Source organism: Grampus griseus, assembly GCF_964374135.1.
Source record: "Grampus griseus genome assembly, chromosome: 2".
Lineage (NCBI taxonomy): Eukaryota > Metazoa > Chordata > Mammalia > Artiodactyla > Delphinidae > Grampus > Grampus griseus.
In genome coordinates, this window is record NC_139018.1 from 172,405,995 (window position 1) to 172,539,140 (window position 133,146).

A 133,146-nucleotide genomic window follows, 5' to 3' on the forward strand; every position below is an offset into this window, starting at 1 on the left:
TTTTTGCTGCCCTGTACGATTTGCAGGATCTTGGTTCACAAGCAAGGGGTCGGGCCTGAGCTCCTCTGGTCGAGATCCGAGTCAGGACCACTGGACTAGCAGAGGACCTCAGACCCCAGGGAATATTCATTGGAGTGAGGTCTCCTGGAGGTCCTCATCTTGGCACCAAGACTGAGCTCTACCCAACAGCCTATGAACTCCAATGCTGGAAGCCTCAGGCCAAACAACCAGTAAGACAGGAACACAAACTGACCCATCAAAAAAAAAAAAAGAGACCACAAAAAAAAGGGTCACAGATGAAGGAACAAGGTAAAAACCTATAAGACCAAATAAATGAAGAGGAAATAAGCAACCTACCTGAGAAAGAATTTAGAGTAATGACAGTAAAGATGATCCAGGATCTCGGAAACAGAATGTAGGCACAGCTTGAGAAAGTATAAAAGTTTTAAAAAGTTCTAGAAGAACTAAAGAACAAACAAACAGAGATGAACAACACAATAGCTGAAATGAAAAATACACTAGAAGGAATCAACAACAAAACACCTGAGGCAGAAGAAGGAATAAGTGAACTGGAAGACAGAATGGTGGAAATAACTGCTGAGGAGCAGAAAAAGAAAAAAGAATGAAAAAAATTGACAATCTCAGAGACCGCTGGGACAACAGTAAACATACCAACATTATACAGGTCGCATCCCAGAAGAAGAAGAGGAAAAGAAAGGGTCTGAGAAAATTTTCTAAGAGATTATAGTAGAAAACTTCCATAATAGGGGAAAGCAAATAGTCACCCAAGTCCAGGAAGCACAGAGAGTCCCATACAGGATAAATACTAGGAGGAACATACCAAGACACATAATCAAACTAACAAACATTAAATTCAAAGAAAAAATATTAAAAGTTGCAAGGGAAAAGCAAAAAATAACATACAATGGAATCCCTGTAAGTTTATCAGCTGATTTTTCAGCAGAAACTCTGCAGGCCAGAAGAGAGTGGCAGGATATACTTAAAGTGATGAAAAAGAAACACCTACAACAAAGATTACTCTACTCAGCAAGGATCTCTTTCAGATTCGATGGAGAAATCAAAAGCTTTACAGACAAGCAAAAGCTAAGAGAATGGAGCACCACCAAACCAGCTTTACAACAAATGCTAAAGGAACTTCTCTAGGTGAGAAACACAAGAGAAGAAAAAGACCCACAAAAACAAAGCCAAAACAATTAAGAAAATGGTAATAGGAACATACATATCAATAATAACCTTGAATGTAAATGAATTAAATGCTCCAACCAAAAGACACAGACTGGCTGAATGGATACATAAACAAGACCTGTATATATGCTGTCTACAAGAGACCCACTTCAGACCTAGGGACACATAGAGACTGAAAGTGAGGGGATGGAAAAACATATTCTATGCAAATGGAAATAATAAGAAGGTTGGAGTAGCAATTGTCATATCAGACAAAACAGATATTAAAATAAAGACTATTACAAGAGACAAAGAAGGACACTACATAATGATCAAAGGATCAATCCAAGAAGAAGATATAACAATTGTAAATATTTATGCACCCAACATAGAAGCACCTCAATACATAAGGCAAATGCTAACAACCATGAAAGGGGAAATTGACAGTAACACAATAATAGTAGGGGACTTTAACACCCCACTTACACCAAAGGACAGATCATCCAAACAGAAAATAAATAAGGAAACATAAGCTTTAAATGACACAATAGACCAGATAGATTTAATTGATGTTTATAGAACATTCCACTCAAAAGTGGCAGAATACACTTTCTTCTCAAGTGCACATGAAACATTCTCCATGATAGATCACATCTTGGGCCAAAAATCAAGCATCAGAAAATTTAAGAAAATTAAAAACGTATCAAGCATCTTTTCTGACCACAACACTATGAGATTAGAAATCGATTACAGGAAGAAAACTGTAAAAAACACAAATATATGGAGGCTGAAGAGTGAACTACTAAATACCCAAGAGATCACTGAAGAAGTCAAAGAAGAAATTAAAAAATACATGGAAACAAATGGCAATGAAAACACAATGACCCAAAACCTATGGGACGCAGCAAAAGCAGTTCTAAGAGGGAAGTTTATAGCAATTCAATCCTACCTCAAGAAACAAGAAAAATCTCAAATAAACAATCTATCCTTACACCTAAAGCAACTAGAGAAAGAAGAACAAAGAAAACACAAAGTCAGTAGAAGAAAAGAAATCATAAATATCAGAGCAGAAATAATGAAATAGAAATGAAGAAAACAATAGCAAAGATCAATAAAACTAAAAGTTGGTTCTTTGAGAAGAAAAACAAAATTGATTGATAAACATTTAGCCAGATTCATCAAGAAAAAAAGGGAGAGGACTCAATCAATAAAATTAGAAATGAAAAAGGAGAAATCACAACTGACATGGCAGAAATAGAAAGGATTTTAAGAGACTATTACAGACAACTATATGCCAATAAAATGGATAACTGGGAAGAAAGGGACAAATTCTTGGAAAAGTACAATTTTCCAAGACTAAACCAGGAAGAATTAGAAAATATAAACTGACCTATCATAAGTAATGAAATTGAAACTGTAATTAAAAATCTTCCAAGAAACAAATGTCAACAAACAGATGGCTTCACAGGAGAATTCTATCAAACATTTAGAGAAGAGCTAACACCCATCCTTCTCAAACTCTTCCAAAAAATTCCAGAGGGAGGAACACTCCCAAATTTGTTCTATGAGGCTACCATCACTATGATACCAAAACCAGACAAAGATATCACAAAAAAAGAAAATTATAGGCTAGTATCACTGATGAACATAGATGCAAAAATCCTAAACAAAATACTAGCAAACAGAATCCAACAACACATTAGAAGGATCATACACCATGATCAAGGGGGGTAGGAATGCAAGAATTCTTCAATATACACAAATCAATCAATGTGATAAACCATATTAACAAATTAAGGAAGAAAAAACATATGATCATCTCAGTAGATGCAGAAATATCTTTTGACAATATTCAACACGTATTTATGATAAAAACTTTCCAGAAAAAGGTCATAGAGGTAACCTACCTCAACATAGTAAAGGCCATATATGACAAACCCACAGCAAACATTAATCTCAATGGTGAAAAACTGAAACCATATCAACTCAGATCAGGAACAAGACAAGGACGTCCACTCTCACCACTCTTATTCAACATAGTTTTGGAAGTCCTAGACTGGCAATCAGAGAAGAAAAAGAAATAAAAGGAATACAAATTGGAAAAGAAGAAGTAAAACTGTCACTGTTTGCAGATGACATGATACTATACATAGAAAATCCTAAAGATGCCACCAGAAAACTACTAGAACTAATCAATGAAATTGGTAAGGTTGCAGGATACAAAACTAGTGCACAGAAATCTCTTGCATTCCTATACACTAACAACAAAAAATCAGAAAGAGAAATTAAGGAAACAATACTATTTACCATTGCAACAAAAAGAGTAAAATACCTAGGAATAAACCTACCTAAGGAGACAAAAGACTTGTACTCAGGAAACTATAAAACACTGATGAAAGAAATCAAAGATGACATAAACAGATGGAGAAATATACCATGGTCTTGGATTGCAAGAATAAATATTGTGAAAATCACTGTACTACCCAAAGTAATCTACAGATTCAATGCAATCCCTATCAAACTGCCAATGGCATTCTTCACAGAATTAGAACAAAAAATTTTACAATTCGTATGGAAACACAAAAGACCATGAATAGTCAAAGAAATCAATTTCAATTCATTTCAAAGAATGAAAAACGGAGCTGGAGGAGTTAGGCTCCCCAACTTCAAACTATACTACAAAGCTACAGTAATCAAGACAGTATGGTACTGGCACAAAAACAGAAATATAGATCAGTGGAACAGGATAGAAAGCCCAGAGATAAACCCACGCACATATGGTCACCTTATTTTTGATAAAGGAGGCAAGAATATACAATGGAGAAAAGACAGCCTCTTCAATAAGTGGTGCTGGGAAAACTGGACAGCTACATGTAAAAGAATGAAATTAGAACACTCCCTAACACCATACACAAAAATAAACTCAAAATGGATTAAAGACCTAAATGTAAGACCGGACACTATAAAACTCTTAGAGGAAAACATTGGACAAACACTCTTTGACATAAACCACAGCAAGATCTTTTTTGACCCACCTCCTACAGTAATGGAAATACAAACAAAAATAAACAAATGGGACCTAATGAAACTTAAAAGCTTTTGCACAGCAAAGGAAACCATAAACAAGACAAAAGGACAACCCTCAGAATAGGAGAAAATATTTGCAAATGAAGCAACAGACAAAGGGTTAATCTCCAAAATATACAAAGAGCTCATGGAGCTCATTATCAAAAAAACAACCCAATACAAAAATGGGTGGAAGACCTAAAAAGACATTTCACCAAAGAAGACATACAGACGGCCAAGAGGCACATGAAAAGATACTCAACATCACTAATTATTAGAGAAATGCAAATCAAAGCTACAGTGAGGTATCACCTCAAACCAGTCAGAATCGCCATCATCAAAAAATCTACAAACAGTAAATGTTGGAGAGGGTATGGAGAAAAGGGAACCCTTTTGCACTGTTGGTGGGAATGTAAATTGAAACAGCCAGTATGGAGAACAGTATGGAGGTTCCTTAAAAAACTAAAAATAGAACTACTATATGACCCAGCAATCCCACTACTGGGCACATACCCTGAGAAAACCATAATTCAAAAGGACACATGTACCCCAATGTTCATTGCACCACTATTTACAATAGCCAGGATATGGAAAAAACCTAAATATCCAACTACAGATGAATGGATAAAGAAGATGTGGTACATATATACAATGGAATATTACTCAGCCATAAAAAGAATGAAATTGGGTCATTTGTAGAGATATGGATGGACCTAGCATCTGTCATACAGAGTGAAGTAAGCCAGAAAGAGAAAAACTAATATCGTATATTAATGCATATATGTGGAATCTTGATAAATGGTACAGACGAACCTATTTGCAGGACAGGAATAGAGACGTAGATGTAGAGAATGGACATGTGGACATGGTGGGGAAGGGGAGGGTGAGACCAACTGGGAGATTAAGTTTGACATAAATTCACTACCATGTGTGAAATAGATAGCTAGTGGGAACCTGCTGTATAGCATGGGGAGCTCAGCTCAGTGCTCAGTGATGACCTAGATGGGTGGGATAGGGGTGGGTGAGAGAGAGGTCCAAGAGGGAGGGGATATAGTTATACATATAGCTGATTCACTTCATTGTACAGCAGAAACTAACACAACATTTTAAAGCAGTTATACTCCAATAAAAAAAAGCTATAAAAAGAATTATACACCATAATTTAGTGGGATTTATCCCAGGTGTGCAAGGCTGGTTCACCATTTGAAAATCAAGTAATGCAGTCCATCATATCAGCAGACTAAATAGGAAAAATAACATGATCTTATCAATTGATGCAGAAAAAGTGTTTGAAAAAATCCAATATCTATGATTTTTAAAAAATCTCAATAAACTAGGAACAGAGTGGAACTTTCTCAACTGCATAATGACTATCTACAAAAAGCCTACAGCTAATATCATACTTAATGGTAATAAATTTGAAGCTTTCCCATTATGGTGAGATATAAGGCAAGGATGTCCCCTCTCACCACTACTTTTCAACCTCATATTAGAAGTCCTTACTAATTTAATAAGGCAAGTAAAGGAAATAAAATGTATACAGACTAGGAAGGAAGACATAACACTTCCTTTATTCACAGATGACATGATCATCTACGTAGAAAATTCATAAAAATTGGCCAAAAAAACTCCTGGAACTAAAAAGTGATTATACCAAGATTACAGGATACAAGGTTTATATACAAAAGTCAGCTACTTTTCTGTATATCAGGGGATGAACAAGTGAAATTAAAAATTAGAAACACATTAATATTTACATTAGCGCCTCCCCAAATGCAATACTTAGGTGAAAATTTAACAAAATATGTATAAGATCTATATGAGCAAAACTATAAAATGAAAGATTTCAAAGGAGAACTAAATGGATGTTTTTAGCTGCTTTATTCTTAATTCCCCAAACTTAGAAACAACCAAGATGTCCTTTGGTAGGGGAATAGATAAATCAACCTTGGTACATCCAGACAATGAAATACCATTCAGTTCTAGAAAAGAATCAGCTATAAGGCCTTGAAAAAACATGGAGGAAGTTTAACTGTATACTAGTAAGTGAAAGAAGCCAACTGGAGAAGGCTACCTACTATATGGTTCAAAACTATGTGACATTCTGGAAAAGGTGAAACTGTAGAGACAATAAAAAAATCAGTAGTTGGGGTGGGGTGGGGAGGGAAAAGAGATGAACAGGAAGAGTACAGAGGATGTTGAAAATGAGGGAGGCTATCATGTGCGGGAGCAGGGGAGGAGACGGGAAGTCTTGTAACTTCATCTCAATTTTATTGTAAACCTAAAACTGCTCTAAAAAAATAGTCTTTTTTAAAAAAGTAGTCAAATGTAAAATAGATAGCTAGTGGGAAGCAGCCGCATAGCACAGGGAGATCAGCTCGGTGCTTTGTGACCACCTAGAGGGGCGGGATGGGGAGGGTGGGAGGGAGACGCAAGAGGGAGGAGATATGGGGATATATGTATATGTATAGCTGAGTCACTTTGTTATACAGCAGAAACTAACACAACAATGTAAAGCAATTATACTTCAGTAAAGATGTTTTAAAAAAGTAGTGTAGTCGTAAATATATAAAAAATGATTTTATATGTTTTAGGTATAATTACTCAAGTACTATTTGCTGTGAAAATCTGCACTTACACATTTACAAATCTTAATTTGTCAGAATGATCCTATTAAAAATGTCATAATTTTCCTTGCATTGAAATTGGAACATTAATGGATTTTTCAGAAAAGCCTTCTCTACAATGCATTTCTTTATTTTTCTTTTTAAAGATGTAGATACCTGAGGGAATAGATTTTCCAGACTATTTTAATGAATAAATAAAAAATATTACCTTCTAAATAGCTAAAAATTATAGGTAGTGTTACATATTTGGTGTAATTCTGAAGAAGATGCCTACTATTATTGGTCTTGATTTCCATCTATAAAATTTGGGTCATTTTTAGATCATAAAAGTACATTTTTTGCCTTATTCTTAAATGTTTTTCAAATGTTAAATGGGTCACATAATCTTATACTTAAATTTTTTTGTAATGTTAAATAAGTATTGCGTGTACCAAAATGTTCGTTCTGTTTTTTCTGTAGGATGGCTCTGGTAGCACTTAGCTGTCTTTAACTTCATTGGAAACAATTTTCTTAGCGTGCATTTTAAAAAAGACTTATGGGCTTCCGGGAAGATGGCGGAAGAGTAAGACGCGGAGATCACCTTCCTCCTCACAGATACACCAGAAATACATCTACACGTGGAACAACTCCTACAAAACACCTGCTGAACGCTGGCAGAAGACCTCAGACCTCCCAAAAGGCAAGAAACTCCCCACGTACCTGGGTAGGGCAAAAGAAAAAAGAAAAAACAGAGACAAAAGAATAGGGACGGGCCCAGCACCGGTGGGAGGGAGCCGTGAAGGAGGAAAAGTGTCCACACACTAGGAAGCCCCTTCGCGGGCGGGGACTGCAGGTGACGGAGGGGGGAGGTTCGCAGCCGCGGAGGAGAGCGCAGCCACAGGGGTGCGGAGGGCAAAGCGGAGACATCCCCGCACAGAGGATCGGTGCCGACCGGCACTCACCAGCCCGAGAGGCTTGTCTGCTCACACGCCGGGGCGGGCGGGGCTGGGAGCTGAGCCTCGGGCTTCGGCCGGAGCGCAGGGAGGGGACTGGGGTTGGCGGCGTGAACACAGCCTGAAGGGGTTAGTGCGCCACGGCTGGCCGGGAGGGAGTCCGCGGAAAAGTCTGGACCTGCCGAAGAGGCAAGAGACTTTTCCTCCCTCTTTGTTTCCTGGTGCGCGAGGAGAGGGGATTAAGAGCGCTGCTTAAAGGAGCTCCAGAGACGGGCGTGAGCCGCGGCTAAAAGCGCGGGCCCCAGAGACAGGCATGAGATGCTAAGGCTGCTGCTGCCGCCACCAAGAAGCCTGTGTGCGAGCACAGGTCACTCTCCACACCCCTCTTCCGGGGAGCCTGTGCAGCCCGCCACTGCCAGGCTCCCAGGATCCAGGGACAACTTCCCCGGGAGAACGCACAGCACGCCTCAGGCTGCTGCAACGCCATGACGGCCTCTGCCGCCGCAGGCCCGCCCCGCACTCCGTGCCCCTCCCTCCCCCGCGGCCTGAGTGAGCCAGAGCCCCCGAATCAGCGGCTCCTTTAACCCCGTCCTGTCTGAGCCAAGAACAGACGCCTTCAGGCAACGTACACGCAGAGGCGGGGCCAAACCCAAAGCTGAGCCCCTGGGAGCTGTGAGAACAAAGAAGAGAAAGGGCAATCTCTCCCAGCAGCTTCAGGAGCAGCGGATTCAATCTCCACAATCAACTTGATGTACCTGCATCTGTGGAATACATTAATAGACAACGAACCATCCCAAATTAAGGAGCCGTGTGGATGAAAGGCTCTTGGTGCTGCAGCCAGGAGTCAGTGCTGTGCCTCTGAGGAGGGAGACCCAACTTCAGGACACTGGTCCACAAGGCACCTCCCAGCTCCACATAATATCAAATGGCGAAAATATCCCAGAGATCTCCGTCTCAACACCAGCAACCAGCTTCACTCAACGACCAGCAAGCTACAGTGCTGGACATCCTATGCCAAACAACTAGCAAGACAGGAACACAACCCCACCCATTAGCAGAGAGGCTGCCTAAAATCATAATAAGTCCACAGACACCCCAAAACACACCACCAGACGTGGACCTGCCCACCAGAAAGACAAGATCCAGCCTCATCCACCAGAACACAGGCACTAGTCCCCTCCACCAGGAAGCCTACACAAGCCACTGAACCAACCTTAGCCACTGGGGACAGACACCAAAAACAACGGGAACTACGAACCTGCAGCCTGCAAAAAGGAGACCCCAAACACAGTAAGATAAGCAAAATGAGAAGACACAAAAACACACCGCAGATGAAGGAGCAAGGTAAAAACCCACCAGACCTAACAAATGCAGAGGAAATAGGCAGTCTACCTGAAAAAGAATTCAGAATAATAATAGTAAAGATGATCCAAAATCTTGGAAATAGACTAGAAAAAATGCAAGAAACATTTAACAAGGACCTAGAAGAACTAAAGATGAAACAAGCAATGATGAACAACACAATAAATGAAATTAAAAATACTCTAGATGGGATCAATAGCAGAATAACTGAGGCAGAAGAACGGATAAGTGACCTGGAAGATAAAATGGTGGAAATAACTACTGCAGAGCAGAATAAAGAAAAAAGAATGAAAAGAACTAGGACAGTCTCAGAGACCTCTGGGACAACGTTAAATGCACCAACATTTGAATTATAGAGGTTCCAGAAGAAGAAGAGAAAAAGAAAGGGACTGAGAAAATATTTGAAGAGATTATAGTTGAAAACTTCCCTAATATGGGAAAGGATATAGTTAATCAAGTCCAGGAAGCACAGAGAGTCCCATAAAGGATAAATCCAAGGAGAAATACGCCAAGACACATATTAATCAAACTGTCAAAAATTAAATACAAAGAAATCATATTAAAAGCAGCAAGGGAAAAACAACAAATAACACACGAGGGAATCCCCATAAGGTTGACAGCTGATCTTTCAGCAGAACTCTGCAAGCCAGAAGGGACTGGCAGGACATATTTAAAGTGATGGAGGAGAAAAACCTGCAACCAAGATTACTCTACCCAGGAAGGATCTCATTCAGATTTGATGAAGAAATTAAAACCTTTACAGACAAGCAAAAGCTGAGAGAGTTCAGCACCACCAAACCAGCTTTACAACAAATGCTAAAGGAACTTCTCTAGGCAAGAAACACAAGAGAAGGGAAAGACCTACAATAAAGAACCCAAAACAATTAAGAAAATGGGAGTAGGAACATACATATTGATAATTACCTTAAATGTAAATGCACTAAATGCTCCCACCAAAAGACACAGATTGGCAAAATGGATACAAAAACTAGACCCTTATATATGCTGTCTACAAGAGACCCACTTCAGACCTTGAGACACATACAGACTGACAGTAAGGGGATGGAAAAAGATATTCCATGCAAATGGAAACCAAAAGAAAGCTGGAGTAGCAATTCTCATATCAGACAAAATAGACTTTAAAATAAAGACTACTAGAAGAGACAAAGAAGGACACTACATAATGATCAAGGGATCAATCCAAGAAGAAGATATAACAATTGTAAATATTTATGCACCCAACATAGGAGCACCTCAATACATAAGGCAAATACTAACAGGCATAAAAGGGGAAATCGACAGTAACACATTCATAATAGGGGACTTTAACACCCCACTTTCACCAATGGACACATCATCCAAAATGAAAATAAATAAGGAAACACAAGCTTTAAGTGATACATTAAACAAGATGGACTTAATTGATATTTATAGGATATTCCATCCAAAAACAACAGAACACACATTTTTCTCAAGTGCTCATGGAACATTCTCCAGGATAGATCATATCTTGGGTCACAAATCAAGCCTTGGTAAATTTAAGGAAATTGAAATTGTATCAAGTATCTTTTCTGACCACAACGCTATGAGACTAGATATCAATTACAGGAAAAGATCTGTAAAAAATACAAACACATGGAGGCGAAACAATACACTACTTAATAACGAAGTGATCACTGAAGAAATCAAAGAGGAAATATAAAAACACCTAGAAACAAATGACAATGGAGACATGACAACTCAAAATCTATGGGGTGCAGCAAAAGCAGTTCTAAGAGGGAAGTTTATAGCAATGCAATCCTACCTTAATAAACAAGAAACATCTCGAATAAACAACCTAACCTTGCACCTAAAGCAATTAGAGAAAGAAGAACAAAAAAACCCCAAAGTTAGCAGAAGGAAAGAAATCATAAAGATCAGATCAGAAATAAATGAAAAAGAAATGAAGGAAACAATAGCAAAGATCAATAAAACTAAAAGCTGGTTCTTTGAGAAGATAAACAAAATTGATAAACCATTAGCCAGACTCATCAAGAAAAAAAGGGAGAATACTCAAATCGTAGAATTAGAAATGAAAAAGAAGTAACAACTGACACTGCAGAAATACAAAAGATCATGAGAGATTACTACAAGCAACTATATGCCAATAAAATGGACAACCTGGAAGAAATGGACAAATTCTTAGAAATGCACAACCTGCCAAGACTGAATCAGGAAGAAATAGAAAATATGAACAGACCAATCACAAGCACTGAAATTGAAACTGTGATTAAAAAATCTTCCAACAAACTAAAGCCCAGGACCAGATGGCTTCACAGGCAAATTCTATCAAACATTTAGAGAAGAGCTAACACCTATCCTTCTCAAACTCTTCCAAAATATAGCAGAGGGAGGAACACTCCCAAACTCATTCTACGAGGCCACCATCACCCTGATACCAAAACCAGAAAAGGATGTCACAAAGAAAGAAAACTACAGGCCAATATCATTGTTGAACATAGATGCAAAAATCCTCAACAAATACTAGCAAACAGAATCCAACAGCACATTAAATGGATCATACACCATGATCAAGTGAGGTTTATTCCAGGAATGCAAGGATTCTTCAATATATGTAAATCAATCAACGTGATACACCATATTAACAAATTGAAGGAGAAAAACCATATAACCATCTCAATAGATGAAGAGAAAGCTTTCGACAAAATTCAACACCCATTTATGATAAAAACCCTGCAGAAAGTAGGCATAGAGGGAACTTTCCTCAACATAATAAAGGCCATATATGACAAACCCACAGCCAACATTGTCCTCAATGGTGAAAAACTGAAAGCATTTCCACTAAGATCAGGAAGAAGACAAGGTTGCCCGCTCTCACCACTCTTATTCAACATAGTTTTGGAAGTTTTAGCCACAGCAATCAGAGAAGAAAAGGAAATAAAAGGAATCCAAATCGGAAAAGAAGAAGTAAAGCTGTCACTGTTTGCAGATAACATGATACTATACATAGAGATTCCTAAAGATGCTACCAGAAAACTACGAGAGCTAATCAATGAATTTGGTAAAGTAGCAGGATACAAAATTAATGGACAGAAATCTCTTGCATTCCTAAACACTGATGATGAAAAATCTGAAAGTGAAATCAAGAAAACACTCCCATTTACCACTGCAACAAAAAAAATAAAATATCTAGGAATAAACCTACCTAAGGAGACAAAAAACCTGTATGCAGAAAATTATAAGACACTGATGAAAGAAATTAAAGATGATACAAATAGATGGAGAGATATACCATGTTCTTGGATTGGAAGAATCAACATTGTGAAAATGACTCTACTACCCAAAGCAATCTACAGATTCAATGCAATCCCTATCAAACTACCACTGGAATTTTTCACAGAAGTAGAACAAAAAATTTCACAATTTGTATGGAAACACAAAAGACCCCGAATATCCAAAGCAATCTTGAGAACGAAAAATGGAGCTGGAGGAATCAGGCTTGCTGATTTCAGACTATACTACAAGGCTACAGTAATCAAGACAGTATGGTACTGGCACAAAAACAGAAATATAGATCAGTGGAACAGGATAGAAAGCCCAGAGATAAACCCATGCACATATGGTCACCTTATATTTGGTAAAGGAGGCAGGAGTGTACAGTGGAGAAAGGACAGCCTCTTCAATAAGTGGTGCTGGGAAAACTGGACAGGTACATGTAAAAGTATGAGATTAGATCACTCCCTAACACCATACACAAAAATAAGCTCAAAATGGATTAAAGACCTAAATGTAAGGCCAGAAACTATCAAACTCTTAGAGGAAAACATAGGCAGAACACTCTATGACATAAATCACAGCAAGATCCTTTTTGACCCACCTCCTAGAGAAATGGAAATAAAAATAAAAGTAAACAAATGGGACCTAATGAAACTTCAAAGCTTTTGCACAGCAAAGGAAACCATAAACAAGACCAAAAGGCAACCCTCAGAATGGGAGAAAATATTTGCAAATGAACCAACTTACAAAGGTTTACTCTCCAAAATTTATAAGCAGCTCATGCAGCTTAATAATAAAAAAAAAACCCAATCCAAAAATGGGCAGAAGACCTAAATAGACATTTCTCCAAAGAAGATATACAGACTGCCAATAAACACATGAAAGAATGCTCAACATCATTAATCATTAGAGAAATGCAAATCAAAACAATGAGATATCATCTCACACCAGTCAGAATGGCCATCATCAAAAAGTCTAGAAACAATAAATGCTGGATAGGGTGTGGAGAAAAGGGAACCCTCTTGCACTGTTGGTGGGAATATAAATTGATACAGCCACTGTGGAGAACAGTATGGAGGTTCCTTAAAAAACTAAAAATAGAACTACCATATGACCCAGCAATCCCACTACTGGGCATATACCGTGAGAAAACCATAATTCAAAAAGAGTCATGTACCAAAATGTTCATTGCAGCTCTATTTACAATAGCCCGGAGATGGAAGCAACCTAAGTGTCCATCATCAGATGAATGGATAAAGAAGATGTGGCACATATATACAATGGAATATTACTCAGCCATAAAAAGAAACGAAATTGAGCTATTTGTAATGATGTGGATAGACCTAGAGTCTGTCATACAGAGTGAAGTAAGTCAGAAAGAGAAAGACAAATACCGTATGCTAACACATATATCTGGAATCTAAGAAAAAAATGTCACGAAGAACCTAGGGGTAAGACAGGAATAAAGATACAGACCTACTAGAGAATGGACTTGCGGATATGGGGAGGGGGAAGGGTGAGCTGTGACAAAGCGAGAGAGAGGCATGGACATATATACACTACCAAAGGTAAGGTAGATAGCTAGTGGGAAGCAGCCGCATAGCACAGGGATATCAGCTCGGTGCTTTGTGCTCGCCTGGAGGGGTGGGATAGGGAGGGTGGGAGGGAGGGAGACACAAGAGGGAACATATGTATATGTATAACTGATTCACTTTGTTATAAAGCAGAAACTAACACACCATTGTAAAGCAATTATTCTCGAATTAAAAAAAGAAGACTTATCAAAATTGGTAAATTTTTGTGTAGCCATTTTAATATTGAAGATGGAAGAAAAGAAGCAACGTTTTTGGAATATTATGCTTTATTATTTCAAGAAAGGTAAAAATGCAAATGAAACGCACAAAAATATTTGTGCAGTGGATGGAGAAGGTGCTGTGACTGATAGAACGTGTCAAAAGTGGTTTGTGAAGTTTTGTGCTGGAGACTTCTCGCTGGATGATGCTCCACTATCGGGTTGACCAGTTGAAGTTGATAGCGATCAATTGAAAGAATAATTGAGAACGGTCAACGTTATACCACGTGGGAGATAGCTGACATACTCAAAATATCCACATCAAGCGTTGAAGATCATTTGCACCAGCCTGGTTACGTGAATTGATTTGATGTTTGGATTCCACAGAAGTTAAGTGAAAAATACCTTCTTGACCATATTTCCACATGTGATTCTCTACTTAAATGTAATGAAAATGTTCTGTTTTTAAAACAAATTGTGATGAGCAATGAAAAGTGGATACTGTACAACAATGTGGAACATAGGAGATCGTGGGGCAAGCGAAATGAATCACCACCAACCACACCAAAGGCCAGTCTTCATCCAGTGAAGGTGATGTTGTGTATATGGTGGGATTGGAAGGGAGTTATCTATTATGAGCTCCTTCCAGAAAACCAAACATTAATTCCAACAAGTACGGCTCCCAATTAGACAAACTAAAGATGGCACTTGACGAAAAGCATCCAGAATTAGTCAAGAGAAAACGCATAATCTTCCATCAGGATAACGCAAGGCTGCATGTGTCTTTGATGAACAGGCAAAAACTATTACACTTTGTCTGGGAAGTTATTATTCATCTTCTGTATTCACCACCCATCATGCCTTCAGATTTCCACTTATTTCAGTCTTTACAAAATTCTCTTAGTGGAAAAAATTTCAATTCCCTGGAAGACTGTAAAAGGCACCTGGAAAAGTTCTTTGCTCAAAAAGTTTTGGGAAGATGGAATTACGAAGTTGCCTGAAAAATGACAGAAAGTAGTGGAACAAAAGGGTGAATACGTTGTTCAATAAAGTTCATGGTGATAATGAAAAATGTGTCTTTTATTTTTACTTAAAAAACTGAAGGCTTTTTGGCCCACCCAATATATTATAAAGATGTATGCCATGCCAAACAAAACAAAACAACACATTGATTGCAAAACTATAAAACTCACAGGCTCTTCAAATAGTCTGCATATACTGTAGATTACAGTGAATCTAAATATACCATCTGAAGAGAATTACAAATTAAAGTCAACTTTTAGATAAATAATCCAATACAAAGATTTTTTGATTGCTATAAGGTAATTATTTTCTATTAAATTGCAAATGCATTATTGGTGTTTTGATGTATTTTGATAGGATTGGAAAATCGAGGAATAAGAACATAAAAAACCAGTTTTCTGTCTTTACATTTTTAAAGTTTTTACTTAACTGCGTCATTGTATCTTCTTTTTTCCTTCTGAGTTGAAATTATCTTGTTATCATTTGAGCAAATTTGCCCATTAAAAGATAGAGATGGTTAAATAAAACAAACTTCTGCATCAGTCACCAGTTTTAGCTAGGAGAAATGGTAGAACAGGTTACCAAATAATTTGTGGAGCTAATTTTCTTGAAATTGTTTCAGAAGAGAGGAGTCACTAAGTTCATCTTATATGGAATTGAGTGCGTGTGAAGGGAAAGTCTAAGAGGAAATGAAATAGTTCAGCAATTGTCTTACCAATTAGAAAAAATGAGGATTTCCTTTATTTTATAGAAATCCTTCTTTAGCTTGAAGGAAGTACTAGTTGAAAACAACCACTGTCATCAATAGCAAACCAAAAACCAGAACCAAAACTTAGTAGAAGGGTATAAAGAGGATTTCATTTTAATGTGATAAAATATACATAACATAAAATTTATCATTTTCATGTACAATTCAGTGGTTGCAAGTATATTCACAATGTTATGCAACTATCACCACTATTTTCAGAAATTTTCATCATCCCAAAGAGAACCTCTGAACCCATTAAACAATAGCACTGATTCTCCCCTCCCACACCAGTCCCCAGTAACCTCTATTTTTCCTGTCTCTATGAATTTGCCTGTTCTACGTTCATCATAGAAATGGGATCATGCAATATTTGTCCTCTTGTTTCTGTATTACTTCAAGATTGTACATGCGGTAGCACATATCAGAATTCCTTTTTATGGCTGAATAATATTCCATTGTATATATATACCACATTTGTTTATTCATTCATCTACCGATAGCCACTTGTATTGCTTTTACCTTTTGGCTACTATGAATAATGCTGCAATAAACATTGGTGTACAAATATTTGTTTGAGTCTGTGGTTTTAATTGTTTTGTGTATATACCTAGAAGTGGAATTGCTGGATCATAGGGCAATTCCGCATTTAACTTTTTAAGGACCTGCCAAACTGTTTTCCACGGTGGCTATACCATTTTACATTCCCACCAGCAATACACAAGGGTTCCAATTTCTCCACATCTTCATCAATGCTTGTTATTTTCTGTTTTTGTTTTTTGATAATAGCTATCCTAATGGATGTGAAACGTTATACCATTGTGGTTTTGTTTGCACTTTTCTGATGACTAATGATATCGAGCATCTGTTCACACGCTTATTGGCTACTTGTATATTTTCTTTGGAGGAATGTCTATTGAAGTCCATTGCCCATTTTAAGAATAAGTTGCTTTGCTGTTGCTGTTGAGTTGTATTTCTTTATATATTCTGGATCTTAATCCCTTATTTGGTGTATGATTTGCAAATATTTTCTCTCATTCTGTGAGTCGGCTTTTCACTCTTTTGATAGTATCCTTTGATACACAAGTTTTTAATTCTGATGAAGCCTAATTTATCTACTTTTTTCTTTTGTTGCTCTGCTTTTGGTGTCATGTCCAAAAAGAAAAAATCATTTGCCAAATCTAATGTCATGAAGTTTTTTTCCTAATGTTTTCTTATAAAAATTGTATAGTTTAGCTCTTAACTTTAGGTTTTGATCCATTTTGAATCCTTTCTGCATTGAATGGCCTTGGTACCTTTGTAAAAAAATCAATTGAATGCAAATACGAGGGTTTATTTCTGGCCTCTCTGTTCTATTCTATTAGTCATTATGACTCATTTATGCCAGTACCACACTATTTGATTACTGTAGCTTTGTAGTAAGTTTTGAAATCAGGAAGTGTGAAATCTCCAATTTTGTTCTTTCTCAAAACTGTTTTGGCTAAATGGGATTTCTTATGAATTTTAAGATGGGTTTTTCTATTTCTGCAAAAAAAATCATTGGGATTTTGATAAGGATTGCATTGAACCTGTAGATCTCTTAGGGTAGTATTCTAAGAGATAGTATTCTAAGAGATAGGGTGGTATTGTCATCTTAACAGTGCTTTGTTTATCATTCTATGAACATGGGATAGCTTTCCATTTATTTAGATCTTCTTTAATTTCTTTCAGCAATGTTTTGTAGTTTTCATTGTATAAGTCTTTTGTCTCCTTGGTGAAATTTATTCCTGAGTACTTTATTCTTTTTGATGCTATTGTAAATAGAATTGTTTTCTTAATTTCCTTTTCAGATTTTTCATTAATAGTGTATAGAAACATAACTGATTTTTGTGTTTTGATTTTATATTCTTCAACTTTGTTGTATTTGGTTATTAGCTTTAGCATTCTTTTTGTTTTTGTTTTTTGTAGAAGCTTTAGGGTTTTCCACATATAAAATAATGCCATCTGTGAAGAGCGATACTTTTTCTCCTTTCTTTCCAATTTGGATGCTTTTATTTTTATTGTTTTATTTTTAACATCTTTATTGGAGTATAATTGCTCTACAATGGTGTGTTAGTTTCTGCTGTATAACAACGTGAATCAGTTATATGCATACGCATATCCCCGTATCCCCTCTCTCTTGCTTTCCCTTCCACCCACCCTATCCCACTACTCTAGGTGGTCACAAAGCACCAAGCTGATCTCCCTGTGCTATGTGGCTGCTTCCCATGAGCTATCTATTTTACATTTGGTAGTATATATATGTCCATGCCACTTTCTCACTTCGTCTCAGCTTACCCTTCCCCCTCCCTGCATCCTTAAGTCCATTCCCTACATCTGCGTCTTTATTCCTGTCCTGCGCCTAGGTTCTTTAGAACCATTTTCTCTTTTAGACTCCATATATATGTGTTAGCATACGGTATTTGTTTTTCTCTTTCTGACTTACTTCACTCTGTAGGACAGATTCTAGGTCCATCCACCTCACTACAAATAACTCAATTCCATTCCTTTTTATGGCTGAGTAATATTCCATTGTATATATGTGCCACATCTTCTTGGATGCTTTTATTTTTTAATTTTTTCTTGCTTAATTGCTCTGGCTGGAACTTTCAGTACTACGTTGAACAGAAGTGGTGAAAGCAATGAAGAGCGCAGTCAGCCTTCAGAACACACAACTCTGATATTTGGAGGACAAGTTCCTGACAGTCTGTCGTGGTTCTGGCAAGCTGCACCAAACAGTCTGCCACCCTCACTGTTACCTGCCACAAAGATGGGGGAGTGGAGGGTGGTAGCCACTACCACAGGGGAGAGGTTGAAACTCACTGATGTTTAGCAGCCTCTCCACCAAGCTCTCCACCGGATGCTCCCAGGTTTCCACTAGAGTCTAGAGTTCCAAAATAGCTCCTGCAGACACTTTCTGCCAATTCAGTAGCTGTTGAGGTAGAATGATGGATTTCTAGAGCTTCCAGTTCCACCTTCACTCCCCCAAGAGTTGGATTTCTTTTTCTTTTAGCCTGTTAAATCTTTGTTTCAGTAAGGTCAGTGTTATGGGGTAAATTCTTTGTGGGACAATTGGCCTCCTTTTGTTTCAAAGTCACAGATTCTACCACTGATCCTGGTTGGCCATATGACACACTTGTGTAATTTAAAAAACCCTGAATATGAGTGTAGGGAGAATTCAGTTAAGTTTTATTTGCTTCTGAAATTAATAGAAATCCAAATTAGGCCAAACTTTTTTAATTTATAGAATTGATTTACATTTAAAAACCATGAATGCCTCATTTAAAATATTTTTTTTCTCATGATAAATCAGTGAAGCATTGTTTTAGAAAACAACATTTTGTTTCATCTGCTCTGTTTTGTAACCAACTTCTTTATGTCAGTGAAGAGTTAGCTTAACAAAAAAAGAAACATTTTTCTTGTGCCCTACATTTTTACCATCTTTTTCATCCTGTCAGAATAATCTTAAATTTAGAATGCTAAAAAAAAAATTCAGTAAGAGAACAATGTCGCATTTTTTATTAGGAAGCAAAGTTTATAACATTATCACAGAGGTGTGAATCTTTGTGTGAGCTTTCCACTTGAAGACAAACTATTCATTTAAAATTTCAAAGAATACAATGTTTCCAGTAGCTTCTTTTTGACTGGCTAACATTTCCCACACGCCAGTTGTGGGTTGGCTATCTAATTACTAATATCTTCTTCAAAATGTTCTTAATTCATATTTCACTTCTGAAAAAATAACAAAATAGATGTTTAGGGTTAATCTGGTGCTTAATGAAATACCTGTTTCCATTTTTTTAAAAGAAAGTATTCTGCCTATCTTGTAATGAATATACATCTTTTTGACCAAATGAGCAGGTTTTCTGCCAGCAAGAGGACCCTAGCGAACCTGAAGAAGATCACTATGGTCGAGGATGGGCAGCGAGGCTTTACTGCAAATCCTGTCACTGTTTTTTCTGGCTCTCTAGAGAAATTTCTAGAAAAAGACTTCTAGAAGTGTCTCCCTCCTGTTATGACTGAGATTCTTTCCTAGGCTTAGTCTCTATTTCACTTTTCTTCTAGCCAAGAGGAACAAAGCTCCACGTGAAGTTTCTTTTGAAGATTTCTAAGGAAAAAGGAGGCTCTAAGCACTGAATATGGAGAACGAGGTGGGTCCGTTTCAGCTCTTAAGAGTATGTTTCCCCCAGAAAACTGTCCTTTTTCTTAGTGCCTACCCTCTCTACCATGTTCCGGTGGGATTTGTCTGCCGAGTGGCTTCCCAGAGGAAACCTGACTTTTCCAGGCCAGGTAGTGGCCTCCAGCTTGCCCTCCCCATGGCCCCATCCTCCGAGCAGGACCAGGAGGTCCAGAGCAGTTTCACTTCCCACTGCCCTGCAGGCCGGCCCGGCTGCTCATTTCTCACCGGCCCCCTCTCGCCTCCCCCATCTTCCTCATCGCTCTCCCCCCACGTGTCCCTCTCTCCCCTTCCCCTGTGTCTGCTCTTCTCAGAAGTTAGCTTACAAAGCAAAGTTGTAACTTTGAATTCCTGTTTTTCCAACCGACCTCATGTGACAGGATATCTCCTTATTGGAGGTTTTCCCTAATTTCAGAAGCCCTTTAAAAGTGGGCCCTGCCTCCAAGCTTCTTTTCAGCCGGTTGTGCAGAGAGGGGGGGAGGGGCGGGGCGAGCCGGCGCCCTCACTGTCTTGGTTCTCCCGGCTCTCTGCTCTCCATCCCTGCAAGAAGAGGATCAACCCTGGGCCATGAAGCTGTCCACGCTCCTGTCTTTCCTTTCTCTCCTTCCGGTTGCCGTGCAGCTCCTGGGTAAGTGGGCTCTGACCTGGAAGCTTTCTGACTTGGGGCCTGGGGTACCCCCTCCCCTCTGGGTCAGGGTTGAGGGATTTCTTCCACACCTGCGGGGAAGAGAAAACAGGACTGCCGCACCACCAGCTCTGCGGCAAACCTCCGCCTGGTCCCCAGGCCTGGAAGCGGGGCACCCGGAGGAGGCGGCCGCTTGGCAGGGCAGAGGGGCGGCCTGACCCGAGCGCCACAGAGCCCCATCTTCCTCTTACCTCTTCTCTCATCTGCCGTTGCCTCTTCCCCGCTTTATTCTTAGAGCGATTTCCTCTGTGGTTGGCCGATTCCAATTTTCAGTTTCTATCTAACCCCCCACCAACAACTTCTGAGTGTTTTTGACCAAAAGGAAGGCGGCACTGGTGTCTCTCTTCATGGTAGGTCTAAGGATGGATTGCAGATCGTCCCCCCGCCCGAAGATTCCATGCGAGTTTTAGAACTCATCTCTTTTTCTGTGAATGAGCCATTACATTTTTGCTTAATTGGATTATAGTTGATTTACAATGTTGTGTTAGTTTCAGGTGTACAGCAAAGTGAATCAGTTTTACATCTACATATATCCACTCTTTTTTAGATTCTTTTCCCATATAGGTCATTACAGAGTACTGAGTAGAGTTCCCTGTGCTATCCAGTAGGTCCTTATTAGTTATCTGTCCTATATACAGCAGTGTGCTTATGTCAGTCCCAGTCTCCCAATTTATCCCTCCCCCCCTTTACCACCTGGTAACCATACTTTTGTTTTCTACATCTGTAACTCTATTTCTGTTTTGTAGATAAGTTCATTTGTACCCTGTTTTTAGATTCCATATCTAAGCGATGTCATTTGATATTTGTCTTTCTCTGACTTACTTCACTCAGCAGTGGATGAACCGTTTGATCTAGCTTTTACTGCCGGAGAGTTCATCCTTATCTATGTTCCACGTTGATCCTTATCTGTGTTCTAAGTTGTTCACACTGATTTATTCCTGTCCACCTCACCCTTTTTTTTTTTTTCCTGGAGACTGATGATTGCTCGTGAGGCATAGATTCAGAGCTTTTCAGAAGCCCAAAGACATTATGGAGTCTCTCTCTTCTATTTCTTTTATGGAGAAGTAGAAGAAATACTCTCTTCTATTTCAGTCTCAACCTGCTTTACCCTTGGAATGAGAGTGCCTGCAGGAATTTTTATTTCCAGGTCTCTTTTTACATGGGACAAACGGGTTTCAACTTGGAAATGCTGGCTCCCCGATCCCCCTTCATTCCTCTCAAATCAGCAAACGCCGTCTGCGCCCAGCCTGTGCGAAAGGGCGCTCCATGCCCTGTTGAGCTGGACGCGGGTGTGAGTAGGGGCCACGGAGGAGACGGAAACTCCCCACCACCAGGAAGCCTCCCAGGGACAGTGTTCCATCACAGAAAGCGTTAACTCACCATGAGCCCGAAGTAGTGGGGATTATAAAAACACAAGCAAAGGCAGGATGGTTTGCACCTGGCCCCTGCCGGGACGCTGCTTAATTTCTTTGTGCTTTAATTGTTGTGTGTGTAAAGTAAGGAGCATTGTATTACTTGCCTCATCAGTTGTGGCAATGATTCAATGAGTTGAACTGTGTAAAATATTTAGAACATAATATAACCCATAGTAGTTGCGTCCTAAGTGTCAGCTGTCAATAGTAGTGACTTCTTTTTAGTCCCATGATAGCAATCAATTGTTCAATACAAGCAGTAGCGTTAGCATTTAAAGGAGAAGTTTCCCAAAAAAACAATGCCGAGGAAAGAGTCCTGGAGCCCGAGGACACATTTTACCTGAGTCCTGGCTGCAGAGCGCATCCCTCAGACAGTGAGGAGTGTGACAGCAGGGCAGGTGAGCTCCACATCACCCCTGTCTTCATCTTGAAAAACAGTCTTGTGCAGGAGGATTAATATATTCTTTGTGACCCCAAAGGTTAAAACTAAGAGCAGTGAAAATCTTCTAACGGTTGCGCTGTCTCAAATAGAATGTTCTGCTTAGGGGTAAGTTCTCTGTCACTAAAGGTCTTCAGACAGACACTGGATGAGACCTGGACCCTAACCCAGCACCTTCCAATAGGTACATCGTCAGCCACATTATGCAGCCACCTTTAAAAAAGTAAAAAGAAACATTGATTTTATGAATATGTTTTATTTAACCCAATGTATCTAAAATATTATTAGTCAACATTCATCAATATAAAATTTACTGGGATATTTTTACATTCATTTTTTTAAAATTAAAATTTCAACATCCAATGTGCATCTTATACTTACAGGGCATCTCAGTTCAGACTGGCTTCATTTCAAGTGTACAATAGACCCTTGGGGCTAATAGCTACCATACTGGGCAGCACAGATACCACAGATAGAGCCCCTAAATTTCTTTTTTTTTCTTCTTTTTTTTTTCAGCCACACTGCGTGGCTTGTGGGATCTTAGTTCCCAGACCAGGGATTGAACCAGGGCCTTTGGCAGTGAGAGTGCAGAGTCCTAACCACTGGACTGCCAGGGAATTCCCTAAGTTTCTTTAAATTTGCTCTTAATGTTTTGGGGGCAAAAAGTCTTTCTCACTTTGCTTAGGCAGTTTTCCCTCCTGGAGACAGCAGGATGCCTTTTGCTCTGATGAATGTCTTCCTCTTCATAGACACAACTATGGGAGAAGCAGGAGAGTGCTGAAGGATCTTTACTTAAAGAATAAAAGCAAAACAAAAACAAAAACATGTATAAGGGAGCTCTTTCCAGAAAATTTGTTATTAACTTGAGAGCCTTTAATTCTTATTTGACCTTTTCTTGGCCCAAGTGGCACATGAACGGAGGTTTCTGGATAAAGCAGAGCACCTACTTAGCGGTAGAATAAATATACAAACCCTCCGTACCCCCTCCCCTGGACTCCCTTCCCATTTATACAACCCCCCAAAAAAGATCTCCCTGCTTCCTGTGGTTTCTTTCGAACCCAGAACCCTTTCTCCCACTTCCCTGAGAACATCCTGCATCATCAACACCACGAGACCCCGTGTTGTGCCTGGATGGGACCGGGTGGCCAAGCATAGCAGAGGGAGAGTGAGCTCTTTAGCAGGAAGAACTGCATTCAGTTCTTGTGCCAACGTCTAGACCTCAGTGGGGGATATAATCATGGTAGAGATACAGTGAGAGTTGCTCAGGCACAGAGGTTTAGCTTGAAATTGGGACGGTTTGGCTCACAGGCAGTGCAGCGGTGGTAAACGTAACAGTTGGTTCTCAGAAGAGAAAAAGCACTGATTTGTGGCATGGAGTGATTTCCACGGTGTGAGACTCCCACCATGGTTGATTTCAAACTACCAACGTGAGGCCACTGGAAGCAGAGTTGGGAAGAGGTGTCAGTAAGAGGCTCTCACTGGCCCCTGAGGGTGAAAAAACCCAAAAACTAACAGAGTGAATGTGACCTCTAGCCCACTGCTGTACTGCATCCAACCTCCTCGTTTATTGGTAAGAAGACTGAGGTCCTGACAGGTTAAGTGATCTTTCCAGGGTCTCACTGGTTAGTGGCACAACCTGCTGAATGCTCAGGCCTGCTGACTCCCAGGGCAGCGTTCTTTCTATCAAACAGAAGCAATGCGTTTTTGCTCCACAGATGATTGGTTTCATACCAATCTTGGACATCTTCAGGGAACAGTTGCCCACTGCCTATTCCCTTACTAGTTTTCATTTTTCATAAAATTTTCCTTATAATATTTCTACTTTTCTTCTTGTCTTTCTCCCTTCCTTCCTTCCTTTTCTTTCTTTCTGTCTCTATCTCTCTCTTTCTTCTTTCTTTCTTTCTTTCCTTCTTTCTCTTTCTTTCTGTCTCTTTCTTCTTTCTCTCTTTCTTCTTTCTTTCTTTCCTTCTTTCTTTCTTTCTTCCTTTCTTTCTTTCTTTCTCTTTCTTTCTTTCTTTCTTCCTTCCTTCCTTCCTGTCTTTCTTTCTTTCTGTCTCTTTCTTTCTTCCTTACTTCCTTTCTTTCTTTCCTTCTTTCTTTCTTCTTTCTTTCTTTTTTTCATTCTTTCTTCCTTCCTTCCTTTCTTTCTTTCTTCCTTCCTTTCTTCCTTTCTTTCTTTCTAACTTTTCTTCATTTCTAGTCTCTCATTTCTTCCTTCATACATATGACTTGTTTTGGATACCAGATTTAAGACATACTTTCAGACATTGTTGACCAAAACCAAATTTTTGTCATCTTTCTTTTCTCAATTGCTCTTATAGTTGTCTATTTTTCATGTTGTTGTCCCAAATAACCTCTGATTTTTCTATAATTCAGAGATGAAGATCTGTGGATGTAGGATATTCCAGATATAGGCAAGAAGACAATTGCTTTGTTGAGTGACATTTCAGTGGCTTCTGAGGGTGTTGGACCTAATTTCTAGGTAGGAAGAGTCACCACTGGTTAAATGTGAGCTTTAAAGAATCAAATACGCTTGAAAGAAGCCAGAAAGAGAAAGACAAATACCATATGATATCACTTAAATGTGGAATCTAAAATATACACAAATGAACTTATCTATGAAACAGAAACAGACTCACAGACAGAGAGAACAGACTTGTGGTGGCCAAGGGGGAGGGGGGTGGGGGAGGGATGGATTGGGAGTTTGGGATTAGCAGATGCAAACGATTATGTATAGAATGGATACACAGCAAGGTCCTACTGTCTAGCACAGGGAACTATATTCAATATCCTATGATAAACCATAATGGAAAAGAATATGAAAAGAAATATATATATATGTATAACTGAATCACTGTGTGCAGCAGAAATTAGCACAACATTGTAAATCAACTATACTTCAATAAGTTTAAAAAAAGAAAATACAGAAGGTAACCTGTCAAAAAAAAAAAGAATCAAATACACTCAACCTCAGTTAAGACAAAGACCCTCGTCTTCAAAGGGAGCTGGAGATTACAGTGATGACACTGATCCTGAAACCCGGTCTGAGACTGAACCTTGAGCAGCTAAGGGAGAACCAGGAGATCACAGATCACAAGGGGAGTTGCACAGGAAAGCAGCTTCTGAAGTGGTTTGTTATCTGCGTGGCAGAGAGAGGGAAACGGATGTCGATGTGAGAACGGCAGTGTCCTCTTGCCTCTTGGCAACCATCAAGCTTTATTGAATGGAAATACCATATGGTTACATGGGTCCATAGAGGGAACTAGTGGAAATCAGGTAGAATAAAAGTGAAAGTAAAAGGAGATAGGAAGGCAAGTGCCCTTTCAAAAGGAATGGAAACTGACAGAGAAGTAAGCACTGTTGGACAGGTTCTTCTAATTACAGACCAAGATAAGGTCACAGAGCCCTTTCAGAGCTTTAATCACTTTAAGTAATTGCTTGCAGTTCCTTAATCAGATCCTTAATCAGATCCCAGTGAGATGGGTTGGGTGGGTGTTACAGTCCGCATTTTACTACACGAGGAAACTGAGGCTTGGAAGTCAGCTAGCCATTAAGGACCAGAGCTAATTCTTGACCATGGTCTTTTGGCTCTGAGGCTAAGAAGGAGATGTAATTTACCAGCTGCAGTGTGTCCATCAGGAAAGACATAAGCGTGCCTCAAAACAACAGTCTGTCAAAGAAGGACTTACTTAGTCCCTCTCTTTGTATCAATTGTTTAGACTTTTCACTTGGAGATGGGAAAGAGGACACTAACATTTGAAGGTTTACTCTCTGCAAAATGGTATGCTGGGTGCTTTGCTTAAATTATCTCATTTAGAAAATTCAAAGCAACTCTATCAGAGAGCATTATTGTACTCATTTTACAGATCTGGAGTTGAGACTAGAATGATTAACTAAGGCAACACAGCTAATGAACGGTGGAACGAGCATTTGCCTGCAAGTTTGCTGACCCGGAAGAATATACCTCTCTCCACCACATCACCTGGAAACTCTGGGGGGTCTCCATTGTCTCTGTCCTTCTGTCCTTCTCTTTGGGCTGCTGCAAAGGTTCTCTGTTTCTCCGGTTTCGTCCTGTTCTGTACCATTTCACATTGCCTTTAAGACTGATTTTCCCAAGTTAGTGATAAGAATACACTTACATGTATCAAGCAATTTCTGTGTCAGGAACTGTTCTCAGTGCTTTATTTAGATGATCTCATTTAATTCTTACAACAACTAGCAGGTCCTGTGCTTTCCTCCTCATTCTTTGTCGGGGGAGGGGACGAAAAAGCAGCACAGAGTAGTTTAGAAACTTGACCAAGGTCACACAGCCAGTGAGCAGTACAGCTCTGATTATGTCACAATCAGGTGAACATGATACATAAAGATTAATTAGTGTGGTTGAGTGGAAGAAGAAAAAGCTGTGTAGAGTCAATGTCTTACCTACAGGTTTTGTTTGTTTGTCTTGAAATTGGGGGAGAGGCTGGCATTTTGAGGTTGAGGATATAGGGGAGAAAGGGAAGGATAGTGAGTAGAGCCTCAGGAGGGGATGGAATCCAGGACACAGGTAAAGGGATCAGCAGGCTGAGGGAGAGCTACTGAGATGGGAGTGAACGAACCCAGGGAGGGTGTAGATATCCCTGTCTTTAGGAGGGGAGGCAGGAAGTTGGCAGAGTTCCTTTTCCCAGCCTCTATTCTTTCCTTGAGGTCACAACCCATATTGGATTCATACTTGGACCTCCCCAGATAGCCAAATGCAGGGACTTAAATTAGTAGGTTCTCTGGAGATTTGATGAATGAATGAAGGATTGAAGTGGTAAATAAAATCATTCTCAATTTTTCCTTTATCCTTTTGTTCAACATCGCTAAACCTAATAGTGTGATCCTTAGTTTTTTCCCCTGCCCCCAGCACTTGTTGTAGTTTTTTTTTTTGCATATACTAGGTTCATAATAAATATTTATTTTTAACTTATAAACATTATAAATTTATAAAAATAAATATTTATTTATTAACTTACTTTCAGTTCTTTGGAGACACATCTGTGGGTGTACATTCACTTATAGGGGTTAATAGATAGACTCTTAGTCTGGATGGCTCAGGTGGTGACCTCTGACAATGATTTGAGTGAAGTAGTTTATTTGGGAGCCAGTCCTGGGAAAGACTAGCTGAGGTGTGGACCTGAGACCAGAATAAAGGCCGCTGGTCCATGGTGGGTCCAGGAGCCATGGCCCCCGTGGACAGCTGTAGCTCAGCCTTGCTAGGTGCCCTGCGTGACAGTGTAGGATGTGCGCCTCAGAATCATCCTACCCACGGTGCAAAGATTGGGGCTGTTTATTCGTCTGTAGCCATTGGTCACCGGCAAAGGGCTACTCCTAGGAGGAGTTCGTTCTCTGACCCTACTGGCCTTCGCAGTGTGTGAAGCGTTCTCTGATGGCCAGAAAATGCCCCCCGGCCCAGAGATGTGGTGATGCCACTGGGGCCCGGGGCTGGCGCTCACTGAAATGGCAAAAGGCAGGAAGAAATGGTTCTGGTAGCATCTGCTACAGAATACCCACTTATTTTCCTCTTATCCAGCTTCTCTGTCTTCCAGAAGTTATTAGCTTTTATGCTTTCATGTCAGCATTTTATGTATTGTTGGTGGGGAAAGCCTAAACACATATAAGGAAGTGCAGCATATAATAGTTATATCTCTAACTTGTCACCTTTAGTTACGTAACTTTCTTTGCCAGTAAGTTTGGAAATTTAATGACTTGCTCAATGTTATTTTAAAATGGTTAAAACGTGCTTAAAAGAAAATTTGTACCTGTGATTGGATATCTAGGTTTCAGCCATTTTTAACCTGAGGCATTGTGTGGAAACTTCTTGCTTCTTTCCTAAATGTATTTTGACCTTTGATATTTCTCCCCTTGAAGTGTGGGCTCCTTGTGGCAGGGAATTTGTGTCTGGTTTGTCTTTGCATTGTCGCTAGCATGGTGCCCAGCACCTATTTGTTGAAAAATAAGTGTGAGGTTAGTAAGATTGAGTTAGGATGGATGACGGGTCTCTTCAATTCTGTAAATACATTTCTGATGTGTAAGTATCATCTGTTATCATTTGTTCAGCTTTGCAATATTTCTGTTACAAAAACATAATTAGTATAGAAAACAAAAATTGAATGTTTACCCAAATGAAACATTGGTCTGGTTAATAGTGACAAAAATGCCACAAGCTGTCTTTTGGTCAAGGTCTTGAATCATTTTCAGAGGAAGAAGTATGACATTTTAACTCAGAGACATTGCACAGAGACAGTGATAAAAGCAAAACTTACATGTTGACTAGTTGAGGAGAAGAATAATGTATGAATGCGGGATCATAAAGCAATGATTTTACATTTCCTTGTATTGTCTAGCAAAGGCAATATCAAACTTGCACTGCTTCCTAATGTCAAAGATAAATAAAGGAAGCAAGAAGAGATAAGTTTGTATTGAAATAGAAGCTTTTCATTTCCAAGTACTCCTTTTTTAAAAAAAAAAAAAATTATTTATTTATTTATTTTGTTGCGTTGGACTCCTTAGTTGCGGCTTGCGGGCTCCTTAGTTGTGCCTCTCCAGCTCCTTAGTTGCGGCACCAGGGAAGTCCCCAAGTACTCTTTTTATAAGTATAAACATTTATAAATCACTCTTTGGTAAAAATAAATTTTCAAGGGAAAAAGTCTTATGAAATAGAACCATCATCATTAATCAACTATTAAATAAAAGAATGTATCTGGGTTTGCAGTCGGGAGATGCTTCAGATTTAATGACTCTTCTTTTCTTCATTCAACTAATATTTGTTGAGGGACTATTATGCTCCAAAAAGAGAGAATACAGTACTGGATTGGAACGATAAGTCTTTCTACTCAGCGAATTTACATTCCAGTAGGGGCACAGACAAAACACAAGTAAACAAAATTTTAAAAATATATATTTTAAGATGGTTATGAATAGTATATAGAGAATAAATGAGTAAAAGCTGGATTGTTAGCTCACTAAGGATTTGGCACTTGAGTTGGAACCTTAATGAGTATTTCAAGAAGAGGGAACTTGAAATACAAAGTCTCTGCAGTGAAAATGAGCTTAAAGTTCTTGAGGAGCAGAAAGGCTTTGTGGCCGGCAGGTGGTGAGTGAGAACAAGGGTGGGAGGAGGTGAGAGCAGAGGGTCAGCAGGGCTGGATCGAGCCCCATCTAGTAAGCTGTGACATGGAGACTGGAGGGTTTTTTTCCCATGTGTGCAGTGGTCCTCTTGAAGGGTTTAAATGTGGGAAGAGATATGGTAAAAAGCAAAATCTCTTCCAACCTAGAAAACCTCTCCCTGAAAGTAGAAGAAAAAAAATAATTTTATTATTGAATAACTATTCAAGCCGACTGTGATATGCACCGTCAATCTGCTAAAGGGATTGCAAAACAGAGAGAATCTGCCTCTTTTATGTGGCTAAGTAGAAACATTCCATGACATTAGGTAGGGTTTACAGTTTGGAGTCAGGTGACATGTTAAGCCCATGTCAACCAGGAAACTGGGAGATCAGGCATTATCTCTGATGATTCCAGTTTCAAAGTGAGGAAGATCAGAGGAAGAACATGGTGGCTTAGTCTGGGGTGTAGCAGTGGAGGTGAAGAGAAAAGAATGGATTAGGGTATTTGTATTAGTCAAGTTTCTCCAAAGAAACAGAACCAGTAGGGTGTGTGTGTGAGAGTGTGTGTGTGTGTGTGTGTCTCTGTGTGTCTCTCTCTACCCATCATCTATCTATCTACCTATTATCTATCTATCTGTCATCTATCTGTCTATTATCTATCTGTCTATTGATCTGTCATCTATCTGTCAATATCTTTTTGGAGAGATTTATTTTAAGGAATTGCCTCGTGCAGTGGTGGAGGCTGGCAGGCTGGTAACTCAAGAAAGAGTTGATACTGAAGTTCAGGTCCAAAGACAATCTAGAGATAGAATTTCCTCTTCTGGAGGGGACCTCAGTCTGTTTTCTCTGAAGGCCTTCAACTGATTGGATGAGGCCCACCTACAGTATGGACTGTAATCTGCTTTACTAAAAGTCTACTGCTTTAAATGTTAACCTTATCTAGAACAAGAACACAAAGCAAAAAACCTCCCAAAACAACCTTCACAGCAATATCCAGACTGGTATTTGACCAAATATTTGCATTCCATGTCTTGGCCAATTTGACACATAAAAGGAACCATCATGGTATGTGTTGGGGTAGAGCCAACAGATTCTACTGTTGTCCTAGAAAGCGAAGGAAAGCTGGAAATCCAGATGACTCCTAGGTTTTTGGCTTATGGATCTAGGTGGATGATGGTGCCGTTAATGAAAAAGAGAATATTGGATGTTTGCTCATTAAATACCATCATATTTAGAGTGAGCTTAAGATGGAACTACAGACAAAAATTAAGTACACGAAATAAAAGTCAGGTAAGTATAAAAATTCTGAAAGAGGAACACTATTCATGCAGTATGACTTCCAAGCACCTTACCTTAAATGGTTGGTTATCAACTCGTTGGTTGACTGAATTTAGACGGTTACTAAGTGTTGGCCACTCAACAGTAAAATCAAATGGCTGAAGTAGGAGGTGGAAGAGAGATTTATGGTTGGAATAGTACTGAGAAAAACTGTGAAATGTGGAAGGTAAGTCTAGATAGGAAAATAACAGGTGGAATAGCCAACACAAATGAAGTGTGAAGGGCAATATAGCTGAGTCTACAGGTATCTATGGTAACATTTTCAGAGTTCAGTACCTTTTTAGGTGAGCACATTTACATTTGTGTATGGTAATTTATCCTATCACTGTTTCTAAAGAACATTTTATCTTATTTCCTGGGTTTTACTGTGATCAAAACAAAATATTATTAACATTTTAATTGTATTACCAACGCACAGAGTTCCTCATTTTGCCTCACACAGATCAGGCTTGGGAAGGCCTTCAGTTAGATGGGCGGAGCTTGGGTGACACCGCATGTTCTGTTGACAGGCGTCAATCCCAAAGATGCCAGCAGAAGCAGATCTTCTGAATTCAGGCTCTAGCGAGTCCCGATTCCAAGAAATCAAACCAGCAGACATGAGGAACCCAGCCAAGGAATCTAGGCAGAGGTTCGAAGGAGCACTGAATTAGGAACCCAGGCAAGACAGAGGCAAGAGGTCTCTAACAAGTGTAGACAAGAGCAGATGCAGCCGGAGAACATAGTCTTTTCAGGCAAAGATCCATTATGACCTTGAAGTTGGTAGTCCAAGACTGATCTCCGAGTGTAAGTGGAGCCAACCCCACGGGGTGCTGAGGACGGTAGATAGAATTTGGCTTGTGGAAGCAATGGCCTCTCTTAGTGGCACTGTGATTACTTTGATAATTTCACTGGGATGACCTGATTGAAATCGGGATTGGCAGATGCAAACTATTGTATATAGGATGGATAAACAGCAAGGTCCTACTGGATAGCACAGGGAACTATATTCAATATCCTGGGATAAACCATAATGGAAAAGAATATGAAAAAGAATGTATATATATGTATAACGGAGTCACTCTGCTGTACAGCAGAAGGTAGCACAACATTGTAAATCAATTTATCCTTCCATCAAATCAATTAAAAAAATAAATTGAAGTTGAAATCAAGCGTAAAAAAAATACCAAGCTCATTCAGCCAGACACTCAAACATCTGTGATACTATCCCAGCTCATTTTGAAAGAACCTCTTAAGTAGAAAGAATTTAGTTAAACTTCACAAAAAGTGTTTAATTTATATTTGTGCCACAAAACAGTCAGTTCCTTTCATTTGTCTATTAAAAAAATAGACAAAAAAGAAAAAACTTTACATGATGAAACATGCAACCAATTTTGATTTAAAGGACAAAAATATGCTTACCAGATCTTTTTATTCTTTTTTTCTTTTTGTCAAGAGGAAGTTGAGTTTTGCCAGCTAGCAGCTATGTACTGTAAGCATAAATTATCTATACATACTTATTTAAAGTACCAGCCCCAAATTACAAGTATAAAAAAACTGTTATTTATAAAGTTACTCTCATAAATACTACCTTAAATGATATAAAATCTACATTTATTCAACCTTTACTGCAAACTTCACAAATTATAACACTATCAAATGCATTTTTGTATCTTTTTGTTATGCAGAGGTTAGGTTGAATATGCCAATGAAATGAAAGACACTAGGTGTCCAAGTTACCTATTGTTGGATGGGAAAGAAAACAAAAAAACTTCTCTCGTTGCCCAGACCTCTGGGCTTCCCAGAAGATACTTAGCTCACAAATTTGCTGGATATTATTATTATTTTTTTTTGCGGTAAGCGGGCCCCTCACTGTTGCGGCCCTTCCCGTTGCGGAGCACAGGCTCCGGACACGCAGGCCCAGCGGCCATGGCCCACGGGCCCAGCCGCTCCGCGGCATGTGGGATCTTCCCGGACCGGGGCATGAACCCGTGTCCCCTGCATCGACAGGCAGACTCTCAACCACTGCGCCACCAGGGAAGCCCAAAATTGTTTTTTTAAATACGAAAAACCTTACTAATTAATGTTATAGTTAGAATCACTGGGTATAGGTTTCATCTATCTCAAAAAGGGTAGGGATAGTAGGACTTCAAAATTCTATTCCAGGATACACAAGTGTTTAATTTTATAAATTATTGTATTCATCCCCAAATTTGCTTTTCTCAGATGAGTATTATTTCTTCCTCCGTTACCTACCTTTTGTGTTTACTCCACTACAGTTTGTGTGCATTTAAGTCTTTTCATAAGGTTCCTGTCTGAACTAGGACATCTTGAAGATGTCCAGCCACATGCTCCCAAGAGGCCCCTCAACCCGGTCTCTCTCCAGCTTCAGGGACCCACGGAGGGAGCAGAGCCGGCCCAGGCTGAGTCAATTTCAACCCTTTTCCTGTGATCACAGGTCTTTCAGGAAATGGAAACATTGAGAACTTTTGACCTAAAATATTGTCTTTGTCCTATGTATCCACTTAAGCATCCTTTCTTTCTTTCTTTCTTTTTTTATCAGACACTAGGCAATTTTTAATATACAATGAAGATCACAGGCGCTGCGTGGAAGCATTAACTCCCAGTGCAGTTCAAACTGCAGTTTGCAACCCAGACAGCGAAGCGCAGAAATTCCGATGGGTGTCTGAATCGCAGATCATGAGCGTTGCCTTGAAGTTATGCTTAGGGGTACCATCAAAAAGTGACTGGGTTGCCGTCACTCTGTATGCCTGTGACTCCAAGAGTGAATTTCAGAGATGGGAGTGCAAAAATGACACGCTTTTGGGAATCAAGGGAGAAGATTTATTTTTTAACTATGGCAATAGACAAGAAAAGAACATTATGCTTTACAAGGGATCAGGCTTATGGAGCAGATGGAAAGTTTACGGAACCACAGATGATTTATGCTCTAGAGGTTATGAAGGTAAGAAGCTTGGGATTTTTTTTTTTTTTTTCCTTTCTGTCAAGTCTTTCTCATCTTCTTGGTTGGAAACGAATTCAAGGAAATAAGCATATTCTTGTTTAGTCTGGACTAGAAGAGTATTAGTTGATTACTTTTGTGTCTGGAACTCTTCTGTGTTCTGTGAATGAGTAAATGTGGTTCAAAGTCCTAAATGATACTTTAGCTATTTGTGATTAATGAGAAGACATTTCTTGTAACTTTTGCTAAGATTTTTTTTTTAACAGTGGGTTACCGTTTTTAGAAATTACTTTTCACTGTAATCTTTGACCCGGTGTCTTCCATTTTACACTGTATGATTGTCGTGATAAGAGTTTAACGAAATGTTTCTTTTCCTTTGGTTTACATTACCTCTGAACAGATGATCCGTGGAACAACATTCTTTACCAATTCAGACTGTGTAAAATGAAATCTTGACAATTTTGGTTTCTAAATGTTTCTAATTTATTTGTTACCTTATGGGTATTTAGAGACATTATGTAATAATCAGCAAATTAGAAAAGCTAAGGAATTAGCTTATAAACTAACCTTCAGCGTCTTTAGTCTGCTGTTTGAGAAAGTGGTAGCACCCGTGGGGCAGGAAATAATTGTATATGTAGTTGGTTCCTTCAACTCTTGAAGGTTAAATAAAATCAGAGTATCTAGTCTTCTCTCATCTTGGCCAAATTTCATTCTCTAGTGGCTGCACAGAAAAAAGATAAAACAAAAACCAAAAAAGAACTTGAAGCCCTTTACAAAGGCTTCTTGAGTCAGATGATGTTGTAACCACTTTCCAGGTTTGGACACTTGATTTCTGTGAAGTGTGATCTAGAACGACCTCAAGGTCAGAGAAAGAGCCTGCCTCTTGGGGCAAGAGATTAAGCTGTTTGCAAAATTACTATGTTACTGAGGCTGCAAATGTTGGTTGAACTTAGCTTACGGCAGGTACGCAGATCATCGGAGTTCAGCTCTTTGCAAGGTGATGATCTGACAGCTTTCCATTTTCCTTCTATGTTCTATAAAGAGAAGAAGAGAGTAGGAACTGAAGAAGAGTGCGAAGGAGGGCTCAGAAAGAAGTTATCCCAAGGCTTTTACTGAACATAATGTAGGTTTAGAAATTACCTAAGAGGCAACCTAAGTAGCACAGCATTTCAGGAGAAACTTGTCGGAAAATTATAGGGCAGGACAAGGGTGAACCAAACTTGACTGAGTCAGATTCCACAGGTGGGACAATCGTTCTAATTGAGGAATCCAACACAAGAAAGTTTGGTGTTAAGAGATCAGAATTCTCATTTTATTTTAAAAGATATCGCTGAAGTTCTGTAGTCCTCTCTCCAGCCCCTGCCCCTACTTTCTGGTCTTCTGTTTGCTTTGAGAAAAATATGCATAGGATTTAGGATAGTGGTTCTCAAACTTTAAGATGCTTAATAGTCACCTGGAGAGCTTGTTAAAAATACAGATCCCAAGGTCCCCCCCCCACCTAGATTCTAAATTAGCATATTGGGGGAAGGGCCTAGGATCTATTGAATTATTTTTATCAATACTGTGTGGCTGGATGCAGATGGTTCATTGACCACACTTTGCATACTCCCTAAGTCTCTCCCAATACTTAAGATGTTCCTGCTAGAAGATCTAGCCCTTCAGAGTGATCTTGCAATCGAGTCATTGGAATATGCATTAGAAGTAAAGACAGTGCAGAGAGGATGTATGCAGAGTCTTTGTCTCTCTAAAGAACACTTGGGGAAGAAAACTGTCTGAGGCCAAGGATTTAATTTTGAGTGATCGACTCAGACTTTGTAGACTTGGACAGATCTGAGGATTGGAAGTGTGGCCCTCAAGAGGAAGAGTCAATTGAGTGCAGTGACGTGATTTGTTAGTCAAGTTGGCCTCATCAGTGCTTTGTTTAATAAATCAAGTTAGTCCTTAAAAAGCCATTTCTGATTGACATCTGTAAACTGAGCCCTGAGAATTCCTTGGCTAGCTGAATGAACAGTACCACTAGCCCTAGGTGGTCTTATCACGCTTTCTTCATATGAAGGAACAATGGTGTAATTATTACAAATCCATCATGTTCTTTATACAGTCTATGATTCGGAAAATTAATCCTGTAACTTAGTGCAACAAAAGCTAGAATCACATTTTAAAGTTACTAACAGCTGGGCAATTGGCAAAAGAGTCATTTTGAGGGAACCGAGAATAAACCTAGCTTTTAAGGTGGACAAAATAAGTACGAGCAAAGGAAAAGGAAAGGAGGTAAGTAGCTTTTTTTTGTTGTGCTCTTTACATATGTTAGATGCTGTGCTATGTGTTTTACAAATGTTATATTATCTTAGTGACTTTCAAGATGTCTTTAAAGAACTTTTTAAAGTCATAGAATCTATGAAACTTAATTAGGAAAAGAGTATTCCTACCTAGAAAAAATTCTGAATATAAACTTGTCACAAGAGACTGAATATTTCGATATAGAGGATTATTATCACCCAAAGAGGCATCCCTACAAAGGTAGACTGAACATACTGGAGCATTTAGCTACTTGAGTGGTTTGGTTGTCAATGGAGATATGAGCTTCCTTTTGACTTACGCCAAACTGTGATCCATAACGATTCTCTATTTTTTTTGAAATTAATGTATTTATTTGGGCCGCGTTGGGTCTTCATTGCTGCGTGCGGGCTTTCTCTAGTTGCGTCGAGCAGGGGCTGCTCTTGCCTGTTGCGGTGCACAGGCTTCTCATTGTGGTGGCTTCCCTTGTTGCGGAGCACAGGCTCTAGGTGCGTGGGCTTCAGTAGTTGTGGCTCGCGGGCTCTAGAGCACAGGCTCAGTAGTTGTGGTGCACGGGCTTAGTTGTTCCGTGGCATGTGGGATCTTCCCAGATTAGTGCTCGAACCCATGTCTCCTGCATTGGCAGGCGGATTCTTAGCCACTGCGCCACCAGGGAAGTCCACAATTCTATATTTGTTTCAACTTTCCTTTCTAGGTGAACCTAGAGTTTCACATTTTGATCTGTTTGGACTCATTTTTTTAAAAAAGACAAATACTGATTATAGATAGTATCTAAGGGTTTTACGTGATTTCTTTCCATGATGTGAATTGGAGATTTATGCTAAAGTTCCTACCCTTTCTCGTAGCCGTTGCTGAGGGACTCAAGCGGAGTCTGGCTGGACAGGAGTGGTTGGAGGGGATTGAAGTTTTGACTGTGTGTTTGGGTTACACAGCTATAAGGTTATTTTTCAATCTAGAGATTCAGTAATTCTCTGATTTCAACCGAGGGGAAGGATGGCCTTTTCCCTGTTTGGAGGAAATGCAGAAGTCAAAGTTGTTGTCCGTAGAGCTGACTGTTTTTGGCTCAAGAGAGCAAAGAGGAAAATCTTATTGCAAAAGACAGCAGCATAGAAGTGGTGCTAGAGTTTTTCCCGAGGACACACGTATCCAGCAAAAGACAGGAGTCACAAGAGAAGGGAAATACAAAGGAATTCCCTGTGTTAGTGTAAGAGCTGTGATCAGAAGCGTAAGACCGATCCTTGCAGTAACCTTGTGATTGGAAAGTAATCGTTCAGGAGATTCACATCCATTCTAAGTACAAGTCAATGTGTCTCTTCTAGCCATGTACACACTCCTGGGCAATGCCAATGGGGCAACCTGTGCATTTCCATTCAAGTTTGAAAACAAGTGGTATGCGGATTGCACAACTGCTGGGCGATCAGACGGATGGCTCTGGTGCGGAACCACTACAGATTATGACGTGGATAGGCTATTTGGATATTGTCCATTGAAATGTAAGTAACTTTATCATCAAGACAATTTTGGCACGTTTAGTATGCAACCTAGTGATCAGACTTTGTGTTTATCGAGAACATTTCTTCCTCCAAGTGACTTCTCATTTCCTATTTCATCATACCCCACCACACCCTCTACAGATGTCATTGTCCCATTTTATAATGGAGGGAGTGATCCATATTGGCTAAAGACAAGAACACAGATCTTCTGACTCTCAGCCCTAGGCTGCCTCAAATGACCCCTTTATTTTCACTAACTACGACTTCTCCTCAAATTCCACTGTTACTGTCAGTTATTTTCTAAGACTTCAGGGCAAATTATACTGTATACGATGCAATATATACTTAATGCCACAGGTGGGCATCCCATTTTCCAACCCCCCCAATGATTTACCTTTATTAAACTATAGATCAAAAACAGAATTTAAGCAATGCCACAGCCTTGGTTTTGATGGACAGAGAGAGAGAAAGAGAGAGATGTGAGTGGCTCCTGAGTTTTGTGTCGATGTAATGAAAAGGGTTCCTCACTGTGAAAATGATAGTAATGCTACTCTTCTTAAATTAAGTTTAAGAAGACTATTATTTAATTTAACATAGCTTCAATGGAAGTCAGTTACGTCTATGCTTGGAGGGGTTTTAAAATGAAAATGTAAGTCTTATTGCAATGATGCAGAATAAGTGGCATTGCATTGTATTGAAGTGAGGGGGCCATAAAAATTCTTGGTGTCCTTTCCATGCTCTAGAATTTATAAAGAAGCAGGGCAGCAGGTTTTGGGTGGGGTGGACGAGGGCATTCGTGTTGGAAGGCAGGGATGTGGCTGAAGAAGACAGAGGAGGAAGGGTTCTTGGCTTCCCTCTCTCCATCACCCACACCTTCCTCCTGCTGCCAGCATCGGCCTTCCTTTCCTTCCCCCTGAACTTCTTACCCCCAACCACTTGCTACTTCAGACTCTGTGGATCAGAGCTCCTGTTTCCTGCTGTCCTGCCAAGGGGCGGGTGCTGGGTCAGAGCCTCAGATACAGTCTGGGCTGATTGTGAGACCACCTGCGTTGCAACAGTGCCGCGTACCCCACTAAACTTTCAGGATCACACATCCACATACCATCGCGGTATTCCAAGCGTTATTGTAAAAAACGGTCCAATTTACAAACATATCTTAGTCTGTCAAGTTAAAGACAGAATTCCAAGAATTGTGCTTATTTATCTCTTTTGATTTTTAATCCTTAAACATCTTACTAAAAATTAATTTGATTTCTCAGCCCCATAGATTATTGTAATTCCCCTCTGGGTCCAGTCCCTCAGTTCTGGGTGAATACTCACAAAAACTTAGTCTTCCTGTGTTCATGGTGGAACCGCTCTCCCATTCTTGGGTGAGGTAAATGCATTTCTGTTTTATAACAACTTTTAAAGGTTTGATTCCCATGAAAGGTTGACTGATGTCTGATCTCTATATTAGAAGGCTTTTTGTCTGAAAACAAAACTGAACATTTTCCTCATGAGATAAAGCAAGACTTGTTTTTCAGTGACTGAGAAACATCTTCCTCTGGACTTTGTAGGAATGGTATTTTCTAAATCCGTTATCATGGAGTGTCTTGGGGCTGCAGATCTCACGGGTCCAGCTGTAACATCCTGCACTTACATGGTGCTGACAGGGACGTTGCTGGCTGCATGTATGATTTAATGAGTCATTAAATGGAGGACAAATGGCCAGCCACCAATCATTAAAAAAAAAACAACACCTTGGCTAGACATGTGTTTTAGAGATAAACTGGGTAGGCTCTAGAATAAGCTTTTAGTCTCATTGGTTCCAATTTATGTCTTCCAAAGCAAATTATATATTTGGCCTAGTTCATTGTAAAGGTAAAATAACTGGAAATTTAAAACACTTTTGATTTCAACATGCATTACAATTTTAAAGTACATTTTATACAGTCCATGCCTTTCTTGAAGGGCTTTGCATTTTCCCAAACTCTTTCGTTGTCTTTGCTTTGTGTGTTTTTTCCAAAAGAACATTTTATTTGATGTTAGCCTTAAACTAGCAGATTCAATACAGGAAGACGAGGTCCCGGCTGTTGACCTAGTGACACCCAGTACATGCTCTTCACTGCCCTCTGTAGTGTTTATTGTAATGTTTTCCTTCTATTTAGACATTTATTTTCAAGTATCAGGAGAACAGGAAAAGGAAAAGACTCCTTTCTCTCAATTGCCCATAGCTTGCAATTTTAGCTTTCAGAGTCAGTTGCGCTGGTTTACTGTGGGAATTTGAACCACTTGGGGAGATACAGAGTCAGCAAACCTATGCATGCATTGAGAAATAGGTCTTAATCCCTTGATTGAAAATGCAAAATACCCTTTCTTTAAATGAAGAGAAGCAGCAAATTGCATTTCTTTCTTTGGTCCTTTGTAGCCCTTTCCTTCATTTCTGGATGAGAAAATCATCCCCTCCTTCTTTTATAGCTCACACTTTCTACCACACTACAAGCAAAACCTCCAAATTTCTAAAAATATTTATTTAAAATAGCTCCGACTTCAAGTAAACCTCAAACCAGTCTCATCTGAGTGATCTCACTTACAGGGCGAAGAATCCATTTGCACATTAAACTAGTAAGACCTCAGACTGTGGTAATTTAAATTTAACATTACTAATTCAAATATATTTTTTATGTGAATATATAATAATTTTATAGTTAAAACGTCTTAGAAATGTCTATGCTGTTGCCCAAATGAAATGTTGATATAGTTTTCTTCCTCTTTGGTGTTTCATGAACCACAAATTTCATATCATAGTGTGTGGTAAGTATATGAAAAAGGTCACTTCAGATACAAAGAATCACAATTACATGCATATATAAAGTGTGGGCTATATGTGTATGTATAATGTTGGCTGTATGCATATATATGGTGTAGGCTCTATACACACGGACAACTGTCCAATTTGTTAGCAAGTTGAATACTCCTCAGAAAATTTGAGTTTACGTAATCTTTTCCTTATAAAAAAATGAAAGGATTATGACTTCACATGACTTGTAAGTAGAATTTTACATTATTAAAAAGACAAAAGAGAAGTTTTTATATCATGAAGCACACAAAAATATTTCATCTGTTGAGTCATTTCTCAAACATCTTATGTGTAAAATGCAATCAGTAATATTTATCCATCTATATTATTGGCCTTTCATAGACTGTAGCCACGTTTATAGAGTATATTGGGAATCATAAAATAGCAAAGGTAAAAATTTTAAAAATTAAAAAAAATTTTTGAATTAAAAAGTGTTTTACTCTGAGCGAAGAAGAGCTAACAATCAGCTATTGCCAGGAGCTACCTATGTTTAGTACGTGCTAGAGATAAGAACGTGAGACTCCAGAGGTGGTTAACAATTTAACTAAGGGTGACTCACCAGTGAGTGACAGAGTCTGGAGGCAGGTCCTGGTCAGTCTGTCTGTGGAATCTATGACCTTCCCCTCTAATGCCTGTGTCTCTGGTCTAAAAAGACCAAACTAGAATGTACAGGTGAAATATCCGTTGCTGAGAGAAGACATATTTATTTTCTCTTCTCCCTTTATTATTGTTTTTCTAGATTAAGGAAGTTGGGCTGGCATCTCTATTCTTAGTCTGTGTATTTGCCTCACTTCCCAACTCATCTGATCTCAAATGTCCTAATGGAAAAATAGAGATGGTGAGTCCCTGTCTTTCTGGAGGCACATGAAGGAGATGGAATGCGGTCGATCTTTGAAAACTCCCCCTCTTCATTTCAGGAGTAAAGAAAATCTCATAGTCACTTTAAAACTGATTAAAAGAAAGAAAATAAGGGAAAGATAATGCTTTAGGCAATAATGCTACCAAGATTGTTTAAAAGATATTGTTCACTGAAAATTCTTTCCACGCATAAGGTAGTCAATTCCTTTTGACTTCTTTTACAGTCGAGGGCAGTGAAAGCTTATGGAATAAAGATCCGTTGACCAGCATTTCCTACCAGATAAACTCCAAATCGGCTTTAACTTGGCACCAGGCGAGGAAGAGCTGCCAGCAACAGGATGCCGAACTCTTGAGCATCACAGAGATACATGAGCAGACATACCTGACAGGTAAAGATGTGAAAAGAAAACAAAGTTGTGAAATCATGATTATTTTATTTCCGTATAGTTTAACTTAAAAGCATACAACACGAATAATTCGAGACATCATGAAAGAGTCAGTCCTAAGCAGATGGTGCAGAGGGTTTGACAAACGTGCACCCCGAAAAAGACACCTGGGATGGCGAATAGGTTTCAGCTCATGAGCCAACTTTCTTCTGTCAGTTGTGTCAGTGTCTAGAACTTGTGCTGAGAACGATTCGGAGGATTTCTTTGGGCTCAGAGTAGAAGATGCTACAATCAGTTAGCGATGCTGTTCTTGGACACAAGACACGGGTGCTATACTGGTCAAATATTCTAGGTCTATAGCTTGAAGCCGTTGGTTTTCCATTAGCGTGGGAGAATTTAACACGATAAACTGAAGAGCTGCCACCACAAACAGGGACAAGTGAAGAGCCATCCTTTTGCCTCCTGTCTTTCAAATTCCCAGTCTCTAATGGTTTTCAGGTCTTACTGATACTCTTTCTACAATGTTTGTTTTTTTAGCATTTGTTCTTATGAGGTTGTGAAGATGAAAAGGGCTAATGTTTGCTTGAGATGAGAGAGTCTGTTTTAGCTTCTGCAATCCACGCTTGAGGAGCGGAGAGGTCAGGACCAGAAACGAGTGTGGGAGATAGAGCATCCTCGACTCCCTGCCCTAAGCCCCTCCCTCCCGTTCACCCTGACCCTGCTTACTAGCTGAAAGTATCTCGGATCCAGTGACCACCATGTTCAAAAACTCTTAGTGGCTTCTCATCGCCTATCAAATAATTAACAACACACCTTTGCCTGACATTCAGGGGCTGTCACCTGTCCACCGACTGCTGTTCCCCTTTGTGCATTTCGCAGTCTTGACAAGAGAAAACTTTTGGGTTCCTCGTCTATGTCTCATACTTTCTCACCTCCACATCTGTCCCCATGGCATTTCTTGTACCTGGAATTTCCCACATTTTATACAGTTGAAATGCAGTCTTCTCTATTTCCATCTGCTTTTCTCTTATTTGTTTACCACTTTTACAGTGGTTACTTACATATGTCCCACTTCCCCTACAAGACTATAAATACATTCGATTTTTATTCATACATTCATTCTACAAGATGGGTGATTTCTCTGTGTGAGGCATTGTCCTAGCTCCTGGGGACACAGCAGTGACCAAAGCCTGCCATGTCCTGTCCACATGGAGCTTAAAGTCCAATGGGGAAAACACATAGACAAGAAAACAAGCAAATAAATACAAATTATAAGCAAACTGAAGGCTGTGTAGAGAATGGATTTGAGAGGCAGATGGCTGAAAGTGAGGAGTGTCTTGTGAATATGTATGTCCTCCCAACCCCTAAAGAGATTCACCCAGAACCTTCCGGGAAGACAGTCTCAAGGGATGTTTGCTGACTGACAAGTGAGGATGCAGCACAAGAAAAAACATTGTTTAGAAATTCACCCTCACGGTTGGACCAGTGGTCAGTTTATGGCGAGAAGACAGTGGTTCTTAAGTGTGAAGTTACTTATCAGTCACCAGGGAACTTTGTTAAAGTGAGGCTGCCTGGGTGCAAACCCCAGCGACTGTAGATCAGTAGGCATGATGTGGGGTCCTGGGATCTGCATGTTATCAAATTTCCAGGTGATTCTAGGGCAAGTGGATGGGGACCCCACCTGGCAAAGCACTGGGTACAGTACCTGCTGTATCAGCAAAGCTTACAGATTGCATCTGCCTGGATAGCAGGCAGCAGAGCTCAGGAGTAAGGAGCATAGCCTCAGGAGCCTGACCGCCTGGGCCCCGGCTCTGTGAAGCTGGGGGACCTTGGGGGCGATGACCTGAGGCTGCTGTGCTGCAGTGGGAGAGTGTGTGTGAACTGTTACAGGGGACAGAGCTGTCCCCAGCCTTGTCTCATCACCTAGGATTCCCTTTCTCCAGCTCTTTGCGGGTGATCCTCTCCACCAACTGGAACACACTTCTCCTATAAGTTATTATTTTTTAACTGAATTTGAAGATGTTGATTGCATTCTATTTTGGGCAGAAAAAAATGTAACACGAATTTTTTTTAGCACCACCTTGTGAAATACACAAAGCATTATTGGGTAAGAAAGACTTTTCTAGTCCATTTCTGAGGACTAAATCATGAGTACTAGCTCCACTGTAATGAAATGTTTCTTGTACCAAGTATAACATTTAAAAATCTTCTGCTTTCAGTATAGGCTGCAAGCCACCATTTTCTTTCAGCCATCATTAAAGAGATTGACAGTAGAAAAGCAATGCGACCTCACTATGGGCATTCGTGAGCTCAGAGATGGGATTACGCCTCTGTCTGCTCAGTGATTCTGTTTTGTGTTGGTCCTTGGGGTCTTTGTATGCAGTATTGGGGCAAAATACAGAGGGACCAGTATTTGCAACCATGTGTAAAAATAAGGAGAAAAAGAGGAAAACAGAGACAGAGATAAGACAAAATTTATGTAGGTGATTAAGGAAGAGAGAGAATGAGTTGAGACAATCCTGGTGTGATTTGCGCTGGCTTGCACGGGTTAGAGAAACCTCAGAGTTGAAATGGTTTCACTTGGCTTTTTTTTTAAGGAATCTGTTTGCGGGTTGTGTTATCTTGACTCTTCTGAGGTTTGCTTGTTTTCTGGCTTTCTGGAAGCCAAGGGACAGAGCACAGGTTACTTTTGAACTCTTCCCCAGTTGCTAGGGGAAAGAGGCTCTGTGAGCAGGACAGCATCTCTGGGCCACTGACTTCCTCATTCCTGGCCCCGCTATCAGCCTTCTGGCTGCAGGAAATGCTTCTCTAATCAGCAAGGGCTATTACTGTGTCCCCAGGAGCGCAAACAAGCCCTAAGAGATTGGGAGGCTGAGTTCACCTCAGATACTTATTTGAATCTTATCCAAGCCTCCGGAATTTCAGTCAGCAAATTTTAACTGAAATCCGGGTAGGAATGACTTCTCGAATGAGATTTGTAATATTTCCTGCTTTTCTTTAAGTCAAAAATGCCATGCATTAGGGGACAAAAAAAGTCTGACGGGGAATTTAAAAAATAAACCAGACTTCTGCTTTCTAGAGGGAAGATATTCATGACCTTTGGGATTTATCGGCATATATTGGGGAAGACTAGAAAATCCTGGGGTGAGTGAGGGATTGTCATCTACTCCATTCTGGAAAATAGGGCGCTAACATTTTTTAAAAAACACACATAGTTACGCTTTTAAAATCTGATTTCTTTTATGTGAGAATTTTGAGTAGTGAATTTCATTTTTCTAAAAGGTATAAGCCTCTTATGACTCTGAGATCAAATTAGCTGTTATTTATTAAACAGCTGTTGTGTGTCAGACACTGAGCTTTGTTTCTAAAGCTGACACCAACCTTGTAAATGAGTAATATTGTCCCCACTTTATAGATAACAGATTAGGAGGGAGAAGGTAGGAATTTTGCCTAATGCCACCCATTCTGAAAATAACTGAATTAGAATTCAGCACTGTCTTTCCATTACGCTCTGCCTGGGTCTCACTTAAAAATAAGCAAGGATCTGGTGGCCCCCAAAGCACTAAAGAGAACCTTTAATTTAGGTGTCAGCAGCTCCTTGCTCCAGTAAATTTATTCTAAACTGGCAATCTGATTTCACATTGTCTGCTGGGTTAACAGCTTCTGCCCAGCGGCCAATTCTTATATCACCCAGAGTCATTTCATCATCTCTTCTACCCTCAAAAATGTTGGAACACCCTATTGAATCCTCAGTTCCTGAATCAGATTTATAACTATGTATGCATAGGATTAGGATTTATAGAACTGAAATAAGATATAGGAAGTGAAATTGGCTAGATACTTTGATTGTTTTTGCCAGTTTCCATATGGTGCTGGGTGGAGAACAATTTGGACCACAGTACAGAAAAGAACAATACAGTGTACTATTGGACAGTAATACGTCTTCTATTACAACTAAGTTCAAAAGTAGGTATAAACTGTTTCAGACGATACATGCAGGAAAATTAAACATTAAAAAGTTTAGCATGTGGAATTGATGCTTTGTGTAATAATACTAAAAAAATTGGGGGGCTTCCCTGGTGGTGCAGTGGTTGAGAGTCCACCTGCTGATGCCGGGGACACGGGTTCGTGCCCCGGTCTGGGAGGATCCCACATGCCGTGGAGCGGCTGGGCCCGTGAGCCATGGCCATTGAGCCTGCACGTCCGGAGCCTGTGCTCCGCAATGGGAGAGGCCGCAACAGTGAGAGGCCCGCGTACCGCAAAAAAAAAAAAAAAAAAAAAAAAAAGAAATGAAAATTTGGTCATCTTCTTTATAAAATTAAAAACACATTAGAGAAAAAATTGTGTATGACACTCATCAGCTCTAAGTGATATATTTAACACAAAGCTTGAAATCTGTTTGTAAATCACACTTTTTGCCAACCCGAATTCAACATGGAGTAATAACAATAATAATAATATTAATAATAGCAATAGCTTACATTTATTGGGCATATACTGTGTATTAGGCCCTGTTTTAAGAAGTATTACTGAATTTAATTCTTCAAAACAAGCCTAGGAGTACCTAGAGTAGATAAGGAGAGTCTCAAAGGATAATTTCCTTAAAGAGTGATCATCTTTTCCCATCATGCCAAACGTAGTAATTTAATTAAGCAATCTCAGGCAAAATCTAATTTATTTATTCCTACAGTTCTGTTCAAAAATTCATAGTTTTGAAAACTTAGATATGCGTATTTTATTATAAGTTTTAAAACATACCAGAATATTTGATTTTGGGGAATAGCTATATCCAACATCTACAAGGAACTCATACAACCCAACATCAAAAATAGACCCCCAAAGCCCGAGAAAAACCAAAACAACTTGAAGAGACGTTTTCTCAAAGAAAACATACACATGAACAGATGCTCAACATCATTAATCATCAGGGAAATGCAAATCACAGCCACTGTGAGATACCACTTCACACCGGTTAGAGTGGCTATTATCAAAAAGACGACAGATAGCAAGTGTTGGCAAAGATGTGGAGAAAAGAGAACCCTCATGTGCTGTCAGTGGGGATGTGAACTGGTGCAGCCACTGTGGGGAACCGTATGGAGGGGCCTCAAAAAACTAAAAATAGAACTACCATGGGATCCAGCAATTTTACTTCTGATTATTTACCTGGAAAAAACCCAAAAACACAAATTCAAAAAGACATATGCATTCCAGTGTTCACTGCAGCGTTATTTACAATAGCCAAGATATGGATACAACGTTAAGCGTCCATTGATAGACAAATGGATAAGGAAGATGTGGTATATATACATACATACAATGGAATATTACCCAACCATAAAAAATGAAATTTTGCCATTTGTGACAACATGGGTGAATCTAGAAGGTATTATGCTAAGTGAAGTAAGTCAGAGACAGATGAACACCTCTTGATCTCACTTACGTATGCAATCTAGAAAACAAAACAAAATGAAAACAGATTCATAGATACAGAGAACAAATGGGTGGCTGCCATAAGGGAGGGCAGGTGGGGAGTAGGTGAAATAGTTAGAGGATTAAGAGGTACAACCTTCCAGTTATATAACAAAGTCATGGGGATGTAATACACAGCATAAGGAATATGGTCAATTATATTGTAATAACTTTGTATGGGCACAGATGGTTACTAGACTTATTGTGGTGACCGTTTCATAATGTATGCAATGTCAGATCGCTATGTAGTATACCTGAAACTAATGTAATATTGTATGTCAACTATATTTCAATAAGAAAAATAATTTATGAAAAAATCAATGTTCAGTGGTATTTAATAGAATAATTATTAACATAAAATGTAGTATCAACATGACACTGATCCCAGAATGACATTTCTAAGGTACAGACTAGTAGACAGGCATCTCCTCCTGACACCTTATAAGTTATCTATTTACATGAATGAGGTGAGATGGCCGTTTTTGTTGGTTTCTTTAATTTACCCTAAAGAGACATAAGTAATAGTTTAGTACTCAAAAGAGTTTTAATAACTATGTAAAATAATTAATGAACTAAAGGGAAACCATCAGTGAGATGAATAACTATAAAATTGGTTTACTGTGAATGAATTTCTATCACTTCATTATCAGTACTTTCTTTGTAATGAATGCAGTCATAGTCGATGATGCTCATTGCAGAGATTTAAGACTAGAGAAATATTAAGGTTTTCCCGTTTGATAATGTCATTCCCTTGACATAGCTTGTAATAAGTATTTTATTTTTTGGTAAAATTCCAACTTTGGAGAACCAAATGCTGAGTCTTCACAGGTAGACCAGAGTGAGTTCTGCCATGGACTATTGTTTGGGGAGGGATGACATTTATCAGAAATATCTTTTTAGTTCATGGTTCTTTATTTAAAGGTGCTCTAACATCTAAACTTATCTGGAAAATGTATTATATCAATAATAGTAACTCACAGGCAAATTTAATTTAAGCAAGGGTTGAATTCACTGGAAACACCGAAGTGAACCCTGAGTGCAAGTCCTAATTTACTCATCCTCTGTTTCACTCTCCACAAGTTTCTTAACCTCTCTGTCCTCAGTTTCTTCATCTGTAAAATGAAGGCCCTGGACGAGATACCTCTCAAAGTGTATAAAGTACCTAAGGGCAAGAGCTGTACTAACTCAGACTTTTTTTTTTCTACAACACTTGATAAAGATAAGTGGATCTGAATTAATTTTCACTGACTTTTTACATGCTAGTAGTTAATTTCATCCCATTTTTATTACTTTAAAGAAATTACGCAATAGGATTTACTTTTCAGTAAATAGCTCCAGTATTGGATTCAGTTCAGTTCATTAAGCATCAACCTACCTAATCAATATCAACCTAGTCAGTATCCTCAAGCGGGTTCTCCCTTTGTCAGTGCCTTTCTGCCAGGTGCTGAATAAACTGACAGCATTCCGGTCACATTTCTCCAAGAACGTGATCTCTGCTTTTATGGCATTGGGGAGCAAAAAATGTGAGATAGGATTCTGGGGCATCGAGTCAGTGTAATCCCCTTTCATTTGAATTTGTGACATGAATGTGCGTATATATCAGCTAATGAAAATTGGGGAAAATTTCGGTGAATTTGGATAGCTTAGTTGGTTGCATCAGAGCTAAAGGGTCTGGGATTTGATGTCATAAGAACCCAGATTTAGGGACTTCCCTGGCGGTCCAGTGGTTAAGAGTCTGTGCTTCCAATGCAGGGGCGTGGATTTGGTCCCTGGTCGGGGAATTAAATCCCAGAAAGAACCTAGGTTTAAATTTCAACTCTGCACATGTCATCTAAACTATTTGGGTGTCAAATTCCTAATCTGTACAATGGAGATGGCAGTACCTAATGAGAGTTTGTGAGGATTGAAAACGAGCGAAAACAGTGCCCTGAATATAGTAAGTGGTTATTCTCACCATTGAAAAATTTGACTGGGGAATATATCCTCTAGAGAACAGTAGATATAAAGTGGTCCATTTATGATTACCCTTTATGTTTATAGACACTTCAGGTTGGTATTTTATTTAAGACAGACGATAGTTTTCCTTTCCATTAATTCTTTTAAATCAACTAAAAAGAATGTAGAGAGAACAGCAAATCCATGGTTTTTAAAAAGTTACAGGTAATAACACATTAGAGTTGTTTAACCTGGGCGGACTGAGGTCCATGTTGCTTCTGTTTTGTTTTTTATTGCATCTCAGGCCTAGCACAGACTTTGAAACATTGTAATTATGATTTATTAGCTGCCTAAGTGTTATTCGTAGTAACACAAGCACTTAGTGTTTAGTTTTTAATCATCATCTTAATGAGGAAAAAAAATGGATGTTTTAAAATGTCATCGAGTAAAATTCTGAGCGTAAGTTCTAAAATATGAGGTCGGGCAATAACCTATGAGAGTGAAATAGATTGAAGTGTGTATTAAACTTTTTCATGATAGAAAACGGTGACTTTGGTACAAAAGAAATCTTAGTTTTACTCTAAAATGAAGTCAACATGTTTTTGTTTGACGATAGTCAAAGAGAGTCTTCTCCAAATTAGAAGCACATTCACACGATCCTTAGCAAGGATCCTTAGCCGCTTAGCGAGACCGTTGCTGGCTTATCTGTGTTCTCACCTCTGTTTCTTTACGTGCCCGTGGAGGTAATGGTTGTACTTGCTTCCCGCTGAGGAGAGGATCAAAGGAGACATGCTCGGCACGATCTTCGTTACTTCTCTCTAGTACATTTTGATTCAAGTACCTAATTCTGAGTTTGATTTCACCATCTTTTCCGAATGTCAGTTTTGTTTTTGTTTTGCTTTTGTCCTAAAGGGTTAACCAGTTCCTTGACTTCCGGACTCTGGATTGGACTGAACAGTCTGAGTTTCAACAGTGGATGGCAGTGGAGTGGGGGCAGTCCGTTCCGATACTTGAACTGGTTACCAGGTAGGGTTAAGCTCGTCTGATTAACTTGGTGGCGTTAAGCTGGTTGAATTCATCTGCGTTTAATTTAGCTAGGTACCACGGAGACCTTCATCAGCTCACGTGTAGATATCAAAGAGAAGAACTGGGAGATTTCATCAAGTACAGTTTATTTCTCACCTTGCTTTGAAACCTGCCAACTAGATTTGAATACTCTAACACCATTAGGTTATTCCAGCTTTCTGGGATAAGGACTTGTCTGGAAGGATAATCACACAGGTCAATAGAGGACTTTGTTAAAGTATATATTCGCAGAGCATCCTTGATTTGCTAGGTATTATATTCAAAAATTTGATTTTATATTTATGATATATATAATATATAATGCTACATAGTATATTCAAAGATTTTATACATATTTATTTATATCTGCACACACACTATGAATTTAAGAAATTTAAATTGTTTTAGGCTGGAGAATTTCTCATTATCTTGAGCCATGAGATATTTGCAGTATTTCTGTCATCGTTATAATGATCTGAAGGTCTACGTTGATGCCATTTTCTCCTATTTTTAATTGACTAGAGTTGGATTAAAAATAATACCAGCCACAGATTGTAATATTCCATACTAGCATAATCATTCATGAGTAGTTTTGCTGACAGTTTGTAGTTTAGTTGTAGAAAAACACAGGGGATGATCAAGCCTTCAACGGCTTTCCCATTTTTTGCAGGACAGAAAATACTCTGAGCTAATTATTTCTGTACTGTTGTAACATAGAGGTAACAGAACATAAAAGGAGACTAGATGATAAAGATGTTTTACATATACAGAAATTATTCTGAGAAAACAAAAGGACCAATGATGACAGAACGTCTTCATCTTATTCACCAATACCAACCATTGTTAGTGGCTGCTTAAGGCCCTCTACTGAGTATGATTCTCCACTCCCAACCCAGGCCCCATCCTGTACTAATCTTGATTTATTAGGAAAGTGTGCAGGTAAGGATTAGTGATGTCTGCCGTAGGTGTGAGAAAGGACGGGTCACATTTTCATTTACCAGTTCTGCTATGGAAAATACTAGTGTGGTCTTTCTTCATATGGTCAAACTTCTTTTTTTAAAGCCATCGAATGGTTTTTGCATTTGGCTTAGAAATTTAAACTCTCCACATTTTCCATGTTACCGACTTATGGTATTAAAAAGAAAAACTTTGAAATAAAGAGATAATATTCGGAATATGCTAAAACATGAGAGGGAATTTTTAGAGCCCATACGTCGGTTTAAACTGATTAGATTTTACTATGAAATTTGACTTTAAATGTCCTCCTTCAAGGCATGATGTTTGCAGGGCTGTCACTAAGCCTCAGCTCTGCTTTCCTCTGGAATATGGGAAGTAAACACTGCTGCAAGGGAATATAAGAGGTGCTATTTATGAGTGAGAATTGCATATGTCAGCTTACTGACTCAGTCACACTATTGGAGAATGCCGGTTGGCTCAGTCAGATCATTAGACAATAAGAATCGCTTGTTGGGGGATTAGAGTTTATTCTTTGCTGCTTAATTATTGTAGGCAGATCATTTTATTTATTACTCAGTTTTAAGTGATGATTATTGTAATATTTAACCACTTGCATTCTGAGAGTTCAGTGAGAAAATTGAGGGGTCTAGATTCTGGGAAAGTGAGGAATAAAATTGGAATATTAATGAGAAAGGAAAATGTCCTTCCTTATTAAACCAATTAAACCAATTCCTGAGAAGTAGGCGCAAAATTAAACCACCTTCTGAAATAATAGGAGAGTTTCTTCAAATGAAAATTAGAAACCTTGTGGAACATTAGAAGTTGTTATTGTATAAGTTGTTCAATCAGCCTTCAACTGAGTACTTGACAAGTAAAGCGCCTATTAAAATACATCTACATTTGAAGTGAGGATAGTTCACACAAAAGGTATAGACGTGTGAATTCAAATATATAACTCTAGTAACCATTGAAAGACAAAGAGCTGATTTGTTAAAGCAGGTCTTGTGTTCTATTGATAAATAACTGCATTACTATGATTTACCAGCTCATATATTAAATAATAACCGTTAGCTGTAAAATACATTATTGTTTCCGAAAGTTTCTTTCTAGTACTGGTACCTGATCTGTTAGTTCAGTTATACTAGAATTCTGGTCATACTATCAACACATTTAAAAAACATCTTTATCCTTAGCACTTACAATTTTTTCTTTGTGTGCTGTTCAAGCAACTTCCAAAAATTTTTGACAAAGGCTTTATGGAACAGATGATGTGATTCCCATCTTTCGGGAAGGGAAAGTGTGGTCCAGGTCCAGGTCGTAAAGATGTCAGAGGTCACAAAGAAGAATCATTGACAAAATGTGACTCATCACCCTGTCTTCTCTTGTGAGATGGAGCAAGGTTTTAGAGCACTGGTTTCAAAATCATTTATTAAAGTGGTGGAAAAGCATGAGAAATGTGGGCATCTATGCATGTATCGATTGCATTAAGAAGGTTGACCTGACCTCGTTCTTTAATCCGTTTCCAGTAAGCAGTGAGATGAGAGGTTAGCTGCTAGAAGTATTCTTCAGTAGGCTGAGCTGAAAATCTTGAGAGAGAGTCTGAGCTCTGGGAGTACTTTATCAGCGTTTACTGTGGCGCATTGCTGCTTCTAGCATCTCTTTGCTTCTCTTTCTCCTCGCGTTGCCTTCTTTCCTGCCTCTTCTTTCTAACTGGAGGAGGTTTTCCCATGTCCGGAAATTCTCTGGCTGGTCCACCGTTAGCTTGACTTAGGTTTCTGGGGAGGTATCGACAATGTTGAATATAGCTGATTTGGAACATCGTGTATTCTTTTGTTATTTACCCCCCATCATACGTAAAATCACCCAGTGTGAAGATTGTTCAGGGTTTAAGGTTTAGCTTTATTGTTTGATATTGTGGGGAAAAATGTATTTCAAAGAAGTAAACTTATATAATCAACATTTCAGGTATTGGAATGATCCAACCATGAGAAAACAAATAGACACCCAACATGTCTTTTGCTCTGCAGGCACTAAATATTTCTTTGTGAATGTGTAGCAGAAAGGGTGGGGATCCATTAAATGCCAGGGATAAACGCACGAGGCTCTGGGGGGTCTATTTACTTGCAATTCCTATAATAGTCCCACTTTTATTTTTTCTTTTCCCCAAAGGAAGTCCATCAGCGGAACCAGGAAAAAGCTGTGTGTCACTAAATCCCGGGAAAAGTGCTAAATGGGAAAATCTGCAATGTGTTCAGAAGCTAGGCTATATTTGTAAAAAGGGCAACACAACTTTGAATTCTTTTGTTATCCCCTCAGGTAAGTGATCTATTTGATCTGAAGTGTATAAAATATTATAATTTAAAGATCAAATTACAGTCTAGTCCTAACTGTAGGCAGTGACAGGTTTTGTTGATCATTTATGGTATCAACTTAATGATATTCCTACAGAATGTCTTTTTGGTGGTTGCTAACCTTTCCTGAGTGTGCTGGAGTGTTTGGGCATGAGCAAAGCCTTTGACACAGCATTAATAAAAATTTTATCTTCACAGCCGCCCTGTGAGGTAGGTGTTATTATTCACACATTTTAGATGAGGAAAAAGATATTCAGAGGATATAAAAAACTCGCACATGTGACAAAACTGGAATCCAAGCTAGGAAATCAGTATCTGAAAGGAATGTTTTTATTATGTCCTCACTATTTAATGGCGTATCTGGGCACCAGTGTTATTTAGTTTAACATATACACTGAAGTCTTCACCAAAATGGAATAAAACATCCCAGAAGTAGTCACTGAATTTTATATATAGGCTAGACCAGCGGGAAAAACTGCAATTATGCTCTCTATCATAATTTTATAGAAGAATTAAGCTACTAAGCCCAGAATGCATTTTTTTCTTCAAATTGACAAAAAGCAAACTAACTATTGATACATTTTTTTCACCATCACCTGTTTTTGGAGAGACACTTAATACTTCATGGTCATTTACGTATGTATATATATATTCTTCTTGGGAAATCTGACAGCGTGGCATTCTTCACTTTTTTTGCTCCTTGACTTTTAAAAGCAATTTCATTTATTTTAAAATATGATCGACATGGCTAGAAAGTCTGTGGTACAACATGATAAATAATAAGAATTTCTTCCAGTTCTTACTTCAGATTTGCAGTTCCTCTCTGAATAACTGTGTCTGGGTGTATATCCTTACCTAGTTATTCTATGAATATGTGAATAAATATGTTTGTAATTCTTTTTGTCTGTTTTATACAAATGGCAGCATATGATACACTTTGCTCTACTTTTTTCACTTAATAACAATTTGGGGCATCATTCCCTACAGTACATAGGTAGCTTCTGTGCTCATTTTTATGGCTGTACGTTAGCCATTGCAGGGAGAGACCATATTTTTTTTTAACCAGTCCCCTATTAATGGAACTTTAGTTTACTTCCAATTTTTTATTATTACAAACAATCCCGCAGTGAGTAACTTTATACATGTGTCATTTGATGTGTGTGATTATTCCTAGAAGTGGAATTGCCAGATCAAAGAGTGGGTGTGTTTGCCATTTTGATGGATACAAATATGGCGGAGCTCCCCAATGGATATAGATGAGGGTCCCATTATTGGGTATGATTATACTTTACAGGGTCACCCTTATGGCTGTGGGCACGCCTCAGGGAGACCTCAGTCATTTTTGTATTTCGTCTCCTCTATTCCTCCCATATGAGAAGGGGTACTGATATAATCCTTCCCTCTTGGAAGAGCTCATATAATTCTCCTTCAGAAGGTTTGGAATTACCACTTAGGGGGTGAGGAGAATGGTGGTTTTATCATATCTGAGGTAAGGAGGTAGAATTCTGTAACTTGGCCTTGTTCCTTAACACCCCAGTTTTAGTTTCCTATCTATTAAGTGGAAATACTAACACTTGTTCTTCCTGTGAATGTTTGTTCATATTGTCAAGCACTCAGTCCATTATTCTTATTTCTGTGCTATGCCTGTTCCTGGAACCAAACTTGGGTCTGCTGGTCTGCGTGCAGTAAAGCCAGATCTACTGACACCGGGTTGTGGTGAAGGAAATTGCAGGGTTTATTGCAGGTGCCAAGCCAGGAGTCCAGGGCAGCTAGTACTCAAAACACTGAACTCCCCTATGGGTTTCAGGAAAGCATTTGTAAAGTCCAGGCGAGGGAGGTGGGTTGCAGGGTATGTGATCAGCTTGTGCAAAATTCTGTGATTGGTTGATGGTGAGGGAACATGGCAGTGTCCCAGGGGTTGATGTTATCAATCCTTAGGTGCCAACACGCTCCTGATCATCAAGTAGTTAATTTCTTCCATTTGGTGGTGGTTTTAGCATCTGTAAAACAACTCAGGAAATGTCCATGAGATACTATTATCTGGGTCCTTCAGAGGGGAGCTACAGCAGAGGATATGGGGGAGGGGGTCTGTCCCAGGAAGGCCCCCTAGGGTCCTGCTCGGTTACATGCCTTACTTGCTTCACTTGCTAACTTTCACTTCCCATTGGTTTTTGAATTTCTCTATACTTCCTGGATTAATCATTCTATCTTATCTGTAAACTCAAATAAACCAGAGCTTGGAAAAGCATATCAGAGTTAGGATTATGCAGCATACATTATTGGTGACTTTCTTCGGCAAGGGTTCCACCTCGTCCCCTGTTTGTCTTTGCAATGCCACCCTGTTCGTCCATGACCCCTAGGTTGCTAGAGCTGCACTGTCCAGTTCAGTAGCCACTAACCACATGTGACCACTGAGCACATGAAATGCGGCTAGTTCCAACAGAGATTTGCTGTGAGTGTAAAATACACGCTGGACTCACAAGACACAGCATGAAAAACAGAAGTGAACGATCTCATTATTTTTTAATTGATTACATATTGATATGATAATATTTTGGGTATATTGGGTTAAATATGATGTATTATTATAATGGAAGTTACCTGTCTCTCTTGAGACTTGTACTTAACATGGCAACTGGCAAATGTATAATAATTCCATACGTGGCTTCCGTTTGTGGATTATGTTATATTTCAGTCAGACAGTGTTGCTGTACAGGAATAAGCCATTTTTTGTGGCTGCCCCAGGGGACGCCTCTACATCGGTTGTTTTCATGTTTTGAAATATTTTTAAAGTGCATCTGTTTAGTTTCTGAAGCCCTCAGCATGTGCTGGCATCATTTTCAACTTCTTGAGCAGCAAAATTAAAATATCCCACAAGAGGGCTCCAGAGTGATACTAACTTTTTTTTTTTTTTTTTTTTGGTCACCACTGGAACTGTATAGAAGGAATAGATTTTCTAAAAATATGCATTTTTCTGTTATAATAATACAGTGTTTGGATCTCAGGACTGCCTATTTACTTGAATGACCGTACACAGAATTTTGAGCTTATACAAAGGTGATGCAGACATTCCCAGATTTTGAGAGACTATGGAACTGATACATGAAACGGATAACAAAGGTGCCCTGTACTGAACCTTTACTAAGGCAGCACATTTGAGAACATTTAGTATCAAACTTAAATATAGAAGTTGACATTCATTTGGCAATATAGTCCCTCTTTACGCAAGATATATTGCTCAATTGCTGTTTGAAATAGTATCCACAAAATGGTCATAATAAGCTGTTGTCTAGTAAATATAACTTCAATTCTTTTTCTTGACCAACAATTCATGACACTTACTCTGTGCCAGGCCCTGTGCCATTTCAGGGCCTATATGAGGATGAATGAAGCGAGTCTCTTGCCTTCGAACATTGTTACTGTCACTTTCCCTAGCTCATTACTGTCATGTTTGTAATGTATGATCAAGGTCATGAAATTTGACCCTGACTACTAGTAGCAATAATTAGGACCTTGGTCACTGTTACTGGTTTGATTAAACATTGTTGTCGTATTTGTAATTTATAGTCATATTATCTCAAGTGCAGAGCACAGTGAGGATGGGTAGTTTAATATTAGTACTAGTATTCATATGATTTACAATATTTTACATACCTGGATAGTGTGGTTCATGCGATGTGACTGACCCAACATCACACACCTGGATAGTGTGGTTCATGCGATGTGACTGACCCAACGTCACACACCTGGATAGTGTGGTTCATGCGATGTGACTGACCCAACGTCACACACCTGGATAGTGTGGTTCATGCGATGTGACTGACCCAACGTCACACACCTGGATAGTGTGGTTCATGCGATGTGACTGACCCAACATCACACACCTGGATAGTGTGGTTCATGCGATGTGACTGACCCAACGTCACACACCTGGATAGTGTGGTTCATGCGATGTGACTGACCCAACATCACACACCTGGATAGTGTGGTTCATGCGATGTGACTGACCCAACATCACACACCTGGATAGTGTGGTTCATGCGATGTGACTGACCCAACATCACACACCTGGATAGTGTGGTTCATGCGATGTGACTGACCCAACATCACACACCTGGATAGTGTGGTTCATGCGATGTGACTGACCCAACGTCACACACCTGGATAGTGTGGTTCGTGCGATGTGACTGACCCAACATCACACACCTGGATAGTGTGGTTCGTGCGATGTGACTGACCCAACATCACACACCTGGATAGTGTGGTTCATGCGATGTGACTGACCCAACGTCACACACCTGGATAGTGTGGTTCATGCGATGTGACTGACCCAACGTCACACACCTGGATAGTGTGGTTCATGCGATGTGACTGACCCAACGTCACACACCTGGATAGTGTGGTTCATGCGATGTGACTGACCCAACGTCACACAGCTTGTGGCAGATTCAGATTTTGCCTGAAAGACTTCGGGATCGAAGTCCCTGTGATTTCTGCAGTTATGTGCCATCTTTTGGGAGCAAGTGCACGGCAGTGGGTTAGTTCAAAGGCACAGGTGGCCGGCTCACACTGCCATGGTTTCAGAAGCTCCTTGGTGCCCCCCCCCGCCCCCCACCCATTCTAGGCCCTGTGTCAGCACGTCTTTCTCCTGCCTGCCTTGTGAGTCGTGCCCATCCTCTGAGGAATGGGTGGCTTCCTAATGCCCGTAGAATAGAGGTAACTTGAAATCTTCTGAGGAATGAATACATTATATGACAAAACTCTTGTGCTTCCAGTATTTATAGAACATGCTTAGGACAGGTCTGCCGATGATAAAATGCAGACGAAATGAGACAATCTATTGTATCTTACTGTGGCCTTGTTGTAGGTACAGTTGAAAATAAGAACAGATTTCTCATTTGGCTTTATTTTAAAATGAAAGATGACTTCCATATCATCTTTAGTCTAAAAGCAAACACAATCTCGTCTATCTTTTGTGAATATCTGTGCCAAAAAATAAATATTAGCTATATTTGCCTATGACTATGAACTGTTTCCTGTAGAGAATGATAGAAAATATCGTTAAATTAAAAACTTTTTAAAACAATAAAAAAAAGCTCCTTTTAAATGTTTTCCAAACTCTTTTTTTTTTTTTTTCTAGAAAGTGATGTGCCTACCAACTGTCCAAGTCAGTGGTGGCCGTATGCAGGTCACTGTTACAAGATTTACAGAGAAGAGAAGAAACTCCAAAGAGATGCATTGATTGCATGTAGGAAGGAAGGTGGTGACCTAGCAAGTATACACAGCATCGAGGAATTTGACTTCATTATCTCCCAGCTGGGCTATGGTAGGAACTTCGTCTGTAATACACTTGATTCTCATCTTCCTGACTTACCACCCATCTTCGGAAAATTTAATCATGAATGTTAAATCTAATAAATTCAAGTTAACAATTCAATGAACAATTTAGTAACAAATATCGATCATGCCTCAAATATTAAAATTATATAGTAATTTAAAGAATTTTTACCACTAAGAGAACATTTGAGTTTTTTTTAATATGGAATCAACGTATGCATAGTTTTAAAAATACTGTGTTTCAAAAAAAAATACTGTGTTTCTATATATAATCTGGATTCAGAGCAGTCTACCTTAAATTTGTGAACAATATTTCACTAGTTGGAATTAGTTGTGTGTACGGAAGTATTTTCTCTTTTAAGGCCCATGTTTTGTCTCACAGGAAAGGTCTCTAAATGAACCATCTCATCCTCTGAATTTTATTTTCTTTATTAATCTAGCTAAGGCTGCTAAAATGATGAGCAGGGAAAGAAAGAATTTATTTGATTGGAGTGGTTAGATGGTGGCCTAAACCTTTTCAAGAAATTTGCATCTCCATTTTAGGACTCTAAGAGACGAAGAGAAAATGTAGTAACTCAATATTGTAAAGTTTTAAAAGATTGGCCCTATCAAAAACATTTCAAAAGTGAGTAAAGCGAGTTGGGAATATGCTTATCCTGAAGAGGAGGAGGCTGAGGAAGGAAGTAATGATGACGGGCACTCAGCCATACTTGCTGATTCAACGATGATCGTTTTCTGCTTCCACTTATGCTACTGCAGAATAGCTGGACCTTTTCGTTTCCAGAGAGCAAAACAAGAGGAAATGGATGGTGGCGATGGTGGGGACTGCTTCCTGACACTTACTGCCTGAAAATGGATAGGAGTGGGGGTAGGGGAGAAGAAAAAAAACAATGAACAAATAGATGAGAAGAATAACGTAGTCTCAGAAAAAGATGTAGAACATCCCCAGCACTGCTGCTGTCGGTGCCAGTGCTGAACGGAGTCCTTTCTCCTTTGCGCGCCTCACTGAGTTCGGTAGGGTGACGATGGTATTCTGCTACAGCCCATAAATAATTTCTCGATTATTCTACATTTACCTGTCCTGGAGCATCTGGACTACACGATACTAATGTAATCAAAACCAGTGTATCTGAATAATATCGTGACAGAGATGGCATGATACTTATAGTAGGGAATAAGGTTTGCAAGTGAATCGGTGGGAAACACATTAGTTAAGAGGCTGTAGGGCTAACGTGCAAATTTTGCTCTACTTTATATAATATGGTCTAGTAATAGGAGAACCTTATATATTTATTGCTGTAGTTATTTTAGGAGTTTGGATGACGAAGGTTGCTTTTAAACTCAGCTGGAGAGTTAGTAAACTTTCACTATGGAAACCTTCTCTTTTTTATTATTGATAAAGATTTATTTATTTAAAACAATACAAATCATATTGATAAAGGTAAAGGAAAGTTATAAAATTAAAATGATTGTTTCTAAGTCAGAAGCCTAGAAAACCTTTTTGTAGCTAGTTGAGTTGATATCTTTCATGTTAATCATGGAAATACAGGGGATACATTGGGACCTACGCATATAAGTTATGACTCCATCAACAAAGACAGCTTCCCTAACAGGTTGATAAGTCCGTCTAACAACTTTATGCTCGCATCTTATATATTTTTGTAGGATCAAGCTTGTGCGTACAGAAGCTACAGGGGGAGAACAGTTTAGTGAGAAAAATGTTTATCAGAAACTCTTAATACTTTATTATAATCGTGGGACTTGGGAGTTTAGGTTTTCACTGGTCTTGAACCTAAAAACCTTGAGGGGTACATGAAGTCATTTTGGAGCCTATATTTTCTGCCCAAAGAACATGATCTGCCAGATTAAGTGAAACGAAAAGGGATCATCCTGGCAATGCCATTCATGTTTCATGGTGCTGGAAACATCTGCTGGGACTGGCACCAGGCCAGTCAGGGACTTCTCCAAAAGCAAAGTTGAGTGACACTTTTAGGAGGAAGAGACTAAGCCATTTAGGGAAATTCCTATACAATGTGGCATATTTCTCATTTTCTACTACAACATCATCTTTACAAACTTCTGGCAAGTAATTTTATTTAACTGTTTAAAGAACATATGAAACTTAAATAGATATTGAATTGTGTATTCCTTCAGTTTTTAAAATATGGAAATGTGTGTGATTTTAGTCACGAGACCTCAGGCCTTCTATTTGGTCCCGTTTTTACTTACGATATTTAGAATTCTTAGAATTAAAACTACTGATAAAATCAATAATGCTCTTCATAGAATTTTCAAAACAGAATGATCCTCTTTTATATCTATACCTGGTGTTTTTATTTTAACTTCTGTTTGTTATTTGGGTTTTTCTGGTGTTTCTAGTGAAAATGGTGGCAGGTTCATTCATATACATAGACTAATAAATAAGTGCTAAATGCCAGAAGACAGCCCAACCCTTCATTTATATATCTTCTCACTGTATGGATCATTTTCACTCCTATTACAGTGATTAAACTTTAACAGAAACCCCTAGAATGTTCTTGATAACATCGTCAGTAAAATAGGAGTGGTTTTTAGTTTTTATTATTTTAAAACATTCAATAAGATTTAATAGTAGTCAAATAGATTTATGTATAAAGAAGCTGCTGTATTTCCAGCACCATGAGTGTGGTTGGTAAATGATTTATAACAAAAAAGCAGCTTCACAAGATAGAGGATCATGATAGACCCACTTCAGTTTCTGTTTAACAACTCCCAGGAGATAGAATTTGCAATAGCACAACAAAAGAATACAGTCATATCCACAATGTGAAGAATACATTACACATTTTAAACTAACATTGACAACATAGGGGCTTCCCTGGTGGCGCAGTGGTTGGGAGTCCGCCTGCTGATGCAGCGGACACGGGTTCGTGCCCCGGTCCGGGAGGATCCCGCGTGCTGTGGAGCGGCTGGGCCTGTGAGCCATGGCCGCTGGGCCTGCGCGTCCGGAGCCTGTGCTCCGCAACGGGAGAGGCCACAACAGTGAGAGGCCCGCGTACCACCAAAAAAAAAAAAAAATCGACAACATAAAATGTAGTTGACATCTCAGTCTACAGAGGTAGATCCGTTTGAAGCTCAAGAGGATGGTCTTTCATGCTAGTGATAATATCAAGGGAGTTGTTGATAAGGAACGGGTCTTCTTTTCCTGATAACCTTCTGATGTTTAGAAAGAAAACTTTGGGTAAATGACTTCTGTGTTTTTCTTCCTGTTTAGAGCCAAGTGATGAGTTATGGATTGGCTTAAATGACATCAAGATTCAAATGTACTTTGAATGGAGTGATGGATCCCCTGTAACATTTACCAAATGGCTTCGTGGAGAACCAAGTCATGAAAACAATAGGCAGGAAGACTGTGCGGTGATGAAAGGCAAAGTAAGGCAACTTTAGTTACTGATATCTAGCGAAAGCCACAAGGAAATTTTCCTTCTGCCCCACTTACTACGTACGATTGTTTCCATTGTTGCTATTCTACTGAATTGACATAGATCAAGGTTGAACGAGAATTCGGATTCAGTTTTTTGAGTCTCTCAATTGTCTGGCACACCCAAGTTCTCAAGAGGACTAGAAAAGCAACAGACAGAAACTTTCATTTCAAAGATGAAATTAACCAGTAACGAACGCCCATGTCATTCCTATGCTTGGTTCTAAGTTCGTTTTTTTTTAAATTTTTATTGGAGTATAGTTGATTTTCAGTGTTGTGTTAGTGTCTACTGTACAGCAAAGTGATGCATACACACATATCCGCTCTTTTTTAGATTCTCTTCCCATATAGGTCATTGCAGAGTACTGAGTAGAGTTCTCTATGCTATACAGCAGGTCCTTATTAGTCATCTATTTTATATATAGTAGTGTGTATATGTCAATCCCAATCTCCCAATTTATCTCTTCCCCCTTTTCCCCCTTTTCCCCTGATAACCATACGTTTTCTACATCTGTGACTCTGCTTCTGTTTTGTAAATAAGTTTATTTGTCCACGTTTGTTAGATTCCACGTATAAGTGATACATATTCGTCTTTCTGTGTCTGACTTACTTCACTCAGTATGACAATCTCTAGGTCCATCCATGTTGCTGCAATTGGCATTATTTTGTTCTTTTTCATGGCTAATATTCTGTTGTATATATGTGCCACATCTTCTTTATCCATTCCTCTGTTGATGGACATTTAGGTTGGTTCCATGTCCTGGCCATTGTAAATAGTGCTGCAATGAACATTGGGGTGCATATATCAAATTATAGTTTTCTCTGGGTATATGCCTAGGAGTGGGATTGCTGGGTCATAGGGTAGTTTTATTTTTGTTTTTTGGAGGAACCTCCATACTGTTCTCCATAGTGGCTGCGCCAGTTTACATTCCCAGCGATGGTGTAGGAGGGCTCCCTGTTCTCCACAGGTGGTGGCACATGTTTTTATATGGCTTGATTAATCAATTCAGAGCTTTGGTCCTACTTTTAGCTGGTTGCCCTGAGTGGATGGAGACCTAGCTAGATCTCCTCTGGGTCCAACAGCCTAGAGTCTGTGCTTGGAGAGCTACAGATTTTTTTTTAGGTTACAAAGAGATGCCAAATATGAAAAAATGGCTTCCGTGTCTTAAATATCCCTTTAGCGACTGAAGTATATCATCAAGTGATCTTTTGTTAATAGAGAATGAAGCTGGTGGTTAAGTATATCATCAAGTGATCTTTTGTTAATAGAGAATGAAGATGGTGGTTCAGGGGCTTGGTTTTGATGTATGGCTTATTTCCTCACTTGTAAAATAATAATAATAATCATACCCAGTTCATATGGTGGGTATAAGGATTAAATGGGTTAAGGTGTATAACGTGCACAGTGCCTGGCCCAAACTTCCTGCTCAGTAAGTATTAGCTACTGTTTTTATCATTGTGGTTGTTATTATGGTGATAAGTTGAAAGCTTAAGAAAAGAGTATGTGTTAATTATTGAAAGAATAGGCAGAAGTGTGTCCTGGGAAGGGGAAACCAGAGAGCATCCTACTTGTAGGGAACTCAAAAGACAGTGTGGCTGAAAGCATGGAGTGAGAGGTAGAGGGGTGTGTAGGGAAAATACTGGCCATGAGAAAACATGCATTAGCCCGGGAGTAGCCAAACCTAATCTGCAATTTGCAAATATTACACTGGCTGAAGAGTTGAGTACCAGGTTGTAGTGGGTACGGAAAACATTTTTCAAGGTGTTTAACAGTTAAGGGAAGGAGAAGAGAAGTCTTTTAACATGAAATCTCTAAGGAAGGCAGAAAGGGTGGAATTTGAAATAGAGTGAAATATGGTACCTGAGCTCAGGAGGGACCCTCATCAATAGAAATGGGAAGAATGGAGGGAAGAAAACTGGTTTCAGGTGTGTTTTCAGGTTGGGCCTTCTTTCTGGGTGGCTTTAAACGTACTCAGTTAACTTGAAAACAGCTGCCCATAGGGATGGAAGAGGAGGTAAACCTTCTGTTGGGACCATCTCTTAAGGGCTTATGAGCATTTTTCGTTTCTCTCTAGATCCCCCTCCAGAGTGGCTTGACTGCGAAGATATAAAAAACATACTGGGGCTACAATCTCTTTATATCTTTGTAGCCAAAGTCAAATTTGCAGTTTCCTGGTAAAATGTCCATTTACCTTTCGTTTTCATAGATGCCTTTTTCTCTTAATAACCTCGAACCTTTATTTCCCTTTTCAGAGGTGCAGTTATGAGGAAATAGCACCAAACAACTGATGATCATTGAGTTTTTGTTTTTTTTTTCCTTTGCTTTCTGCAGGATGGGTACTGGGCGGATCGGGCCTGTGAACAGTCTCTTGGCTACATCTGTAAGATGAAATCACAAGCCCAAACTCCAGGAATAGTGGAAGTGGAAACAGGCTGCCGGAGAGTGAGTACAGAAAGCACGCAGTGGTTTCAGATCAGCAGATATGATGTGATAGCTTTATTTTTGTCTGTGAAGGTACTTAATAATAGGGGCCAACTGCTTCACCTTACAGGTAGTGGTAGTCTATGACGCGATGGGTCATCAAGGACATTTCCAGTGGATAACCTTAATTTGCAGATAGCAAACAATCCTTAGTCATTTTTTCCATTTATAATATTTCTGGTGAGCCTGTTTCTGGTGGGGAGTCTTCTCAGTAGATCCCTGAGGGTCTGGGAGGCAGGAGGTCTATACTCTAGCTGGTAGTACCAGGTAGTAACTCAGTTAAACCAAGTCAAACCATGCAGTCCTATCGTGCTTTATTCTCACCTGCAGCACAGTTAGTAATACCTCCCCGCAGGTCTTATCTTTCTTTGAGGTTAAAGTAAGTGATTTCTCTGGCGCTGTTTCTAAAAGCAAAATACGGGGCGTATGGTTGTCATTTTCCTGTTTGATCGCTGAGTTGCCCATCTTCCTCTTTTTTCCTTTCTCACTTCTCTTGGATAAAAATAAAGTAGAAACTGATTTTCTGTCCAAGAGTGTCAAGTTGTGATCAAATCATAACAAACACCAGAATTCATGAAACATACTTGAGTACTGACCAATTAAACCATAAAGAAAAATAGAGCAAACACAGAAAATCATACAGTGAGAGATAGAAAGGATCTTAGTGATGCTTGAAGAACCCCTTTTAATTTTTGCGTTCTGGAAATTTCAGCCCAGAGAAGTGATAACTTTGTATGAGTCACACAGAGGTAAGGCTAGAACCCAAGTTTCCTGCCAAGTACACTTTCACTGCTGGTTTCACTACCAGTATACTTACATATTCTTTGCCTAATCATATGCAGGTACAGGAGATTGTCTATTATTGTAATTTTCTATAAGTAATAAACCAATCCTCAAATGTTATTACTTCTACACAATCAAAATTTTGTGTATATTTTTTCTGTGAACTGTCATGTCTATAATGATAAAATCCAATTTAATCATTAGGTTAAATAATAATAAGAAGAAAATATTGGCCAACTGTTTGTTGAGTGTGGTTATTATGCTTTCAGTGATCTTAAAAGATAAACATTATGTTTCTAACTAAACAGGAGAAGATACAAGAACTCAGAGATATTAATTTAGCCGGTTTAAAAACACATGCTCTAGGCACTGATTTCCTCAAATCACTGGAAAGTCTAGAAAACAAATCCACTTGTCAACAAAGGAAGATAATAGTTTTTTTGTCTGGGCCTGGGTACTTGGTGGTGTAGGCGTATTTCTGAGAATTCAAAACTACAGGCCTTCTGTCATAAAGATCTGGGATTCAGTTTTCAATTCATTGCTACCTGTATGGGAAACGTTGATCTAAGAAATTAGCATGAAGTGGTCTCAAGTTGCTAATATTCCTGGATGTCTGACGGACGCAAATGTAAATCCTCCTTATTCAGAAGTCCTCCTTCCCAGGCTGATTGGGAATCCCACAGACGAGTGTGAAATCCAAAATTATAAAACATACCACCAGGAGCTTAGACGGTGGAATTAATGGAGATGACATTAAAGTGAATGTGTATTAAAATGCTTACAGAAATAAAAGGTGGAATTGAAACGATGGACCAGCCACCAAGTTTTGTTATGTGGTGTTTTCATATGATTAAATTGTAAAGAGTTTTTATTTCCACGAAGGTTTTTTTGACCCATGAATTATTTAGAAATGTGTGTGTGTGTGTTTTCATAGTGGTGGAATTTGCTGGTAGTGATGGGGGTTTGTTTGTGTTTTAGTTCCTAAATAATTGGGAGCTACTGTTGATTGAAATTTCACTGCATTGTGCTCATATAAAGTTTTTGTTGTTATTTGTTGAGATTTTCTTCATTATCTAGTTCATAGTCAGTTTTTATACATAGTCCATCTGTGCTTGAACAGAATGATCTTTGATCTGGGGGTTCAGGGCTCTATATATGGTGACTAGATAGAACTTAGCAATTATATTATCCAGGTATTCTATATTTCTAATATTTCGTCTGCTTGACAAAATATTCTCCTTGTAATTGTATCAAGTTTTGACTTATGTACTTTGATCTGTATTATATCTTCTTGGTGAATCAGTCCTTCAACTATGTAATTATTTTCTTCATTCATAGTAATGCTTTTCTATCATAAAGTCAATTTTAAATAATATTAATATTGCCACAGAAGCTATCTTTTGCATGGTATTTCCCTGGAACCTCTTTCTCCAGCTGCTTCCTTTTTTTTTTTTTTCTTTTTTTTGCGGTACGCGGGCCTCTCACTGCTGTGGCCTCTCCCATTGCGGAGCACAGGCTCCGGATGCGCCGGCCCAGCAGCCATGGCTCACGGGCCCAGCCACTCCGTGGCATGTGGGATCCTCCCGGCCCGGGGCACGAACCCATGTCCCCTGCATCAGCAGGCGGACTCTCAACGACTACACCACCAGGGAAGCCCCCCCCTTATATTTTTAACATGCATTCCTGACTTGAAGTTAACCAATATCTCTCTCTGCCTCATGAACAAAATGGATGTTAATTATTCCACTCAAACATTCAAAATTTTTCAAATTTTGAAGTAATGTTAGACTCACAAGAAGTTGAAAAAAAGAGTACCGAGAATTCCCCTGTATCCTCCACTCCACTTCAGCCAATGACAGCATTTTCTCTAACCAGAGTACATGATCACTACAGGTAGTTGGCATGGATACAATATTATTGACTAAACTACAGATCTTATTACTATTCCATTCTTTAACTTCCCACCCCAATTAGGTATCTTTGCTATTTGTCCAGGCAGTTAGACCTGGATTTACTAACATTTATTGACTTCTTTGTTCAGTGTAGACTTTTAGCCCACTTGCTCCTCTTGTCTTTCCTTTCTTGCCAAAGTAAATCTTTTAGAATTTCTTTCCCTGGGATTTGGGAGTGGAAAACTCTCTTTGTTTGGAAATCTCTTGAATTCATCTTCACCCTGCATAGTAACTTATGTAGGTCATTTTAGAATTCTAGATTGATAGCTGTTTTCTGACAGCACTTTACATATTATTTCATTTTCTCCTGGCCTTTATTTTTGCCATTGGAATTCCTACTAGACTAAATCTTTTTTTAAAAAGTGGATACTCTGTATTTTCTCTCTGATTGATTTTAAGATCTCATTTTCTCTGTCTGTAAGTACAGTGTGTTCCGTTTTGGATTTATTTTATTGGGTCCATTTGGTATTGAGTGTGCCTCTCCATTTTGAGGATTTGTATCTTTCCATTCTTGAAAATTACCAGTCATTAATTTTATTCAGTGCTTCTGAAACTTCTCTCAGGTTGATTTTCAACCTTCTCATTCTATCATTTATATTTTCTATCAATATGATTTTTAAAACATCTTTTCATATTCTCATCTCTCCTACATTCAGTCAATTTACTAATCTTTCTGAAACTGTATTTTCTATATTTAATCTGGCCATTGAGTTTTTAACTTCATATTTTTCTTTTCTAGAAATTCTTTTCTGTGTGTGTTTGAATCCTCTCGTTCTTTGTTCATAGTATTTTGATCTTTCATCATTGATTCTGTTTCTTCTTTTGTCACTTAAATCATCTCAACATGCTTCTTTTTATATTTTTTCCAGATTGTTTTATTATGTTAAACTGTTGACTTTCCCTTAAAATGAGGCATTTTTCTCACATGGTTTATAATTTTTGATTGTGAATTTGTCCCCATCCCATCCCCACCCTGACCCTCAAATGTCATAGTCTTATGTGACCTGGATTGTGGACGTATTTCTGTCATGTGGTTTTACATTTTACTTCTCAAAATGCCTGCAAGATCCTCCTTCTGTAGACTACATTTTATATTTTATTTTTGGGGCTTAGATTCTCATACAATGTGGAGAGTGTAAAGTTGGGACTGGCACCCATCTATGGCACAGAATTGGTATTTATTTTCAAACAGAAGAATCTTTTTTTCTTCCTTCACCCAGAACCCCAGGCAGGTGACAAGAATCTCTGTCATTTCCTCCTTCTGTGGGTGGAGTTTTCTCGCTCTCCTTTCAAAGAGGAGCTACCCTTCGTGGGTATCATCTTTACACAAGGACTTCAGTTCTATCTCCCTGCCTCAGGTGGGCTGATGGCCAAATATCCTAATCTGTATGGACATTAATACCCCAGCCTCTAGACTCCAGGACCTTAATCTTGGTCTGATACATAACCAGGCAACTACAGTCTCAGCTTGTGCATTTTCCATCCCAGCTCTTTAGTTTTCTAGTATTTATTTTTGATACCTGGAGATGTCCCCTTCTTTCTCCCAAACTCTAGTTTGGATTTTCTGTTTATTGTTATGATTTTATTTAGCATGCTTTTATTTCTGTGTGTTTGAAGTGTGGGAGAGGAAGCACATCAAATCATGTTGCCAGAAGTTTGATAAGTGCTATCCTGTGACCAGGTGGTGCAGCTTTATACTCACCATCTACTACTGGCTTCAATAGGTGACTAGGCTTGTTACTCTGCAAATTATTTCCTGTGGTTACCTATTCTAAAACTGAGATCTTAGCCATCTTGTTCAGTTTCTTGGGTAAACATGTCACAAATGATTTTTGTTGGAAGTTGCATCAGAAGTGGAGAGAATGACTCCCCTCACCCCATTTTGTATCATAATTGCCATTTGAGGAACAATGCACTCCTGTTTTCCTTATTCACATAAATTGTTTTCATTGCATGTCAAATTATTCTTATTTGTGTTCTTTACACACTTCTATTGTTTATCAATTTGTGTTTCATCATAGAGGAATTATTAAAATAATATTATATAATAAATATGCATGATAATCTTCTTCATAACATCAACAGGGCTGGAAAAGACATGGCTTCTACTGCTATTTGATTGGACACACACTTTCAACATTTACAGAAGCAAACCAAACCTGTGTGAATGAGAAGGCTTACCTAACAACTATTGAAGACAGGTATGCAACTATTTTCATGTTTTTTAAAAAATGTATCAAATAATGAACCATTTCCAAAAAAGCATATCAACGTGCTCTAAATTTCTGAGTAAATTCCATTGAATCTTGAAGTGTGGTTTGTAAATATAGGAGCATTAAAAATCATGTTTTTATTTGGATTCTTCATTGAAAACACAATAAAATATTTTGCTACTTTTAGTAGCATAAAACAATGTTCAGAACAGTTTGCTAATGCTCTGGTAAATGTTGTTTATAGATCTAACTTTATTTACTTATTGGAGTATAATTGCTTTACAATGTTGTGTTAGTTTCTGCTGTACAAGGAAGTGAATCAGCTATATGTATACCTATATCCCCTCCCTCTTGGACCTCTCTCCCACCCACCCCCATCCCACCCATCTAGGTCGTCACAGAGCACCAAGCTGAGCTCCCCATGCTATACAGCAGGTTCCCACTAGCTAGCTATTTTACACATGGTAGTGTATTTATGTCAAACCTAATCTCCCAATTTGTCCCACCCTCCCCTTCCCCCCCGTGTCCACATGTCCGTTCTCTACCTCTACATCTCTATTCCTTCCCTACAAATAGGTTCATCTGTACCATTTTTCTAGATTCCACATATATGCGTTAATATACGATATTTGTTTTTCTCTTTCTGGCTTACTTCACTCTGTATGACAGACTCTAGGACCATCCACGTCTCTACAAATGACCAAATTTCGTTCCTTTTTATGGCTGAGTAATATTCCATTGTACATATGTACCATATCTTCTTTATCCATTCGTCTGTTGATGGCCATTTAGGTTGTTTCCATGTCCTGGCTATTGTAAATAGTGCTGCAATGAACGTTGGGGTGCATGTGTCCTTTTGAATTACAGTTTTCTCAGGGTATATGCCCAGTAGTGGGATTGCTGGGTCATTTGATAGTTCTATGTTTAGTTTTATAAGGAACCTCCATACTGTTCTCCATAGTAGCTGTATCAATTTACATTCCCACCAACAGTGCAAGAGGGTTCCCTTTTCTCCACACCCTCTCCAGCATTTGTTTGTAGATTTTTTGATGATGGCCATTCTGACCGGTGTGAGGTGATACCTCATTTTAGTTTTGATTTGCATTTCTCTAATGATTAGTGATGTTGAGCATCCTTTCATGTGCTTCTTGACCATCTGTATGTCTTCTTTGGTGAAATGTCTATTTAGGTCTTCTTCCCATTTTTTAATTGGGTTGTTTGTTTTTTTGATATTGAGCTCCATGAGAGATCTAACTTTTTTAAAATGTAGCAGATCTCAAATTTTTTAAAGCAAAAAAAGTAAGTAAAATTTGTCATATCAAAAATCATACTTTCTATCTTTACTACCACCTCCAACAAAAAAGAAGGCAGAGAGATTTACTGAATATTTTATTCATTCTTTCTAGTCTTCCATTCTTTGTTTTGCTTTGCTTTGCTAGTTTTACTAGATTATTAGGTCCAGAAAATGATGTGGACACAGAGAATTTTATGTAACTTTTTTTTTTTTTTTTTTTTTTTTTTGCGGTACGCGGGCCTCTCACTGCTGTGGCCTCTCCCGTTGCGGAGCACAGGCTCCGGACGCGCAGGCTCAGCGGCCATGGCTCACGGGCCCAGCCGCTCCGCGGCATGTGGGATCTTCCCAGACCGGGGCACGAACCCGTGTCCCCTGCATCGGCAGACGGACTCTCAACCACTGCGCCACCAGGGAAGCCCTTTATGTAACTTTTAACATCTAGAGTCCCATCTTTCTTTAGGTTTTAGTATTTATTTTTCTCCTGCTTTTTGCAAAGTACTGGATCAGGCACAGAAGAAACTTAAAAGAAATTTTTTAAAATGTCCATTTGATTGGAAGTAAATAGGTAAAAATCATTGAGTTTTAATACAGTAAGTTATATTTATTGACCTTTCAACACAGACCCAATAAAATGTAGAGGATGCTATTGATATTAAAAATTCTTCGATAAAGTGAAAGATGTCATAGAATTTATATAGTCTTTATAAAAGAACTTGTTTTTCAACATTCTTTTTTCATGTATAATTAAATGTCTGATACATTGTAATACCCTGATACAATGCTAACCTCTGAAAATAAGATCATAGATAATTTTTATCTTATGACCTGGAAGTGAGCTGTACATTTTTAAGTACTGTGGGAGCATGTTCCGATCTGTACTGTTGGTCTTTGGTCTACTGGAATAGAGATTTCCCTAGATTTTCTATTTTAAGTTTGCTTTTCCTTATGTGTTTTCTGTGATACTTGTGTTCAGGAACTCACTAACTCCGTGGTTCAATTTGGTTTTGGGGCCTTAAGAAAAATTGAGTTGTTACTTTTTAATTTTTTTGGTTTGTTCAGTTTAGGGAATGAAATTATTCAGACTAGGGTCAAACAAATGTTCTGTTATTTTGGCTTTCTCTCCATTTCTCTCTCTATTCTCACTGGAGCCATCTACAGCTCCCTTTGTTCCTGGAAACTCTGGACATCACTTTTCTTTTGCTCCAAAGAGATATTTTTTTGCATATGTTGCTGCGCCATTGTCTGTTTATCAATTAAGACAAATTTTGTTTGCCTTACCAACTACATTGTATTATTACCAGATTACGTCAAATATAAGGACGGGATCCAGAGGAGAGCGAACGATGGAATTTGTGATTCTGCTCCCAGTTCTTTCTAGAGATTGAATCTCTAGTTCTCTGTATTTCTTGATAATTTTCTCTTTTGTTTCAGAGCTGAAAAATGAGAATGAAATTGAGTGGAAAATCCACACAGATTTTCTAACTGTATTGTCCTCGATAATGTTACAACCTCTCCACTTACTTCACCAAGAATTGTGTAGAGCATTTGAAATATTTGAAAAGTGGACTGATTTTCAAACAATGTATTTTAAAAGGCGATAGTTTTCTCCTTTGCATTTTGAGTTCTCTTTCACTTTGAGGAGGAGCAGAGGGACTGGTGAGCAACAGAGAAAAATAGTTTGGGTACAGTTGAATGATTTTATTCAATCAGCTGTATGATATTTTTCCTTCATAAGATCACATTTCCTTAGTGAAAATTTGCATTATTTAAATGACATGTAAATAGAACACAATAGGTTTGATTTGCCAACTGAAGCATAGCTCAGGCATACAATTGAGATATTTTTCATGTGGATAATTAGAAAAATTCACATTTTTCTAAAATTTAGTTCTTTTTTTTTTTTTTTTTTTTTTAAGATATGAACAAGCCTTTCTGACTAGTTGGGTTGGATTGAGGCCTGAAAGATATTTTTGGATAGGACTTTCAGATGTCCAAAACAAAGGAACTTTTCAGTGGACCATCGCGGAAGGGGTTCAGTTCACCCACTGGAATTCAGATATGCCAGGTATGTTCAGAGCTTCAGTCTTGTTTCAGGTGGTCTGGAGAGCGGACCAAGAATCTGTGTTCTTTTTTCTGCTTTTTTGGCCGCACCATGTGGCCTGAGGGATCTTAGTTCCCCGAGCAGGGATGGAACCCCTGCCCTCTGCAGTGGAAGCGTGGATTCTTAACCACTGGACCACCAGGGAAGTCCCAGCACTTTGATCTTGAGTTTCCATTTACCCTACACGTCCATCGGGCCAAGCCTGTAATTCCTTCACAGCACCTTTCCAAACAGACTTATGTAAATTAATTGTGCTTTTTAGATTTTATTATCTCATATTTCATTCTCTTTTTGCTTTTCCTTTTAAAAATGTTCCCATTAGTTTGCAGTGGTCTAAAAAAAAAAAAAAAAAAGGGAAGAGAAAACTGCTAGGTTATCCGGTACCGCTCTATTTGAAGTATTTATGAAACAGTGATGAAATCCTAAATGGTCATAAAGATTCCAAATGGTTAACTTACTTCTGAGAACTTAAAACTGTCCTCAAGGGGTATAAAGCTTTTCAGTGTAACTATGAATGGAATTATGGCTGCGCTAAATCTGGAACAAGATGTAGTGCTTGTGTGGAACTCATTATTTCCATATCTTGAATGGGCTACCCCGTTTAGCCCTTGATATGCCTTGGAGTTAATTTTCTCCTTATAGGACCTGCAAGGTAAGTTTAAGTATCCTCATTGTAAAGAGGTGGAAACTGGAACTTGAAAAATTTATAAGCACGGATTTAGACTAATCTTTGTAATTTCCAAATCCAGGCTGTTTGCACTAAGATCACCCTCCCTCCCTATAAATTTTGATTTGCCTTCTTTTTTTTTTTTTTTTTTTTGCGGTACGCGGGCCTCTCACTGTTGTGGCCTCTCCCGTTGCGGAGCACAGGCTCCGGACACGCAGGCTCAGCGGCCATGGCTCACGGGCCCAGCCGCTCCGCGGCATGTGGGATCTTCCCGGACCGGGTCACGAACCCGCGTCCCCTGCACCGGCAGGCGGACTCTCAACCACTGCGCCACCAGGGAAGCCCGATTTGCCTTCTTTAATAAGAAGTTTCTGAAGTAGACTTTGAAAGGTTCTTTGCTTTCTTTATGCACTGGTGTCTAGCCTGTGACATAATTCAGTATGACTGCACTTAGGAAATTCAATGTCCTTATAGCAAGTGTTTCATTGTGCCTGGATAAAAAGCTAAAGAAGGAATAATATAGCTTAAGGGCACAAATTAACTACTTGGCCTAATAAGTCCTAATCTTCAGAAGTTTTAAAAATTTGTATCCTCAGCTGTCAATAAGGAAAAGAGATCAGTAATTTGGATGGTGTGATTTTTGTTTAATTATTGAACATTCTGAAAAATAGTAAGACTTCAGTTTATTTTGAAAGAACAGGGCAGTATATTAAGAACTGTGTGCACGTTTTTGCTTTTTTGAAGGGTGGTAATTCTTACTCTCCAGGCAAAACTCCTTCATTTCACTGGTGTTGATCATTTAGCAGTAGGATTCTGAGAGATTAATCCTGTAACATCCTTAGGGAATAAAAATGGATCAAACCCGAGTCATAGGGAATTAGCAATCTTACAGAAAATACTTTGGGAAAAATATACGTCCCCAGAACTTGGAGAGTTACTTCTAAACATTTCCTGCCTTTAAAAGGACAGCAGCCAAAGACTATCTCATCTTAGCAGCAAGGAATCCTAATGTTTCCAAAACTCTATCTTAATTACTATTTCGAAATAATGATGATGGTAAAACAGAAAGCTTCAAACCATGAAGCTTAGTGTAGTCCACACTGTCTTTTATGTACTTTTTTATCCATTAAAGCTGGTGTGCATCACAGCTCTGTAAGGTAGGTAGCAGTATTTGCATTTTAAGACGAGGAAATGGGTTCATAGTAGTTGAGTAATTGATCTAAAATCTCTAGCTCAGGCGTGTCTCATTTTGAAGTCCAAAGAACTTCTGTTCTCAGATATCTACATGGACCCCAGGGGGAAAAATAACAGATCTTAAATAATTTTTTTTTAAAAAGAAAGAAACATCAAACCCCATTATTTTTGGGTATATGTACGTGTATAACTGAATCAGTTTGCTGTACACCTGAAACTAACACAACATTGTAAATCAACTAGACAGCGATATAAAATAAAAAATAAATTCAAAAAAATCAACTTCCTTGGGAAAAGAAACCCAAAACGTTATTTTTGTCATTACGGTAAATTTTATCATACTAAAACTATTGTACTGTTAAATGTCTGTGTTGAGGGGGACACCCTGCCAGATATTAGAAATGCAAAATGTTACCAAAACCCTGACATTTGAGATTATAATTCAGTTGGGGATACGGGCCACACAAATAAAAGGTAAATAATGGTTCAAAAATAGCACAAATCAGTAGCCAAATGCTGCAGGATCCTCTACATTTTCTCGTCACAGGTAGATTCGATCCCACAGCTTGAGGCTCAGGGTTGAACGGTCTTCCGTGAACATAGCTGGCTTTCACAATCACTTGTTGAGTGAATTCTGCTTTGTTACCTACAGGACGGAAAGCCGGGTGTGTTGCCATGAGAACTGGGGTTGCAGGGGGCTTGTGGGATGTCTTGAGATGTGAAGAAAAGGCAAAATTTGTGTGCAAACACTGGGCAGAAGGAGTAACTCGCCCACCAGAGCCTACAACCACCCCGGAACCCAAATGTCCAGAGGATTGGGGCACCTCCAGTAAAACCAGCTTGTGTTTCAAGGTAAGTCTCAGTTGCTGAGCTCTTAAAGAATTGGGATATGCTTCAGCCTAAAATCACCTAAGGAATTGAAACAAAACCAGTGCCCAGGCTCCACCTGTAGAAATCCTGATTTTACTGATATGGCAGGGGGCTGGGGCATCCACTGTTTTTAAAGAGCTCTCCTTGGGTGGATTGCTAAGGACCAGTTGCTTTTAGACCAGCAAACACAACGCATACCACAAACACAACTCGCGGCAGCCTTTCTTCGCCTCCTTTCCTTCCTCACCTCCCACTCTTGGTGTCTTTCCTCTCTCCCATGCTTGCTTGCCCTAGTATGAGCTCGCACTTCTTTCTATCTTAGTGAAAATTTCTGCTCCCCCTCATGCTAGCCTGTTGCATCCCATTTTGGCTCTGTTCTTGGAGCCCAAGCTTTAGGCTAAATGAACTGATAAACGAATCTGCGATCATGTCACACTGGGATTCTAGAGAGTATACTCCCTTGTTCTGATTTAACCCCTGATTATTATGCCTGATGAGAGATGAAAGACTTGCCATAGGGGCACATGGCCGTTCAGTGACCTATAAATGACAATTTGATATCCTACTATCAACCAATACATTCCTAGACTGGACCATCCGTTTTCTCCTTATGCAATCAAGTTCACCCAAACAAAAAACATACCCCATACCCCAGTGAATTAAGCATTTGGGGTTTTTTTCTCTCTTGTAAATCATATTCTTTCTAGAGAAGGTTGGGTTTAGCCAAATACAGCAATGTACTTATCTACCACTTAATGACATTATTCTCTAAAGGCCAGATCTCTGGACTTCTTTTGTTCAGTCCTTTGAGGCATATGGCCCTGGTTTTTTTTTAAGACAGTTAGGCAAAGCTGATGAAGAACCTGAGTTACTAACGTGTGTCAGAATGAGGTTGTTTAGTCTCCTCTAACTCAAGGGCTAGTTGAGCTGGTAACTTCTACTTAGCAGCAACAGAGACTCATTAGCCGTTCAATCCAGATTAGCCAGTCAAAGCTAAAAGCATAATTTACATAGAAGGGAACATATTGAGCCAAGACAGGAGAGGATTTTACAAATGGATTGAGGACTAATGCAAAGCCGATCAGGTATTTGATTGCTGCCTCTGGAAACTTTTGAGTTATTGCACAAAGGCCAGGTTCGGCCTATGCACAGCCATTCGCCTGAGGGTGGCAGGCTGTGGAGATGAGCTGCAGAATTTTTGAGAGAAGGAGTAGAATTCTCCAGAGCTGGGAAGTGAATCAGGGCTTCCAGCAGATGTTATCCAGGTGGATGTTCAACGAATCCAAATATGTGCTTCACTAGAAATTATGGTTTGAGAGGTGCTTGGGGTAGGGTTTGTTTGAAAACATATAGACCATCTTTGTACATATTAAGATGTGAGAATTAGTCATAAAATTCAGCTGTTAGTAAATTGATTTAAGAAAATAAAATTTTATATTACCGTCTAACAACTTGAGATATTCACAGGAGTCTTGAGAATTACTGCAGTGGAAAGTTGCTCAAGTTACCTGTATCCAGATAACTCAAGTAAGGTCAAGGTGAAGATCGCCTTGGGTTGCTCTATGACAGCTGGGCAACCATAGTCCACTGGAAGCAAATCCCTTTTTCTACAAGCGTGCAATGGTGGGCGCCACGTCTCATGAGAAATAATGAATGAAAATTATAAAAGTTGGTGGATACAATGAACTCCTTTACTGTTTGCATCCTGATGGATATTTCCCATACTGTCACTGTGGATAATATGACATATTCTCTACATTCTATAAATCTTAGCTTTAGTTTAGCTTATATCCCATCTTTTTAGATGCTCTCCCGATAAGTGTCAGTCATGACACGTTCTCCAATCGTTGTTAAAATATACATCCATAAGGAAAAAGGAAAAGGCAGTTTTAAGAACATAACAACAAAGTGTTGGAAGGCTGCCGCGTTATTCATTGTTTAAGCTAAACAGGATAACAAACTGTGACACAATCTTAGGGAGGTTATTGCCCTTAAATTTTTTAAATTCATGTTTACTTTCTCTATATCAAGTTTCTTTCCATTCTCTTCCATCTCAACGCTACTTTTTACACTTAACCAAATTAATCCTGTCTTCTACAAGAAGCTGTATGCCAAACCCATACGCCTAAAGCTTTTAATCTGACTTCTCCAGGTGCCATAAAATAAGTTCGTTTTCTAAGGTTTTCTCAACAAAATCATCCCCCAAATTGGGGCCATTGTAATGTCTTGCTTTTCAATAAATGAAATCTCATCACAAGTAGATTATTTCTCTTGGTTTGATAAGCTATGAAGTGTAAAATAAATTCTGAATCTGTATCACCTTTAGCTGTTTACAAAAGGAAAACATGAGAAGAAAACATGGTTTGAATCTCGAGATTTTTGTAGAGCTCTGGGTGGAGATCTAGCTAGTGTCAATAATAAGGAGGAACAGCAAACAATATGGCGATTAATAACGTAAGTAGCTTTTCTATACAATACTCCTTTCTTTGACCCCTTGGGTGTTAATGATGTTGAGAAAATTCTCGTATTTCCAGAATTGTTGGCTCCTTATGCTGCTTTGGATACATATATCCTATCCTGAATCCGTGGGCACTTTTTGATTTAGTTTCACTTCTAAATGCTTTAATTTTATAGATATAAATCCTGTGATGAATTGCTCTATAAACGTATAAGACACTCAGTACATATTGTTAAATGAATAAATGAATGAGTACCTTCCAATGCTTTACAGTTCTTTCAAACAGCAGCTTGTTTTCAGGATATTTACAGGTTGTACCAAAATGCACAACTGTTGCATAAAGCTTACATTTAGTCATTGAATCCCTTTACCTGTGTACTAACTAATTTATGTTTTGGGGGTCATTTTCAAATTGGATTAGGACTCATAGGTAACCAAACTTGGTTCATAAGCTACCTTTATATCTTGTATGTTGCAGAGCTAGTGGAAGCTACCACGAACTGTTTTGGTTGGGACTGACATATGGAAGTCCTTCTGAGGGCTTTACTTGGAGTGATGGATCTCCTGTGAGTAATTTGACTTAACATATCATTTTCTTACTTTATCATGTATTTATTTGGGTATTAACCTTTTGGCTTACTCCAAATTTTTGGTAAGATGGGTTATTATGAGAGCTAGAGACCTTTTTCTATGCAAAATGAATGCTGCTTTAGGACCATTATTCTGCCCCTGTCCCAGGACAGTTCTCCTGTTCACCCAAGGTGGAACATGGTGGACTGGCTGAAAAAAAATTAGGAAACTCCTTCCCCTAATTGATATAAAATAATGTCTTCATTCTCTCATGCCAAGTTGGTATGCAAGTAGCTAGACTTCTTAAAAATTGAGTGTTTTATGACCTCTTGTAGACTAGGAGGTATGGAAACAACTTTCGATATTCCATTAGAAACCATTAGGCTTTGTCAGACCTCTCCATTCTCAGGAACGGGGAAGTGAGAGGCTGTGGCACGTGCTGACCATCATCACAGGAAGTGATTTTGTATACTTTCAGTTCTACTTCCTGTCCCAACCCATCAGCAACTTTTCAAGGTGCTCGGTAGGGTGGATTACTTGATGGCTCCATTGTTAACATGGATTTTATATTTAGATCTCTGGAAAATAGATCATGATGCTTATTCTAAAACCTTGTGGGCTATGATTCCACTCTGAGAACTCCGCAGAGGACCTAATCCCAGCCCTCCATTTATTTCCACTGTTCACTTTGGCAACGTTTGGTAGCTTCCTTAGTAACATTTCATAAGTCTTTTCTTTTGTAAGGAGAACTAATTATATTTCTCTCTCCTACCCCTCTAGTAAAAAGAAAGTTTCCAGTATCACAATGAAATATTATCCTTTAAGAATGAGTTATAAATTGAGGAACTCCCAATACTGAGAAGTGGAACTTTTTGCCAGGTTTTACCTGTATACAAATCCCACTTTCATGGCCCTGGATCCATTCTATTTAATAAGGGGGAAAGAAAATTTTATAATACTTAATAGCATACTCTATTTGACTTCAGAAGTTTCATTTAATGAAAGCTATTTCTTTCCCAGCTGTGTTCATAAAACTTGTTTGCAAAACAAACCTATTGTGAAAAAAAACTGAAGCGATTAAGAAATGTAAACATCTTTCCTTTTGTGTTTGGTTGGTTGATTGGCATTGACTGATAAAAATGGCTGATGGTTGTAATGTAATGTTTCTAATATAGGTTTCATATGAAAATTGGGCTTATGGAGAACCTAATAATTATCAAAATGTTGAGTATTGTGGTGAGTTGAAAGGTGACCCTGGTATGTCCTGGAATGATATTAACTGTGAACATCTTAACAACTGGATTTGCCAGATACGAAAAGGTATGATGATCTGTCCTCTCCTTTATCTCAGATTGGAGAACTAACCTCCAGTGATCCCAATATCTTCCCTTTATCTGTGGAACCAAACAAACAAAATAAGGGAATTGGCAGGGGCCATCATTTCACAGGATAAGAATGAAGTCGCTGAGCACAGATAAATGTTCCAAAGGAACAGAAGATCAAAAGGCCACCCGGGAGTCCTGGACCAGAGTCACATCCTCCAAAATAATTCCCACGAGCTGCGGTTCTCGCTCAGGTCCTATAGGCATGGGAGTGGGTAGGTGTTCTACTCTGTAAGCAGAGTAATGAGGGTGCAGTTTCTGTTTGGGCATTTCCACCCTCTGACCCACGTTAGTCATCCAATAGGTGAAAGTCTCCCTCAGCCTGAATATGCTGCTTATGGATTTCTCAAGGAAATGTTCAGTCAAAGAACTGGTACCATTTTGAGGCCCCTGATGCTGTAAGACCCACCATGTTATTGATGGCCCCAAATGATCAATGCATACTTATCCGTCATGATTTGTGACTCAGAAAGTTCCACATGTCCAAGTCAGATTCTTTTCAGATAAACAGGTCCACCCTTGAACCAAAATATGTATCACTTCCTCTTCTGTGGACAGATAAATGGAACCACGTCGCCCCCTGCTGTCGGGGATCCTTGGCTACTGTTCCAGCTCCATCGCTAAAGATACTGTGTCGCTCTCCTACTGTCTGTCTGCTTATTTTCCTCACTCTGGCTTAGAGGAGTGTTTCCAGTGTTTTCAGAATGGAAGAATAAATAGTGGCCAGTTTTTCTTTAAAAGTCTCTTAGCTACCAAAGACTAATTTCCTTTTGTATTATTAGTAGCTCTGTTCTTACAGATGTTAAATTCATTAAACCCAAAGCTAAGTAACTTGAGTCCTTTTATTGGATTCCAGCAAAGTCCAAGTATTAGTAACTACTTGGAAAGAAAAATATTTTATGTAGTGTTTCATAAAACAAACATTTAGTAAGAATAAGTTTTCTTTTCTTTTTTATTTATTTTTGGCTGCGTTGGGTCTTCGTTGCTGCAGGCGAGCTTTCTCTAGCTGCAGCGAGCAAGGGCTACTCTTCGTTGCGGTGCACGGGCTTCTCATTGCAGTGGCTTCTCTTGCTGCGGAGCACGGGCTCTAGGCGCACAGACTTCAGTAGCTGTGTTGTGTGGCCTCAGTAGTTGTGGCTCACAGGCTCAGTAGTTGTGGCGCACAGGCTTAGTTGCTCCGCGGCATGTGGGATCTTCCCGGACCAGGGCTCGAACCCGTGTCCCCTGCATTGGCAGGTGGATTCTTAATCACTGTGCTACCAGGGAAGCCCCAAGAATAAGTTTTTTGAAGAAACTATATTTTGTAAATAAATAGTTCGTATTTAATGGTTTCAAATAATGAAAATTTAAGTACTTTCACAGCTCGTTATAAGATGCACCACTGCAAGACGAACATCTGTTGAGTACTTTCTAAACACAAGGAACTCACATTTTACCCCATCTCTTTACGTGTGTGACTAACTCCTTTTTGCAGTTGAGAAAGTTAAGGGTAAGACATTTAACCCCCAAACTGAGATTTGAACTTAGACTTTCTGATTCCAAAACTCATGTTCTTTTCTTTCTTTTCTATGATGTTACTTTTGGGGCCTAAAAAACTGTCTTCTAATTTCTGGTGGTATTGTTGAACCTGATCTGATTAACTCTTAACTCCTGATTCTGTTTCTCTTTATTCTTCTTCCCCACAACTGATAGGAGAATTGAAGATTGGGAGGGAGGAAGAGAAAGAGAGAGCAGTTAAGTTTTTAGCTCTATTGACCCGTGAAAATAGTGAAACAAGAAGGATATGTAATAGCACAAGTTCAAGCACTGTTTATATCTAATTTTCTTTTGTTTTCCAGGACAAACACCAAAGCCTGAGCCAACCCCAGCTCCTCAAGACAGTAGGTGTTTCCTTTTTTCCTGATTTCTATATTGATAGAAATAGAAAATAGATTCATTTTTTTCCTCTTTCCTTTCTCAATGGAAAAAAAAAAAAAAAACAAAACCAAAACAGACAAACAAACCAAAAACCTTACCCCAGGAAGGTGGAGAGAAGAGGTTCTTAATATCTTTGAGAATCTCATGAAAGTTTGGCTCTACTCCTCCAGACAGATACTTCCATGCACAAACGTAAGGCATGTTAATATCACTTCTCAGCTTTCATGAATCAAATCCACGGCCCTCATGTATTAGTTTCCTATGGCTGCTGTAACAAATTACCACAAGCTTGGTGGCTTAAAGCTACACACATATATTCCCTTACAGTTCTGGAGGTCAGAGATGTGAACTCAGTTTCCCTGGGCTGAAATCAAGGGATAGGCAGGACCATGCTCCCTCCAGAGCCTCTAAGGGTGAATCTCCTTCCTTGTCACAAGCTTCTAGAGCTGCATTCCTTGCATGTGTTGGTTCATGGCCCCTCCCTTTATCTTCAGAACCAGCAGTGTAGCATCTTCCTCCGTTTGCCACATCACCACCTTCTTCTGTACTCACATCTCGCTCTGTAAGGATACTGATGAATTACATTTAGGGCCCACCCAGATAATTTAGGGTAATCTCTCCAGCTGAAGGTTCTTAACTTAATCATGTCTACAAAGTACGTTTTCCTGTATAGCAGTCACAGATTCCAGAGATTAAGACCTGGGCATCTTTGGGGCTTTTACTCAAACTACTATAGCACAGAATCATGGAATTCCATAGTTGGGAAAAAGCCTTCGGAACCCTCCTGGTACCTGAATTCCTTAGTTCTTCAATTACACATTGAAGCACCCAGGTCCATCTTTTACAAGTTCTTTGTTAGATTTAAGATGAAAGTTGCTTTCTCACAGTTTCCACTCTTTGAACCTAAAACATCATGGGTGCGTGTATGTCAGTCATTCCAGCTCCTATTGGTGAATGTAACATTGGGAGTTCTTTTACCCAATAATGATCATGGAACTTAGCTGAGAAGAAAAGTAACTCTTTTTTACAGAGTTAGTGGAAAGTAGATATTTGGATTTGGGTGATTCAGTCTGTATTGGCATCAACTTCCTTCTTCTGAGCTCTCAGAGCTGCAGATACCTCTGATAGTGCTACTCTGCTCTTTTCACTCTTGTGTGGCATACATACCAGATTCTTGAATTTGTCTAAATAAAATTCATCACCTTTTTTCCACTAATTTTTCAGATCCACCAGTCACTGACGATGGGTGGGCTATTTACAAAGACTACCAGTATTATTTTAGCAAAGAGAAGGAAACCATGGACAAGGCACGAGAATTTTGCAAGAGGAATTTTGGAGATCTTGTTTCTATCCGAAGTGAAAGCGAAAAGAAGTTTCTATGGAAATATGTAAGCATATGATTAATTTAAGAATGGAACAGTGACATGTGCTAAGCAAAGACAATGTCTACGATTGCTACCCCATGGTGCAATTTCCAATTATGTGCTGAATTTGAACCTCCTAAGGTCAGGGGTAAAGATGTGAGTGTCAGGGCAGGGGTGCTGGGTATTGGCCATCGCAGAAGTGAATGACCTGATTGCTGGAGTATTCAGTGGAGAATCAGAGAACCCAGAAACAGTGTTTAGCCTGGGCTTTGGGAGAATCCAGACTTGATGGCTTTGAGTTCACTAATTTGATTTTCAAAGATTATCGTTCTTAACTAGTTGATATATATCAATCCTGGACCCTTTGTGTTTAGTGCAAGTTGATTATAATTTATGTCTTAATCTTAACCAGATTCTTGGTTAATAGATAGTACAGCTTGATTATTCATATAAAAGTCTTTTTTGGTTGTGCCAAAATTGTCAGCTAACAGTGAAGATATAACTGGTTTCTTTCCAAGCGTCCTTGGCTTGATCTTTCTCTTTAAAAATCTTCATGGCATCTTTATTGTTTTCCAGAAAGGAGGTAAGAGGGAGAGAAGGAAAAAAATAAGTTCAACAGTAACGGAAGAATAAAAATTCATTTGATCACAAAGGTATTGGAGTGTAGCATGACTTATCTCCATCTTCGTAGATATACCGTGGTTTGAAATTCTCAGGATCTTTCCTAATATTGCACCAGTATATTTGTGGGTGGAGAAGTCTTTCCTTAGACACATAATCCCAAATGGCTACTTTGTTTTAAAGAACGTCTTTAATAGTGTCTAATGACATCTGATGTTACAGAGAATGTCTTCAGGTATTTGCTATATAAATGCAGGTTGTTATATAATGTGCATACTTTTCCTTTTATTTCTATGAAAACCATTGAATATACAACAAAGTTTCTGTCTGAATGCCTCCTTAGAAAAGTCCCCAAATAGCCTGCCTCGTTAATCTGTAGGTTTTATTTAAGAATTTGCTTATCATCTAAGTACAGATTGAACTACATGTAAACTTCCATGTTCTAGGTCAACAGGAATGATGCACAGCCAGCATATTTTATTGGTTTATTGATCAGCTTGGATAAGAAGTTTATGTAAGTAAATCAAACTAAAACAACTTTGCTTAGGACAGTGCTGTGATGAGCAACAAAAAGTGATTTTCAGATTTTGGTTCTGCTGAATGAATGTAAAAAAAAATCCTGCTGGGCTCTCCATCTACAAAGCATCTTAAAAACAAAAACCAATTTTTTAAAATCCTGTTAAATATTTCAACATTATGAATCTCCAACAACTCAGACTCTGATTGGATCTTGCAAAATGTCACCTCTCTTTGTTTCAGGAGGTCATCAACTGTTAGTAAATCGTCTGCTAGGAAGATGTATTATACAGATATGAATATTGAAGCTATTTGAAAAATTATTCCCATTTGGACTGTCCTTGGTGCCTAGAACCAAAGGGGCCTTTCGTGTTGCCCCTCTTCCTGCTTTCGGAGCACTGCTTTTGAAGTATTCTTTCAACTGCCTGAAATGCTTTCCCTTCAAAGGAATGACTATACTGTTTTTCATTAGGTTCAGGGACCAGCAAGAGCTGCAGGAGGGAGGAAATTAGTACATTTTGGGGGGTCTCTTTCCTTGTTCATCAGTACCCACGTTCTTCTAAGTTTGAAGAGCAAGTTTGTCTTCCTGGCTCCTGCATAGATGTGTTAACCACATATGTTCCATGTGACTGCTGTTGACATTTTTGGCAAGAAAGACCCAAAGTCACTCTCATTATTTTTAAAGATCAGAAATGTGTGATGCTCCTTTGGACAAGCATCCGTTTTAACCATCCTCCAAATGAGAGGGTCGGATTCGGTGATCTCCTGGTCTCCTTCCAGCTCACGAACGGCCCCCGAATTTCCATAATTTATGGAAATGAGTATTGGCTCACCTACCTTAGGGGAAACCAGAGTAAACATGAAAATCAGAGAAGAGGCCCAGTGAGAAACTCTGTATTCTCCGTCTGTCTGTGGGTGGTTTTGTTTTGTGGGACTCATGCCTAAGAAGTCCTATGGGAGGATGTTTACTTCTGGTGCACTTCCAGGGTAACTGGGATCTCCATTTCTTCTCTCACATCAAGAATAAAAGTACTTCTTCCAGGGAGGGAAAAGAAAGCAGACGAGCCAGGCATCCAGTTACTACAGGAGACCTCGGTTCCCCGGGGGAGCACCCATGACCTGTGGGGGTTTCCTGCTGCTCTCTCTAGAAACCTCTCTTCTCTTTGCTTCGGATGCTGTGCTGTCTTCATCTTGATTGACTTGCCTGTTCCCACCACTAGGCTGTAGCCAACTCTTCTGATTGGATTTTTGCTAAACGGCTGAACTTTCTTTTCCAGTTGGATGGACGGAAGCAAAGTGGATTATGTGGCTTGGGCCACAGGGGAACCCAATTTTGCAAATGATGATGAAAACTGTGTCACCATGTATTCAAATTCAGGTAGATAAGATCACAATCTTCTTGAATCTGCCTTGTGGTGTGACATGTCATTTGCTACGTCCTTAGGCTAAAAGTAGCAAGTTGTGTGCTTAAATCAGACAAGAAAAGGAGAGAGAATCAAGGAGAATTCTAATTTTAGCAACATAACTGTTCAATTTGTAAGGAGAATGGATGCTTAACATTTGCTCTAATTAAATGATACAATCTTCTCACTTCTCATTTTATGAAACATGTTTTCATGTTCTGAATGAGGAAAGTATCCAGAATGTTTATCTATCTCCTTTATCTCTATGTCTTTATCTGTAAAATGGGAAAATAACAGAATGTATCAGTTGTTGAGAAGATTGAGATAATACATCTAAAACACTAAGCAAATGCTTTGTATACAAAGTTTATTAGATTATTATTATTAGCAATTACTGGCTATTTAGATAATAACCTGCAACATCTAGTATGTGCTTTGCTCATAGTAAACTCTCTATAAAGTTGAACTATTATTGGTTTAAGTGAAAGCGCAAAAGGGTATCACATAGATCTTTCTTCTCTCTTGTGTAAAAATGATGTTTGTAGCATAAACCATTTTTGAGAATCCTTATAAAATATAAACACATTTTTAAAATTTATTTATTTTTTGGGGGGTAAGCTTTTTATTATCTTTTTTTCCCCTGTTGGTTATTTATTTTAAATGCAGCAGTGTATACATGTCAATACCAAACTCCCTCACTATCCCCCTTCCCCCCCCCCGTAACCATAGGTTCATTTTCTAAGTCTGTGAGTCCGTTTCTGTTTTGTAAATAAGTTCGTTTGTATCATTTTTTTTTTAGATTCTGCATATAAGCAGTATCGTATGATATTTCTCTTTCTCTGCCGGACTTATTTTACTCAGTATGACAGTCTCTAGGTCCACCCAGGTTGCTGCAAATGGCATTATTTTATTCTTTTTCATGGCTGAGCAATATTCCATTGTATACATGTACCACAACTCCTTTATCCATTCCTCTGTTGATGGACACTTAGGTTGCTTCCATGTCTTGGCTATTGTAAACTAAACACATTTTAAAAAGTGTTTTTCACTCCTGTATATAAAATAGATAAACCACAAGGACCTACTGTATAGCACAGAAAACTGTATTCAATATTTTGTAATAACCTATAATGGAAAAGAATTTGATATATATAACTGAGTCACTGTGCTTTACACCCAAAACTAACACAACATTGTAAATCAACTGTACTTCAGTACAAAGGTTTTTTTTTTAAAAAGTGTTTTTAGAAAAGTTTTTTTAAAAACACTGTTTTTAAGCATGTAAATCTAATTTAACTATTCTGTTCTTTGTCAGGGTTCTGGAATGACATTAACTGTGGTTCTCCAAATGCCTTCATTTGTCAACGCCATAACAGTAGTATCAATGCCACGGCTCTCCCTACCACACCCTCGGTCCCAGGAGGTTGTAAGGAAGGTTGGAATTTTTATAATTACAAGGTACTAAGAAAACTTAGTTGTAGTCACGTCACTGACTAGTGTGGAGAGTAGCAATGCAAATCTTTCAGCTTCAAGTTAGTGTTTGCTTGGCTCATCACTTTAAAAATTTTAGGCAAGAATATGTGGAAATTCCATGTTAAATTCTCTGTGGGAATTGATAGTAGACTTGACGGTATTACCCAAATAGTCGTGCCCTTTGTCCCAAGAGAGAAGAAACTTTGCAAAGAAAGCTGATGGGTAATAAAACTAACAATTTTTTTTCCTTTTTTTTTTTTTTTTTTTTTGCGGTACGCGGGCCTCTCACTGTTGTGGCCTCTCCCGTTGCGGAGCACAGGCTCCGGACGCTCAGGCTCAGCGGCCATGGCTCACAGGCCCAGCCGCTCCGCGGCATGTGGGATCCTCCCAGACCGGGGCACGAACCCCTGTCCCCTGCATCGGCAGGCGGACTCCCAACCACTGCGCCACCACGGAAGCCCTAAAACTAACAATTTTTGCATTTCTATTTAGTTGTGAGCAAATGTATATTTAGCTCTAATCTTCATGGATCATTTTGATTTCTTTAGAGCAAATACTGTTATCTTTATCTAATCCCTATGATTTTTTTCTCCTTCCATCCGAGTGTTTCAAAATATTTGGATTTGTTGAAGAAGAAAGAAAAAATTGGCAAGAGGCACGAAAAGCTTGCATAGGATTTGAAGGAAATCTGGTGTCCATACACAATGAAAAAGAGCAAGGTGTGTGGGCCGTTTTACAGTCGGTGATGAACATAAATATGTAACTTTTTCCCCTAAAATGGTAGAATGTTGCTTATAGTAAATGAATTTTCGGTGTTCCAGAGTAAAGACTAGGAAGGGAAAACAAGCACATGTTGGGAGCTATTTTATTAGCTGTAGGCCTTATGCTGAGCGTTTTACATGTAAGTTGCCTTTCCATTTTCCTAACAAGTCTATGAAGCAGGAATCATTAGTCCCTTGTGAATGAGGAAATGTTCTCAGGGAGCCTTAGATCAGGGAGCTTACAGGGCAAGGGGTAGGCCTGGGAATCAAACTGGGTCTTCCAGCTTCAATTCCATCTGTTTCTGCCAAACCAGTTTTTTCACCAAAGAGTCAAAGAAGAAGAGTAGTTCCAGGAATAAAATTAGAAATTGCTCATTTTCCATTTACTGCTCTTCTAGTCACTTGATATAGAATTTATAATGCAATAAAACTAATTTTTCAATATGAACTTTGAACAAATTGAGAAAAAAACATTTGATAAAACGTAAGGATAAGCCAGAGCTTTGAAGAACAGGATGAAGAAACACACCACTTACATACAGCAGATTGTAAAATTCATTATACTGTGGTCAAGAGAAAGGTACTTGACCCCTTTCACATGGTCTTTTTGGGGCCACCTTACTGGAAGTAGATATTAGGTTAAATTAGTTACTTTAAAAATGATGTTGACCAACTGCGGGCCTTTCAGATGACAGCAGCTAAACTGATGAAGGTTTGGAAACCACAGCCAGCAGCGAGTGAGGACGGTTTGAAAGACACTAGGTTTCACAGCCTGGAAAAGAGGATGTGAACTTTGAAGGATCGTCCCACTAAAGAAGGAAGACTTAGAACCCATGAGTGGCAGTTACAGGGAAACAAATGTAGGCTCAAAATTAGGAGGTTATTCTAACAATTAGAACGAATTGGATGGGATGCTTCGTGAGTTCTTTTAAAGGGCTGTGAAAATGCTTTTGTTGGAAGGTACTGAAATGGGTGCTGCAGAGTCACATGTGTTGACTGGTATGTAGCATGGAAGATGCCCAATACATATTTGTTGTGTGTAGGAATTTAGGAGCTGTCGTTGGGGAAAGATGTAGACTGGATGATTTCTAAGTTCCCTTTTGGTTCGGAGGTTCTTTGACTTCCAAAATCATTTATTGGGAAAAAATGATATACTCAAAAAAGATAAGAAAGAAGAGAGACCTTGGAACGCTGTGTGGCGCTCTCCTAAGTGTTAATTTCACTCCATAAATGCTACCATGTGCTTTCTTGGAACACATTCTTCAGTAACTCAACCAGGCTTTCACTGAGAACCTTTGACAAGTTCAGCAGCCTGCCAGACACTGAAAGAAAAGTGTCAAACCATAGCACACAATAAAAAAAATTCAGGAATATAACACTCACATTTCTCTAACTGGTCTACCACATTCTGGGCTTAGCTACCCAGCAGAGAAACACAATAATTGATTCCCTCTCTTAACCACAAAGAGCTGATTCTTGCCATAACAAAATTAGAACCTGGGTCACAGAGATGTGCAGAAGGGAACAATTTTCAGATAAACTAACATTATTCCTGGCAACACAGGCACACGCTGTTGAATTCTTTTTGTGGTTCTTGGCAGAAAACAAGTCAGTGTTGAAATATTGGCAGGTAGAGCTTTTCCACATTTCATTTCAAGTTGGGGATAAGGCAAGAGTTATGATCTTATTTAGGAAATAAAAAAACCAAAGTAAATATCTACCCATGCTCTTTTCTTTCTGAAAAATATTATAAGAAATTTCTTTTCTTTTTTTTTTTTACTTTGAGTTAATAGAGAAATAAGCAAATCTCTGAGCAGTGTAGTGGCGTCTATTACCCTGCCGAAGAGGAAGCCTGTAGCAATGACCCTTCTGTGGAACTGTTTGTTCATGAATAAACAGATGATCTCCGTGGCCTTCTTTCTATTTTACATTTTCTATTAGTAACCCGAGTGCTGAGTCATTTGGTTTCCTATTTGCATTCAGGAGTCGTGTGTAAGCAGAGTTTGGAAATTGTCCCGTAGAGTCCGTGCTCATTCACTCGGTCCCATCTAGTGTCCTTGGTGTCCACAGCTCCTGGCAGGTGAGGTTGCTGGCCTCAGAAGGCGGCTGCCATGGTGTGGCAGGCATGGGGATGGGCTGCTGGAGAAGGGATGGGGAACATGTACATTTAAGCCTTTTAGAGTTTCTGGATATTTGCCACCATCCTGTCTGCCACAGAACTGATAAAGAAGCAAGAGCCCATATTTGTCCTGCTTTCTCTGAATTTCTCTCCCAGTGATGTGAGCACTTAGCACCAGGATGCCCCCTGGGTCCAAGCATGCGCAGTGGATGTGGATGGCTGCTGACCCCTTAGGAACTGGCTGTCCTGGAGGAGTTCCATTCGGGTAGCTCTTTTGGTTTGTCAGTCCAAGGTGGTGATCATTTGACAGCCTAATGCTTTTTCGTTTTGACAAATAGTTTTTATTTTCAGAACTTTTTAAGGTTAAGAGCTCTCTTTGGCCCCTAGTTATTATTATGTTGGCCAAAAAGTTCGTTCGGGTTTTTCCATAACATCCTTTTTTTTTTAATCTCCATGCCTTTTTTTAAAAAAAAAAATCTTTATTGCAGTATAATTGCTTTACAATGGTGTGTTAGTTTCTGCTGCATAACAAAGTAAATCAGTTATACACATACATATGTTCCCATATCTCTTCCCTCTTGCATCTCCCTCCCTCCCACCCTCCCTATCCCACCCTCTAGGTGGTCACAAAGCACCGAGCTGATCTCCCTGTGCTATGCGGCTGCTTCCCACTAGCTATCTACTTTACGTTTGGTAGTGTATATATGTCCATGCCACTCTCTCACTTCGTCCCACCTCACCCTTCCCCCTCGCGATATCCTCAAGTCCATTCTCTGGTAGGTCTGTGTCTTTATTCCCATCTTACCCCTAGGTTCTTCATGACCTTTTTTTTTTCTTAGATTCCATATATATGTGTTAGCATACGGTATTTGTCTTTCTCTTTCTGACTTACTTCACTCTGTATGACAGACTCTAGGTCCATCCACCTCACTACAAATATCTCAATTTCATTTCTTTTTATGGCTGAGTAATATTCCATTGTATATATGTGCCACATCTTCTTTATCCATTCATCCGATGATGGGCACTTAGGTTGCTTCCATGTCCTGGCTATTGTAAATAGAGCTGCAATGAACATTTTGGTACATGACTCTTTTTGAATTATGGTTTTCTCAGGGTATATGCCCAGTAGTGGGATTGCTAGGTCATATGGTAGTTCTATTTTTAGTTTTTTAAGGGACCTCCATACTGTTCTCCACAGTGGCTGTATCAATTTATATTCCCACCAACAGTGCAAGAGGGTTCCCTTTTCTCCACACTCTCTCCAGCATTTACTGTTTGTAGATTTTTTGATGATGGCCATTCTGACTGGTGTGAGATGATATCTCATTGTAGTTTTGATTTACATTTCTCTAATGATTAGTGATGTTGAGCATCCTTTCATGTGTTTGTTGGCAATCTGTATATCTTCTTTGGAGAAATGTCTATTTAGGTCTTTTGCCCATTTTGGCATTGGGTTGTTTTTTTGATATTGAGTTGCATGAGCTGCTTGTAAATTCTGGAGGTTAATCCTTTGTCAGTTGCTTCATTTGCAAATATTTTCTCCCATTCTGAGGGTTGTCTTTTCGTCTTGTTTATGGTTTCCTTTGCTGTGCAAAAGCTTTGAAGTTTCATTCTGTCCCATTTGTTTATTTTTGTTTTTATTTCCATTCTTCTAGGAGGTGGGTCAAAAAGGATCTTGCTGTGATTTATGTCATAGAGTGTTCTGCCTATGTTTTCCTCTAAGAGTTTGATAGTGTCTGGCCTTACATTTAGGTCTTTAATCCATTTTAGAAGAACCCGAGCAAACTTTTTGGCCAACCCAGTATAATCAGGTTATCTTATTTATAGAAACAGGACACGTGCTAACTAGTACAGGATGACCGTGCGTGAATTAGAAAAATGTACCTCTTCGCGCAGGATGGTAGGCAGCCATAACCCAGATCTGGGTGTACAAAACGGAGGGTGGGGCATAGGGTGGATTTCAGCCTCCCCGGCCCCAGCACCCCAGGGTCCTTGGGTAGGGCACAACCTATACAACTATCTGCAGTGACCCAGATAAAACCTAGACTTTTCTTATGAGAAACAAAGTCCAAAGTTGACGTGATAACATGCTGCTCAGGTTAGAATGTGTTTGTTTTCATGGTAAGTGCTTTTAAATGATAATAAAGACATTGATCACATGCTCGGTATTTATAAATTAATGTATTCTGAGTATTTTTGATATTGGAGTCTTTCCCCTCAAAGTTCACAATGATCTTGTGAAACTTTCTTTCAGCATTCCTTACGTATCATATGAAAAACTCCACTTTTCACGCCTGGACTGGGCTGAATGATGTCAATTCAGAGCACACGTTCCTTTGGACGGATGGCCGAGGAGTGCATTACACAAACTGGGGGAAAGGTTACCCTGGTGGGAGAAGGAGTAGTCTTTCTTATGAAGATGTAAATATCGCTTTCCGTCACCTCTCCATACACTGTCGGTTTGCTTCAGGTCGATGTATTAGTGGTTAATCTTCTGTGAAAAATTCTGCCAGAGTACTCCTTGATCCGGTTCATTCTTGCACATTTTAACTGTTTCAGACTGAGCCAGCCTTGAAGGAAGGGGTATACATTCAGTTAAGAACGCTTCATCTTTGGGTTGGGGGTGGGAGGACATAGACGGTGATGGTAGCGAGGAATAGGGAAAGCCAGCTCCAGTATGGGCCCAGGCTGTCGTCAGCATGTACGCTTGAACCCAGAGTTAGAAATGTTCTCTGCATCAGCTACCCCTAAACTCTTGAAAGTGTTGTAGTATTTGGGGTGTAGTTCTGCAAGCTCCTACTGCTTCTGAAGTTATCATCGTCGTCGTCATCATCATGATTGAGCTACTGTTTGCAGAGTGCTAATAACTATGTGTCAAACACTCTGCTAAGTGCTAAGTGCATTAACCTAAGACACAGACGATTGCTTCTTTTTTAAAAAAATTTTTAATTATTTATTTTTTAACATCCTTATTGGAGTATAATTGCTTTACAATGGTGTGTCCGTTTCTGCTTTATAACAAAGTGAATCAGTTATACACATACATATGTCCCCATATCTCCTCCCTCTTGCGTCTCCCTCCCACCCTCCCTATCCCACCAATCTAGGTGGTCACAAAGCACCGAGCTGATCTCCCTGTGCTATGCAGCTGCTTCCCACTAGCTATCTGTTTTACATTTGGTAGTGTATATATGTCAGTGCCATTCTCTCACTTCGTCCCAGCTTACCCTTCCCCCTCCCAATATCCTCAAGTCCATTCTCTACGTCTGTCTTTATTCCTGTCCTGCCCCTAGGTTCTTCATGACCATTTTTTTTTTTTTAGATTCCATATATATGTGTTAGCATAGTGTATTTGTTTTTCTCTTTCTGACTTACTTCACTCTGTATGACAGACTCTAGGTCCATCCACCTCACTACAAATAACTCAATTTCGTTTCTTTTTATGGCTGAGTAATATTCCATTGTATATGTGTGCCGCATCTTCTTTATCCATTCATCTGTCGATGGACACTTAGGTTGCTTCCATGTCCTGGCTGTTGTAAATAGAGCTTCAATGAACATTGTGGTACATGACAATTGCTTCTTTATTTCACTGTTTTTAATCTTATACCATTGAAGCTGACTAATCAGTGTTAAACACCATTAGGCATTGTGGAATCCATGAAGGCACATAAGATTTTATTCTACCTTGAAGAAGCTTACACCTAAGCTAGACCCCAAGTCTTCTACAAGAAAGATGAGAGGAACAAAATGAAAGTGTGTAATGAGAAGATCAGCTATAAAGCATGATAGTAGTTAGGAGGAAAGAAACTTACCATGGGATGTAGTGATCTAATCAGGCAGCACATATCTGTGGAGCTCTTCATTTGATGGAAAGAAGGCATGTGAGGAAGAATGTGGGTCTTCTTCCCAAGAAGTTTAAAACATCATGATTAGGGAATCATGGCAAGAGGCCGGGGAAGGTTGTGTTAAGTGGGAAAGGTGAATAAAGTCTTTAAGAAAAAGGCACAAGATGGGTTTGGGCGGAAGTAAAGAGCTTTAAATATAGTAGGAGTGTCATGCAGAAAAGAAATAGGCATCAACTTTAGAACGTGGAAAGCAGAATTCAGAGAAATTTAGATGCCCTAAGAAAGAGTTTGGACTTTGTCAGATAGGCAGCAAAAAAAAAAAAAGTTTTGAGCAGAAAAACAATCTCATCAAGATGGCATCTTTATGATAATTAATTTGGTAGCTCTGTGTAGGGTAGATATATTCTGGTTGTGGGTAAGTGACTTTCGGGGGAGAAATTCTTTCAATCCTTATTACATAAATGAGGGCTGAAAAGTAGACTGGAGTGAGATAGGGTTTGCTTAGAAAGATTTCCTGAATGAGTGGTAAATTTCATTTAAAAAAATTCAATGTTGCACAAGTTTTTTCGTTTTTAGAACATAATGAAAAGGAGAAACAACAGAAACAAACAAAATCTGTAAACTCACCTTCCAGGAAAAAAACAACAACACTGTTTTGTTGGTTTTATTCCTAGATTTTTTTCTTAGTGTGTGTAAAAATATAAAGTTTGTATTCCACAAAACCGGAATCAAAACACATATATTGTGTTGTTACAATTTCAGGACTTATAAAATGAAGAGGATTAAATATAGTTTGATAAAGAGAGTGGGAGAGAAATGTTCACGTGCATTGTGTAGTGGAAACATCCTTGTTCTGTGTAGGTTTCCTGGTTTAGAGCAGAGATGCTGAGCCAGGATAATGAAAGATAAGAATAGCTAAGAAGGGGGATGGGAATGAGCAGAGGATCTTTGAAATGTATGGTTAGGGGTTCCTGATAGTTGAGGCTCATGGGATAATGAGGCTGGAGGCTGAGAAGATGTCTCTGGCCCTGGTGAAAGCTGTGGTAGGTTTCAGGGAATTAATGAGATTTCTGACAGCAGCGTTTCTCAGAACCAGCTCCAAAGTTTATCCAACTCTGCTTACTTTTCACTTAAAATAGCAAGGGTTCAGTGAGGGATCTGCGTGAAAACTGGCCAGTAGCATGGAAAGTAGGGATGAATTAAACATGCTGTAGATGAATTAGGACTATCCTTAAAGTTGGAGTTTAGGGATAAAGGATTTTTTTTTTTTTTGCTTATTAATGAATTGGTTTAAATAATTATCCATCCACATTTGGCTTTTTTTTTTTCTTCTCCATGAATATACAGGCTGACTGTGTTCTTATTATCGGAGGGAAGTCAAGGGACGCAGGAAAATGGATGGATGACACCTGTGACAGTAAACGAGGTTATATATGCCGAACACCTCCCGGTAAGTCCTACCGGACCACGCTGGGCTGGAAGAGGTGGGGTTTTTCCATACTTTTTAAAAAGTGACATTCTTCTCAATTTTGCTGTGCGCCTTAAACTGCTCTAAAAAAATTAAGTTTTGTTTTAAAAAAGTGACCCTTCCCTTGCACATCAACACGTTGTTTTTAAAAAAATTTTTTAATTAAATAATTAAAAATTTTTTTTTGGCCGTGCCGTGTGGCATGTGGAATATTAGTTCCCCGACGAAGGATCGAACCTGCGCCCCCTGCAGTGGAAGCACGGAGTCTTAATCACTGGACCGCCAGGGAAGTCCCCATCAACATGTTTATTTGATTCTCACTTTCATCCATGGATGGCTGTGACAGACAAAAAGGATATTTTCCGTAATTTATTCATGAATGTGCCCCCTCATCCATTACCAGAAAGTTTGCACAGGTTAAACTAGAGGTTGAAACTTTTTCTAATCTTGTTAGAAATTTGGGATGCTTGCTTACCTCTACCTTAAAAGTAAAAAATGTCAGAGCAGGGATACCTCACTTCAATTTGTGTAATTTGAGAACCGTTGCCCCCAAACACCCTATATGCCTCATTACTTGTTATATATTCTGTGTCTCTAAAAATGTAGATGTCTTATTTGTGGTCCTTTTTTCATCTTAGGAAGCCTAACTATGGTGCAAAGAAAATAAAACAGATATGTGGATATCGACCAAGAATCAAGATTATGGTCGTGTGCATTTTAGTTTCGAGTGAAATTAGAATAGAAACATTTGGCTACATAGAAGAGGTTCAGAAAATAAAAGATTAGAGATGAGGGTTGAAGTTGAGGTGGGTTGCTGTCACCCTGAGCAGAGGTCTCAGAGGAGCTTGAATTAGAAGCTGCTTGATCTCCCGGATCTAACAAATTTTTCTATACTTTCTGGGGAATCAGGGAACTGATAGCAATTTCTGGCAATGACTGAAAATCACTGAAGATATTTTCAGGTGATTGCAAAGTCCTGCAGGAAGTCTAACCTCCTGTTGATCCAAAAGAAGGTCCAGGCCGTGCCGCTTTTCTCTCTCCGCTACACCCTTCGAGCGCCAGAATCTTAGGCCACTGGTAACGCATCTGTGCTTCCACACTTTGGGGAGAGAGGGGAGTCCCCTTCCAGGAGGGAATGATGGTTCCTAAACTTGTTTAAAATCTTCTTTTTCTTCTTCCTGTAAACACAAGGGATAGAATATTTGCTGCCAACGAAAGATATTTTGACAATTTTTAATGACTTGGGTTTCAGGAAAGGTCGACAGTGTTAACGTGAAAAAGGCAGAATATGAAATTTTGTAGACTACTGATGACGCAAAAAACACTTTGAACCCCCTTAAAAAAAAAGAACAAGAAGGCGATGGAAATGCATCAAAATAGGAATAGTGGATGTGTTTGCATCGTGGGATTAAGACCTTTCGTTTCTTCACTGTACTATTGTATTTTTCTTCATTTATCAAAAACTGTCTCTTTCTTACGCTCTCTCTCTATGTATATATATTTGCATTTATATTATATATAATATGTCTATACATCTATATATATCTCTCTATATATAACAATTATGAGGAAACACTAAAATATTGATGTGGTTAGATTCTAAGTAATTTTTTCCTCATTTTTATGCTTTTCTATATTTTCTAAAATTTCAACAAAGAATGTGTGTTCAGTATTTTTTTAAAACAGTGTTGTTTTCAGGAAGTCCCTGGTGGTCCAGTGTTTAGGACTCAGGGCTTTCACTGCTGGGGCCTGGGTTTAATCCCTGGTTGGGGAATTAAGATCCCGCAATCTGTGCAGCGTGGCCAAAAGGATAAAATTAAATAAATAAAAAGTAAAACAGTGTTGCTTTTATTCATATATATGAGTATGTATGAATGAATATATATGAATTCATGTAAATATATAAAGATACCTAAATAAAAACATGAATGAACACATATGAATGTAAAACACTTAAGAACAATCCCTTGATGAAATTTTAGAAAATACAGAAAAGCATAAAGAGAAAAGATTACCCATAATCTAACCACCTGAAAGTAACCTCTCAGTGATTTAGTTTTTTCCTTATAATTTTTTCTATGAGTGTTTTAATAAACAAGCTAATTGGATAAATGAGCTAATTTCCTGGCTGCGTATAGCCTTTGGCGAAGCTTCTTAAAGCTTTCTCTCAAGCTTCATTGGGCACTTTTAGCAGTCCAAAACTTTTCCCATGTTGTTAAGACAAACCCAGCTCTCTCCAAGCTGGGAAACGATGAGACTGTTTACTTCCTACTGGCTGTAACATGTAAGGATCCGGGGCTGGGTCTCTTGGTTTAATGCTATTCTATCAACACACGGTGGCAGCAACAGCAGAAGAAAGGGGAGGCTGCCCTCCTTGCTGAATTAAAATTGTTGCCTTACCAGATTCTTCAAAAGAAAGTTTGGCATTCTTGGAGTGGCAGAACAGGGCACATGGTGGGTTGGGTTGGTATGCAGTGGAACAGGTTGGAGAATTGGCCAAGACAACATCAGTAGGCAGGGACATCTAAAGCCCTAGACCAGGGGTTGGCAACCTTTTTCTGTAAGAGACAGATTATAAATATTGCAGGCTTTGTAGACCATGAAGTTTTTGTTGCAATGACTCAACTCTGCTGTGATCGCAGACAATCATAGACAGTATGTAAACAAATGAGCGTGGCCGAGTTCCACTGAAACTTTATTTATGGACACAAATTGGAATTTCATGTATTGTTTACATGTCACAAAATATTTTTCATTGTTTTTTTTTTTCCCCAACCATTTAAAAACTCACGGGCTACAAAAACAGACAACAGGCCAGATTTCACCCTCTGGCTGTCATCCGCTGACCTCTGTTCTGCCCTAAGGCATCAGCTAAGGCGCCCAGAAACAAGATTTTTTTGGGGTCTTGACAGTAAGTGGCCCAAAGTATGGGTGGGTCTAGAGTCGTTATTAGAAACGCATGCTGAGAGATTGAGGAGGAAAGATCAGAAAGCCAGAGTGACACCAGCTTGCGAAGGCTTCAGTTTGGATAAGATATGGGGCTCACATGGGAAATCATCATAAGATTAAAGCTTGATCCTGAGATCAAGGTTAAATGAAGTGGAAACTGTTATATGGCTTCATTCCAGACCATAAACCAGTTTCTTGAAGGTACAGGATTCACAGGGGAAGTCAAATAGATACAAATAGATGCAAATTCATGGGTGGAATGGAACAGAGTCGGGTGGGGGAAGGGAAGGAGAGGAAGACTGTTCTTGACCTTAAAATTTGACCAAGATGGAAAAAAAAAAAAGATTCGTGTTGACAGGATGATAGATGTTCTTTAATTTATGAGATTAAACTGTGGCGTGTCTTTCATCCAGATACTAGATCTCATAGTATTTGCAAGTCTTTTTGGTTTTATAGGTTAGAAACTTGATCGTGTATTTACCTTAATATTCTAAATAGCATTTGGAAATGACTTAATTCAGTCAGGCATACTGGTTAAAAAATAGAACTTTGTGTTCCGATGTGAAATGGCTCATGAAAATATGTTTAACCCCTGACAGTTTGAATTGTGCTGTTCAGATTCTTTTTAGGATGTGTGAGGTACAGAAGTCATGTACAGATGGCGCTCAGGTAATGTTTAATATTAATGGAAATAATTTTTTATTCCAGACCCTTCCTTGCCTAGTTCTCCAACAACAATTCCAACAGATGGCTTTATTAAATATGGCGAAAGTAGCTACTCACTCATGAAATTAAAGCTGCAGTGGCATGAAGCAGATGACTATTGCAAGCTTCACACTTCCCTGATCGCTAGCATTCTAGATCCCTATAGTAATGCGTTTGCGTGGATGCAGATGCAGACGCTGAATGAACCTGTGTGGATCGCCCTGAACAGTAACTTGGTGAGATGCTGGAAACACGTGCGACTTGACATGATCGAAAAATTGTGATTGAATATGATTGTCTTCTGTTCATTCTGTTGAATACTTGTTGTGTGTAAAAACCTGCTGGGCTTTGGAAATGATACTGACATGTACAAGACCCAATCTCTCTAGGACCCAGTGCAAGGATCTAGCAAGTTCGTGATGTTATGTCAGAAATCAAACTAAGACTTACCTAACTGATAAGTATTATTTTTACTTTCCTTAGGTTTTTAATATACAGCGTTACTGTATATTTTGAGTATGAAAATTAAGTTCTGCATCTAAACAGTTTTATTTATTAACTTATTTCTTTCTAGTGTCATGATTACAACTATGCCATAGGGATTAAGAAAGGAATTAAGAAAGCGTCAGGGGCATAGTTCCTGGGCGATGAGGATATTCCTTATTTTTTGTGGAAAGTCATTCTAGAGTTGCTATCTGTTCTGAAGCTGGGCCGCTTCCATCCGTGTGTGACAGATTTCATTGCGGTCAATTCCCTGTATTCCATAACAGAGAAGGAAGGTTGGCAAAAGATGGTGTAGAGTGAGGGTTGAGACACAGAACTAAGAGTGGTGTGGGAGTTGCCAACATTTTCCTAAAATGAGTCTTCTCTGATGCCAGGGGATCCATCTATCCTCCATCCATCCATCCATTCATCTAACTAGTCAATCAGCAAACTTCCTAGTACAATAAATAGAGATGTCAACAAGTAATCAAGAGATAATACAGTGTCAAAGAGAGGTATATACAAAGTGCTGGGAGAGGAGAGAAAAGCGATCATTTGTGCAAGGGGAGAGGACCAACAGGGCTTCTCTGAGAAAGTCAAACTTTACAGATGTGGTCTGGGATGGTGGCTCATAAGGAAGGAGTACCAAGAAGAAATAAAAGGAGGTAAGGGGGTAGAGCTGGAAAGCAGACTGGTGCCAGACTTTGTAGAACTTCTTCCACCATGATGCAGAGCTCAACATTTACACTTCTTGCAATGCGTATTTCCCAAGTAGGTTAGTAAACATTTAAAAGTAAGTAGTTACACGATGATTTCTGTGTTTAAACTTAAGCACAGCATCTTTACTTCTATGTTGGATCTATTTTTAGTAACTAATTCTCTTGATAATTCATATATTTTCTTCTCACAAATATGGTCCCAATTCTCTTATGAGTTTAAAATAGGCTTTTATTTATTGTTAGAAAGATTAAATAGCTTTCCATTATCCCAACATTTATAGCTAAAACAATACTGTTCTATTTATTACATCTATGGAGTTAATGATTATGCCAGCATTATTTGATTAAATATGGTAGAATACTACAAAATTCTAACTCGAAATAATGCATGCTTTTGATTTTGTCATTAAATCTTTGGTAATTGCTTTGGTAAATTAAATAATGCAGTTAAAAAGGGGACAGCTGTTTGAATGGTTTAAAAATTCACTTATCTCTGATTAAAGTTATACAGCATCTGTTGTGAGGTTTTACCTGTAAAATTTCTTTTAGACCGTCAAAAGAACATTATTGATAAGTAGTCTTTTTGATGTTGTCAGTTAATTTGTATGTGACCATAAATTTGCCCCAATAACTTTAATAAGAAGTATGCAAATTGAATAAAACAATTATCTTTAAAAGATACCATCAGATTCATTTTGGTTGAAAGACCACCTAACTGGAAGGTAAGAGACCTAGGCTCCTCTCTTATCCAGCCACGTCACCTTGCATAAGTCATTTGTTGTTGGCCCTGTTTCAACAGCCAAACAGTAAGAAGATTAGAAAAGTGTTTCTCTCGGGTCCATGAGTGCAAGGAAAATGACTTAGTTTTTATTATGATTTCAGTGATAATATAATACGTGTTTTATTTGTTCCAAAGGTAAAACCCCTCTTTTGCACTGAGGGCCTGCAAATAAAGAGAGTTTTCTAGAATAAGACATAGGTTTTTAAGTCTGTGTTTTGCAGAATAGCTTCCAACGATGTCTTCATGGGGAGCTTTAAGAAGTCGTTTTTTCTTAAAAAAGGCTGCATTTCCTGAATTTGATTTGGTAGAAAAAATTTATAATGTTCTTTTAATTCCCAAATGTTGAAGATTCTTTGTCAAATCACAGTCTTAACTATACTTTTTGCTCCTTGCTGGGTTCTTTTGGTATTTTCTAAACGAAGCCAGGCTCCATGTTAATAGTTGCTCTTGTTCTTGCAGACCAATAATGAATATGTTTGGACCGATAAATGGAGGGTGAGATACACTAACTGGGCCAGTGATGAGCCCAGACTGAAGTCAGCGTGTGTTTACATGGATCTTGACGGCTATTGGAAGACAGCACGTTGCAATGAAAGTTTTTATTTTCTCTGCAAAAGATCAGACGGTAATTGAATCCACAAAAACAATCAAGGGATTTGAAATTTTCTCAATAAGCTGATACAAACCACCGTTGATATTCTTAAACAGTCACATGTTTTGGGGTGGCTTAAGGATAATATAAAACATATTCCTTCACCTAACCAAAGACTGACCTGGCAATAAACAAATATAGAGAGATCAAAATAACAGAGAGAGAAATTTTTCTTCGTTGCTAGAATTTATTTCCTCTTTATACATTTCTGAATTTTTATTATTGGGATAGGCCTCTGAATCTATGATGTCAGCGTCCTCAGGAAATGATGATTACTTTTGATGTTGACGGCACAGCTATATCAAAATAATTTTATCAGAATATGCGTAGGTTCATCAGAGTCAGTGATAATACAGTGATACAGTCCTAGAATACAGTTATAGAGTCGGACAGTGGTAAAGTCCTAGAATTCTACCTATACCGTTTAGTTATAACATCAATGTCAGTCATAGCTAAGAAGGTTTTATAAGGGCTAGGATCCTAGAAAAAGAAAACTGTCTAGAAGGAAGACTGCCTTTGCAAATTATTTATGGTTGACCTTTTAGGGGAACTTATTAATGTCTTTGTAGGTTATCTGTAGATCCTCATGCTTAATTATGAATGTGATTGACCGCCGTTATACCATAGTACCTTCTATGGAAATACATTTTGTATGAAAAAAAATGATAAAGTAAAAAGAATACTCAATAATAGAAATGGCATATCCAAATGATTACCATTAGAGCTTAAAAAAAATGATAGGCGATGAAAATTTCCTTAATGGCTTATATATTATTCTATGTACTAAAGAAACTTCAGGTCTTACTTTATTTGAAATGTCTTTTTATTAACAGAAATCCCTGCCACTGAACCTCCACAGCTGCCTGGTAGATGCCCTGAGTCAGAGCACACAGCGTGGATTCCTTTCCATGGTCACTGCTACTATATCGAGTCTTCATATACAAGGAACTGGGGCCAAGCTTCTCTGGAATGTCTTCGAATGGGTAAGTACCACATTTACCGTCAGAAAATCCCACAATCATCTATGTAGAGTACCAGGATGCTAGTAACGCTGTATATTAAAAACCTAAGGAAAGTAAAATTACTTGTTTCTTTGTCTTAATAATTTATATTGTAACAGAAAGGTCGACATCATGCCCCCCAAATATAATTTCTAACGTTGTAGCCTCGAAAGGTGAAAGAATTCTAGCAGAAAGCAGTGACTCGCTGAACAAGTCTTTCTGCCCCAATATTCTAAATTGTTAGGATTATTATTCAGAGTGTCACGTTCATCTTTTATCACTGATCGGCTCAGGCTTCACAAGTGCCCAGGAACCATTTTGCTTTCCCATGAATAGAAAAGCATTTAGATCTGATTATCTGGGTGAATAAATACGAAACAAAACTCAAGTGACATGACATAGATGAACAATTTCCCTCCTGAAATAAAAATGTCAAATAAAGTGAACTTTTTGGGGTGCATTTAAAAATCTACTTAATTAAATCCCACTGAATACTTGACTGAATTACTTTGTGGCTAAATTTTGATTATGCCCTAAGTCAGGGCTCTTCATTCAACAGTGGCGAGCAAGGGTTACATGCTCATTTCCTTCAGGTTCATTCAAAAGTCAGTCTGGAGTTTTCACTTCTTTTTACTTTTATGTTTAGTTTTTTTCTTTAGTTTTATTGAGGTATAGTTGACATAAAATTGTAATACATTTAAAGTGTAAGAGATGATGATTTGATACACATATTTGTTGGGAAAGGATTCCTAACCGTCAAGTTAACATGACCATCACATCACATATTTACCTTTTTGTGTGTGTGTGTGGTGGGAACACTTAAGTTCTAATCTCTTAGCAAATTTCAGTGATACCATGCAGTATTATCAACTGTAGTCACTATATTATACATTAGATCCTAAGACCTTATTTATCATATAACTGAAAGTTTGTACCCTTTTACTAGCATCTCTCTATGTCTCCCACCCCCCAACCCCCTGACAACCACTGTTGTACCCTCTGTTTCTGTGAGTTTGACTTTTAAATTCCACCTATAAGTAATATCATGTAGTACTTGTCTGTCTCTGTCTGGCTTATTTCCTTAGAATAATGCCCTCCAGGTTAATCAATGCTGTTGCAAACGGCAGAATTTCCCTCTTTTTAAAGGCTGAATAATATTCCATTGTATATACATACTTCATTTTCTTCATCATTCATCTGTTGATGGACACTTAGGTTGTTTCCATGTTTTGGCTATAATAAATAATGCTGCAATGAACATGGAGTGCAGCTATCTTTTCGAGATAGTGGTTTCATTTCCTTTGGATATATACCAAGAAGTGGGATTGCTGGATCATATGGTAGTCCTATTTTTAATTTTTTGAGGAACCTCCACACTGTTTTCCAAAAGGACTGTACCAATTTACATTCACACTAGCAGGGTTCCCTTTTCTCTTCCTCCTCTGCATCATTTGTTATCTCTTATCTTTTTAATAATAGCTAGCCTAAACAAGTGTGAGGTGATATCTCATTGCGGTTTTGATTTGCATTTCCCTGATGATTAGTGATGTTGAGCACCTTTTCCTGTACTTCTTAGCCATTTGTAAGTCTCCTTTGGAAAAAAAAATCTGTTCAGGTCCTTTACTCATTTTTTGAATTGGGTTATTTTTTTGCTATTGAGTTGTATAAGTTCCTTGTATATTTTAGATATTAAACCTCTATTAAGACATGTGGTTTACAGAAAATTTCTCCCATTCAGGAGGTTGCATTTTCATTTTGCTGATGGTTTCCTTTGCTATGCAGAACCTCTTTAGGTTGATGTAGTCCCATTTGTTTATTTTTGCTTTTTTTCCCTTTGCTGTTAGTGTCAAATACAAAAAGATTAATGTCGAGGAGTTTATTGCCTGTATTTTCTTTTAGGATTTTTATGATTTCAGGTTTTACATTCAAGTCTTTAATCATTTTGAGTTGATTTTTCTGTATAGTGTTAGAGAGTGGACCAGTTGTATTCTATTGAATGTGGGTGTCTAGTTTTCTCAACACCATTTGCATGGAATAATTTTTTTTAATCCCTTCATTTTAAGCCTATGTATGTCCTAAAGTTGGAATGAGTTTCTTGTAGCATATAGTTGTCTTGTGTTTTTTTGATTTTTTTTTTAATCTATTAAGCCACTCTATGTTTTTCGATTGGAGAATTTAGTCCATTTATATTTATAGTAATTATTGGTAGGTATGCACTTAATATTGCCATTTTGTTAATTGTTTTCTGTCTGTCCTGACTTTCTTTTGTTCCTTTCTTCCTCTCTGCTCACTTCCTTTGTGATTTGATGATTTCTCAGTAGTATTACTTAGATTCTTTTCCTTTTATTTTGTGTATCTACTATAGGTTTTATTGTGTGGTTGTTGTGAAGATTACATGAAACATCTTAGAGTTATAACAGTGTATTTAAAGCTGATAACAACTTAACTTTGAATGTATGCAAACAGTCTGTATTTTTACATTCCCCCGACCTTTTATATTTTTGATGTCACAATTTACATCTTTTTATATTGTGTATACATTAACAAATTATTGTATTTACAGTTATTATTTTTTTTAAGATGTTGGGGGTAGAAGTTTATTAATTAATTTTTGCTGTGTTGGGTCTTTGTTTCTGTGCGAGGGCTTTCTCTAGTTGTGGCGAGTGGGGGCCACTCTTCATCGCGGTGCGTGGACCTCTCACTATTGCGGCCTCTCTTGTTGTGGAGCACAGGCTCCAGACACGCAGGCTCAGTAGTTGTGGCTCACGGGCCTAGTTGCTCCGCGGCATGTGGGATCCTCTCAGACCAGGGCTCGAACCCGTGTCCCCTGCATTAGCAGGCAGATTCTCAGCCACTGCGCCACCAGGGAAGCCCTATAGTTATTTTTAATACTTTTGTCTTTTAACCTTTATACAACAGTTATAGGTGATTTACTTACCACCATTATAGTATCAGAATATTCTGGATTTTCCTATACATTTACCTTTACCATTGAGTTTTATATTTTCAAACATTTTCATATTACTAATTAGTGTCCTTTCATTTTAGCTTGAAGAATTCCCCTTGACATTTCTTATAAGTCTGGTCTATTGGTGATGAACTCTTTCAGCTTTTGTTTGTCTTGAAAACTCTTTATCCCTCATTTAATTCTGAATGACAGCTTTGCTAGGTAGAGTATTCTTGGCTGGAAGCTTTTATCTCTAAGCACTTTAAATACATCTTCTCACTCCCTTCCAGCCTGCAAAGTTTCTCCTGAAAAATTTGTTTTGTCTTACAAGGGTTCCCTTTTATGTAACAAGTTGCTTTTCTTTTGCTGTTTTTAAGAATCTCTTTTTGTCTTTAATTTTTGACAATTTAATATAATGTGTCTCAGTGTTTGTCTCTTTATATTCATTATATTTGGCACTCCTTATGTATGCTTCCTGGATCTAGATGTCTGTTTCTTTCCCCAAGGTTAGGGAAATTATCAGCCATTAGTTCTTTGAATAAGCTTTCTGCCCCCATCTCTCTCTTCTCCTTGAATTCCTGTAATGTGTAGATTGATCCTCTTGCTGTTGTCTCATAAGTCCTTTAAGCTAGCTTGACTCTTTTTGATTCTTTTTTTCTTTTTGCTTCGGGATATATTTGACTGCCCTTTCTTTGAGTTTACTGTTTCTTTCTTCCAGTTTTCTAGTCTGCTGTTGAACACCTCTACTGAACTTTTCATTTAAGTTATTGTGTTCTTCAGCTTTGTGATTTCTCTTTGGTACTTTTTAATATTTTCTCTCTCTTTGTTGAAATTCTTACTTTGCTCATGCATTACTTTCCTGACCTCACTGAGTATCTTTATAGCTGTTATTCTGAACTCTCTATTGGGTAAATTACTTGTCTCTGTTTTATTAATATCAGTTTGGAGATGTATCTTGTTCTTTTGCTTGGAAGATATTTTGCTTTTGCTTTATTTTCCTTGACTCTCTGTGTTGGCTTCTGCACATTAGATAAAAGAGGCACCTCTCCCAGTCTTGAGTGGTCTTGTGTGGGAGATGAACCTCATCAGTCAATCCAGCCCAAGTTCCTGTTTGTCACTCAAAACTTTGTGGTTATACCAGCTGTTGTCTTTGTTTTTAGTGGCTCCCAGTGGTTGAGGGTGTGCCAATACCTGATGATATCCCAAAGGAGAGGATCACAGTTAGCACATAAAAGCAGACTGATTAGAAACTGGACCCTCGGGCACCTGGGAAAGTATATAAGCCAGGTGTGTGTCTAAGCTCCTTCCAGAGACCTGTTGGTGACCTGATTTTATCATTGCAGCAAGTCGGAGAAAGAAGGTGGCAGAAGGGCCCACCAGCTCCCCCAGGAGGATCACAGTTAGCCCCTTGCTGCGTGCACATTAGCAGCTGGACCCCCCAGGCAGCAGGCTATAAAGTATGCAGGCAGTCCCCTTCTAGGGAAAGACTGAGGGACGGGCGTTTTATCTGTTCCCTCTTAGCTGAGCCCTGGGAGAATAGCCATGGCAGGTGTTCGTAGCCCATTAACAACGGCTGCTTTATTTTCTGTGGTCCTACGGGTCTCGTGGCTGCAAACCCCATTAGCTTCCAGAGTTAGGCATTTGGGGGGCCTATTCCTTCAAATAGAGGAACAAGAGCCTAAAAATTTGGGGTGCTAGATGTATGGTTGAAATCCTTCTCTATTCAGGGAGAAACTGGCCATTAGGGGCTCCCTCCTGATGATACGGCACTGTGCCATGGGTGGGGTTTATGAAGAGAGTGTGTCTCAGCCTTTCCTACTCATTTAGATGTTTGTGTTTTCTCAGTTGCCCTATATGTAGGAGTCACTGAGTTTCTGGATTTTACTGATAGAATTGCTCTATGTGTAGGTGTTCACTGGTGTGTATGTGGGAGAAGGGAATTTCAGGAGACTTATATGTTGCCACAGGGAGTTTAAAAACTCCCTATGAGTTTTTCCTTTAAATTTGAAGTCAGGAGAAGTCTACTTTGTCAGTTTTTGCTTCATGTATTTCGAGGCCTTATTGTTCGGTGCGTATATGTCTATATTTGTCATATCTTCTTGATGAATTAAAACTTTAATCATTATAAAACATCCTTATTTGTCTCTAGTAACAATTTTTGTCTAAAAGTCTTTTGTCTAGTATCAGTATAGCCACTCCAGCTCTTCTTTATTTACTATTTGCATGGACTATCTTTTTCCATGCTTTTACTTTTAACATGTTTATGTTTTTGGATCTCAAATGTGTGTTTTGTAGATAAAATATAGTTGTATTATTTTAAAATTTATTTTTATTTTTTATTCATTTTGCCAATCTCTGTCTTTTGATTGGAGTACTTCTTGGACATGATGAATCACTTCTCTCTTATTACTTTTGAGATTCTCTATCTTTGGATAGTTTGATTATGATGTGGAGCTTCTCGAGATTATCTTACTTGGATGTTGTTGAGCTTCCCGCATGTTTACATTAATGTTTTTCATCAACATTGGGAAGCTATTGGCCATTATTTCTTCAAGTATTCTTTCTGCCTCTTTATCTCATTCCTCTCCTAGGACTCCCATTATGTGTATCTTGATTTGACTGGTGATGTTCCAAATATCTTTGAGACTCTGTAAATTTTTCTTCTTTTTTTCCCTCATTATTCAGACTGGATAATCTCAAGTTTGTTGATTATTTCTTTTGCTTAGTCAAACTCACTGTTAGGCCTCTCCAGTGAAGTTTTCCTTTCAATTATTATACTTTGTAACTCCAGAATTTTATTTCATAAAAAACAATTTCTACCTTTTTATTAATAGTCTCTATTTGGTGAGCAACTGTCTCATACTTTCTTTTAGTTCTTTAGACATTTTTTCCTCTAGTTCTTTAAACATCTTTAAAATAGCTGATTTAAAAAGTCTTTGTCCAGTAAGTCAGAGGTGTGGCTGTTTCAGGAGCAGTTTGTATTGACTGCTGCTTTTGCTGGTATGGGTCATATTTCCGTGTTTCTTTACATTTCTTATAATTTTTTGTTGAAAAATGAATATTTAACTCTGGAAATAAGTTTCTTTCCACTCCACCAGGTTTGTTTTTGTTGCTGTTTGTTGTTATTTGCTTGTTTAGTAACTTTCCCTCATGAATTCTGTAAAGTTTTGTATTCTTTTTCAAGTGTGGTTACTGAAGTCTCTTGCCTGCTTAGTTTAGTGGTCAGCTAATGATTGGGAACGTATTTCCTTAGTGCCTAGAACCAGAAAGTTCCCCACGTTTTACTGAAGGGCTCGGTCTGAAGACATGCCTTCAACACTCATATAGGCAGTTAAAAACTCTGCCTTAGCCTTCACTTCCTGCTTGTGCAGACCCTCAGGGTCAGCCAGAGGTGAGAGCGTAGGGACTTTTCAGATCTTTCATGGGCATGCACATAGTCCTGGGCGTGTACACACCCCAATGTGTGTCTGTGGCCTTCTAGGCTCCCAGGAATAGGTCAATGCTTCTTAAAGCTCCCTATGGACATTTTACTCCATAGTTTTTCCTTTTAGTTTTTTGGTTACCTTGTTGTTAACCTAAAATTGTTTCCCACACTGCTTCAGGCAGCTGTGATATTAGGTACTTGCCACGGTTAGTTTTTGACAAATACCCCCAAGGAAAAGGCTGTTTACATTGGATGAGCTCTGAGTCAGGTCAAATCAAGGCAAGTGAGGTTTTCCAGGGAAATGTCAGAGAGATCAAATAATGGAAATTCTTTGAGAATGTGACTTATAAAGAACCCCAATCCCATTCTGACTTTCCCAGTGTCTTCCTGGCTTCTGGTTTTCACTGTGATTTTGAGGCCGTTGGTTTTTAACGCAGTCACAGAGCTAGGGATAAAGCTATGGGATTAGGACAAGTTAAAACACCATATAGCTTACTTTTCTTACTGAGAGTCAAGCATTTTCTTGAATAAATGCTTCCTGGATTGTTACAAGCTGCTGGTTAACTTTCAGGGTTCTGAAAAAGTTGATTTTGAAAAACTTGTTAGTGTTCTTATTGCTTTTGTAGAGGAGAGGAATTTCAGGGGTACTTACTCTGCCAGTCCTTATGATGTCACTTGAAACCTGCTTTCTCTTAATTAAAAAAATGTTTTTCTTTCATGTTGCTGAGTATTTTTTTAAAAAAATCTTGCAGTGAATGTGTAGAAACTTCGTTTTCAACTTTAGATAACTATATTTTCCTGTTAATGAATGATTCACATTCATCAAAATATGTCACAAATACATTGAAATGGCTATTGTCTATGAAATATGTTTAATAGTGGATTATGAAATTATGCAATGAAAACAGTCATCAAGAGAATAATCCAGGACCCAGTAACATGGGGTGCAAGCATATGGTTAAGTATAGGTCCTCAAGGTCCAGATGCCTGGATCATGCCATGACTTTGCCCTCCTCTATCATTAGGATCTTGGTAAATTACTTACCCTCTGGACTTTAGGTTCCTTATCTGTAAAATGGAGTAACAGTAGTACTAACTTAATAAATTGTTGTAAAATTTTAGTGACATCGTGCTTATAAAGCCCAAAGCAAAATGTCTGGCATAAACTGCTTAAATTATATTTTAAGTTGTTATTATTTAAAATTCTGTAATTTAACTATAAAATACAGTGCTGGCTCTGAATCAATCTTTGACTGGGTTGTCAATGCCATAGTCATGTAAGCAGTCTTTCTGTTTCCTCTCTCCTTTTTGTGCAGCTGGATTAATACTCCCAGAGTGCATTGCATCATTCTGCTGCCTGAAAAAAACTGTTTTTTAATCACCACATTACCCTAAATACCAGTCTCCTACCATCTGCAGTGAGACCTAACCCAAGTCTTTTTTCACCCATTGACCAGATTCATCCAGCCAAACTGAACTATCTATTAACACTATTCATTTACCCCAATAATTGCCTTATCTGTCTATCTGTCTATCTACCTACCTACCTACCTATCTATTTCAAATCCTGTTACTAAAAACTAAATATGGAGAATTCCATGCATCTGTGAGCTATCTCTGTTCATGAAGAAGCTCTATGCTTCCCTTTCTCTTCATCTTTTCTCTTATTCTTCCTCTTCCTGGAATTATTTTCTATCCTTTCTACTTGAAATATTATGCTCCCTAGTATCTTAAATTCTGTCTCCTCCATGCTCCCTTTTAGTTTCTTCCCCTAAAACAAATATTCTCCTAATACATTTCTTTGTACTCTCAACTCATTACTACCCACTGAACCATAACCTTCTTAAACATTCCGTGTCTTATTCATCATTGTATATCCTGCAGTGAGTCGTTAAGTGCTTACACAAATGATGCTTAAAAAAATAATATTTTCAGAATGGAAACAAATTCTTAGAAGCCAAATGGCCACTCTTTGCAATTCTTCTCCTTAAGTGGAAATAGTGGGATGATTTTTATTGCTCTTAATATCAATACTATCATGATAAAAATATTTTCAACTACTTAAATATACTGCCATCATATTTGCCCTTTTGTACTCTGCAGGTTCCTCTCTGGTTACCATTGAAAGTGCTGCTGAATCGAGTTTCCTGTCATATCGAGTTGAGCCGCTTCAAAGCAAAGCCAACTTTTGGATAGGATTGTATAGAAACGTTGAAGGTAATCTTTGCACCATGATTACTGAATCACAAACATTTCAAAATGTTGTAGGTAAAACAAGTTTTCAGTCCTAGAAAGTCTTGCCTTAAGTAATGATTAATTTGTGAAGAGTTTGGAAATTCAAACTCATATTTTCATTTGAGGTAAGAAGTGAAAATTTAAATGACTCACATATTAGGCTATCTTGAAAGTTGCTAATTAAAGAATATCTACTGTAGCTAAGTTAAAGAAGTTTTAAAAAATATTTTCTATCTCTTGCCAGGAAAAAAACAATTAGGGGAGGATAAGTTTACATATTTATACTAATTAGGAATAAATTTTCAACTAAAACTACATGAGAAACACATTCTTAGTTTCCCTGTAACAACTAGTTACTATTATCTTGCCTGTGAAAAGTTTGGTTGTAAAACAGCTGTTGATTGCAGTATAAAATAACATGCTTAGAAATTTTACATGAATAAGTTGAATTTATTTTAAGGCAAGTTATTTTTAACTTCTATTTTTATTGGCTTTCTCTGATAATCAGGAATGTGGCTATGGATAAACAACAACCCACTCTCCTTTGTCAACTGGAAGACAGGAGATCCCTCTGGAGAAAGAAATGATTGTGTCGCTTTATATGCATCTTCTGGATTTTGGAGTAATATTCACTGTTCTTCCTACAAAGGATACATTTGTAAAAGACCAAAATGTAAGTTAGAATTTGTCCTATGGTATGTGTGTTTCCAGGCTCCCATCTCTTTCACATATTGATATCAGGTGTGTAATTATCAATATAATGCGATTACAGGTTCCTTGAAACCTCTCCCTGGTTTTTTTTTTTTTTTTTTTTTTTTTTTTTTTTTTTTGTGGTACACGGACCTCTCACTGTTGTGGCCTCTCCCGTTGCGGAGCACAGGCTCCAGACGCGCAGGCTCAGCGGCCGTGGCTCACAGGCCCAGCCGCTCGGCGGCATGTGGGATCTTCCCGGACCGGGGCACGAACCTGTGTCCCCTGCATTGGCAGGTGGACTCTCAACCACTGCGCCACCAGGGAAGTCCATCTCTCTCTTTATAAGTGAGAAATCCAATCTGCCGTGGTGATCAGTTGCTGTCTGCAGTTTTGAGTGAGCACAAAACACTCTCTTTCTGCTTAACTGACATAATGATTTTGGTATATCAATACATTTATAATGGGATATCCATGCATATGGATTTGAGAAGTTGTGAGCAGTTTGGAGAGCCAGGCCTATGGCGTGCGAGAAGAAGGGGTGAAATACTTACCCTGGCCAAACCAAAGTGGACGGTGAGGAGGAATGAGAATTTATTAGGGAATAAATCATGTAACACCAATTAAGTTTCCTTTGGAGATTGAATGACAGACCATGTCAGGACAGGGGCTGGGGGAATTAATAATATTATATGCCCATGCTGTGATACTCTCTGGACTTCCATAATGTTTTATGCTATTCTACTTCATGTAATATCTTTCCCAAGAGACAAAATTATAAATTAGATAAGAGATTTAAATAAATGAGTTGGATAAATTAACACTCCATCCCCAGTAGATTTTTATTTTATTTTAGAATTGCGTAGTTCTTCATTCTTTGAAAGCTCTGTTCTAAGATACCACACCCTTTGGTGCAATGTTGGAATCTTATTTTAGTTTTCATTCAAATGCCTTGTAGTACCTTATGCTTCAGTGAGCCATTTTCAAAACTGCTAGCCTAGGATACATTATTTATGGGTAGATTGGGTATATTTTGAGGGTGAGTATCAGTGGCTCAAATGCAACCGGGGAGATCATATTTTCAGATCTTCCAATGTATTCAAACTCATCATGCAGCTATAGGATGCTGTTATAGGATGGATAGATAGAGCAATCTGTATAAATATGCAGATTTTATCTATCAATCAATCATCCATCTATCTATCTACCTATCTATCATCTATTTATTGTCTGTCTATATCATATATCACCATCAATCCAACATGAATGGTTTGATGTATTTGTAAACCAAATAATGCTCACTATCTACACGCAACTATTATGGGTTTTTAATAAGTATTTAATTATTTTCTTATTTTACAAACAGTATTTAATTATTTTCTTATTTTACAAACAGTTGTTGATGCTGAACCTACTCATACATTAATTACGACAAAAGGTAAGACCATTTTGAAATTTTAATTTCCATATTAGTAATATATCAATCAAATTTGTTTGTTTTAAAAACCACAGTAATCCCTTCCTATCCGCCCTGCCCTCTCAGTCGCATTTCTTGAGCTATACTAGCCTTTGTCATTATGACATCGACCTTCCTTAAGTGATGCCCGAGGAGAGCAGGCCTTGGCGTCAGTGGGTGTTTTTATCATAGATCTTACTGAGGACATTGATTGCTCTGTTACCAAGGGTTGCCCTATGAGAGCCCACCGAGGAAATTTCTCTTAGAAATCCCTGTGATTTTTTTCCTTTCTTTTTTTTTTTAAGCAATGTGTTAAGTTTTAATTTTATGGACAGCTTGAATAAGGAACTGATCCTCTTTCACTCATGTTGTTTGCTGCCAAAAACACTCAAAGTGAGATTTATAGCTTGCCTAAAGCCCCCTTATTAACTTTGTAAGTGCTGTCTGTGAACTAATACTCGTGTGTTCAGATTTCCATCACTCACATTCTTTTTTCCCCGAATTATTTTGAAACAGGTGTAAATATTTTAAAATGATAAAATGTTGCACCGTGGCCGTAACTTTTGCAGTTTGAGGCGCAACTGTAAAACTCGCACAACTTTCTTGCTGTTTCACAATTTCGTAGATGGAAGATTCATTCCCACTGTAGATCTCAGCAACCTCAGCAAACTGTTTTTCTTTCCTTATTAAGTTGAGAACTTTTACCTTTTCACTTAAAGGAAGCACTTTATGGCTTCTCTTAGGCATATTGGAGTTGCCAGCATCACTACTCTTGGGCTTCGGGGCCATTATTAAATAAAATAAGGGTCACATGAACACACACACACAAAATAAATACAGTAAAATATTATACCAGTTCAGGGCTACGTAGATACATGAAATAGTCTTGCAACTGCATAATCATCTTAACATGTAAAATAATCTTCTGTATCACGTGGACTTCTGTTTTCATGTCCTGCATTCTGTTTGGCAAATGTCACTGGAAAGAAAACTTGTGAATTTTAATCTTCCTAAGAAGAAAGTTGTATTGTTTCCATAGCATTCTACTCTCTGCCTCCCCTTAACTCGTTTCCTAACATGTTTATTTACTTACAGCTGACCCAAGGAAGATGGGCCCTTCCAAACCATCTTCCAACGTGGCAGGAGTGGTAGTCACAGTGGTCCTCCTGATTATAACGGGTGCTGGCTTCGCTGCGTACTTCTTTTATAAGAAAAGACGTGTGCCTTTCCCTCGAGAGGACACTTTTGAGAACACTCTCTATTTTAATAGTGGATCGAGTCCAGGAACTAGTGATACAAAAGATCTCATGGGCAACATTGAACAGAATGAACACGCAGTCATCTAGAATCACGGTGTGATTTAGGTATATTTGAATTTCATAAGATTATAACTAAAATGGTAAAGTCTTTCATTCAATGTGATTATTTCCTTTCAAATTAGTGCTGTATTACACTGGTCTGTCCTTTTCCTTTGCCTCATGGAAAAAATAACTGTTTATTTTCTAGCCTGGCAAGATATTTTCACAAAAAAAGGATAACGACATTGACTACTATGTTTAAAAAGATCTTAGGTGAATATACAGCACTGGTGTGTAGCTAGTGTCAACTGCATACAGATTACAAGAACCCCAGAAACAACCAGCTAAGCTTCTTGAAATCGTTTAAGGAGCTCCCAAAGAACTGTTACCCATTGAATAGTTATTCGGTAATTAGATGAGCATTTTAAAAGCCAAGTACAAATAACCTCGGGTGACACAAAAATTTAGTCACTTTTTTTCTTATACCCATCTTGATTTTTACCCCAATGATTTAGAATTATATTTTTACATGTGCAGAAAGAATAGGGCAGCTGAGAATCTTGTTTGTCCCAAGCAGGATTTTCCAGGCTGAATATTGCAAATGTGTTCTTTGTCCTGTTTTATGTATATCAAGAATGCAAAGATGTGAAATAAAAATATAAATTTGCATAACTGGATGTATTTAGATAATGTGAAATAGACATCAAAAACAAGGTCTAGGGCTTCCCTGGTGGCGCAGTGGTTGAGAGTCCGCCTGCCGATGCAGGGGACACGGGTTCGTGCCCCGGTCCGGGAAGATCCCACATGCCGCCGAGCGGCTGGGCCCGTGAGCCGTGGCCGCTGAGCCTGCGCGTCCAGAGCCTGTGCTCCGCAACGGGAGAGGCCACAACAGTGAGAGGCCCGCGTACCGCAAAAAAAAAAAAAAACAAGGTCTATTTTTAATGGATTTGTATTTTGGTGATCTTGGTAAGTGTAAATTTTCTTTTAACTGAGATTTATTTATCCGTTTACTTTACACTTCACTGTACTCTGAAAATAAATGATATTATTAGTAGAGGAATTCTTTAAACTCTTCATCTGTTTGGAGAAAAAAAAAGATTGTTAAAACACTGTGCATAAAATGAATTTTTTACTGTAATGACTTGGCCAGTTTCCCTGGATCTTTCCCCTGTAACACTGACTTATTTCAGAATTCAACAATCAAAGGCGCTGTTATTGGGAATTAGGTCTTTAATATCATTTTCTCACTTTAACAATTCCTTTTTGCTTAAAAAGTTTTGCCTTAGATAAAGCTTTATGTACATTGTGAAATACATTGGAGGTGTCACATCTTGCATGGGTACCACGCTCCCAGCTCATTCTTGCCTTTTCCAAGGGGTTGCTCACGGGCAGAAATTCCTTACCTGAGGTCCCTAAACAGGACTCCTTAGATGGCATTAAGGGGTCTATGAAGGCCCCCCAAATTGTATGCAAAATGTCTCTATTTGTGTTTATGCCTTTTTTTTTCTGGGAAGAAAATAGCTAGATTTTCAAGAGAGTCTGTAATTCAAAAAGGACTAAGTAGTGTACTGTGTACACAGGAGGTAAGGTGAGGTTTGCAATACCCCACCTTAGATAGGTGACAGGTACAAAGAAACAGGATGAGAGAGGTGGGCAATTGTGGGAAAGCTTGCTGAGAACAAGCAACTCTCATGCTTCAGACAATAGAAAACCAATTGCTTTTATTTTCCTGGTAAGAACACAACATATTCCATTAGAGGAAGTTCCAGTGGAAACAATGGCTATGGTGTCAAAGGAGCATGTGGTTAATTATACTGAAAAAAATCTTCATATATACATATTTTTTTCTTTTAAGATACAAGAGAAAGATGTGAAAGAGGAGTGTATGAGTGGGCACGATTTACAAATTCTTTACACAAGTCATTTTCATCATAACTCAGAGCTGCGTTTTTGCAGAAAATATTTTGGACTTCAAACAACATATATCTCAGACTTAAATGTCTTATCCTTTCAAGAAACTGTATTCAGCAGGGTGCTGAGTTTTATGCTTCACACCCTCACATTATCCACTCAAACATACAATCAAATAGATAAGTCACCTGTATCTATATATGTACCCAAATTAAGTAGTAACATATTAATAAGCATTTTTTTTGGAGGGGGGGAAGTTTTATAAAGCAGAGAAGAGCAGTTTTTGTTTCGTTTGCTTTTTTGCATTTCTTTTTGGTTTTGGTTGTTGTAGTTGATTTGTTTTTGTTTCTGTTTAAATAAATTTATTTATTTTATTTGTTTATTTTTGGCTGCATTGGGTCTTCATTGCTGCACTCAGGCTTTCTCCAGTTGCGGCGAGCGGGGGCTACTCTTTCATTATGGTGCACGGGCTTCTCGTTGCAGTGGCTTCTCTTGTTGTGGAGCATGGGCTCTAGGTGCGCAGGCCTCAGTAGTTGTGGCACATGGGCTCAGTAGTTGTGGCTCACGAGCTTAGTTGCTTCGCAGCATGTGGGGTCTTCCTGGACCAGGGCTCGAACGTGTGTCCCCTGCATTGGCAGGCGGATTCTTCACCACTGCGCCACCAGGGAAGCCCCTGTTTTTGTTTTTTAACTGGAAATTCTTTCTGGGGATTAAATGTTTAAGTGCTCTCCTCAGTGGCTTTGCACTTGTTTTCGTCAGAATTCTGCAGCCAGAAGATTCTTAAGGATATTTTTTTCCCAGGTGAACTCAAAACAATGTGAATAGTCTGTAACTTGAACTCTAAAATTAAAGATGATATCTTGAGAGACTGGTAATATCTTGCTTCATCCATTTTCAGTGTTCACTCAGCCATCTGTTTGTACATTTACCCATTAGTTCAGGAAATATTCCATGAGCACCTAATACATATGCCAGGCATTGAGCTAGGTCCTGGAGATTCAAATATGGGTGAGAAGCATTGCTTGTCCACAAGAACTGCACAGTCTAGTGGACATCCAGACACAAAAGATCATTTTGGGGGAAATTTTTATTGATGTATACTTGATGTACACTATTATATAAATTATAGGTGTTCAATACAGTGATTCACAATTTTTAAAAATTATACTCCATTTATAGTTATAAAATGTTGGCTATATTCCCAATGTTGTACAGTATATCCCCATAGCTTATTTTATACCTAACTGTTTGTACCTCTTAATCCCCTACCCTTATATTGCCCCCCAGCCTGTAACCACTAGTTTGTTCTTGATATCTGTGAGTCTGCTTCTTTTTTGTTATGTTCACTAGTTTGTTGTATATTTTAGATTCCACTGGTAAGTAATACCATACAGTGTTTTTCTTTCTCTGTCTGACTTATTACTTAGAATAATGCCCTCCAAGTCCATCTGTGTTGTTGCAGATGGCAAAATTTCATTCTTTTTTATGGCTGAATAATATTCCATTGTGTATATATACCATATCTTCTTTATGAATTCATCTGTTGACAGGCACTTAGGTTGCTTCTGTATCTTGGCAATTGTAAATAATGGTGGTTTGAACATTGGGGTGCAAGTATCTTTTAGAATTAGTGTTTTCTCTCTTTTTTGGGATATATACCCAGGAGTGGAATTGCTGGGTCTTATGGTAGTTCTATTTCAGTTTTTTGAGAAACCTCCATACTGTTTTCCACACTGGCTGCACCAGTTTACATTCCTAACAACAGTGTGTAAGGATTCCCTTTTCTCCACATCCTCTCCAGCGTTTGCAATTTGTGTTCTTTTTGATGGTGGCCATTCTGACAGGTGTGAGGTGATAGCTCATTGTGGTTTTGATTTGCATTTCCCTGATGATTAGCAACACTGAACATCTTTTCATACGCCTGTTGGCCATCTGTATTTCCTCTTTGGAAAAATGTCTATTCAGGCCTTTTGCCCATTTTTTAAAATCAGGTGGTTTGTTTTTTTGATGTTGAATTATATGAACTTCCAAAACCTCATTTTTAACGTAATGGAATCTTTAAAGACACTACCTCTGAATTCAGTCACATTCTGAGGTTCTATGTGTTAGAGCTTCAACATATGAATTTGGCGGGGGACACAATTCAGCCCATAACATACTTCTATAATGCTTTTTTTTTGATTGTCCCTTGTATTTGTAGGGTTCTCCAGAGAAGTGGAACCAAAGGGCTCTGTACATCTATCCATCAGTTATCTGTGTCTATCTGTCATCTATCTATCTATCTATCTATCTATATCTATCATCTATCATATTTTAATCTACTTACCTACATACTCTATAGATTTATTTAAAGAACTGGCTCATGCAACTTGGAGCTTGGTAAGTCCCAGATATACAGGAGAGGTCAGCAGGCTGAAGACCCAGGGAAGAGTTACAGCTTGAGCCCAAAGGCAGTCAGGTAGCAGAATTCTTCTGGCTCTCTGTTCTCTTCAGGCCTTCAGCTGATTAGATGAGGCTTATCCACACTGTGGAGGGTAATCTGCTTTACTAAAAGTCCACCAGGGCCCAGCCAAGAGGACACATAAAATTAACCATCACACCACTTTATATGGCAATGGTTTTGTCATTTTTTTTTTTATAAAGGGAAAAGAAAGATGATGCAGTCTTTAGTACAACTGATCAGAATTTTTAAAAATCTTTATAGTTTAGAAAAGGTTCTTTTAACCATACACCTTGCTATTGATAACATGATATAAATTTTTAGGATTATGGTCAAATATAGGAACATTTCTATTAAATTTCATTCATATACATATTCATATTCTAATATTTCTAAATATTCATGTGCTAAATTTCAGGGCACTCATTTTGAGTCTTTTTTTCTTTTTTGTGCTATGAGTAATCTCAAATACCTTTGAATTTGATGATACTCACTAATCAGTTTGTTGATATTGTTTTTCTAATGGCATATTTTGATTGTTTTGGTGAGGTTGGTATTTTGTGTCAAATCAGTAAAAATTGAAATCTTTTTCTAATATGTTCATATGGTTCACTTTTCTTCATTCCCTTCATTAACTAAGTTGCCATAAAACCTATGAGTCTCTTCCCTACTTCAACTTGCAATTTAGCTCTTCCTTCCTTTTGGAGTTATCTGAAAATTCTCTTGTTCCTGTTTCTATCCTGATCTCAGAATAATTTCTATCGGTTTTGTGGCTAGGTTTTTGCTTTATTTCATATTACCTTTAATTTACTTGCATTTTCTCCTAATTATTTAATAAATAAATTTTAAAATGACAAAATAAAGTATATTTTCTATACATCCAAATCTGCAGTCTGCCAGTATCTATGGAAGAATTTGCTGTTTCATTGAAATGTTCCAAAAATGTTTTCCTAGTTACATATTCCAAGTCGTATATTTGGTAAAGCTCCAATATCACAGTCCTATCAAAAAAGAAAATAAGTGTAGTTCTTTTATCATTGTATATACTATGTTACTTAGATCTTCCATTTTGACTAGGCATTGATGATAACTGAAATTTCTACTTAAATTTTTACACTCTGGAAATTAAATTTCTATAGCTTCTGGTTTCATGTATTTCATTGTTTCTCCTCTAATTGCAACTTACTTTGGTCCCATGTACATTACAATACACTTATATTGCTGTGTAAACCCTGGTCCTCAACCTTTCAGTCAAGGCTGGATAATTTGGTACAGTGGATTAGGTATATTACTAGAAGCTATTTGTGAGGTGACTTTTTGGTGTGTCAATTTTACTAGGCTGAACTACAGTATTCAGTTAATCAAACATGAATCAAGGAGCTCTGGGAAAGGATTTTGCAGAAGGAATTAAAATCCCTAATCAACTGACTTTAAATTAGGGAGATTATTCTGGGTGGGCCAGACTTAATCAGTTAAATGGTCTTAAAATTGGGCTTAAGCTTTTTTTTTTTTTTTTGGCGGGAGAGACTACTGCTGTAGCTAACAGCTTTGGCCCACGAGGTTTCACCTTGCTCCTGACCTTCCCTTTCTGATGGGCTGCCCTCTGAACTTGCTGGGCCAGTCTGGCACAATTGCATAAAGCAATTTCTTGTAGTTTCTCTATATACATCTTCCTGCCTCTAACCATCTATCTATCTTTCTTTCTATCTATCTATCTATCATCTATCTATCAATTACGTACCATCAGTCTGTCTGTGTTAATATTTTCTACTGGTTCTATTTCTCTGAATCCTGACTGACATGCTATTCTTATACTGATACCACTAGTTATATTATTAGTAAACATATTATTCCACTAAACCTAAACTGCATGTATTCCAAATTCAATGTCCGTTTACCATGATTCTCTTTTTTAAATTATTTTTTAATTGAAATATAGTTGATTTACAATGTGTTAATTTCAACTGTACAGCAAAGTGATTCAGTTATACATATATCTACATTCTTTTTTTATATTCTTTTCCATTATGGTTTATCACAGAATATTGAATACAGTTCCCTGTGCTATACAGTAAGACCTTGTTGTTTATCCATTCTATATATAATAGTTTGCATCTGCTAACCCCAGATGGGAGAGGCATGGAGTAGGAATTTGGGGTTACCCTGATTCTCAAAATTTCTCATGGTCACTCTAACAGGACTTAACCCAAGAGGAAGTTTGACAGAAGGGTAGTTGAAGTGGAGAGTCTGAAACAATTATGGTTAAAACGTCTTACTTCTGCAGATTTTATTTAAGAAACATGACCACATGAAAGCACTTCTGGGGCCCCTCCCAGGGGTTTGGAAGGGACCCATGTGAGTGAGGGGCCCCAAAGCTTAAGTTTTATTCGCTTCCCTATGGAGCCAGTCTGAGTGTCAGGAACAGCTGCTGAGAGGTGGCATCTGAGTAGAGACTGAGCAGAGTCTGACGGGATGATAGAAAGTATCTCGAGGGGTAAGGAGGGAAGGTAGGAATGGATGCCAGAGACAGGAAAAACTTGAGCAAAGCCACTGAGATGAGAAGCAGCTCATTGTCATTAGGGAGGAAAGTGAGATGCATGTGGGCAGGGGCTGGAGTTTAGGAACTGGCTCAGCTACTGACAGGAAGTCATCTTCTCTTTGGTCCTCCCTCTGCTTGACCTGCTTTCACAGCATCCTGATGTCATGTCAGGCTCTGACCTGATGACACGTCTAACTACTACTTTGCCTTAAAACCCACAAAATCAAAGCTGCATGTGTGACTTGGCTTCATTTAGAGAGGCCCTCAGAAATAACACTCTTTTTTACCGAGACACTCAAATTTGGAGTTTTAAGTTACTCCAGTAAACTTGGTAAGAATTAGGCTCAGAGACCCACCTCCCCCCGAGACTTAGGTCATATAACTGTGGGATGCATAGAACAATTACTGGCTTGTCTCCATAACAAAATTGGAGGTGGAGAGTCCTATCTGAATTCAGAAACCTTTGTATTATTGGGAATGTAAAGCACCTCTATTGCTGAGAAGTTGTCTTCTAATGACTTAAGGAAAACCTATTGCATTGGCTATAAATGGACGTCTCAACACTGGTTATACATTGTAATCACCTGAACGTCACCCCAGACCCATGAAACTAGAATCTAGGTGTGGTACTCAGGCATTGGCTTGACTAGCAAAACAGAACAGAGCAAACAGATAAGAACTTCCCATGAATTTGGTGATGAAGAAATATGTTAAATAGTACTACTGAGAAGGTTAATTATTCAGGATTCCTTATTAGTTCAAAATTCTTGACAACATGAATACAGTAGTATGACTCACAGTTATGGGAGAGCAGTTGGTGAATTTTCTGATGTAGAAAAGCTACCCTTAATATCATTTCATTTTTTTAAATTACTTTTTAATTTGTTACCAAAGAGAAGATATGACCCCAAATAGTAACATTATAATTTGTTTCTTCATACTTCTGGTTTTTCTTATTGTCTCCAACTATCAAATAAGACAATTTCCTTAAAACATTGTTTTGGATTTTAAATGTTATCATAAAAATGTTTTAGAAGACTTCTGCTGGAAACGTTGCCCAAACCTCTCAACAACATACCAGGAGCACATATTTTGGTATTAGAATTTCTTTAGCATTCTGTAAATAATGTTTTTCATTTAGAAGGGACCCCTGACAGGCAACTTCTTTCAGCAGAAGGTGACACTAACATTGGAAAGGCTTTCTGAATTGGTTGGGGATCCTGGCTATGCTGTGAGGGCTTTAAAATATTAAAGTTATTCATGGCAGGTCTGCAGGATTAGGTTTTGGCAAAAACTACTGATCTCATTCAACTCGCTCTGCGGGTTGAGAAAACCTTTCTCCTTATGGGTCTGGTTACAGCTCATGTACATACAGTTCCCTCATTTTCAAGAAACCTACGAAGCTACCATGTTCTCTTTTCTGTTGACTTAATTTGTTTTCTTTAAGGGCAAGAAGGTTCAAGACTGCCTGGGCTTGGTCCTGATTTGGAGTTTAGGCAGCGGTTCTCAAACTTTGATGGGGATAAGAGTCACATGGAGAGCTTATTCAAAATACCAGTTCCTCTGGGCCCATGCTTGCGATTCTGATTAAGTAGACCTGGGTCCAATCCTGGAATCTGCATTTCAACAAGCATCCCAAGGGATTCTGATGCCCTCAGGCTGTGATTTTGATGAGCACTCCATTCTGGAATCACTTTACATTGAGGTTTCATTCTCCCCAAAGCTATTAGAAATCTCACATAATCCGTGAGGTCAAAGCCTTATAGCCATACAGCATGGGAGTTAACGAAAGCTGCAGTTTTTCTATTCTTTCTGTTACTTAATCAGGAACTGTAGGTGCTAAAATCCACTTCTTCACTTCTTTTCTGAACTCCCTTATATCCTCTGCTATTGTCTGAATGTATGTGTCCCCCAAAATCCATATGTGAGACCTAACCCCCAAGGTGATGGTATTGGTGAGGTCTTTGGGAGGTGATTAGGTCATGAGAGTGGAACCCCCATGAAAGGGATTAGTGCCCTTGTAAAAGAGACCCCACAGGGACTTCCCTGGTAGTGCAGTGGTTAAGAATCCGCCTGCCAATGCAGGGGACACAGGTTTGATCCCTGGGGCAGGAAGATCCCACATGCCATGGAGCAACTAAGCCTGCGAGCCACAACTACTGAAGCCCGTGTGCTCTAGGGCCTGTGTGCCACAACTACTGAGCCTGTGTGCTGCAACTACTGAAGCCTGTGCACCTAGAGCCCGTGCTCCGCAACAAGAGAAGCCACCTCAAGGAGAAGCCTGCGCACCGCAAGGAAGAGTAGCCCCTGCTCGCCTCAACTAGAGAAAGCCTGTGTGCAGCAACGAAGACCCAAAGCAGCCAAAATAATAAGTAAGTAAATAAATAAATATTAAAAAATAAAATAAAAGAGACCTCACAGAGCTTCCTGCCCCTTCCATTACGTGAGCACACAGAGAGAAGATGGCCATCTATGAACCAGGAAGCAGGTTGTCAGCAGACACTGAATCTCCTGGTGCCTTGATCTTGGATTTCCCAGCCTCCAGGATGGTGAGAAATAAATTTCTGTTGTTTATAAACCACCATATATCTTGTTATAGAAGCCCCAATGGATTAAGACATTCTCCCAATGCTGTAGTGTTTATACATTCCCTTCACAATCACCATGAATGAAGATGTGTGAGTTGACAATTTGTCCCTCTTATCCAATCTTAGAACATAAACTCAAGGAGGGGAAAAGCCAGACATTATGTTGTCCTGGGCAGAACCCTAGATCTTTGTGGAAAGAACCATTTCTCTACACTGTTGGCGATACAGAGAATTGTTTATCACCATAAAGACGCTCACCTCATGGAAATGTCAGTTTCCTTGGGTCAGAGTTTGCTCAGCTTATAAAAGGAAGTAAATGGAAACCTTCTCATGCTCGTGACCATCTTAACTCTGTAATCCAGCTTTGTTCTCTTGAGAAGTGAAAGAGCGAAAGAAACTTCGTCTGCTTCTTTGAGAAAACTTGCCATAAATCTTTCAAAGAGGAATTTGTCTCTTATTTTGCCCAAGTTTTCTGGAAATCAGAGTAACCCTTGGCTCTAAAGGAAATAATAATAATAAGGCTCTAATAGGGAAACTGATTAAGTACCTATCAAATGTCAGGCACAGAGACAGGTTATCAAATGAATTCCAGCTTGTCCTGGAATGTGTTCTGCTCACTGCCATGTGCCACCCAGGGGCTTAACTCCAAAACTCAAAGGCCCTGGCTCTTGAACTGGGGACACAGGAGGGGAATTTGACATATCCAATGAAGAAGAAAGGAGGGTGTGGGATTGATAGTCTCCAGGGACCTACTTCTCTGCATATGACGTTCCCTTTACCTGGCAAGGTTTGACTCCGTCCAGGAGACACCAGCTTGCAAGATGGGCTAAACCTCTACAGTCTCTCTGTGTTTGTGTTATTGATCTTGGGTCTTATAATAAAATGTTGCAATTTTCTCTGGGCATGTCCAGGCTTTGGTCTGGGCCTTTGCTGCCATGTGTCGGTAGGCTGTAACTAGAGATGGATTACATAAGAATTGCTTTTGTTGGGAGTCTTTCTCCATATCCTACGTACCCCGCCAGCCGCCTACCTGTGCCGTGAGCCACCTCCCCATATGGACTGCAGCCTGGCCAGATACACCTGTGCTGGTCTCAAGCACCTACGGTGGGTGTGTCACAAAGCAGGAACTGGGACTCCTGCTTTGACTATCCACAGGGCCACTCCCCACCCAATGAGGACACCCAAGCCAAACTTGCAGAGCATGAAGGAAGCAGACCCAGTTTGGGACCTCAGCCTGAGCAGCTGATGCGGACTCCACTGCCAAGCGACAGAGAATCTGGGACAGCCTCCGAGAGGCCTTGGCCAACTGGAGCCTGGGAAGCTGCTGTTTTCCTCGGAGCTCAACATCAAGATGTGTAGAGGCACTGGGCTTGTTTCGCTTCCTCCTGGCTCACGTTTCAAAGCCACGTCTCTTCCTTGACAAGCAGCAAAATCTCGATCCTCTGGGGTTTCCATGCAGGCAGAGAGGAGCGAGGAATACAAGTCTGGGGAGGCCAGACAGTATCAGGTAGCCTTTCCTGAAGCTGATCTTCGGAGAATCCAAGCCACTGTGTTCTTTTGGACTGTCTTCAACCAGGCGTATTCCACCGTGCCAAGCCTCAGGATATCTAAGAACCAATGGCCCAGCTCAGAGACTGTCACATAGAGAGAGCAAATTCTCCCTTCCTTTGCCTTTTTGTTTTATTCAGGCCCTCAATAGATTGAGATTTATACTCTCTTAAACTCTAAAGTATAAAGAAGTTCACATGGGAAATGCTACATAGCCCCCAAGGGAAGCTGAGTTTCCAGAAGTTCTAACGTAACAGGAAGCTGGGTTTCAATAATAAACGATCAGATGTCGATATGGTAGTTACTATTATATTATGCCTCAACTTGATGGGACCGCAAGGTACCCAGATAATCGGTTCAGCGTTATTCTGGGTGTGTCTGTGAAGATGTTTCTGGATGAGATCAGCACTTGAATCTGTAGGCTGAGTTAAGCAGGTTGCCCTCCTTAACGCGGGTAGGGATCATCGTTCCATCTGTTGACAAAAAGGCAAAGGAAGGGAGAATTTGCTCTCTTGGGGTGACAAGACATCAGAGGAGTGCCTCAAACTGAGACAGAGAGGCTTCAGTCTGAGCAAAGATTCTGAGTCCCAGATGCAGAATGGAAACAGGAGAGGAAGTGAACAAAAGCAGACCACAGGAATTGGGATGAGAAGATTCTTAACAATCACCAGAGTGTACCACTGATTAGAGGGTTTCCCGGGTGTTTGACCTGGGACTTTTGCCCCAGCTTAGGATAGAATTTCTCTGCAGCCAGTCGACGTGGAGGCTCAGAGTCAGACTGAAGTTGACATAAGAAGATAAAGAAAAGCCATATTTTTCACACACATGTATGCTACTCGGACTTTCAGTAGCTTTGTGAGTTAATAGCGACTGAACAATTTAAACCATTTGGAAAAGTAATGGTTTTCCTCAATATTGGATAGGTAAGCTTAACAAATTAACTGGACAGTGTGTTCTCATGCCTCGATGACTTACATTTTAACACCTTGTAGGGAAAATTGCTCGCTGGATTGATTTGAGGTGTATTTCCAAAGGGTGGGACTTTTGCCCACCTTCAGGACTCAAGTGCACTTCTGTACTTTCGTATCTTGCCTATGCTGGCATCTTCCACTGCCAGTTCCTGCCCTGTGTCCATAACAGTAGGAAGTCCATTCAATCATAGACCTACTCTGATACTACATTGATCAGTAGATTCCTCTGTTTTCAACTGCTAATAATCTTATATCTAGTGGAGCAAAATGGCTGTATTACTGTTCACTGCTTGTGGCCACTATTTTCTGTTGATGGGCCCTCACTACTTATCAGATACAGTGTGTAATGCTAGCAATATAAAAATGATTAAGACCCGTGCCCCATTAATGGGTGAGCTGAGGCATAAACAAGATATAAACATGTGAATTAACACACCATTGGACAAGTAGGATAAAAGAGTATCACAAGGTGCAGATGATGGGGGTTCTACCACACATGGGACTCATGGAAGGCTTTTCAAAAGCAGTGGTATTTGAGTTGGTCTTAAAACTAACTCTAGGTTAATCAGCTGAGGGGAGAAAGGACCATTTCAGCCTGAGAGAATATCATGAATCCTAGAACCTGGGGAAATTCAGTGGCCTGGAGAAAGAGCCAGAGAGAGGGACCGGAGAGTGACTTTTCATGGAATTACACCATAGGGCTTAGATAATGATTGCAGTGTGACAATAGTCCATTTACTGAGCTCATCAATGTGCCATTGTACCCAATGCCCTGAGGGCAGATGATATATCCATCTTAAAAATGAAGAGAAAATGGCTCAGAGATCCCATAAGAAGTCCTACTTGGGGCCTTTCCCCCAGGTCTGTTAGGCTCCTATTACCACTGCAGCCAGCTCTAAGGAATTCTAGAAACTGTCTGGTCTAGTGGTTTTAAAAATGTGTTCTGAAGAACGCTTGGATGTTGTGGAGTTCCAGAAACAAGAAAGAACACCTCCAAAACACAATCATCACTCTTCTCAGATTCACATATGTGGTTACTTCTAAGAATTTCTTTTAAAAGAAGAGTTTTGCTGCCTAAACAAATAATTTAAAAAGGAAAACCATGGATTTAGTCAAATCCTCTCTTTTAAAAATGATGCTTTTTTTCCCTGTTGCGCAAAATTATACATGTTTATTATAGAAACTTTGGAAAATATTGGAAATGGAAAGAAAACTCACCTATATTCCTACCACCAGTGGGGAACTACTATGAATACTTGATAGTCAATATTTTTGCCATGAATATATTTGACATAGTTATGATCTATATAACATTGTACATAAATGCTTAAATAATAACTTTTTAAATTATATCATGTGCCTAAAGATTGCACAAATATTAGAAATATGAGATATTTTTCATGCTGAGACTAAAATCCATTGAGTAATAAGCACTGAACAGTTTAGTTTACACAATGCTCTTGAATGGCATTAGTTTAATCAACATAAATGTTGAATCACTTTTTCTTGGCAATATTTGAGTTGAAATTTTTTTAAAAAGTCATCATGTTAAAGGATATTCAAAAGATAGAAATTTCAGCCCAAGTCACATAATTTGACGTGTTTGACAATGAATGCCAAAGTCTCAATCTTAAAAGCAGAATAAAGTGTTCAATAAGGATTCTGCTATTTTCCTAAAAATATTCTAGAAACTGCAATGTTTTTAGTGTGTGGAGTAAAAAAATATGTTCGATGGTTATATACTTTATGAAATATCCTTTTCAAATGACAAAGGATAAGTTCTCAATTTTAGGATCAAACAAATGTGAAGTTAAATTAAAAAAAAAAACACAATTCCCAGTGTTTTAGACTGTTACTCAAGATTCTGAGTAAATATGAAATGTTAAATACAGCCTTTGATTGGTAATATCTGTAGCTAACTCCACTTCTGCACCTCGAAACCAGTTGGAGAGTGATTAGGAGATGAAGAAAGATGTCAGAAGCTCCATCTTCCCTACCCCCTCAGAAAAGACTACAGATGCAAACCACAGCCTCTGGAATGTTAATTATCATATTCACCCACATCATTTCCCACGCTTCTTGCTCTGTAAATGGACGTAGAGTTGATTTACAATGTTGTGTTAGTTTCAGGTGTACAGCACAGTGATTCTGCTCTGCTCCCTTTGATACCTTGTGGGCCCCAGTCAACCCCACCTCTTGGTATTCACACCCTTAGGGTATCCCCTCCCCTCGAGTGTGGGCTGAACCTGTAATTTACTTCTGACCAGTTCAATGAGGGGGTGTCACCCTGTGATTAGAATTCATTAGATTGCCAAGGACCACGTGAGCTTGAAAGGGGATCCTCTGCAGTCCGGTCTTCAAAAGAAACCCCAGCCCTGGCTGCCACCTGCATTGCAGCCTGATGAAACCAGGCTGGGAGTGGACGACCCACGTGAGCCATGCCTGGACTCCTGACCCCAGAAACTGTGCGATAATAAACATGTCCTGTTCATAGCCCAAGCTTGTGGTAACCTGCGGTACAGAAATGGATGACTCATATATCTGTTTACACAGTGATTCACCCAGAGTGACTCAGGAAGTAGCTGGGAAATTAATTGGCCACCACGCCTCCTCATTCCAACTCTCCATTTCCATGAGCTCTCTCCATGTCTGCAAATGTCATTTCAAGAGGCAGAAAAAGATGGCAAGACATATCATTGTTGTCTCAGGGGGTACCAGTGTTTGCATTTGGTGCAGATCAACAGAGAATTTGACAAAAAGGATTTCACAGATAGGGGTTTATGGATTTCACTCAACCAACGCTCCAAGGATAGGCAACCAGGGCTCCTGGGGTGACCTGGATGATACTTCTAGGGCCCAGGCTCCCCTTCTTCTGTCTTCCTGCTTCAACTTGAAGGGGGAGGCTCTTGTTCTCTTTCTCTTTACCTCACCCTGGGCCACATGTGATGTCACTTCTGCACCTCAGGCAGGAGGGCCTCTCTGATGCCCCCAGCAGCCTGCCACTCACGTCATCTCCAAGCTGTGTCACGTGTCTTCTTCTAAAGAGTCTGCAGAAGCGAGAGTTTTTAGCTGGGCACTTTGCTGCCCAACAAATGAAGGCAGGAGGAATGGATATTGGGTAGACCTCTAGCAACGTCTGCACTCAAAGCTCCTTTCCCACAGAAAGAACTATGGAGAGACAGGAAATAAAAAGAGTGGAAATTAAGGATGTGGAAAGCCAGCTATGAGGATCATCAAAACCAAACTGAAAGGTGAATTTTTGAAATGACTAATAAAATAATATCCATTTCTAGCAGGACCGACACTGTATAATGAGTACAAACAGTGAGCTTTAAAGCCATTCACACAACATAATCCATCTGTTATCTCTGGTGGAGAGACCACCCTCTTTTTTTTTAATGCTCTTAGGTATTTTCTACAGTTTTTTTTTCTATTAGTAATCATACATGGTTTTCATAAGGAGAAAGAGATGTTGTTTGAAAGTTGCACATGAGATGTGTGTTTTGTAAAAAATCATGTTTACTATCAGTTTCCGAATCAAAGATAATCTAAATGTCTACATTTAAAACAGTTGACATTTTCTAATTGTTGGAAATACAGTGATGTAGAATCAGGAGATAAATAAAACTAGTATTTACTCTGTAGACGCTGCCTTGTTAATTGAATATTCTGTTTTTCCTCTGAGAGAGCAGTTGAAGAAGGAGTAGCATTGTTTCAAATGCCTACTGGGTAGTCCTGTTAAGTAATACAGAAAAGGAGACCCTGAGGATCTATTTATTTTAAAGTTCTACTTTTTTTCTGAAAAATTTTTTTCCTGAGAACTTTTGGGCTGAAGGGGGTTTGGTGAGTATGCAAAAATCACAATGTAGCAGATTATTATTATTTTTTCCAATCTAGCTCTATCACATGAATTTTTTATTTAAAAATTTTTTTAATTAAAAAAAAGTTTTAAACTCTACTCGATACTATGTAATGACGTATATGGAAAAGGATTCTTTTCTTTATGATGTACTCTTGCCTGCTTCTTTTGTGTATCCCAGGTTTCATTGTAAAAAGAAGCTTGGACTTACAAACAAAAACATGGGATCACATCGCAACAGACAGTTGCCTGGTGGTATAAGCACCGAGTTTGATGTGGACAGGCCTGTATTTCTGGTGGCATCTACTAGCTGTGTGACCCCGGGGATTTCTGAAATGTACAGTGAGAAATTCATTAGGTTCAGTTGAAATTACATGAGAAAATACATGTAAGGTTACTTAGCTCAGTGCCTAGGCATTAAAGACACTCCAAAATGTTAATAAACATTATTATAATTATGATTTAGAGAGATTAGAGTCTTGGAAAAGAGGGAAGAAGACAGCATAAAGGGAGGACGTGGGGAGAAGTGAGGCCCAGAGGTAGCTCAGATTGTAGGACCGCATCTTACAGCCAGAGATGGCCGCACCAGGCTGGATGCTGAGGAAGAGAAACACATGCAGTCCTACCACAAGCTCAAAGCCCCCTTTCCTCAGAACATTTGCTGGAAAAGTGTTTTAATAAATCTATAAATCTGTGGTGATTACGGAAGTGAATGATGAGCCCTAGAGTCGTACAGTATGCAACCTGCAAAACTGTACATGGCAGCCCTGAACGGTACAAGATGGTTCTACTCTTGTTTCGGTCTCTTCTTAAGCAGTTGACATCTTGTATTTCTTTTTACCTGGTGGGCCCCTTTAAATTCTTTCCAGGTCAAGGCAGAGTACACATGTAAATACATAATATTGACATGAGGCAGAAGTTTGAAACTCAGGCCATCCCAAAAGGCAAAGAATGCGAGCTGAAGGAAGGATGGATTAATCAGTCTTCCTGCTTCCCTCCCACCTCCCATCCACTACATCTTCCTGCGTTAGCACAAAAAAAGGGTCTGTGTATCAGGAGATACTTCATCAGGTGAGACTGGTCCCACATGCGGGTTAAATCCTTGTAAATGTCAATCAGAAGTCAATGAGCTCCTCCTTTGTACAGTGGGTTAGTTCACACCTGAAACTCATTACCCCTAGAGGTCGGTTTGGATTGCAAGTATAATGGTGTTTAAGGAAGGTTGATTTCAGGCTTGCTGGGGAAGCAGGCAGGCTGGGGATGCAGAGTTACAGCTACCACCCACACCAGGCTAAGGAAGCCACACCCCCGTGTTCGCTTCCTGCTTCTTCCCCGGGATCTGCCTGCCTTCCAGCCTGCCTTCCAGGCTGCCTTCCAGGCTTCTCCTTACCCCACCCCACCCCCCACCTCAATGGCTGTCTCACCCTGGGACAGGACGAGGAACCTGGCTGTTAGCTGACTTAGGTATGACTGTGAGAGGAGAGCAAGCCTTGGGGGGGCAAATGATACAGGCTGTGACCTGGGGGAGAAGTTCGCGTAGTTGGGAGCCTCCTGGCTTGTGGCTGGGCTGGTGGAGGTGCCGGGATCAGCTGAGCCTAGTGATGGGTGTTTAAGAATTTCTGCAGGAGATAACTCTCTGGGACCCTATGAGGAGGGGCTCTCTAGGCACAGGGCATCTCAGACTAGGAAATACGGGACTTCCAGCCTGGACATCCATCAGGGAATCAGGTAAAGGATACCGAAGTCCCAGCAGAGGACACTGTCCCGGGACCACTGGTCACAGCCAATCAAGATCCAGTGCTGCCGAAACCGAGAAGGTTATGTAGTGGGACTCGGGCAGGGAGGGCCCATTTGGGGACCTGCTAATTGGAGGTGGGCCAGGAAGCAAGGGCTTAGTT

At 39.0% G+C, this 133,146-nt stretch overlaps 1 protein-coding gene across 1 annotated transcript; it reads left to right on the top strand.

The window, feature by feature from the left end:
- The first annotated feature begins 20,705 nt into the window (after nt 1-20,705).
- MRC1 (mannose receptor C-type 1) lies at nt 20,706-118,000 on the top strand. The gene is made up of 30 exons (XM_082649110.1): nt 20,706-20,831; nt 33,747-34,148; nt 37,763-37,936; nt 41,858-42,022; nt 50,336-50,449; nt 53,615-53,761; nt 58,937-59,122; nt 62,387-62,544; nt 64,926-65,036; nt 69,896-70,011; nt 73,234-73,382; nt 75,932-76,131; nt 78,476-78,603; nt 79,086-79,173; nt 80,353-80,497; nt 82,398-82,439; nt 83,701-83,864; nt 84,908-84,975; nt 86,255-86,355; nt 87,696-87,838; nt 88,458-88,572; nt 92,991-93,157; nt 95,932-96,034; nt 99,710-99,942; nt 102,149-102,314; nt 103,175-103,324; nt 111,817-111,930; nt 112,457-112,621; nt 114,035-114,076; nt 115,190-118,000. Exons 1-30 carry the CDS (start codon nt 20,771-20,773, stop codon nt 115,438-115,440), a joined length of 4,368 nt encoding a protein of 1,455 aa, XP_082505236.1. The 5' UTR covers nt 20,706-20,770; the 3' UTR covers nt 115,441-118,000.
- Nucleotides 118,001-133,146: the final 15,146 nt, after the last annotated feature.

Bases quoted from the DNA above. Each gene is read 5' to 3' on its own strand.
- MRC1 (XM_082649110.1), top strand. From the start codon at position 20,771: ATGAAGCTGTCCACGCTCCTGTCTTTCCTTTCTCTCCTTCCGGTTGCC. The intron at 78,604-79,085 runs GTAAGTAGCTTT...TGTATGTTGCAG, and splicing joins ACAATATGGCGATTAATAAC to AGCTAGTGGAAGCTACCACG. The intron at 79,174-80,352 runs GTGAGTAATTTG...TTTCTAATATAG, and splicing joins CTTGGAGTGATGGATCTCCT to GTTTCATATGAAAATTGGGC.